The sequence below is a fragment of the Pyrus communis genome, chromosome 1, assembly GCF_041283825.1.
Source record: "Pyrus communis isolate YQ-2024b chromosome 1, ASM4128382v1, whole genome shotgun sequence".
NCBI classification, from domain to species: Eukaryota; Viridiplantae; Streptophyta; class Magnoliopsida; order Rosales; family Rosaceae; genus Pyrus; species Pyrus communis.
Window position 1 is genome coordinate 16142957 of NC_142565.1, and position 144179 is coordinate 16287135.

General features: G+C 38.8%; 7 protein-coding genes, 2 long non-coding RNA genes and 2 pseudogenes across 12 annotated transcripts; 6 read left to right on the top strand and 5 right to left on the bottom strand.

The window, feature by feature from the left end:
- Window positions 1-3778: 3778 nt before the first annotated feature.
- Window positions 3779-4193, bottom strand: LOC148699258 (uncharacterized). Its single transcript, XR_015955301.1, has 3 exons — window positions 4131-4193; window positions 3894-4037; window positions 3779-3796 (listed from the first exon to the last, which is right to left on the bottom strand). It is a non-coding gene; the product is annotated as an uncharacterized LOC148699258 (long non-coding RNA).
- Window positions 4194-12834: 8641 nt separating this feature from the next.
- Window positions 12835-14526, bottom strand: LOC137721260 (ethylene-responsive transcription factor ERF060 pseudogene; annotated as a pseudogene). The gene has a single exon (XR_015965648.1). The product of XR_015965648.1 is annotated as an ethylene-responsive transcription factor ERF060 pseudogene (transcript).
- Window positions 14527-22194: 7668 nt separating this feature from the next.
- On the bottom strand, window positions 22195-24872 carry LOC137721217 (uncharacterized). Its single transcript, XM_068460317.2, has 5 exons — window positions 24647-24872; window positions 23510-24450; window positions 23350-23403; window positions 22927-23111; window positions 22195-22600 (listed from the first exon to the last, which is right to left on the bottom strand). Exons 2-5 carry the CDS (start codon window positions 24315-24317, stop codon window positions 22511-22513), a joined length of 1137 nt encoding a protein of 378 aa, XP_068316418.2. The 5' UTR covers window positions 24318-24450; window positions 24647-24872; the 3' UTR covers window positions 22195-22510.
- A 10453-nt stretch (window positions 24873-35325) lies between these two features.
- LOC148699259 (uncharacterized) lies at window positions 35326-36919 on the top strand. The gene is made up of 2 exons (XM_088683526.1): window positions 35326-36429; window positions 36753-36919. The coding sequence occupies exons 1-2, from the start codon at window positions 35367-35369 to the stop codon at window positions 36794-36796; spliced, it is 1107 nt and encodes a 368-aa protein (XP_088539652.1). The 5' UTR covers window positions 35326-35366; the 3' UTR covers window positions 36797-36919.
- Window positions 36920-45160: 8241 nt separating this feature from the next.
- On the top strand, window positions 45161-47480 carry LOC148699260 (uncharacterized). The gene is made up of 4 exons (XM_088683592.1): window positions 45161-45380; window positions 46098-46391; window positions 46504-46611; window positions 46698-47480. Exons 1-4 carry the CDS (start codon window positions 45252-45254, stop codon window positions 46869-46871), a joined length of 705 nt encoding a protein of 234 aa, XP_088539718.1. The 5' UTR covers window positions 45161-45251; the 3' UTR covers window positions 46872-47480.
- A 5203-nt stretch (window positions 47481-52683) lies between these two features.
- LOC137720878 (acyl-coenzyme A oxidase 2, peroxisomal) lies at window positions 52684-63187 on the top strand. The gene is made up of 7 exons (XM_068459991.2): window positions 52684-53381; window positions 60116-60231; window positions 60843-61723; window positions 61891-62070; window positions 62159-62325; window positions 62404-62527; window positions 62746-63187. The coding sequence occupies exons 1-7, from the start codon at window positions 52936-52938 to the stop codon at window positions 62899-62901; spliced, it is 2070 nt and encodes a 689-aa protein (XP_068316092.2). The 5' UTR covers window positions 52684-52935; the 3' UTR covers window positions 62902-63187.
- Window positions 63188-63661: 474 nt separating this feature from the next.
- LOC137721348 (uncharacterized) lies at window positions 63662-67874 on the bottom strand. Its single transcript, XM_068460446.2, has 5 exons — window positions 66277-67874; window positions 66066-66143; window positions 65373-65587; window positions 64520-64743; window positions 63662-64398 (listed from the first exon to the last, which is right to left on the bottom strand). The coding sequence occupies exons 1-5, from the start codon at window positions 67295-67297 to the stop codon at window positions 63747-63749; spliced, it is 2190 nt and encodes a 729-aa protein (XP_068316547.2). The 5' UTR covers window positions 67298-67874; the 3' UTR covers window positions 63662-63746.
- Window positions 67875-108012: 40138 nt separating this feature from the next.
- Window positions 108013-108753, top strand: LOC137720039 (polyubiquitin-like). The gene has a single exon (XM_068459037.2). It carries the CDS (start codon window positions 108013-108015, stop codon window positions 108751-108753), a length of 741 nt encoding a protein of 246 aa, XP_068315138.2.
- A 54-nt stretch (window positions 108754-108807) lies between these two features.
- LOC137721362 (APO protein 4, mitochondrial pseudogene) lies at window positions 108808-111593 on the bottom strand (annotated as a pseudogene). Of its 2 annotated transcripts, XR_015965686.1 has the most exons (3): window positions 111413-111593; window positions 110338-110638; window positions 108808-109988 (listed from the first exon to the last, which is right to left on the bottom strand). The product of XR_015965686.1 is annotated as an APO protein 4, mitochondrial pseudogene, transcript variant X2 (transcript). The 2 variants fall into 2 exon arrangements; XR_015965682.1 differs by lacking the exon at window positions 111413-111593 and having other exon boundaries at window positions 110338-110572.
- A 9051-nt stretch (window positions 111594-120644) lies between these two features.
- On the top strand, window positions 120645-123004 carry LOC148699261 (uncharacterized). Its single transcript, XR_015955417.1, has 5 exons — window positions 120645-120788; window positions 120890-120992; window positions 121509-121590; window positions 122400-122470; window positions 122771-123004. It is a non-coding gene; the product is annotated as an uncharacterized LOC148699261 (long non-coding RNA).
- Window positions 123005-135145: 12141 nt separating this feature from the next.
- LOC137719621 (Ethylene insensitive 3 family protein) lies at window positions 135146-136615 on the top strand. The gene has a single exon (XM_068458653.2). It carries the CDS (start codon window positions 135230-135232, stop codon window positions 136532-136534), a length of 1305 nt encoding a protein of 434 aa, XP_068314754.2. The 5' UTR covers window positions 135146-135229; the 3' UTR covers window positions 136535-136615.
- The last annotated feature ends 7564 nt before the right edge of the window (window positions 136616-144179 follow it).

The window sequence follows — 144179 nt, forward strand, 5'->3', positions numbered from 1 at the left end:
AATCTTAAAACTGAAAGCCAAATTTTGAAAATTCAACACAACAACTTTAGGTTTTCGTTATGGGAGATGATTTTTTTTCATAGCGTTTTGAACTTCCCACACACCAGTCCTTATTTCTTGTCGTTAGATTGAATAAATCAAAACAAAAACTATGGATAAGATAAATATAGGTGTGTGTGAGGCTAAAAAGGGTTTGTCTTTTTCATTTCTTCATTTTTGTGGTTTTCAATTTCATTTTCTTCAGAACTGAAAGTAATTATCAGACAAATTTTTAGTATTCAAATGAAAACAAAAATTAAAAATCGAAACAAAATGATTATCAAGGCACCAACTAGTTGTTAGTTTAATGATACTTCTTTGCTTATTATCAAAAGACGTCTCTAGTTGAATTCTAGAAAGAAAAAAAACCCCGTAAAGATGATGTTGATGGAACGAAGCTCTTGAGGAGTTGGGGCAACCATCTCTGTATTTCATGAGAAATTATTAGGCGATATGGTATCACCACGTCACTCGTGCTGCTGTCATTGAAAAGCTGCCATCTGTTCTTTATTTTCACAACTGGATTTAGAACCTAGTTTAATCATTCTTAGTATATAAAACTAAAGATGTCACTCAATACTACAATCTAGTGGTATTCTTATTCGTTTAGAAGTAAAAGGTCTTAGGTTCGAATCTCTTAGATGACGAATTCGATACCAAAATAAGCTACACATTGTATAGCTTAGCAGAACTCTCCCTCCTCCTAATGTAAAAATATTGATGTATTAAAAAAAATAAAAACCTAAAAATAAAAATGACAGAAAAAGGAGGAAAAAAAAAAAAAAAAACGACCCACACCCGACAGCCCAACTCAGTAAAGCAAACCCTAACCAACGATGCCTTTTTCCGTCGCATCCAACGCACCGTCCCCCCAACCTCTCTTTTCCCTCCTCTCTAGTCTCCTCCTCTCTCCCATCTATCTTCTTTTTTTTCTTTTAATGTAAATATAACTTCAATTTGGACACACTTTGATGTCCTTAACTTGAAATTTTTTAAGATTGAAGAGTAGGAGGCAGATCAATCATTCGCAAATAAAATCTTATAAAGATTCAACTGAACATATGACCGCTAAATCATTACATTATTATCAAACAGATATGTGAGAAGGAAAAGAAACTAAAGGGAGGGACAAAAACAATAGATGGTTGTCAGGTTGGAGGCTGGGTTCGACTATGGTGGGAGATTGTCAGACTGTAAGGGTGGGGCTGTGGGGGTGGGCGGTGGTTCTTTTTCTATATTTTTCTCTTTTTTATTTTGTCTTTTGAGTGATAAATTGATTCAAGTCCAGCTATTTAAACAACAAACACGCAACAATGAAAGTATCATAAGCTGACGTAGTGACATCGTACTACATAATAATTTCTTGTATTTCATTTGGGCTTCTTATGGAAATATTATTGACTGACATAGGTTAGGTCAAATATGTCATACACATCTCCCTAGTGTCCTCAAAAGTCACAGTTGGGCAAATCTTTTATCTTTTGAGGGCTAAATAAGTTGATAATCTTGGTCCTAACAATCTCTTCTTAAGGAAAAGGAAGATTCTGTTTGCACCCAAATTTTATTTTTGGACACCCAATTTCATTGGACAATCATTTTCAATTTTCTCTAAACACCAACTTTTAATATACCAAAAATACCCTTGGACGGTAATAAAAACCAAAAAAATTGTTAACTAAAAAAAAAAAGTTGAGATAAAGTTGTGGCGCGCAAAACCAGTACCAGTAACCTGCCTCAAGATTCAAGGTGGGGGGCTAATTTTTTTTCACAGTTCTCTCTCTTCATCCTCGCCAGAACACAATGGGTTGGTCGCGAACGGGCGCAGTGAACCCCATCCTCCAGAGCGGACAAGAAAAGTAGAATCATCGGAGGAAATATTAGAGTCAAATACTAATTGTTCTTTGCCTCTCCAATAGAGATTGCCTCGGTGCAAATTTAGTTTTGAAGTGAGTGAAGTTATTGGGTGCAAGTAGCAACCAAAAGCACTAGATGATAAGCTATTTTCATTTCTGACCCTCTTAATAAGGAACCAACCTCTATCCACTTCACATGACCCAATCCAAAGAAAAATGTACTTGAGTGGACCATTTTGGACTTAAAGTTAGAAAAGATGCTGGGCTCAAAGTTGTGGTTTAATTTTCAATTTTGGGCTACAAGGGGAATGAAACTCTTTATCAAGCTTGAGTTTCATTTTCCTTTCTAATCGGAAACCAAGGCAATCACTAATTTAAGTTTCTTTTAAGGTTTTTTTTAGCTAAAATTGACACACCCCGTCCCGAAGGAGGGCATGCTGGCCGTCACGTGAGAGTGACGTAACCATTTGCACAGTTCGGAAGCTTTAAAATATACAACTTCTAAAATGAAACACCCGAAGGTGAGTCCTTATTTGGTCCATTCTGTCAGAACACCGTTGAACTTCCTCGTAGTCACCACACCTTTGCATTTCCTTAAACCTGGAGGGGCGCAAAACAAAATTGAGTGGGTCAGCAAAACGAACGTATTCAAAACCTTCTTTTATCTTTTGCATATACTAACCCCTCGCTGTAAAACAAGTATAGTTTCCCAGAAAATAACATATATACGTATGTATAGATATGCCAGTGATGCTCAAAGATATATCAATCATGCTCAAGAATGTGCCATGTCAAAGCCTCATAATGAAATGTAAGTGCTCAAGCATAATTCACGTCAATAACATATAATCTGGCAGCCGGGAGTCACCTAACGTGACCTGTACGGCTGCATATAGAGCTCAAATCTCAAACTCAATAACTGAATCTGCACACGAGTCGGAACCACCTAACGTGGTCTGTACGACAAGCTGGGTGTAATATATATATGTATGCTCTAGTGCTACGATCACGTGAAGCTGTGCGATAAATCGCGGGTCACCTACAAGTCGGAACCACCTAATGTGGTCTGTACGACAGGCTTGCACCTAACTTGGATCCAAGGCGAACATGCGGTGCTGGTGAACATACACGTGAAGGCTGTGCCCTGGCCTCGGGCGGGAGCACTAACACCGGGGGTGCAGATTATGAGCTCTCTAAGCATCTCAAGCTACTACTGAATACAAACATGAATACCACTTACCTGGCACTTACCTGTGCGTCCACAGCACCAAATACACATATATAAATGTATGCCACTACTAATGCATGTGATGATAGTATTTCAATCGTATTCCAAATGTATTTCATACGTATATCAAATGTATTTCGTACGTATATCAAATGTATTTGAAAGGTAGCTTACCTGGGCCTCCTCAGCACCATGCAACAGTATGCATAATTATGGTAATGCACATATTAAAATATGATGCATATATGACAGGATATTTAATTCGTATTTCTTTTAAAATACGTTTTCTGGAAAATACGTCAAGCATACGTATATATATATACTGAAAAATAACTGCCCACTCACTGATAAGTAGCCGGTTCGTAACCCTCACGCCTAGTTGGGTTACATTCGTCGTTCGTACAAGTTTCACCTATAACAGAATAATTATAAAATCATCATTTAAATGCACATACATTAAACATTCGTCCATAAGTTTCTCATACGTTACTCAAATTGGGTGTGTGAATATACCACGGTGATCTACACGACGTCACGAACGCATGACAATTTTCAAAACTCAATTTGGAGCTCTCACGCGCCCCCACGCGCCCTGTTCGCGCGCTGCCCACGCGCGCGTCTTCTTCCTCGCATCGCCGGACTGGTTTCGCCGGCGGTAGGTGTTTTGCCGGAATTTCTGGGTAAACTTCAAAGTGTCATAACTTCTTTTCTTAACCATTTTCGACGTACTATATATCAAAATGAAGGTATTGACGAGACGAACACATCCATACCTGTCTCGACCCCTAACTCGCCGTGGTTTCGCCGGAAAAAGCCCCGAAAGCTCCGGCCAACTTTGACCACGATGATCCCGACGTCCAAACTTCTCCAACGAAGTACTCCGAGGCTCCTTGGGACCTCACTAAGACATCTACAAGCTTCAAAATCCCAAAAACACGCTAGTTTAAGTTTGCATGAATAATACCTAAATCGGATTACCTCAATCGACATGAAAACGAAGGATTTCTCACCTGAAAATGGTATGGTTGCACTCGTACGAGCTTCACGAGTTCGATGGTGTCCTTAGTTTCCTCGATCCATCAAGGTTTCGGTGATGTGTGTGTTGTCCGTACGTTTTCAGAAGGAAGAAGAAGAAAGAATGAGAGAGGACTCAGGGAAGAGAGTGAGAGAAATGACAGAAAAGAGACAGAGGGAGAGGAAAACACGGGAGAGTGAGAGACAGTGTGTGTGAGTGTGTGTGTGTGGTCCAACACATGCCACACCACACAAAACAACACTAAACGTAAATGTAGCGAACTAGGGGTAAAAGGATAAATTCACACGTACGTTTTTATATAATCTCGGGACGGGATGTCACAAAAATGGTTCCTGAGGTTATTATAATTTCTCATTTTGGTTCCTGATATTTGAAATCGATAGAAGTGGTCCCTAAGTTTATTTACCATCAATCATTTTGGTCATTCTGTTAAAAATTCTATTAAATAAGGACCATAATAACAAATATACCCACAATTTAATAAACAATGGGCCCAAATGATTTGACAAAAATCACTGTTCTAAAAATCCCCGTATACCGCTGCCTACGAGCTAGGCGGCTAGCCACCGCCTCAATTAGTCCCTAGGCATTTGAAAATTAAGAAAATGCACATTGACCCACTAATTTATACAATATATACTAAATTTACTTAAATCCGTCTAACCGCCTAGGCGCTAAAACTCAGCCCATCGCTCGACTAACGCTTAGCGTCTTTTAGAACCTTGACAAAAAAATTGAGGGTATTTGTCATTTTTATTTTTATTTAATAGAGATTTTTCACGGAATGACCAAAATTACGGATGGTGGACAAAGTCAGGGATCACTTCAATTGGTTTCAAATCTCAGGAACCAAAGCGGGGAGTTATGCCAATCTCATACATCATTTTGGCTAAAAAAGCTTTTCTTAGAGCCACTTAGTATTATAGTCTAGTGGTATTCCTTTTCACTGGTAAGTGAGAGGTGTTAGGTTCAATATTCGCCTTACCAGTGAAAAGGTGTTAGGTTCAATATTCGCCAAAAGCGAATTTGAACCACGTTATTGCTAGTCCATTGTGAAGTCTAGCCAACTCCCCTACCCTCTTAGTGTAGATAACATCGTTTATTTCAAAAATAAATAAATAAATAAGAGTTTTAAGGAAAAATATACCCTTTAAGGAAAATTATCATTCCCTTCCCATTATATTTAGATTAAGTCACAAATTGTGGGCAATTAAATTTATAAGCGTAGCGTTTTATTTTTTCCTGCTGCCCATGACATACATGCCACTAGTGCAATGCCATAAATTGTCGCCGGCCACCACCATTGTGGCCAAAACTTTTTCATCTTCAATTATGTGTTTATTGTGTGAGGGTTTTTTCTTCTTTTTTTCTTGCACGTATACACAATTAAATTAGATAAATTATGAGAAATTTCATTACTTAATATAATTTTGAAGGTCACTGGTGGAGATGGACATTGAGTATTTGATCAACCGATTGCAAAAAAAAAGTTGGCCAATCGAAAATCATGGTAGGATTAAGTGGCAATCATGTAATTATTTTGACTTATAGTATTATTATAGAATTGCCTTGGTTGACTTGTCCATTGGTACCTAAAGTAAGAACATGGTATTGTAGCTAAACTTTTTCTTAGCATTGGGAGTGTATTGGTATTTAAATTAAAAGATCCCTTTTAAGGGCTAGTCAGCCTTAATTTATTAGTTTTCATTGTCACTCTTGCATACTTTGCATTGAGAAATTTATTTAAGATTATTTTAGCACTCCAAAAATCTCATTGTACACTCTTGCATACTTGCATTTAGAAATTCGTTTGAATATAAGGCCTCATTAATGGTAAGCAAAGTACTATTCGATAACAAAAATTGGGCTTTGCCATGGCCTTCTATCAATGGCGTTGGGCCACCGATTGTTGTCACCAAGGATTCAACAGCTGTGAAGTTGAGGAATTAAACGCAATTACTTAAAATAGTGTGTCTGGTAGCACTATCTATCAAACAATCAACTTCATGGAATGTGACTATGAAAATTTAAGTTAAATCACACAACAAGTTTTCCAAAGTAAACTTTATTGACTCAAATTATTCAAGAATAAAAATTCCAAAGAAACAAAATAATAACAATAAGGGGTTTAAGAAACCAATAATTTTCCTAAACTGGGCCAATAATCTGAAAATAAAATAGAAATTATTCGAAAAACATTAAAGAAAATTCTAAGTTAGAAACATGCCAATCAAATCCATTAGTAGCCATCTTGCTTTATGAAATTCGAAATGACTAAAGCTATGTCATTTTGGACAGCTTCGGTTTCCATGCTGTAATGTTTGATGAGGTTGGCTTCTCTCTAAGGACTGTTGTGATAGCAATCAAAAACTTCGACAGGTGCACAACAGGTGCAAGCCTCAGCTATCAGTTCCACCACATTGGAAGTAAAGATTCGGCTTGTTCTTTGGTTCAAGACGATTGGCCTTATCATTGTTGTTCCTAGACTTCTTGCAATGTTGGAACCCTTGGTTCGAACCTTTCTTGCCTTTCCCATGTTGTTCTTCAGACCTTGGGATGACTGGCCTTTGTCATTGACTTGGTCACTTTTCTTTCCCTTGGAAACATTTACTTTGACTTTTGTCAATGGAACAACATTAGAACCAATAGGTCGAGAATTATGGTTTTGCATTAGCAAGTTGTTATTCTTATCTCTATTAATTAATGAAACCCTCTTTGTCCATCAAAAGAGGGTGAAAAGACAACTTAGTCTTCTATCACACAAAAAAATGATGGGCAAATAATTTAATTTCACAAGTCCAAATTTTACTGTTTTTTATTGAAACCTCACCTACAAGTGATGTTAAAATATCTCTAATATTTAAAACAAAAAAAAAATAAAAATAAAAATAAAAATAAAAATAAAAATAAAAATAAAACCAAAAACAAAAACCTCCCACTCCTCCCACTCCCCCCACATTCTCTCTCTCCCCCCCTTTCTCCTTCTCATTTTCTAAAAAAATGTGTTCATGCACACAAAGTGTGTAGGCAAATGCTAGTTAGCTAGAAGGAGAACTGTTGCAAGGTCTGAGAACATTTGATAGTTTCACTCTCTGTATTACTGCTGGAGCACAAGGTTAGAGGTGTTAAAGGTGGAATAGGTCTTCTCCAACAAGTCGTAATCAGTGGGTTCCTCACCACAAAACTTCAAAATCGACCAAATTCGGCAAACTTCAGAGGCATACTCATAGTCTTAAAGTCCTGCAAGTTGAGATTTGTGCCAATCGTTTCTTGCTTAAGGAAAGAAAATTTCTGGTGATCAAAGTGGTCCACTAAGGCTTCCCATAAGGACTTTAGGTCCTCCTCAACCAGAAATTCATTTTGCACAGCTTCTGCCTTGTGCTTCCTAATAAAAATGAGGACCTTAGCTTTATGGGACTCATTGGCAGCACCATCTACGATGGCGTTAGACAACTTCCTCACCTTGAGTGCATCTTGACATCTTGGGTCCACTGAAGGTAGTTGGTACCAGAGATATTGAGAGCTGTAAAGCCTAACTTGTTCAAGTTTAGCATCTTTTCTACAAGAAAAGATGTGGATTAAAACTTCAGGTTTAACCGAAATGGATGTAAAAACGGGATTAAAAGTTTGTTTTGCAAGAAAACTTCAAGTGTTTATTTGGTGAATAAGAGCTTAAGGGTGTGAGATTGGACTAAAGATGTGAACTCATAGTGAGGCATAGGTTACTGGATCCAATAGGCTTAGGTTTTGTTGTTTCTTGGCTTAGAAAATTCTAAAGCCAAGTGAGCGTGAAACTCAAAACAAATTAATTCAATTCATGCCGCTTGAATGTATTATTGGGCTCTTATCTGCATATTCTATAGGAATATGAAAGTGAGTTTCGATCGGAAGCAAATTAGGCTTTCAACTGCAAAAATTGTGCATTCTAGTTGTACTTGACTGGAAAGCCAAATTGGGAATTCGACTTGAATGAATAGGGACACTTCTTGATGTCGGGTTGGGCTTAATTCTAAAAGCCCACTCACAACAAAGTTGCTAGGGTTCTGCGGCAATGAGAATTGATGCATCACTTTGAGCCTCCATATAATATACACATGTTTATCATAAAAATTAAAAATTAAAAAAAATTAAAAAAAAAACACACAAATAACCGTTTTCAATTTAGTGTGCATAAAATTGAATTAAAGGGGTTATACATCATGGTGATTTTTTGTATCGTGAGGGTTTCGCAAAATTGCAAAAAAATAAACAGTAAATGATAACAATAAAAAAAAAATCACATAAACAATAGGAAGATATTATAATCAGGTTCTTGCTTCATGGGATGTTTAAACATACAATTACGAGTTTGACATGAACTTGAAATCATGAAACGAAAAACTTCAAAACGTAAAGATGATCCTACTTTCTAAATTCAGAGGATTGTTGCTAAAAAGGTGAGAAAAACCAAACTACAGGTTTTGATTCCGTTAAGAGCAAAAGTGTTGATAACGTGTTGTAAAAAAATAAAGTGAGAGAGAATAAGAGAATTCTTGGTGTTGTGAGGCATAACCACCTTTATATAGTGATGTTGCTATCCTCACAAATAACACAAATACCTTTAATCAATAGGGAGAATCAATTGCCTAATCCATTGAGAAATGAATGGCCTAACGGTTATAACAGTTAATTGAGAAAAGAATGGCCTATTCATTTGAGGAATCAATGACCCATTTATCACCAATTAGTGGACGGACATGAATGTCTTGCAACAAAAGGCAAGTATTATTCATTCATGAGTTTGACTTTATATTATAGAGATAGTGTACTATGAATGAGTTCATAGGACTTAAGGTATATAAGATATGTCTTAAACAAGGTTAGGGCAGGGAGACTTGTATCTCACAATCACTTAGTCTTTGAACTAATTTTCTTGCCATTTGAAAAGTCAACTGGGCATTGATTATTTGAAAAGGCCGGTGTACATCGCATTAGAGTTAGCATGGTCTCATGCTATGCATGTTAGACCCGTTATGGATATACAAGTGTTTGTTTATTGGACAACTTCACTAAACACTGACCGTCCAAGAAGTTTAACGTATAGATGCTTACTAAATGTTAAACGTTCCAAAGCTTCTGGTTATAGTAAGCAAATAGTTCTTAGACTAGGCATCATAGGTATCTTATATTTGCAATATGAATTTTGATTTCACCTTAAAGCCCTCATTCAAATCCCAAGGCTTGATAGTGTGGTATTCAAATTCATATGTATGAGTATAAAGATACATGAATGTGCGATAAGTAATTTGTCACCTTCTGGTAATTATTCAATAGAATGAGATATCCCTCAAAGCCATTTAACGATTTATTCGAAAATCTCTAGCAAGAGTAATTGTTGATCAAGATATGCATGTAAGAACTGCTTTAACATGATATGTATCATTGCGGTCATAGATGACAATATGTGATTTGACATAAATCTATATCACTTAAATCTTGATCGAGACATGGATGATAGAAGGACAGAATTGCATCAAGGGTTTGAAAAAGTATCAAGATTAGGCTGCGTATACTTCTATTAATATGAGTGGCTATGGCATGCTGCTCAGTGTCATTCATGGTTTGTGTAATTATATTAATTCATTAATTATTTCCACTCCTAGCTTTAGTTAGAACCTAATAGGTCACACATATATGGTATGTTCTAGTAACGTTATATGGATGAAGATAAGATATAATTAAATGTTAATTATATTGGATTAACTATTTGAGTTTAATGGACATGGTTTTAGTTAAATAAGCATTGGGCTTTAATTAATTAGAAAATGGTCCAAGTCACAACCCAAAGTGCGTAAGTCATTGAGCTAGGCGCATGGAACAAGCCCATGCCGTGTAACCCTAGGGAGGTGCGGCTAAAGGGGGCATGGCAAAAGGGTCTATACATACTCTTTATGTTTCTCTCATAATCCTAATGCAAAAGTCATTTAGTTTTGTCCCTTAGAGAAAAGAGAGAAAAATTGTAAGCCAAAACATTGCCGCACATTCTATATGTTGATCTAAGTGAAAGGTATTGCTAGCACAATTTTTTTTATTTTTTATTTTTTTATGAATAAACGATATTATGTATACTAAGGGGGAATGGTGGGTTTAGCCTCATAATGGGCTAGCAATAATGTAGTTCGAATTCGTATTTGGTGAGAATCAAACCCAAAAATTCTCACTTACAAGTGAAGAGGGATACCACTAGGCTGTAATACTAAGTGGCAACATATTTAAATAAATCACTTCAACATTTGTTGCAAGCTTATGTATAATAAGCCCAAGACTGGTAACCGATAATCGGCAATCCTTTATTACCTCTCCCAATTAACAGAGCGTGAGGAAGATACTCCTTCCATTCTTCCTTTGTGTTGTTTACGAAATCTGGTTCTTTTAGGGTTATAGCTGATGGTTGTTTAGCAATTCCATCCATCTCTACTACAAAACCGGATAACGTACTCTTTCTTTATGCGAGTCAGACAAAAATAAAACCAACGGTGTTAGGTTAAGAGAGAGATCCGTTTGAGACAGGATACGTTTCGCACGTATAAGAAGGAAGTCCCAAGAGACCTGCTACTTAGGAAGGTGCAGCAGAGCATTCAACTTAACTTAAAGAAGGGGAGAAGAATAGAGACTGAGACTGAAAACTACACCTATAATATACAGATATAATATACAAAAAGAATGCTCCTAGTCCTAGTGGTGGTAGTATTCAGTATTCAATAGTACGAAGTAGTAAGGCAAATCACCTCTCTTCAAACATAGACCTTAGAAGCTTCAAAAGGTATCTCTACATAATACATATCTAGATTAAGGACAATTGGAATATAGCTTACATCACGGTTGAAGGAAGGCACCACATCATTAGAACCTGTAAAGTGGAATAACCAACATGGACCATCAACTTTTCCATCCTCAAGGAATCCCTTTAATATCCTTTTCTTTTTTTTTTTCTTTAAGAGCAAGTTTCATTCCCTACATACCTTTTTGGCTTAATTTTGGGTACATTTTTTTTTTTTTTTTGGAAGAAATTTTGGATACTTTGGACAATATTTAAGGTAAATATGTGGTCATATTCACAAGACAAATTGGTGAAGAAAGTAAAGATTCCTCATGGCCTAAAGGGAGAACGATGACTTACATGACACATATATTTGTTTTTTTTTTTTTTTTTTTTTGACGTTTTGTGCTAATTATAAGAATATCTGTATAACCTTTTGTTCATAGGAAACAAATTATTATATTATTAGCACAAGATTTTACAATAATTGTGTATCCGCATCAAAGAAGTTGATCTTATCAGAGACTAGGAACTTCTCAAAAGTCTCTTTCCTCCCTATTGGTGTGTTTACGGAGTGTGAACTCGTCTTTGCATTTGCATGCTGAGGGGGAGAGAGAGAGAGAGAGAGAGAGAGAGAGAGAGAGAGAGAGAGAGGAGAATATTAAACTAATGAAATGTGTACATATTTCTCTCTTCTTTTAAATCTTTAGTTCTTGCGAGGTGGTGCCCTGAAATTCTTAACTCAGGAGCGAAGGGATAAGATAATGTGAGGAGGAAAAGTTGGGAGAGCAGCAGCAGCAGCAACCCATGGTTTGGCCATTCCCACCTGTCGATCTCATTCAAGGCTAATACAAATACGAAGATTATAGATTCCCTTTTTAAAGAAGCTGGAGGAGGTGGGGGGGGTGGGGTGGTGTGGTGTGATCCAAGATGCTCCATTTATCCCTTCCATTTATATTCTAAATTCGCTCAAGAAAATGCTGCCACAACCATCTCAATTGAATTATCATCCAAATTCATCTTTATAATGGCTGTTATTATTAATACTCTAAAAAACTTACTATGAGTTGTTAATAAGTGTTTTTCCTTTTAAAGAATGCACAATGAATTTTTTAGAATGCTAATAACAACATTCTTTTCTAGTAATTGTTTTGCATGGCGTCATTTTTCCAAACAAAATTCACAATTACTTTTGAGTTACAAAAATATAAAATCAATGACTACAATGAGTGCCTTGTTTGGTATAAATGATTGAACATTTTCTTCTTGGGTAATTTATTTCCTACTTTTAAGTTGGCCATAATTTTTTTCATTCTTCATTCAACATACCTAAAAAATAGTGGCTTATAGTCTAAAAAAAAAAAAATCCTAGAGCCTAAACCCTTTTGTATAAAAACAAGAAATGATGCTCAAGCGCGTACACTAAAAAATCTCTCTAGCATGACCACTGTGAAATTTTCAACTTTTAATTTCGAAAATTTTAGCTCAGTATAATCGGGAATTTTTTTTCTCTTTTCTCCTTTTCTTTGTTCCATTCTTTTTCTTTATTTTTTACTTGAAAAAAAAAATATATTGTATATTTGATTGTCTTGTTAACAAGCAGAAAATGTAAATACCAACATGAAATAAATAGGTTAAATTTAAAGAAACATATTGCAACAGGTATCGAAACCGCACCCGTTAACAAGAGGAAGAAAACTATGTTTCGGCAGTGCAAAATTATAGATGGAATCAAGCAGCATCACGTGATCGGTTCCCGGTCGCTAGTGAATCGCGGGGGTCATAAAGGCTGAAATGCCTTTGTAAGTCTTCCTAACCCCCAAAAAAAAGAAAAAAAAAAAATCAACAGCATCATATGATCACCATGTTATACAAAATATAGAAAAAGTAGAAACTAAATATGTATTCAAAGAAACTTGTTTAATTACAAACTACCAGAAATCTCCACGATCTTGCATGGAAAAAAATATTACCAGCAGAACAATTGGAGAAATCATTACATATTACAGACTCATAATCCTATAAACTAAATTACTAGGAGGGAGCATATCCTCTGCAAATGTAAAAAATCATTACATATCCTCTGCAAATGTAAAAAATCATTGCAGAAGCTGCTGCAACCTTAAACCCTAAAACCCAAACTAGGCACAAACTAAACATAAAGATTACAACATCCCAACACCTTTAGATAGCAGACCAATCCATCTCCACCGAAGGGTACTTCTCCAATCCAAAATTCTCAGCCTCATCCCACTGAGAATCCGAGAAATCCAAGAAGGTAATGTCGGATTCCGGCGTAGATGACTCATCAGACCGATCAGACCAAAAAGGCGAAGATGACGACGACGAAAAGGCCTCCCATTCACTTTTTAATTCAGTTTTGAAAGAATCATCCATCCTAGTCTCTAAAGGAGCTGATACCACTGGCTTTGTCTCTGCGACAGAACAGGGCTCCCCTGTATTCCCCTGTTTCATCGAATTAGCAGCCAAGCTCTGGCAAATCGCCTGGAGCTTCACATCAACGGAGGAATGAAGGGGCTTGTAGTGGCCAAAGGCACCGGAGACATGAGCCCCTTGTTGCTTAAGATGGGGGAAATTGAGGCGAGCAAAGTCTCCCCTGAGCTTAAAAGCGGCTTTATCATAAGCCAAAGCAGCTTCTTCGGCGGTGTCAAATGTACCTAGCCAAAGACGTGTTCGGTTCCTGGGGACTCTAATCTCAGCAACCCATTTGCCCCAGTGCCTCTGCCTCACTCCCCTGTAGAGCTTTGTGAGTTTGGAGGGAGTGCCAGCTGTCTTCATTGGGATTGCTTTTGTACTAAGCAGCTTAAGGTAAGCAGCTGAAGAAGCAAAAGCAGAAATCTGTTGCTTTTGTTGGTGTTGTTGGCGGATCATTTGGGATTGGATTTGAAGAATTTGAGATGGGATAAGTTGGTTAAGCCCTATAGCACCTGCTTGTGAAATCATAGGTGATGAGCAGAAGTATAAGTTGAAGTTTTGGTTGTTCTGAGGAGGGTAACTGTAGGAAGTGGAAGGAGATGTTGAAGAAGCACTTTTCATAAAAGGCATAAGTGCCTTCATGAGTTGATCTTCCCCCAAGAGATCTGATAAATCTGGTGTCATTGTGCTGCTGCTGTAAAGATCTATAGCTTTTGCCATTTAAAAAAAATAGAAAATATTCTGAAAAACCCACCTGTTTCTTACCAAAATCTAAGAACAGGCAGATTAATTCTATAAATCAACAAGAAAAAAAAAAACCAGATAAAAAAAAAAAAAAAGGTAAGGTTCTTTTTTAAGGAAAAAACACAAGAAAAAAGCTTACAACTTTATGAGCGAAAAACAAAGAGAGAATCCTGGATCTCTGTTCTGAATTATCTGCTTTCAGAAATACCCTTCTGGGTTTGCGCTCTCTCTCTCTCTCTCTCTCTGTGTGTTTGGCTCACTTGTATTTCGTTGGGTGAGCTGCTCTGTGTTTATACAGCCCTCAAAGCCAACGGGTTTCTCTCCCTCAAGGCTCCACTAAGGATAGCCACACTTAGTTTTGAAATTGACAAAATCAGTCTCTAATAAAAAATCAGGCTAAAGTTTAGTCTCAGGATGGCAACATGTAGGGATGTATTTAATTGGAATTTTGATTTAATGGATTTTTATAAAATCATAAATTTTGATAGAGTTTAATTGATTTGTAAAAATTTATTTAAAATCCTAGAGGAAGATGTGAGATTTGTGAATTCTTAAAATGCACTACGACATATTTCCCCCTCAAATTCCTTATCTTTTTAAAATTCTTTAAAATAAATTTATTATTGAATACACCTGAATTGTTATTAACTTCTTAAAATCCTAACTGAATGCACTCGGATTTCTAAGGATTTTAATAAATTACTTTAAAATCTTGGTTGAAGTGCTGATTTAATCCCTAAACTATCACTTAAAATTAAGTCCCTGAGTTAATTTTTTGGGTAAAATAAGTCCCTAAATTCATTAAAAATTGCTAATTTCATTCCTACTAATATATTCAAAACTATTTTATCCATTTTTCGTCAACTTAAGCCACTTGACACACTTTAGGGTGTAATACGTCATTTTCTCTCCTATATATAACCCCTTAACATTTCATATATATTGCAAATCTAATGTCTAATTTACCCTCCAAAGTTAACTACATACACTATTTCTTTATGTAAAATTACCAATCTACCCTCCAATGTGTATCACATGCAAGTAACGTGACTTAAATTGATGGAAAATTGAATATAGTAGCTTCGGATCTAATATTAGATATGTAATTGCCAGATTTTTATAATTCAAAGACTGATTTTTTTTTGAGAAAAAAAATACTAATTTAAAGACCTAATTTTCACTCACATGATAATTCAGGGACTAAATTGGCAATTCACTTGAAAATCTTTATTGAATACATGTTGAATTTCGAAGAAACACTTAAAATTTGGATTGAATACCCCTATATTTATTAATTATAATCCTTCAAAATCCTAATTGAATACACAGTCCAAATGAAGTTTGGTCCCGAAAAATAATAAAGTATAGGCTGCATTGTTAAAGATGAAAATCTTAGCCTTAAAATATCCTTAAAATATTAGTTTTGAAAAACTAAAACATATCCAAGGGCAAGGGCTACGTTCACGATCAATAAAAATTTCTTAATGCGATTGAAATTTGAATCATTACATCAAGTGTCATAATATAATTAATTTGAATTATCCTCCATTAATTATGTAATTACGTAATATACTGTATTTTTAGTAAACTAAAAAAATCGACTAAAGCCTCTGGTTTTCTTTGGGCCAAAAAAATACCCCCTCTGATTTTCTCTCTCTAAGCAAGTTTTTCTTCCTTAATTAATCATTTCTGCCTTGTCAACTTAAAGAAACCTTATTCTATGGGGCCACGCAATCATCATATGACGCGTTTCCGTTCATTGTATTTAGTCACCCAACATATCCTTTCCGGTTTTTTTTTTTTGTAAGGATTTTGAATATTCGTGAATCATATTTATTTATTGTACATTATGCGATCAATTTTTATAAAATACTGTGTGTTTAATTTTAAATAAAATAATTTAAAATAATTTTTTATTGCACGATGTATGATAAACGGACACGATTTACAGATTTTCAAGATTTTCATAAAGAGAATTTGACAAGGATCCGGATTCGTTAGTGACGAGTAGCTGTTTGTTGAGAAGTGATGGCCTTACACTTGTTTGCCTCATATTTGTTACATTAGGTTGACTGTTATGTATGAGTGGATTTTACCGCGTTTTGTCGTTAAAGCTGTTATGACTCGTCGTTTCACTGCCACCTCCATGGCACCGAGTTGTTGTAGGGCTACGATCACATTTGGTGCTAGACCATTAGCATGAACGATTGATGAACATTCAATGTCAAGGAATTTGACATCCTTACCTTACGCCATTTTCCATATTTAATTTTGGTCTATTACGAATAAGACGTATTAATCCAAGCTCGCACAGCTTTCAAAACTTGATATGTTGATTTTTTGGTGTACAGCTCGTTTTATCTATAAAATTTTACCAACGCTCTAAGAGATTATCTTATTATACGCTCGATCTATCTGCTGGGTGCGAGCACCTTTTTGCACAATCAAAGTGAGCTGTGATGAAGCATGGCGAAAGGCGACTGGTAGAGGTGGTTTTGGATGGGTGGTTGGGAGTTTGCTGGCATCTTTAAAGGGGTGGTGGCTTTGGTCACTTCCTGTGAATCAAATATAATGGGGAAGGCTGAGTCAGTAAAGGTGGCTCTTTTGGTTTTTTACGTAGAGAGGATTTTTAGAAGTTCAGGTGAAATTAGATTCTAAATGTCTTGTGGGCATGATCAATGGTGCTATTCAACCCGACACTTTGCTTGAAGCTCTCTTATATGACATTCAGTGTTTGCAAAAGCAATTGAAGTTAATAAAAATTATTTTTGCTCCACGTGAATGTAATAAGGTAGCACATCTAGTAGCATTTTTTGACCTAATAAGAACGATATCCTTATTACCAAACAAGGAGCAGCTTTTGAGGGATGGTGGCCTTCTTAGATGGGATCGTGTTGACCTCAAGTGGTTGTTTAATACTTTGACCTCTGATATAAACATTTCCATTTGAATCTAATGAAACTTTTGTTGTTGGAAAAAAAAAGACAGAAAAAAAAAAAAGAAGAGATTACCCTTTAGAGCTTTGATTTTTCTTGGTATAAATAATTTTGAACATGATATATACTAATTTAATTGGGTAACGTACAAAAAAATACCTCAACTATTGGGATCACGACAATTTCATACATCATCTTTTAAAATTGACAATGTCATACCGCATCTTACGAATTTGTGACAATGTCATACTTCCGTCAATTTTTCTGTTAAGTGCTGACGTGGCAAGAGACAAGAACCACTCACTAATCCAGCTGGATTAAAAAATAATTAAATATATTTTTAATAATTAAATATTAAAAAAATTAAGAATAAAAAAACAAAACAAAAAAAATTCCTAGGAGTGCGGCATCCCCCTTCCCCTCTCCTTCTTCTTCTTCTCCTCCTTCTTCTGGGTTTTTTTTTTTTTTTTTTTTTCCTCCTCTTCTTCCTCCTCCTTCTTCTTCTTCGGTTCTTCCTCCTTCTTCTTCTTCTTCTTCGGTTCTTCCTCCTCCTCCTGGGGGGGCGGGTGGGGTTGGGTTTTCAAACTTTTTTTTTTTTTTGGTGTTAAAGATTAAGCAGAAGAAGATGAAGATGGGGAAGAGAGAGAGGGGGAAGGAAGGGAAGACTAAGGTTTTTTTTTTTTTTTTTTTTAACTTTTATTTATTATTTTAATATTTAAAAAATATTAAATATTTTTTTTAGTTTTTAATAATATTTTAATAGAAAGTGGTCCCAGTCTCTTGGCACGTCAGCACTTAACAGAAAAATTAATGAAGGTATGACATTGTCACAAATTCGTAAGATGCGGTATGACATTCTAAATAAGGGTAGTTTTTTGCACTTTACCCAATTTAATTTTATATTTTGGCAGCGAGACAAGGGTGGGTTTTGAGGATGTGATATGAAGAAAGTTGATGTTCCACCATAAAATCAATTGGCAATATGAGGAGTAGCCCCACTTACTTATAAGCACATACAAAGTCCCTCCTCTCATCAATGTGAGATTCATTCTCAACAATATTGGAGATGGATTCAAAGGTGTCATAACGTTGATCATTGGAGCAAAGTTTAGGTTTTGTGGGATGTTTGTTGGAGGGATGGACATTTGTCGAGTTGAGGGCGTGCTTCAGAACGTCTAGCTGTGTTTGGCAGGGCAAAGAGTGCAGCAAAACATGATTTGAACAAGGTCTAAGATTTTTTAATAAGAGAAATGCTAAGGAGACTCTTTCAAAAGTAGAACTCTCTCTATAAACTTTCTGTCTCCTCATGTTTTTCTGCATAATGTTTTATAATGTCGGCACAAAAATTAACATTAAACTGTGAGTGACAGAAGTCCATGAAGAGTCCCACTTCGAGGAAGTCTCTTTAACATACGCCCATCTCGAGCAATTATGTATTCAATTTCAATAATGACGAATGAACAAAATGGAGATTCATACTGATAAATAATATTAGAGTTGCTTATAGATGGCATATAGTTCAGTTGTTTGCATTTGGCTTCATGGTTGGTTGGGTGGGATTGGATTGGTTGGAGGGAGTAATCAATAATTATGTAAGGAGTGACGACAGTTTGAGAGGGACAAGATATCCCCAGTTGCGGCGCAGGGGTTCATACATATGATGAAAGGTTGGAAAGAAAGAAAGAAAGAAAGAAGGGGTAGAGATGGATGGATGGATATATGTGTGGAGTGGAAATTTGGATTCTTGGAGTTGGCCAAAGGCCAATTTGCCTTCATCTCGCTAAGCAATGAGCCAATCCAACCTGTCCCTCTACTTAGATTGGGCATTCATGATGCAAATTAAAGTGTATTGAATTTTAAGTCCTTTTTTATAAATTGTAATGGTTTTTTTTTTTTTTCAAGTATAGGATGCACTTCACCTTACATTGATGATAAACTAATTAATCATATGTTTTAGACAATTCAAGTACTACATAAGGCAACAACATTTTTTTGGCCTCTTAATCAAACGGTACGCCAAACCTGCAAAGTCAGTGACCCCAAAAAAGTATATTTGTGGAAGTTCAAACTCGAATTGGATGTTCCAAACGTGTGTAGCTTCATGCATTTATTGCTAGAAAAATGACCCTACATCTAATGAGTTTATTCATTATCTTGGTTCTCATAAAAAGTAATAATCACATAGTTACATGAGAATCGTAAGAGTGTATATTACAACCGGTACAGGTAAGTTTTTCTCAACGCCCGAGCAAAGTTGGCTTCTATATTTTTGGGATAATTGTGTAATATATTTGTGTACTAAACATTGTTGTAGGTAAGTTAAGCCTAATATGTCAACAGACTAAACATCCAAAAAAATGAGTAAGGTCACATGTCCTTTTTAGTTTCTTACGTATCATCAGTCGTCGAATTGAATAAATTAAATAAAAATGACGGACATAATAAAATAAAGATGTGTTAAGGACTAGTAAGGGAGTCTGAGAATTGAGATGCTAGTAAGGCCTGCAGAAAGGTTGCATGTTATAGAAGCGATGGCATGGCACCGAATGGGACCTACTCAAATGAATGTAAGGGCCTGCTTTGACGTGGTCAGACGTTGTTGCCTTCGTGGATTTCACTTTGGATTTACACAATATACAGAATTGGATTCACTCCAGACCTTAGTGTTTGGAGCTCAGGAATTCACAAATTTGGGCCACATAAATTAAATTCGACAGTTCCTATTAACTTATTTCGATGTTCCATCTCACACAAACCAATGACTTTGATTTCTTTTCCACACAAATCAAAGACCTAAATTTTGAGATCCCTAAACTCTAGACACTAAGATTCAAAGTGGATCCAATTCTCACCATACACATGCACTTCTAGTTGCATTGGAAGTTTTACTCTCTCCTAGTCTTGTCTCTAAAGTTGTACTTTTTTCTTCTATTAATTATAAAAGGGTGCAGACTTATTTGTGAAAAACAAAAAGGTATATATGCAATATTGGGTCATATGTAACAAACAAATTGGTCTCTGACTTAGAGTTACTATTTAGTGATATTCATCTTTACTTATAAGTAAGAGATTTTAAATCCGAATAAAGATGAAACTACATTTAGTAGAAGGCATTGTAGCACTTCTATTTGAGAAGTGGTCAGTCATACCTTTATTTGTTACAATGTAATTTATTAAAATATAATCTCGCTAACATCACTCATTAAACTTTAACTCTGATGATAGACGTGAAGATGAGTAAGAATTGAAAGGAGTATCGACGGAAGGCTCCATCTGCCATTGAATCTCCACGTATAATGTATGAGGACATATTCATTGCATCCGCACATCCCTCTCTGTTTACATTTTGTTCACTTTGTTGTTTGTATGCTAACCTTTCCAGACATTTGTACTAATTTTTTTTGTATAGTTTTTTGGTTTAGGGTTGAGGGTTTGGCAGCGCTCATGTCTCAATGTCTCTCATGCATGTGCGTGTTGGACTTGGTCGGGTCATGTTTTCCATTAATTTGGTCGTGTCTTAGCCAGACAAGATCTCATTCGTCTTTCTTGACGGACTTTTGCGTGGAAGATGTTTGTTTGGCAATTGACATAGGGTGCGGAAGGGGTCTGTGCCTGGCAGGGCGACAGAGCCAGAAATGTACCATGTTGATCTGAACGAGAGAGAAAATTTTCCGTCAAAGATGCACCAGTGTGGTAACGGTCAATCTTTCCTCCGATGTATAAGACAGACCAAAGCAAGCGAGAGTTTCAACGTAAAAGCGCACAAATGCATAGGAACATAAGGATGTATTGTAGTTTACTCTAAATCAGGGCTTTTTATAAGACGAGTTGTCTCCCTTTTGATACACTTCATGGGCTAGATAGTAAGGCTCAAATAGTTTTAAAGGAAGACCGGTCAAAGCGCACCATTCTCAATGTAGCATGATAGTTACCAACCATTTCAACCAACTTGTATAATTGACCACCAAATACAAAAGAAAAAACACAGTTGACTTTAGGAGTGTCAACTTTACCAAGTATATAGTGTTGGTTGTTCTATATGTAGACTATTTGTCACTTGATGAAATAGACTTTAAAATTTGTCAAACTAATTCCCTAATATGCATGTTCACATACTTGAAATCAGATTAAGAAAATCAGAATGAGCAAGGATCCGGTAGACTTGAACCTTGTTCCTACATGATCCGATCAATTCGATTAGGCACTCGCCATCTATTTTCACTATTCAACTCTTTGACAGCATGAAAAACCATTGTTCAACTCTTTAACAACATGACAAACCAAAAGCTCTGCCCTCCCCTCTATCTATCCAAGGGATGGAAAGCTATGAAGAATCATATTCCTTACAAATTAGGAATGTTATTCCCAATTTCGTGTAGGGCTCATGTAATTTGTGATTCATTGAGACAAGAAAGGGAAAACCCGGAATAAGAGTGACTCGTTCTCCTCATTCCCGATTTTGGTTAGCGATAGGGTTGTGGAGGAGTTGAAACTCCAACCCAAAGTCTCTCAGCTGAAACTGTAGTACGTAAATAACTGAACAAAAAGGCAATTCATCTACAATCTTGACATCCGATAATGTTAAATTGTAAATGCAGCAATGCAATTCTAAACATATTGCAGAACATCTTTTATCGGGCAAGAAAACATATAGTAAAAAGTTGTAGCCCTTCCAACGAAACTATGCCAACGCAAACCGTGGGGAGCAAGCATAGAAACTCTTGTGCTTCCTACTGAGTAAAGACGGAAACTAGTGCAATGTCAACATTGTCAATCATGGCAAACAAAAAGATATCACTGAAACATAATTCCTTGTATGATATTCTACTCTCAGTAACATTGATAAAACATCAGCAATTCAACTTGGAAACCAAAAGACGGCAGCATTCATGGAAACCAAAAGACGGCAGCATTCAATCTCACAATATCATAGCATCATTATTTATTTCATTGCAGCAGACAAGACAACGCTGTTAACCGATAGCAGCATCTCTTTCTTTTGACGTTGCCAACAGTAACAGATATTCGAATCTCTCAAATTCTTTCAGGTTTTTTTACTCACTCGTTCATTTATGAGCATAAGAAAAAGTTAACTTCAATCAACAAAAATGAAAACCAGTGAATATGAAAACTCACTACCAAGGCTTGTTCAAATGACAATTCTGAGCCAAATAAGGGTCGAAAATGGCAAAGTTATCATGCTTCATGACAGGTTCGTCCAAGCAAGGAGTAATCTAAATGATATTACACGAATTTGATGAACGTTTACAGTTTATTAAGAAAAATGGTAAGACAAAGAAAACAGGCTTCCTAGGTTTTGAAGTCGGGAAAGAAACATTCTTCCTAACAACATTACATGAATACATGGGTGCACATGCACAAGTAGACACAAACTAAAGTGACGAACAATCTTACAATAACACAAGCACCCGAAACAGACTATTGTTTCTCGGAAGGCTTTCCACTGGTAACTTCAAGCTCTGTCTTGCAGTTGTCCCTCAAATTTTTTAGCGTGACATAACTGTCTTGCTGCCAAACAGAAACCAGAGAATTAATCACATTAAGACCTCCAAAAGGAAAAGTCAGCAGTTAACAAAAAAATTAATCTCCAATATAATGATTTTACAAAATTAGGTTGACTATCGGAACCACTAACACAGGTATACACCAAACTAATTAGTCACGTAAATCTGGGTTTTCCTCCACTGCCTTATGGCCAACAATACGATGTGGTGAAAAGTCTATGGATCATTAGCATAAGAAAGATTCTCCAAATTAGGAAAAATAAAAACGATAAGAAAGTTTCTTCCCAAAGAAAGTGCAAGCCAGGCCATAGTAAACAAAGTTATACTCACAAGATGGTTGCTTTCATGAACAAGCACATCCTCCATGTTAAGAAAGAGTGATCTCCACTGACTTGAGAGATCATATTCAAGTTTTGACACTTTGTTTGGGTGTAGTCGTCCCTTGGTATCACTCTCTTTTCCCTTGACACTTTTCTCAACCAATACGTTCGCTTCTCTTTTACTCTTCTTCAGTGCTAAAGATAAAATGTAGAATTAATGAACAATAAATATTTCAAAGTAAAAGGGAAAAACAACAATATCTCTCTTCCCACCACAGTTACATTTCACACAGTCTACACAAACGTACCAACAATTGAAAGGCTAAAATTGAATTACTGAACAGTAAAATATTGAAGAATGGAAAGAATAGTCGAAGACATCTTAAGATGTTTCACCATAGCAACATTTCCTACACATTCTGCACAAACTCACCAGCAATTCGACCCTTGATATCCTGGTATTGGAGGTCTGACAAGATGTGAGCAGCTGATAATCAGATTCCAAAAGAACCAAACTTATGTTAGTCTACATTTTAACATCCATATCACACGCAATCAGTTATAAAAACTAACATAACCAAGAGTTGTAATACCTTTTAAGCAAAACGAACAAGAGCAATCTTTGAGCAAGTCATCACCTACACTCAAATCAGCAGTGCCACCACCCTTAAGAGCAGTGCATCTTTCCAACTTCTCAAATTCATGGACTTTCGAGCAACTTTGCGACCTAGGCAACATCGACCACTCATTAGAACCATATTTGGTTGCTGCCACTTGACCAACACCAAGACCCTTTTCGTCATTACCATGAACAACAGTGACTAATCCTTCATATAGAGGAACGCTTTGATTAATTTCTGAAATATGTCCCACTTTCTTGTATTGACATTTCTCCCCACCACCACAACAATCATTCTTGCACATTCCTGAGCATTTTGAAATTGAAGCAATGGACGAGGCATTATCCATCAATGCATCGCCGACTTCTAAACCACTGCTAGCATTAGCTCCACTGTCACTGGACTTTTCCCCAATATCATTAGACATCGTCAAGGTAACAGAATCACTGTTGTCATTCGAGGAATCATCAATGTCACTATAAGTAGGTGAAAACACAGATTCTTGAGTGCCCTTTGGCGAAGATAAAGCTTCAGGGTTACAATCTACTCCGGTTTTTTTCTCGCATTTCTCTCTTACTAAATCCTCAACCCCTAAAAACACTTGCTTTGCAACTTTTGAACCCCTATGTTCACAATCAACATTTTTACCAACTGCATTTAGAGATTTAGTACCCGAATCAGCTGAAATCATCGAAAACCCCCTTTTTATGGGCCGGTTGGTCAAATCACCGAGAACCCGTCGGGATTTGTAAAACCCATCGGTCGAATTATCACTACTCATAGTGCAATTCAATTGCAGAAGGATAAACAAAATCGAAATCTAACCAACCAAATTAAGCATTCAACTTCAAAATCTCGAAACCCTAAAAACCCCAGTTCTTCTGCTCGCCAAAAAAAAAAGGATTCTCCACCCTCTGATCCAAACGAAACAAAGAAAATTAGCCAATTACAAAGCGAAAACACTCTAAATTTGAAAAAAAAAAAAAAGCTGCATATTAGTGTTAAATTAGGAAATCTCAACTGGAGATTAAACCCTAGATGCGCGGATATGACAAAAACAAGAGTAATTGAAATTTAAAAACGTAATTAGGGGATAAACAGATTACTGACCTTTTTTGAATCTGGGAAATGTTAGGAGATTGAGATGGAAGAAATCTGAGTGAAGATCTGGAAATGGACAAGTGTGGGCGGGTTTTCGAATAAAATCCGAAAGAGTGAGGGGAATTTAAAAACTCAAACTCAAAATTTGTTGAGGCGGGAGTCGGCGGACACTGATCTGGACCCGCCCTTCTAAGGTTATCTTCAAGTGAAGGAGGGTCAAGGCTCATTTATCTCTATAGTACTTCAAAAAATTAATATTTTAATAAATAGTATCAGTTTATTTTTTTAGGCCATCTTTAACTGAAGGTTAGCCAGAAGGCTCATTTTAGTCTTCTGGTCCTCCAATAAATTAATATTTTAATGAACAATGCAGTGCCATATTTTTTACTATCTCCGACCGAGGGTCAAAAGGTCATAGGGCTCGTTTTAGCCTTTTCACAAAAAATTGTCTCCAACCGAGGGCCAAACATAATTTATTATTTAAAAACAACTTAAATTTAAATCCAACAACTAAGTGACGTCAGCTAGCTGTTAGATTTGAATTTTTTTTGGGCTATAAATAGGGTGGATATTGGACTATAATTCACACACCTTTGAATTCAATCTATTTCAATTCAAGTTTGCAATGAATTCCAACAAGGGGTCCTAATCCAATTCCAAATTGGAAGAAAAATAGGCGCATATAAGACGAAAAGATGATGAGTCTGATGAAGAAGATGAAGCATGGCACAACACACAAAATAAAGCAGCAGCCATGGTTGTGGCCATGGTGTGTCAGCCAACTAAGGAACAACCTCAATGGGGTGGCTCTGTTGCTGGTCGCTCTTACAAACCACAAAACAAAGTGATGACACATGCCAATTTGATGAACTATCCCATCATGCAGTCTAATGACCGCAAAGCTGAGGACTGTGGGTTTCCGTGGAAGACCTGTCTCACCGGATGGCAAGGAAGCTTATGCAGAAGGTCGAGAAAGCCAGCTGTTGTATTAGAGGTGGTTGGCTCGTATGACACATGGATCTGGCATGCTTTCTTTCGAGTCCCTAGATCCCAAAATGACATTATAGTTCTTGGGTGTTCACCCATTTTCAATAGGCTGACGGAAGGTAAAGCACCTCAACTTGACTACTACATCAACGACCGTTACTACAATGTGGGATATTACTTGGCAAATGGCATCTACCCAAAGTGGGCGACACTTGTCCAAGCAATTCCAAACCCTGTGAATGACGTCGAAAAATTGTTTACCTTACACCAAGAGGCATACCGGAAAGATGTTGAGAGAGCTTTCGGTATTCTACAAGCACGGTGGAATATCATCAGTGAACCGGCAAAAGGGTGGAGTTGAGAAAATTTGGACTCCATCATGATGTCTTGCATCATATTACATAACACGATTATGGAGGATGAGCGAGATGGGTATATTGATGGAGAGTCTGATGATGACCAAGACGATCTAAATAGATCAAGAATGGCTCGTGCAAAAATGTATGATGAGCCTAATATGCCTTTCAATTCAAGAATTGGTAGTATCTCTTTAAATGAGTACATGAGACGCTATAAAATGATACATTCCCGTGCCACGAACAAGTACCTACAACAGGATCTTGTTGCACATATTTGGGCCAAAAGAAGCATGGAGTAAGTGTTTAAGTTTTATGTTGTTAAATGTTTTTTAAAATGTTGTTTAAGTTTCATGTTGTTAAATGTTTTATTTTTATGTTGTATAATTTTTATGTTGTTTAATGTTATTTAATGTGTTTAATATTGTTTAATGTGTTTCATGTTACTTAATGTTATGTAATGTTTAATGGTTTAGGAAGTTAGAGGGGGAAAAAAAGAATTTTTACAATCTTTAAAACAAATTTTGAAAACAAAAAAAATAAAAAATAAAATAAAATAACTACTACCTGACAATTGCAAATTTGAATTTTAGCCCCGCCCGGGGCTGATTGGTTTAGGCTGGCTGGTTGTGTAATGCCCCGCCTCGAAAATTTACTTTTTTCGGAAAATAAATTCGTTGATAGGCCAAATTAAACTCTTATTGCTTTAACTACCATTAATCACGATTCTTTATCTAAATTCCTTAATTCCTCATATTTCTATAACCATATTTTAAAACTTCTAAAACATACTATTCACTTAACAATTTTATCCTCAATTTCTTCTATTAAAACCACTTCTCAACAAAAGATTAATTTTCGAGTAATTAAGGCTGCATCTAACTCTGTTAGACTGCCTACATACCCTTGAGTGGGATCAAGCCTTTCATAGTTCACAATTCAATAACCAAAACAATTTCGAAAAATATTCAATTAATCAAAATATCCAACATTTGTGTTAATAATCAAAACACGTCAAATAGATACCAAAAAAATAATTTGAATAACGAAATTCGCATAAAAACGCAATGTCTGCTCATTGATCATGAGCCGCCGTAGGTGGCGATCAAACGCCTCGACTTGTCGGAAAATTTCACAATTTCTAAAAATTTCCAAATTTTATAGAAATGTAGAGCAAGTTAAGAGGAACAACTTTTATACCTGGGCCGAAGTCTAACTCAGCCGGGAAAAGCCCCAATTTCACTCAAACCCGCCGAAAACCCTAGAATTTTGGTGGTTCAATCCGTCGCCACCGATGCTCCGCCACCCCAACCAAGGCTTGGGACATGTTCTTGGGTTCACTAGGAGTCCATTGGTAGTGGTGGTGGTCGGAGTTACCTTCAAATTTGGTGTAGTGCCACCACAAACCCACCGCACCCATCATGCGGGTTTTTGTAATTTCAAGGCCAATTTTCCATCGTTCCATGGGTGGACAATGAAGAAGAAGAGTCGTGATGATGGATGCAGGTGATGGGGTGTACTAATTCACCAGAGAAATGGCGCAACACCGTCAAAAAATCACACTGGGAGCCCGGGTCCTAACCGGGTCACGAAGAACAAACGGGTGGAAGGGAAGGGACCAGTTTCCCCTCCTTCTCACCTCCCTCATTTCCCCTCCTTGTTTCTCATCCCCATTGGTTCACTATTCTTCTCTCTTTGCCCCATTGGTCACACCCTTTCTTCCTTCCTCTCTCATTGTTCATCCCCTTCTCTCAGCCATTCCCGTGGCTTCCGCCCTTTTTTTTTTTTTTTTTTTTATTATTATTATTATTCAAGACAAGGCTCCTATAATTATGGAGACTTCCAGAAGTTATAAGGAAATGACTATTTTGCCCCTATCTTCGTTCGTTTCTATTTCATTTGTTATAACTCCGTTTGGCGAACAGTTTTCACCTACACTCTTGAGATCGAGCTTTTATCCAAAAATGCCAAGAAATAGTCCGGAATATATGAGGATAAAATACGTCCTTGTATAATTACATTAATCTTTTAAACTTAATGATAAATTTCACAACATAATTTATAATAATTTCCGGAAACAAAACTTTAAAAGTTCTCAATTCAATTTTTCATATCCATAAATCGATTTATTTTCGATTTTTCTCTACATTTTCATATATTTAAATTTTCAAGGTATTACATTCATCCCCCGTTAAAATAAATCTCATCCTTGAGATTTCAGCCATCGAGTTATGAAAAGAAATTAGAACTATTTCCACCATTTCTTTTATGGTGAATAAAATCATAATCTTAGTTTGTGATTTTATTCAAGCTCTGAAAATAAGTAAATCAACGAATAACAATTGTGATTATTACCCACGGTTTCAGATTCCCAGCCACATTCATTGGCAGAATAAATATCCTCATCAAGCCATACTTTTCATGACCTAAAATAAATACTAGCATAATAATCACAATCATTGGCAATACTATACGTCAGAAATTTTTTTTCTGATTCCATATGCATCACCCTCAAAACAATGATCATAAACTTCAGCCATAACCATCATCAGCCAAAGAGATACCAGAAATGCAAGCCATAATCATCAGTGGCTAAGTAAATATCAAAATTTCCAACCCAAGACATTATAATTGGCAAATTAAATACCAAAATTTCCAACCCAAAATCAGTGGAGTTTCTAATCACACTCACTAGGTAAAGGAAAGAAATTTAAAACCAAATTCGCAACACCACCAACATAAAGCCTCATTCTATGATTTCCTTCATTTTCACAATTAAACTAAATTACCCATAGTAAATTTAGAAACCTTCTTCTTCTTCTCTCTCTCTCTCTCTTTTTTTTTTTTTTTTTTTTTTTTTTGACTAAATCTTTCTTTCAATTGTTTCTCTTTTAAATTACTTAAAAATGCAATCACATATCGAGTAAATAAGTGACTCGGACATCCAGAGTAATATTCACATTCCATCAACCAAAGGAGAAAAATTTTAATATATTACAACTCCATTGGCCAACAACTAAACCTTATTAATCACACAACCATGAGAATATGTGCTTATCATCAATTTTGTTCGTAATATCAAATTCAACAATAACCACCCATAACTATGGTAACCAAACCAATCAAATTTGCAATTATAACTTTTCCCAACTATTCTTTTCATCAACGTAAAAACTCTACTGGGAAAATATTTATATTAAACGAACTCAAAATCTCATTCCATATTTTCATTCATGTTCACCAATAATAAATGAAGAAATCCATATGATATTTTCACCATTCCAAATATCATACTCAACCATAACCACAATTTATAATTTTATTCTCATTTGATAAATCATCATGACTTTAATAAGTACTAAAATTTCCAACCACAATTTTCATTGGCCAAAAGATTTGAAATTTTCTAGCCATACTTATCATCGTCAAAACAATGATTTCACCACTATTTTCTTTTTATCTCAATCAATGACTAGTAGGCTGGAAAAGATTGTAATATACCTGGCCAATACACATCACACATTTTTTTTTTATCACTTCAATAATTCATTCTCACAACCCACATGTGGAGCTTCTCCCCGAAAACATTGGGTCTTTGTGCCCACTCATCCATTCCTTCACATTTCAGGGGTTATTTCACCCAATTCATTGTTCACGGGCCACTTTGCCCAATCACACATCCTGAGGCCTTTTTTTTCCCAAATCAATATCCATGGGCTCTTTTTGCCCAACCAAACATTCCTCCCATTCCACGGGTTATCAAGCCCAAATCAACATCCACGGGCCATCTCGCCCAATTCAATATTTCTCAACTGCACAGGTATAATACAATTTTTCCATCTACTTATCACAATTTCACAAAAATCTTACCTTTTCAAATCTCTCATAACGCATAATATAATATCAATCCATTTCAAGATTAATCCGAGACTTTAATCAAACGCTCATATTCAAGCTATAACATGAATATAATATTTTAAAATTTTCCTACTCCCATTCAAATCAATTCAATTCATTACGATTCACAATATATTTATGCATTCCACATAACTTACTCATTAGTCATAGAACTCAGGGAATAATGCAATATCAATGCAATCATAATTCCCACTAACAAAATTTCATAATCACCATGGAAATTGCATCACAATCACAATGCAGATCATATATGTATCTCATATATATACCACATAAATGCCACATCATTCATAAAAATTATGACATAATGCAACCACAATGCATATCTTAATTCACAATAACAAGGACTCTAGAATATTGCATATTGTAAAGTTGGATTATTTGCCCTGATACCATTTGTAACACTTCGCCCTGAAAATTTACTTTTTTCGGAAATAAATTCGGTGATAGGCCAAATTAAACTCTTGTTGCTTTAACTACCATTAATTGCGATTCTTTATCTAAATTCCTTCATTCCTCACATTTCTATAACCATATTTTAAAACTTCTAAAACATATGATTCAACTATCAATTTTATCCTCAATTTCTTCTATTAAAACTACTTCTCAACAAAAGATTAATTTTCGAGTATTTAAGGCTGCATCTAACTCTGTTAAACTGCCTACGTACCCTTGAGCGGGATCAAGCCTTTCGTAATTCACAATTCAATAGTAAAATCAATTCCAAAAAATATTCAATTAATCAAAATATCCAAAATTTGTGTTAACAATCAAAACACGTTAAATTGATACAAAAAACATAATTGGAATAACGAAATTCGCATTAAAAACGCAGTGTCAGCTCACTGACCATGCGCCGTTGTGGGATGCGGTCGGCCGCCAAGACTCGTCGGAAAATTTCACAATTTCTAAAAATTTCCAAAATTTATAGAAATGTAGAGCAAGTTAAGGGGAACAACTTTTATACCCAGGTTGAAGTCCAACTCAGCCGTGAAAAGCTCTAATTTCACTCAAACTCGTTGGAAACTCTAAAATTTGGGTGGTTCAATCTGTCACCACCGGTGCTCTGCTGCCCCAACCAAGGCTTGGGACATGTTCTTGGGTTCACTAGGAGTCCATTGGTAGTGGTGGTGGTCGGAGTTACCTTCAAATTTGGTGTATTGCCACCATGAACCCGCCGCACCCACTATATGGGTTTCTGTAGTTTCAAGGTCAATTTCCATCGTTCCATGGGTGGACAATGAAGAAGAAGAGTCGTGATGATGGATGCAAGTGATGGGGTGTACTAATTCGCCAGAGAAATGGCGCAATGCTGTCGAAAAATCACACAGGGAGGCCGGGTCCTAACCGGGTCACGAAGGACAAACAGGTGGAAGGGAAGGGACCGGTTTCCCTTCCTTCTCACCTCCCTCCTTTCCCCTCCTTGTTTCTCATCCCCATTGGTTCACTATTCTTGTCTCTTTCCCCCATTGGTCACCCTTTTTCTTACTTCCTCTCTCATTGTTCCTCCCCTTCTCTCAGCCATTCATGTGGCTTCTGCCCTTTCTTTCTTCTTTTTTTTCATGACAAGGCTCCCATAATTATGGAGACTTCCATAAGTCATAACAAAATGACTATTTTGCCCCTATCTTCGTTCGTTTCTATTTCATTCATTATAACTCCATTTTGCAAACAGTTTTTGCCTACATGCTCTTGAGATCGAGCTTTATCCAAAAATGCCAAGAAATAGTCTGAAATATATAAGGATAAAATATGTCCTCATATAATTACGTTACTCTTTTAAACTTAACGATAAATTTCACAACATAATTTATAATAATTTCTGGAAACAAAACTTTAAAAGTTCTCAATTCAATTTTTCATACCCATAAATCGATTTATTTTTTATTTTTCTCTGCATTTTCATATGTTTAAATTTTTAGGGTATTACAGGTTGGCCTTTTGGCCCTTTTTTGTCCAGTGGGGCCCACGAGCCCTTTGCCTAGCCCTCAGTTAGAGACGGTTTTCGGGTTATTTTCGGCCCTTTGGCCTTCTAGACCCTTCGGTTGGAGATGGCCATACCATCTCCAATTGAGGGGCCAGAAGGCCATAGCCCAAACATAGTCGCTATGACAAAAAACCATCTTCAACCGAGAGAGCAAAAGGGCTATAGGGCCAAACATAATTTATTATTTTAATTGAATTAATATGGTTACTTAAATTAAACTACATCAATAATTTTTTGAGATGGAATGTCAATAATTTTTGAGTTGGAATCTCAATATTTTACGTCTTGAATTTCAAGTACCACATGTCGATATGTGAGTAACTTTGCAAAACTTTGGGCCAAAAGAAACGTGGACTAGGCGTTTAAGTTTTATGTTGTTAAATGTTTTTTTTTTAATGTTGTTTAAGTTTCATGTTGTTAAATATTATTTTTTAATGTTGTTTAAGTTTCATGTTGTTTAATATTGTTTAATGTTGTTTAAGTTTTATGTTATTTAATGATCTTCCATATTGTTTAATGTTGTTTAATGGCATAGGTAGTTACAGGAAAAAACTTAGAATTTTTTATTTTATTTTTTTTCATTTTGTCCCCCCCCCCAAAAAAAAAAAAAAAAAATTCAAATCTAGCGGCTAACTAGCGTCAGCATGACATCAGCTAGTCGTTGCATTCAAATCCTGGGCCTGCTTGGGGCTGGCTAGCTAGCTGGATTGGGCCAGCCGGTTGGCCTAATTTGCTATTTTTGGCCTAGTGGGGCCCACGAGCCATTTGCCCTAGCCCTTAGTTAGGGATGGTTTTTGTGTCATTTCGGGCAAGTTTCGGCCCTCTGGCTCTTTGGCCGGATCAGTTGAAGATGGCCTAAGGTAATCTCCTACTGATCCAGCCAAAGGGCTATGTGTCAAAATATAGTCCGTTTTGACATAAAATTCATCTCTAATGGAGGGTTGAGAAAAAAATTTGGAATCCACCGCTGCCAAAATATAGCCAAATGGCTAGAGGGCTGGGCAAACATACCCAACCCTGAGATTTTAGCCTAGTTGTGCTGCTAGCTGACGTCATGTAGTCTTTTTTTGTTTTAAGACGAAATTAAAAAAATAAATTAAAATTTCTAATTTTTTCTTGTAGATACCTATGTCATTTCTCACATTCTTTTTACTATTCTATACTATCTTACCTAATTTTAATATCTAAGTTGTTAACATGCAAGTAAAATTAAAATATTTAATAACATAAAACTTAAAAACAACATTCAGCGACAAGTGGCCCTCAAAATATGTTCGGAAACCTTATTTTAATAGCCCCCTACGATTGAAGATTGTATATAGATATAACATGACACTGTTCATTAAAAAATAATTTCTTGCAAATCTATAATTTGGACGGGAGCTAAACATATATGGGCCATCTCTCACTCTCTCTCTCATCCCTTCTAAATTTTGAAAATTGAAAAAAAATTCGGTATGAAATTATACATAATTCATATTGTCACCTTGAGATGTCATTCTCAAACGAACTTCAATGGTTGGATTAGAACTTAAATTTAGGTTTTAAATTAATTCAAACCATCTCCAATTATTGGCCTAAAATAATTTTTGGGATACACCTAAAACCTTTGACCTTTACAAATCTTAAAGCATCACGAAGAGCCAGAGCTTCAGCAACAGAAATTGTACTTTCTCCCAGATTGCAGGACCTAGCAACAATATGAGAACCGATGTAGTCTTTTATGAGGAACCCAGTAGCAGCCTTAGAACCATCCACAGAGCCATCAAAATTAATTTTGAGTTTAGAAGCATGCCTCCACTTGATAATTTGAGATGAAACATGAGATGCATTCTGGGTATGAATTGTTCTTAATTTTTTATTTGCAACGTAATATTGCCTGCCAATTGTAGCAACAACGATAAGAACCCCAGCAGGATGGGCCTTACGATCACGAAAAACAAGATTATTTCTATCATTCCTCACTTGCCAGCAAATTAGAAAAGCCTTACTTAAATCAGAGAGATCAGACTCATCATTCGCATTTAGCTGGGATAGCCAAGAAATCAAATCTGAACTAGCATTCACGAGCGTTGGGCCATTGGAGATCCTCCAAACGTCTTGAGAGAAGCTGCAATTAACAAATAGGTGTTGTTGATATTCTTCATCACTATTACAAAAGGGACAAACAGGGTTAGTATTAGGAAAGAATCCATGCAATCACTTTCTTGTTTGTAATCTACCTCGAATGAAAAGCCAACTAAACATTTTTATCTTTTGAGGGATAGAAAGTTTCCACATTCTATTTAGAAGCACTTTAGAAGGATGTGTTCTTCGTTCATTAGTTTGCAACCAGGCGGCCGATTTAGCATAGCCATTAGCAGTAGGTCCTATATAACTTCATCCTATCTTTCCTGTAATGGAAGGGGGTACTACAAATTTTTCTTACAATGTCAATATCCAAAAAACTCATTAATAAGGTTTTGTTCCAACTATTGTTTCAATAACATCACTAACCTTCATATTTCAATCAACACTTCATCTACAAGACTCGGGTGAGAGAAAAAATAGTGGGAAAAGAAAAACCCAATTATAGGTCCAATACTAAATGTCTTTGTCATTTCCCACCATCCATCTCATACCTTTCAGAAGAATATCTTTAGAACTCAAAACACCCTTCCAAGCCAGAGAGTGGTGTTGCTTTATAATATGATTAGGCATACCAGATAAGTTGGACTTAATTAGGGTAAGCCTACTGGCTTTCGAGAGTGTATTTGTCTTCCAACCTACAAGCTTCTTTAATTCTGAGAACAAGCTCTTTAGCATTAGCAGTGTCCTTCCAAAAAATTATATTATGAATTCTTAAAGCAGTCGCAGTCCCATGAACTGAACTTTGTTGCCTTCCTACTTGCGAAGCAAATGGGCGATGTGTTGTGGATCAGTTTCAGGGCAAAGGGGGCAAATAGAGATCATAAGAATGATTCATTTGCATTAATGAGCTTTTTCAACCCCAAAACTTAGAATCAATGGAATGTCCATCTATCCATATAGAATGGGCGTGGGGTAATAATTTCATATTGATCTCAACCAATCCATGCGCTCCCATTTTTAATAAGATTCTAGCTAAAATCATATAAGTACTGTAATGTGCCACCGAGAACATGTTCGGAGCCTAGCCCTTGTCTTCTTCGCCAGAGACTGCAAATGATGTGTTAAAGGAAAGAAAATCCCATGATCTGATTGTGAGCTATTCTAGCATTTGGTGATTGGTCAACTCTTGGGCTAGAGCAATTGTAGGATGTAAATACAATTAGCCTGATTGTAGACTCTGTTTACCTAATATAGCTTATAGCTTCTGTATAAATCGATCTCTATGTATCTCAATATTCATATCAATGAAATATACAATTCCACAATTTCTCTTGGCATCAGAGCACCGATCTTGGTGACTCTATTACGCTTCCGCCACAATAAGCTTTCCTCAAACACCATAGCCACCACAATGGCAGAACCAACCAAACCTGAAATCAAATCAGCCGAGAATTCCATGGAGTTCTCAGACCCGTATACCTTACACCACTCGGATCATCCGGGACTGATCCTAGTTTCCAAAACACTTGACGGAAACAATTACGGACAATGGAGCCGTGCTATGCGCATGGGTCTTAGTGCAAAGAACAAGATCGGATTTATCGATGGAACCATTAAGGCTCCAGCACCCTCAGACGTGAAACATGCAGCCTGGAAGAGATTTAACGACATGGTCACACTGTGGATTGTAAACTCAGTCCACTCAGACATAGCAGGCAGCATCATGTACACTGAAACCGCAGTTGCAGTTTGGAACGATCTGAGGGACAGATTCTCACAAAGAAGCGACTCAAGAATCTATCAAATTCGACAAGAAATTGTCGAGAACCGCCAAGGGCAGCTCACTGTTTCTGCCTATTACACCAAGATGAAAGCATTATGGGACGAGTTAGCGTCCTACCATGACCCATTCACCTGCACTTGTGAAGGTTTGAAAGGGCTTGCTGAGCGAGAAGAGAAGGAAAGAGTTATGCAATTCCTAATGGGATTGAACGACTCTTACTCAGTCGTACGAGGCTCGATTTTGATGATGAGTCCACTTCCGGATACACGCCGAGTTCATGGCCTAATTCTCCAACACGAACGACAAATGGATGTGGCAAGCCGTCGTGAATTGGGGACGAGTTCTCATGCAATGCAAGTTCAGCGGCCTCCAGCGCCGTCATCATCTAATGACAGGTTTCCTAGCCCTTCTGCAGGTTCATTCTCACGCAAATCACTTAATTGCACTTACTGTGATGGAGATGGGCACTTGGTGGACAGATGCTATTACATCATTGGGTTTCCAGTGGGCCACAAGTGGCATGGCGAAAATGTGAAGCCTAAGAACAGGAAAGCAGCAGCCCATAATGCCGAGATCACCAAGCCTGCTGCACCAACCACTTCCAACGGTCCAACTTTCACTACCGAGGAATATAATCAGATAATTTCCATGCTCCGCAACGGTAATGGTCAAACACTCGCAAATGCGAAAGGTATTTTCTCACCCACATGCAATATAGCACAAAAGGATGCACACTCAACTTTATATTGGATTGTTGATAGCAGAGCTACCGACCATATATCTCATTCACCACCAACTCACAACATCATTGCTACTCAGCATGACTTTGTTGGTTTACCAAATGGGGGGCAAGCGGAAATACAAAATATTGGCTCAATAAAATTGTCGCATGACTTATCCCTTGATAAAGTTCTTTATGTACCAAAGTTCCGCGTCAATTTGTTGTCTGTTAGTAAGTTGACAAGAGCTTTGCGGTGTATAGTGACATTTTATCCCGATTTTTGTGTTGTGCAGGACATGGATACGAAGAGGATGATTGGCCTGGGCAAGCATTTTGATGGGCTATACTACCTTACACCAAGTCAAAATCCTCACCTCGCCAACCATATTTCCCACACCACAAGTCTTTGGCATCGGCGCCTCGGGCATCCCTCATCCGCACCCTTACTCTCGCTAGCTAAGAATAATACTGAAATAATGTTTGATTCCAAACACCTTTGTGAAGTTTGTCCTTTAGCCAAACAAACTCGATTACCTTTTTCTACTAGTACTATTAAATCTACTGCACCGTTTGATTTAATTCATTGCGATATTTGGGGACCTCACAAAATTCAAACACATTCCGGGGCACACTATTTCCTTACTATTGTGGATGATTTCACTCGTTTCACGTGGGTACATCTTATGAATTTTAAGTCCGACACACAAATGTTATTGAAATCATTTTTTTCTTGGGTGAAGACTCAGTTTCACATCAACATTAAGGCTCTTCGTGCCGATAATGGTGCTGAATTCCTTTCCATGCGTTCTTACCTAGACTCTTGTGGCACTATTTTACAACATTCTTGTCCTTACACACCACAACAAAACGGGGTAGTCGAACGTAAACATAGGCATCTTTTAAATGTAGGTCGTGCTCTCCGTTTTCAGGCCAACTTACCTTTAAAATTTTGGGGGGAAAGTATTCAAACCACTTGTTATCTCATAAATCGCCTACCTACACCCTTGCTCTCTCACAAGTCTCCCCACGAGATTTTACATGGCAAACCACCCACTTATGAGCACTTGCGAGTTTTTGGATGCCTTTGTTACGCCACCAACCTCACACCCACCCACAAATTCGACATTCGTGCTAGACGTTGTGTTTTCATTGGATATCCTCTTCACCACGAGGGTTACACAGTATATGATCTAGCCACCCAGAAATTTTTCGTGTCCCGCGACGTTACATTCCATGAACACATTTTCCCTTATACCACTTCACCACCCACGGACCAAAATGACTTTCCCATCTTACCAATCCTTTCTTCACCACATTACCCAAATGAACCCATCCTTCCCAATGCACATGAATCCCACGGCCCACATGTAACCAATGGCCCATCTGACCCACATGCAAACCATGGCCCATCTGACACCACAAATCCCACCCCTTTACCTGCTACCCCCACTGCCCCGATTCCCATTACCCTTAGCCTTCCAGCAAATCCTGATCCCTTATCTGTTCCTGCTGCCGCCGACCTACCTCCTGACACTGTGCCCACACCGACCCATCCTCCACCACCTCTCCATCACTCTAATCGCTCTATGCACCCACCCGCTCATTTCAAAGACTATGTGGCTCATCATTCAGTCTTGCTCACGCCCCCGGCTTCCTCTCGCTCCATGTCCAGCACTCGGTATCCTTTACATCAGTACGTCTCTTATTCATGTTTATCTCCTGGATATCGACAATTTGTTTCTCACATTTCCCATCTAGTGGAGCCAAATACTTATGAGCAGGCATGTCAAGATCCTCAGTGGGTTGCGGCAATGCAAGCTGAAATTATTGCTCTCGAGAACAACAAAACTTGGAGTTTTGTCCTTCTTCCGCCTGGACAACATCCCATTGGCTGCAAATGGGTTTTCAAACTCAAGTACCACTCCGATGGCACCTTGGAGCGTTACAAGGCCCGGCTCGTCGCCAAGGGCTTCACCCAACGCGAAGGCATCGACTACAAAGAGACTTTCGCACCGGTCGCTAAACTTATCACTGTGCGCTGCTTATTAACTGTGGCTGTTGTTCGACACTGGCCTTTACATCAAATGGACGTCCAAAACGCCTTCTTACATGGCGAACTTCAGGAGGAGGTATATATGCTGCCACCTCCGGGTTTTAGTCGACAGGGGGAGAATGTCGTGTGTCGACTCCACAAATCCTTATATGGTCTCAAACAGGCATCGAGAAGTTGGTTTCGTGAATTCTCCACAGCTATATGTGACATTGGTTTTTGTCAATCTAAGGCAGATTACTCTTTGTTCACTCAAGTCAAGGGCAATTCTCTCACTATTGTGCTGTTATATGTTGATGATATGGTCAATACAGGAAACAATGAGGCTGAAATCAACAACCTGAAGGCATTTCTCAGCAGTCGATTTCGAATTAAGGATCTCGGATCCTTGAAATATTTTCTTGGAGTTGAGGTTGCGCGTTCGAAAGCCGGAGTCACGATTTGCCAAAGAAAATACACACTAGACATATTGGAGGAGGCTGGATTGCTTGGTGCTAAGCCTGCGAAGGTACCCATGGAACCTGAGTTGGTGTTAACACCCACAGGTAGTGCTTCACTTCATGAACCTGCTCGATATAGACGCTTGGTTGGAAAATTAATTTATCTAACAATCACGAGGCCAGAAATTGCATATACCGTCAACACCTTGAGCCAGTTTATGCAAGATCCTCAACGACACCACCTTGATGTAGCATATCGACTTCTTCGATATCTCAAAGATGCTCCTGGACAAGGTTTGATGTTTTCTTCACAAAGCAAGTTACAATTAACTGGTTATTGTGACGCAGATTGGGCTCGTTGTCCCACTACGCATCGATCAGTGACCGGTTTTTGTATCTTTCTTGGTAAATCACTAGTGTCCTGGAAGAGTAAGAAGCAAGTCACGGTGGCTCGTTCAACCGCAGAAGCAGAGTATCGATCGATGGCTACAACCACTTGTGAATTAAGCTGGTTGCGGTATTTGTTGGAGGATTTACATGTTAAGCATCCCCAACCAGCAAAGTTATTTTGTGACAATCAAGCAGCCTTATACATCGCTGCAAATCCTGTGTATCACGAGCGTACAATGCACATTGAGATCGATTGTCACACTGTCCGTGAACGAATTCAAAAAGGAGAAATCAAGACTGCCTATGTTCGAACAGGGGAACAAGTCGCTGACTTGTTTACTAAACCACTACGCGTGCCTGTTTTCCATTCGCATCTAGGCAAGTTGGGTGTCATCGACATCCACACTCCAACTTGAGGGGGAGTGTTAAAGGAAAGAAAATCCCATGATCTGATTGTGAGCTATTCTAGCATTTGGTGATTGGTCAACTCTTGGGCTAGAGCAATTGTAGGATGTAAATACAATTAGCCTGATTGTAGACTCTGTTTACCTAATATAGCTTATAGCTTCTGTATAAATCGATCTCTATGTATCTCAATATTCATATCAATGAAATATACAATTCCACAATTTCTCTTGATGGAAATCCTATCGATAAAGGCACAAGCATCGCTTCTCTATCCAATCCATCTTCCCTGGCCACCCCAACAAACTCTTAATACGAAATAAACCTCCCGCCATAGAGAAGAATAAGATACGTAAAGCGTGAACCAAAATTCACAGGCGGATCAAAGTCGAATATATATACGTGATAGATAAACAATTTACTAATTAATTAAATAAGTTTAATCAATTTCATTCAAATACTATATTAAGGTCTTCCCCTATAATATTTCAGGAGCATTTAGCAATTCCAGCAACTTGGTGAGGGCTGGCTGTCTCGGAACAGGTTAAGGATGGGCCCAGCATACTTACCAATAGTTGTTTTATGTTGAATTTGCATGATATAACAATATCACTTCTCAAATTGCTAGTAATATTACTAGAAAAATAGAGAGATGATATGTGGAAGTTAATCCTTTGTCCAGAGGCCGAGGAAAACTTATTGAGGATATCCATGATGCTTCTAGCTGCTTTACGAGAAGCTTTGCTAAAAAGTAAACAATCATTTGCAAAAACAAGATTAGAAATTCCAAACCCAAAGGTAGAAGTAAGAATGCCAACCAGATTTTTAACATTACTAGCTAAAAGATTGAGATGCCTAACTAGCGGCTCCATGCATAAAAATTGAAGATGTAGGGAATAAAGGATTGCCCTGTCTAATTCCACATTATGGATAAAAATAACCATGAGCTTCATCGTTAACGAGAACTAAAAAAGATGATGAAGTGATGCATTCCATGATCAAATTAATCCAGGTAGGTTGAAAACCAAATTTACTAAGCACCATTCTAATATGGTCCCAGTTTAGCATATCATATGCATTTTGAAGGTCCAATTTAATTGCCATAGAAGCTAACCGATCTTTTTATTCTTAAAACCAGAGAAAAGTTCATGAGCAATAAGGATATTATCATGAATTGATTTTCCAGGGGCAAAAGCCCCTTGTTTTTTTAGAAATGCACTGCTCAAGAAGAGGTTTCAGTCTCGAAGTCATAATTTTAGAGATAATTTTATAACTGACATTGCATAAACTAATAGGTCTATAATGGTTAACAGTCTTAGGGTTATTGACTTTAGGAACTAAAAAAATATTGATATGATTAATCATTTAAGACTATAATTAAAAAAAAAAAAAAAAACCTTTAACCTGTTAAAAATACAGAATGTTTAACCGTGTTCCAACAATTTTGATAAAAAAAAAATGGCATGCAAACAACCGGACCAAGTGGCTTAAGGCTACCAATGTTACTCACAGCCGTCCAAACCTCATGTTCAAAACTTCTTTTAACAAATCATTATTTTGTGAATCAGTACTGAGACAAAGATTAACTGTATCAAGAAAACTATTTACCTCACTTGGATTGAGAGTATGGGAAGAGGAAAATCTCAATTCAAAAATCTTGGACAAAATCCTCCACACCCTCACCCCTATTCCATCAAATACCATTTGCATCTCTTACTCTTTGTATTTCATTTTTTTTTTTCCTTCTAGCAGTAGCATGAGTTTAAATTTTGTTTTTTTTTGTATTTTTATCCCCTAATTGTAACCAATTGGCTCTACCTTTTTGAGCCCACATAATTTCTTCAGCCTTTAGGGCTCGTTTGGTGGGCTGGATGAGATTGAGCCTTAGAGATTGGATTGGGAAGGATGGGTTACATGTGTAGTTGGGTTACATAACCCATTATATATATTTTTCCTTATTTCGGATTTGTAGCCAATCCAGTCTGTGGTACAATTTTTCTCACCAAACATTAGCTAGGCTACATGTCTAATTTAATTGAAAATAACCCATCTCATCCTACTCAACAAGCGGGGCCTTGTTCTGATATATTATTTTCTACTTCAAGAAGTTGACGGTCAAGGTTATCAACCATAAACAATATAAAAAATTTCCTAATATTTTTTAAAAAAGTTTTGCCATTAGATTAATCATGGTTGTTGATTTTTAAACTGATATGGAATCGGACACACTAGAATGTGCCACGTATCACAAAGGGGAGTGAGAGCTCATTAACTTCGAGTTTCATGGGAACTTCGAAGTTAAGCGAGTAGTGCACGAGAGCACTCCCATGATGGGTGACCCACTGGGAAGTTCTCGTGTGAGTTTCCAGAAACAAAACCGTGAGGGCGTGGTCAGGGCCCAAAGCGGACAATATCATGCTAAGCTGGAGTCGAGCCCGGCATGTGGTGGGGGCCCGGGCTGGGATGTGACAATTTGGTATTAGAGCCAATCCTTGGTCGGAAGTGTGCCGACAAGGACGTCGGGCCCCTAAAGGGGGTAAATTGTAACATCCCACATCGGCCAGGAGAGTGGATCCTGTAAGTCTTATATGTATATTTCTATCTCTACCTAGCACGAGGCCTTTTGGGAGCTCACTGGCTTCGGGTTCTATCGGAACTTCGAAGTTAAGTGAGCAGCGCGCGAGAGTAATCCTAGGATGGGTAACCCATTGGGACGTTCTCGTGTGAGTTCCCAGAAACAAAACCGTAAGGGCGTGGTCGGGGCCTAAAGCGAACAATATTGTGCTACGGCAGAGTTGAGCTCGGGTTGTGGTGGGGGCTCGGGCCGGAATGTGATAAAGATGGTCTTCGTCACGCAAATGTCATTTGCGCGACGAAAAAAGAAACATTCGTCGTGCAAGTTTACCATTTTTTTTATTTTATGTCCTTTACTTTACAATTTATTCTTTTCAACACATTGTGCGACGAAAGAATGTATCGTCGCGCAATGCATATTTTTTTATATTTTTCTTTTTTATTTGTATGTATTGTAAATTTTTATTTTATTATAAATAAAAAACTCAAACATATCAATAACGCTCCCAGCATGGACTTAAATTAGTAATTTAAAAAATATTACGTTTTAACAAAAATAATTGTTCATTATTTACCACAAACTTATCGATAACTCTCCCAGCATGGACTTCTTCAACTCCTCAGGGACCTTTTTCCAAGACTCAAGCTCGGCAGAACAATCCCTCTGCAGCAAATTCCTAATGTCATACTTAAATTAGGCGTACACCTCAACCAAATTTTTGCCTTTAAAGTACGGCACTTGCTTCAGTCGATACCTCTCTAATCGCATTACAAGTTTCTTTTTGCCAGAACCTTCTCCAGAATTGGCCATTCTTTTTAAAACAAAAAAATTTTGAAAACTAGGGCTCTGAAACTGTGTTTATATAGCACTAGGACACCTTTGTGCGACAAACATATTCATCACGCAAATCTCCAAGTTCGTCATGCAAAATGCGTCATAATTGTGCAATGAATTGGAAGGTTTGAACGTAGTCTGATTGTGCTTTGCGTGACAAACACATGGATTTGTCGAGCAAACATGTCTTACGCGACGAAGGTAGCGTCGCGCAATATATTGCATGATGAATAAAATAATTGTAATTATAAAGTTTATGTAAATATAGATATCTATTTTTACGTAAAATTTATAATTACAAACAAATATTCAGAAAATATTTAATACCTTAAATATTTATTCTAAAAATAATTAATACTTTAAATATTTATTCTATACATAATTAATATCTGAAATATTATTCTATAAATAATTAATACCTTAAATATTTATTCTATATATAATTAACGCATTAATCCATACAATTATTTTCAGCATAAGTACGATATTCATTGAAGATTAAAAACACATATAAACCGAGGATAGGGTGCTTACATTAGGTTTCAATTAAAAAAAAGCCAACTGGAATTGAAACCTAATTAAGTCCAAATACATAACTTATAAAAAAAAAAAACCTTAAATTTAAATATTGTCATACAAAATATAAATTTAAAACTACTATTTGGATGGTCCTGGTCCATTCTGCAAGACTTCATAACGTCATCGATTGCAACCTCCCTCCAACGCATTATCCATCAATTTCATCAACTCTTCATTCATATCATCATCAAGAGTATACTTACACTATTACACATATATGCAAATAATTAATTCCAACATATAACTAAAAATTTCACAAACTTAATTATTAATCCATTAACAATATACTTACTAATAGTTCATCCATCATAGCCTTCTTCACATTCCCAAGCACATCTTCCCAAGAACGCCACTCAGCAGTGGGACAATTATTCCCCATGGCTACTGCGATCACATGCATAAACTCAAAATGTTCCGTCAAATCATGCAGGTTCGCGTTGCATACACTCTCATCCTTGTTTTTATCCACCATTCGAGCACGAATAAAATTTTGAAGAATAAGGATAATAGAATCGTGAAGAATCAGGACATCAGAAGCACATATTTATAGGAAGGTTAGGACCTTTGCTTGACGAAGCCTTTGCCGTGCAAACACCTATATTAAATGTTGTATTGATTCCTCGGATTCACCTGCAGTAAATGGTCAAAAGTGACAGGAACTTGCACGACGAATCATTGGTCGTGCAAATGCCCCATTTTCGTCGCGCAAGTTTTTCACGCTAAACAAAATTACCCTGCGTTTTCTTGCTAACTTTATGCGACGCCAACAATTATTCATCGCGCAAAGTGTTCTTGCGCTACGAATATCTTTGTCGCACAATTTTTTTTCTCCCTATCTTTTCTATTTTGCGTGACGAAGTATATTTTTTGTCGCTCAAGTATGTCTTGCGCGACGAAATACTCTTCGTCATGCAAGCTGTTTTTTCTACCAGTGTATTGTGGAAAACTCCAAGGCAGCCATACTCAGGATCACTGGAGTTTCTGCTACTTACACCCAACGTCAAGGAAGTTCAATCGCCCACCGCCTGGCTCGCCATGTGCTGCATATGAGTCTGACTACCTGTTCTTGGTTTGAATAGCCCCCATATTTCATTTCAAATTTACTCTTGTCTGATTGTAATTCTGTTGGTGAATGGTGAGTGTTTAGAACCACACATGTAATGATTGAACATTCACTAGTACATTACCACATCAATTCCATCACCGGCATCAATAGCTCGTGGTAGAAACTATTCAATTACCACGGTTAAATGTAGCTTGTGGTAGATTACATTAATTCACCACGGTTAGATTCTGGCCCATTGTTAAAAGTGAATAATCTACAACGATTATTAATCACGAGATGGAATATCAAAAGCACCACGCAATATTCTCATTGTGGTTACTTCAAACGACCACAACGCCTTTTGAAAATTCACCATGCCATCGGCCCGTGGTGGATGTTTTTTTCTTTTTTTTTTAATATTTTGGAGTATATTAAAATCTAAAATCCCAATTATATCCTCTCGCGTGAAACTGGATGAAAACCCTAAAAAGAAAACGTCAATCCTTTTGTTTCTCCATCTCTTCCGTCTCTGGCCGGTCTCGGTTTGGTCGTTTTTCCGGTCATCTCTCCCTCAATCAGTGGCAACCTCTCTACATCACTCAGGTTTCTTTTATCCTATGTCTTTTGATTTCGTTTTCTTGTTCTGAATAAGCATTTAAATTATCATTGATCATCGAACTTGGAGATGTTTATGCATTCTTGTGGCTTACAGCTCGCAAATTTCTCTTCCGGCGTTTCGCTCTCTCACACATCCATCCAAATGCACACACTTTTCACATCATCATCGTAAATATATAATTTTGAGTTGAGAAGTACGTTTTGATTTCGTAATATGTGCTGCTGTGCATTGCAGCGTAGCGGCTGCAGCCTTATTTTATAAAAATGATGTATAAGAGAGTCCCAACTGGTGCCAACCCCTAGTTTCACAGTCCCAATAAACTTCTAATTTTATGGCTATAACAGAGTCCCGATGATGATATAATTGTAAAACAATGAACATAATAAAAGTTAATATATTTTTTATTGGAAAGAAAACTTAATTAGAAACCCACGAAGCGAAGAAACTGCCATTCAAAGTTCCCACCAGTCGTGTGCAGTTATATTTGGTTATCCCCTTAATCCTTCTCTTCACATCGTTCTTTTTTACTAGGACGCAAAAGATTATTCACTGATATCTCTCTATAAATTTGGTATGAATTAAGTGGTCTTGTAGTTGCATTTGGTTACCTTGCGAAATCTTTCTCTCTAACTTCGTTTTTTCTTCTAGGACAGAAAACATTTCTTTGTTAATCTCTCTACGAATTTGGTTTCAATTTTTAGGTGTCTATGGATTTTGATGGTTTGCCAGATGGTGACGAGATGCACTCAAGTGATGATGTGAATGAAGCAAAAAACAGAAAGGGAAGAGGTCCAACAATGCTGGATTATAATGTTTTGTCAAAGGCCAAACAAATTGGTGTTCAATTCAATGACAAGGGACAACATTTTGGTGTTGGATCAGGGAGTTTGAGTTCGTCGGCAGGGATCCTTGCAAGACAACTAATACCAGTAACTTACACAAGTTGGGATGAGGTTCCTACAATTTTGAAAGATAAATTATGGGCTGCTGTGAAGGTAAAATTTATAACTGAAGCTGTGCTCTTATTTCCTAACATTTGTATATCTTTTAATTTCATTTCAGTGACAACACATTTATATGGAGTTTAAATTATGGATTAATTAATAGAGAAACAAAGGCACACCTGAGGAGGATTTAAATAGAGTCAATCTTTGGATAGCTGCTCGTGCAAGAAAAAATGGTCAACCCGTAAATGAGATAGTGTCAAAGAAAATGGTATGAAGCTTCAGTTTTGAAATTATCCTTGTGTTATTTTTTATTCATTATTCTTTTAATCTTGTAAATGATTTTTAAATGTACAGGATGACATTAAGTTGGCTAATGAAATGCCAACAACAGACAATGGTTCTATAAAAGATGATGCCTTATCACAAGCACTTGGACCTGAACATCGAGGTCGACTTCAAGGAGGTGGTTATGGGGTTACACCTTCTAGATATGATGCCCAAACATATGCCAGCATGAGTAATCGATAGCTTAGAGACCGACTACAAAATGTCGAAGGAAAATTGCGGGAAGTGTTTGATCTTGTGTTGGCTAAACAACAAAATGAGGTAATTATATATGCAACTTTGTATATACTTATAAAAATGATAAAATATTTACGGCATATAGCTACAGGGAAATATATGCTAGTTACAACTTGTTGGTATCTTACGAGGGTCTTCATGCAAGTTACTAAATTGGCTCGGAAATGGACAAGTTGTTGCAACTGGAGAAATAGGATCAACAAATCCTGAGGTGAAAGTTCATTACATGGTGCCTGGTCCTGATTGCTGGAAAGTTTGGGTAATTGTTGTCAAAGTGGAGAATATATCTTTGTACCGGCCCGCAAGTGAATTTCGTGTCCTGGAGGATGCTAAATCTAGTACAATTGCCTAGCCATCAAAGTACGTTCGAGTTGGAGAGTAATTAGTTGTGGTCAATTTTGGCACTACATGGATAGTACTTTATGACTTCCGCTGTTTATGTATTCATTAGGCACTACATGGGTACTACTTTATGACTTCCGTTGTTTATGTATTCATTTGGAAACTCAAGTATTTTTAAATTATGTTATAATATTATCAAGTATTTTTTATGTAGTTATTATATTGTAGTAAATATGCAATTTTGTTGGTTATTCTGTACTAAAAGATATAAATACAGATATATATATATATATTTGTTAAATAATTTTTTTTTAATTTTGGAAAATAATTTATAACGGGCATTAGTTGTGGTCAATTAGAGCACGTGGTGTTAGATCTCAATCTACCACGAGAACAATCCGTGATTATATTGCATTTAACAACGGGCATAGCCCGTGGTAAAAACTGAGACTTTTTATCACATCCAGAATACTAACGGGCACAGTGTCCATGATGGATTGCAATTTATAACGGACATTCACCCTGATAGATGAACTTTTTTCTTCTAGTGATTATCTATGAAATCTAATGCCGTTGCCTTCAAAAGGAAAAAAAAAAAAAAAAAAACCTATAAACTTTGTAAAATAGTATAACTCACAAGACAAGAAGTTAAGGTTTCAAGGAAAATTGTACCTGGCAACAGAATAGCCAAGGACTCCGATTGATACTGAACCAAGAAAAATCCCAAGGGAAGAATTTTCACTTCATCAAGCACACTGGCCTTCGAAACCAAAAGCAAATCAACACAAAAAATAAAAAAAATAAAAAAAAATTATAAATACTACAGAAGCTAAAAACACTACCATCTCCAGTTTTGGTCCAAAGGGCTCTTTTCGGCCTGAAAATGCCAAACCCTAGCCCGAGCTATATTCTTTTGTTCTAATTTTTTCTTCATATATTTAATATACTAAAAATTAGTAAAGTAGTAGTGTGTAGCCATCTATTACTGGTGAGATAACGTATATCCGGGCTACATTTAGAAAAAAAATAAAAATAAAAAAAAATAAGAAAACACAATGAGAGCCAAAAGTTTGCAAAACTTACTGGGTATTCATGGCCAAAAAGTTGTTGAAATGTCCCACTACCACGCGCGATGATGGTGGATCCCTTTGACCCCGCGCGATGATGGTGGGTCCTTTAGTCCCGCGTGTAGGGTGAGTTCCCTTAGCTCCATGTGGTTGCCGATGTGTGAATCTCCCACGTGTGACCCACTAATTGGATCCCATGTGCGGGGGCGTGTTGAATCCCACATTGGTCATACAAAAAGAAAAGTAATAGTTTAAATATCATAACCCCACTCTAACTAATACCGAGGCCTTTTGTGATAAAACCTCACACCTGACGGATTGTGCAGGTGGTAATTACCAAGTTGGGGACAATATCGGTGTTGTTGGAAGTGGGCCGTATGAGCCGTCTCTCTGATAATTCTACATGGTATCAGAACCAGGGAGCGGGCCCATACCGTACTGCCACGTGATGGGTGGGTCCCCTTGGCCCCGCGCAATGATGGTGGGTCCCTTGGCCCCGTGTGTAGGGTGAGTCCTCTTGGCTCCACATGGGAACAATATCGGTGTTGTTGGAAGTGGGCCGTATGACCCGTCTCTCTGATAATTCTACATGGTATTAGAGCCAGCGAGTGAGCTCGTACCATACTGCCACGTGATGGGTGGGTCCCCTTGGCCCCGCGCGATGATGGGGGGTCCGTTGGCCCTGTGTGTAGGGTGAGTCCTCTTGGCTCCACATGGGAACAATATCGGTGTTGTTGGAAGTGGGCCGTATGACCCGTCTCTCTGATAATTCTACATGGTATCAGAGCCAGGGAGTGAGCCCGTACCATACTGCCACGTGATGGGTGGGTCCCCTTGGCCCCGCGCGATGATGGTGGGTCCCTTGGCCCTGTGTGTAGTGTGAGTCCTCTTGGCTCCACGTGGTTGTCGTCGACAGGATGAACTTCTACATGGTATCAGAGCCAGGGAACGAGCCCGTACCATACTGATAATTCTACATGGTATCAGAGCCAGGAAGTGAGCCCGTACCATACTGCCACGTGATGGGTGGGTCTCCTTGGCCCCGCGCGATGATGGTGGGTCCCTTGGCCTTGTGTGTAGGGTGAGTCCTCTTGGCTCCACGTGGTTGTCGTCGACAGGATGAACTTCTACATGGTATCAGAGCCAGAGAACGAGCCCGTACCATACTGCCATGTGATGGGTGGGACCCCTTAGCCCCACGCGATGATGGTGGGTCCCTTGGCCCACGTGATTGTCGTCGACAGGATGAACATGTCGATAAACTGTAGTAAGAGGTAACGGGTGCCTTGATCCATCCACATTCACGCTAACAAAACCAGAACTTGACTTTCGGGCACCACCACCGTCAACAAGAATGAGAGGAAACTACATAAATAAATATAGATCAAAATTACCGTAAATATTTTTGCATGCACACGTTCAAACAAATTAAATAAGGGTATGAACCCTTTAAATAAGCAATCAAAATACAGAAAGAAGAATAAAACCAACCTTTTGTATGGATCTGGATCCTGGCTCTGTCAAAGCCCTCCACAATGCTTTCCAATATGCTCCAAAACCAGACCGCGGCAATCGCAAAAGTTCCTTCCTCCAGTCATCAGACCGCCATCCGATAGGGGCCATCCAATCGTTAAATGCACACTTGACCAAAAGTTTCAATTTCGCCAATTCAGTATCATCATCAAAACGCACCCTTTGGCTTCTCTGAAGAAGGACGGCTTTCGTTCCTTGAGGTGGGACTACGCCGGACTTGAAACATTCCATCTGCCGTCGAAGACAGACTTGGCTTCAACGGTGCCTCGGACGACGACGAGCTTTGCGTCGGACTGGCCAAGCTGATCGAACGCGAGGATTGAACGGAGATCGGAGACTTGGACAGAGGGAGCGTTACGGATCTTGCATAGGGCTGAGGAGTAGGAGCTGAATTTCTGGAGGGTGCGGACTGCGGCGTATGCCAGGGTTACACCCACAATGGGGCTATCGAAGGAGAGGGCGAGTTCGGAGACTAAGGAGATTAAAATTTGATCGGGCATTGCGCACCGTGGTTGTTGTCAGGGTTTGTTTACACAAGACGGGCCATGGATGAGATGAGAGAGAGAGCACGGAGAGAAATTGTGAAATCAGAAAGCGTATTTTAATTTTTTTTTTTTCTCGTAGGGGCTAGATACCGGACTATCTCGTAGACAGGCATTACTTGCTCCACAAGATACAGGATCCTAAATACAATCGAATTAGGAGAACGTTTCCTAATATCCTAGGGGTTTCTAGATTAGAAGAATGGACAAGTAATGGTAACAAAATAACTCATTATATATAGGGCCCTAGCTAAGACAAATAATATATAGAGCCCATATATTTGATCTTGTTAGAAAACCCTAGGATATTCTTCTAACTAAGAAAAGTAATGGACAAGTAATGGCCTATATTTAGGATTTTACCAGGAAACCGGTAACGTTTCCTGATATCATAGGGTTTTCATTAACTCATTATATATATAGGGCCCAACTTTTCTTATTGTTCTAATTGATGAAGGAGTCCTACTGTTACGTCGGGGGGGGGGGGGGGGGGGGGGGTTCGCAATGAGAAGCCTCGAACCCCGAGGGAAAAGTGGGATTTTCCAAAAATTTCATAGTTCTTGCAGTCCTAATTTAATTGTGTAAAATTTAAAAAATTCTTATAGTTGAGGCTTGAACTCTTCAATGATTTCGTCCCGAACAAGTTTAATTTGCTTGCGAATACTACCAAACAACAACAAAAATTACGATGCCAAACCTGTTATAATCCAATCTGTTAGCAACAATTATGTAAACAGTGTTGAAGAACAAGGACTACCAATTGTGTAAACAGGGTATCCAAGGAGAACCCCTAACCAATTGTCGTAGATGCACTCGCAATGTCTTGGCGTTATGTTTTTTTAACCAAATGTTTAAGTATTCCGCACCATAACATATTCTCTGAAAAATTCAAATCTTCTTTGAGATAGTGAAGTAGTATTTTTTTCTTCTTTGCTAAGAATTATTCAAGCGTGTTTGCTATTTATTTCTTAGGACGGGTGGAGATGCAATTTCATTCAAGCATCATATCAAAATCGGGAAGCTGGAAGGATACTGCTATAGCACAATCAACTAGCTCATTCATGGTTTCTTATTTAAGAAAAGCCAGAAAAGTAGCTGCTTCTGAGTTTAAAATCAAATTCACATTTGGAGTCTAATTCCCCTAAATGGACAAAAACCTTGAAATGCTAGAATCATGCGCACTGTGTTTGTGCTGAAGACAAAGACTTAAAAATTTTGATTTTGGACAAGATGAAGACTTGAGGTAGATTTCGGTGTGGGGTGTGTGTGGAATGTGTGAGGTGTGAGGATATTTTCGGTCAGTAAAGAGGATGTATTAAGATAATTTTTTTTGTTTAAAAGAGATAAGTGTGAAATGTTTTAAATATGTGATGTGTTTTTAGGTATGTGCGGTACTCATAACATCACACCCCAAACTCCAAACTCAAGTTCAAGCCCAAATTTATAAACAAGATTTACAAACAAAATAATATGTCACAAATAAGAACAAACTCATTTAGGGGGCGTTTGTTGCGCTGGACTATCTCGGACTGGATTAGCTTCAAGGACTAAGCTGGACTGGCTTAGACTAGACTAAACTGGACTAACTTAGTGAAGCGTTTGGTGCAGTATTGGACTAAGAAGCTGGATAATAACAAATTATAATATTATATTATTTAATATATAAATTATTAATATTTTATTATGATCTTATCTTTTTCTTCGTTTTTTCCTACCATTTCCTCGTTAAATTGGATGAAGTTAGCACCGCCAAAAAATTCATCACCATCCCTGGACCGAGATCTTAGCTTTGAATGCTCGAATCTGTCATGGATTTGAAGAAGCCCAAACAGGCCGAGACTTCCAGGCCATTTTCCAGCCACATTCGACCACATTTTGGCCTCGATTCAAGTAAAATCGTAATCTTGTCACTCCCAGCTTCAATTTGGTATATTTTGTATGAAAGTTGGTTGTGAAATGGATCTGAAAGAGAGTCGGAAAGTTAATGATTGATCTAGGTGACCGGAGATGATGAGTAGTCTGTCGAGAGTGGTCGTTGAGCATGACGAGGACGAGAAAGAGAAGATAGTCTTAGCTAGTCCCATGGTTATTGGGGGGTCTCGCTAAGACCTCTTAGTGAAGGGTTTTGTCCATGCTAGTCCCATTTAGTCTCATTAATGTTAGTCCCAGCATGGAACAAACACAGTATTGGACTAATAGCTAGTACAGTCCAGTCCAACTTAGTGAGGGCAAACAAACGCCTCCTTAAATAATAACCCATTTATTAACGCAACTATACATGACGACAACAAATATAATCCCAAAACCCATAATGTTAGATGACATCAACCGCCGTGACATTGAAATGCGCGCCAAGGCCAACTGCCAACTTCCCTCACCAATCATCTTTCTCCACGTCATCACCCACTGCCGTATAATTAACCGAACCTGAAGATCTTCCCAATTCTAATTGTTCAATTCTTTCTTCCCCACGAAACCACCCAACCTCCTCCTAATCTCTCCGTCTCCGAGATCAATCAAAAGAAGATGCAAAGCCCAGATCCAACGGCGGAGGACGAATCCCAGGCCGTCAGCCGCCGCATCCAACGGTTGTCCCTGCACCTGACCCCCAATTACCCATTTCCCCGAAACGACGCAGCTCAGCAGCTTGAGCTGGTGGAGTGCGCTTCCAAGGTGGCGAAGCTGACGGTGGACACGATCAGCCTCTCAAACTATATGAGAGGCAAGCACCGGGAAATCCAGGACAGAGTGTTGGATTACTTCAACAAGCGGCCGGAGCTTCAGACCCCGGTGGAGATTTTGAAGGACGACCACCGGGAGCTTTGCATGAAGCAGCTTGTGGGGTTGGTGAGAGAGGCTGGGATCAGGCCTTTCCGGTACGTCGTCGATGACCCGGCTAAGTACTTTGCTATTTTGGAGGCCGTTGGCAGCGTTGACATGTCTCTCGGGATTAAGATGGGGGTGCAGTACAGGTGATTATTACTACTAGTACTGCTCTAATCTTTTTTCATTGATTTTTGTGGCATTTTTCGGGTGCTGATCGCTTGGTGTTTTAAGTTTGGGTGGGAATTTTGAAGAAGCTGAGGTTCTACCGTAAAACCAATTGGGAGAATGAGGGTGTTTTTGATGTGGGTTTTGTGGTTTTTGATTATTGAAGTGGTAAGACTTATGCTGAGCATGATTCTTTGTGTTTTATTGTTCGATTTGGCGAAGTCATCTAACTCCTCGAATAGGTTTCCTTCTTGCTAGATTATTTATGGTATATCTGTTTATTGCACTCTCTGTATTGTAATTGTTTTCGGATTGATTGCTATTGCACTAAATGTTTTACTGCTCCATAAGATAGGGCTAAAATATGCGCATCAGACGCATTCGCACTGCAGTGGAAAGACATGTCCATAGAGATGTAATAGATACAGATGTAATAGATAATGTAAATGGATAAAGAATTATTGCTGTAGATGTTGATGTTTCGGTGTGCTGTTACAATTGTATACACACCACTGACGGATGCAGTTCATGAAAATTTTGAGTATAAAGGGCACCGAATTTGTTTGATCGGTAATCCCCTTCATTGGCCTTTGTTTGGTGTTGTGTTTGGTTAATAGCTTGTGCCCAAATCCCAAATGTGAAAATCCCCTTAAATTGTTGATTGCAACAAAAGGAGGGAAACAAGGATCTTGACCAATGAATTGGAGTTGGATGAGTTAGCGTGTTATTTTCAAGTGCTGTGCCATGTCTATGAACAAAACTGTTGGACAAAAACAGAGTGTTGGACCACACTCAAAATCTTATAATTTGGGAGCCGTGATTACCCAACAAAAATTTTCATGCTAGGGAGAGGAAATCTAGTGCTCAAATTTTCCTTCTGCTGTGTCTTTCCCTATTTAATTAGAAATAGTTCACATTTGGATGCCCTTTACGAGGGAGGGTGTTTAAAATATAAGTTAATAGTGGACTGCATCAAGATTGGGACTATAACAGAAAAATAAATTTTATGAACAGTTTGAGACCATCCAGATAGTTTTCATGTGATGAGAAACTTGTAATAGAATCCGTGTTTTGTTGTGCAATTTGAATGTTCTGAGATGGGAAGGTTATGGATAAATTGGAAGGTAGAAATTCTATTATATTTGCAATGCATTGTGGAAGGTAGACTTCCCACTGAACTTCACAACTGCAGCAATCCTTCTTCCGCCCTTTTCAAGCTAATTGTTTCTTTATAGGAATCTGGTAAGGTGTGTAGAGTTGTTTATAAAGTTGGATCCAATCTATAAATCTTTAATCTTAATCTGCTGCAATTGCAGCAGAGATATATATACAGCTTTACTACATACGCATGCTAATAAACAAAGCCACTGGAAGTGGCATCCTTGCTGTCTATGAAACAGCAATTGCAGCAGAGATATATATACAATACAGCTTTACTACATACGCATGCTAATAAACAAAGCCACTGGAAGTGGCAGCTTTACTACATACGCATGCTAATAAACAAAGCCACTGGAAGTGGCATCCTTGTTGTCCACTATGCATAGTCATACATTCTTAACGTGGGAATATGCTTCCAATCTGTAAAGTACAGTGGATGATGGCAGGTACATACACCCATGCTTGCTGACTAGGATTCTGCACTGCATGTGGAGCATCAAATCATGGAGTGGATGAAACGGCAGATTGACTTGGGTTAACAGCCCCCCGCAAGCGAACAGGTGGGGGAACAACTGGAAGCTTGGAGACAAGAAACTTAAATCGTGAAGAAGAGAGGCCTTTAGTAAAAATGTCAGCAAGCTGGTCTTGAGAACACACATAACTTACTACGAGCTGTTTGCGAACCACCTTTTCACGAACATAATGGTAGTCGACCTCCAGATGCTTAGTGCGCGAGTGGAAGACTGGATTGGACGCCAGGGCAATTGAGGAGATGTTGTCACACCAAATGGTTGGTGGAACCAAATTTAAATGAAGATCTTTGTAGAGAGACCTTAACCATGATAATTCTGCAGCAGTATAAGCTAACTGGCGATACTCCGCTTCTGCACTCGAACGTGAAACGGTCTTCTGCTTCTTTGAACTCCAAGAAACAAGATTAGAACCCAAATAAACACAGAAACCACCCGTAGAATGACGAGTATCAGGGTTGCCAGCATAATCTGCATCCGAATAAGCTGTCAACGTAGCAGTTCCTGGTTGATACAGTAAGCCATGATTATATGTAGCCTTTAGATACCGAAGAATTCTCTTGACTGCCATCCAGTGTGTGTGTTTCGGGGAATGCATAAACTGGCACACTTGATTCACAGCGTAGGACATATCAGGTCGTGTGATGGTGAGGTACTGGAGCGCCCCCACAACACTGCGATACATATCTGGTTTGACGTAAGGATCGCCAATATGAGCACTCAGTTTCTGACCAGACGACACAGGAGTAGAAATAGGTTTGGCATCTGTGAATTTTGTGCGAGTGAGGAGATCCAGTGCATATTTAGACTGACACAGATGCATGGCATCACCATTATACTTTACTTCAATGCCTAAGAAATAACTGAGCGGTCCCAAATCTTTCATTAGAAACAAACTACCAAGTTTCTGAATCAAATGAGCCACCTGGCGTGAATTGTTCCCTGTTATAAGAATGTCATCAACATAAATTAACAGAATAATATATACACCCTGCCTGTCAAACACAAAAAGGCTGTAATCACACGTAGATTCCTCAAACCCTAGTTGAAACAAGAAATCAGAGAACCGTTGAAACCAAGCCCTAGGCGCTTGTTTGAGACCATAAAGAGATCGATGTAGCTTACATACATGCTGAGGAAACTGGTTGTCAATGAAGCCTGATGGTTGTCTCATGTAAACATGTTCATTTAAATATCCATGCAAAAACGCATTCTGCACATCAAGTTGGCGTACAGGCCACTTCTTTGACACAGCAAGACTCAACACGAGTCGAATGGTGCTATGCTTGACTACAGGGCTGAAAGTTTCGGTGTAATCCACACCAGCTTTCTGATGAAAACCATTGGCAACTAATCGAGCTTTATGACGCTCAAGAGTGCCATCAGCATGACGTTTAATTTTAAACACCCATTTGTTGGGTAGCACATTCATTGTAGAATTGTACGGAACTAAGCTCCAAGTTCCATTTCTTTGTAGGGCATTAAACTCCTGCGCCATAGCTTCTCTCCACGCCTGATGTTTGACTGCCTGACTGAAACAGGTAGGCTCAACAAGAGTGTTATCAAGTGCAACATGCATAGCATATTTTGGATTTGGTTTGAGAACCCCTAATTTAGACCGTGTAGTCATAGAATGTCCAGTATCACTAGGGACAGTGGGTTGCACACGATGTTCAGTTACTAAAACTTGCTCATTTGATGATAGTGAGGGTCCTATAGAAAGGTTAGGGTCTAAAGGTGGGTTGAGCTGGGATACAGGTTCAACCATGGATGGTGGAGTAGTGGGTAATGGAAAGTTAGTTAAGATATGAGGGAAAAAATTGTTACCTTGTTCGTCGACACTGTCAGAAGGAGATGTGAGTCCCTTAAAAGGGAATGAGTCCTCGTCGAATAGAACATGGCGAGACAAATAAACTCGTCTTGTGGTCATGTCCAAGCATCTGTATCCTTGATGGTTCAAAGAATATCCAAGAAAAACACAGGACTTTGATTTTGATTGTAACTTGTTTTGCGTGTATGGTGTTAGCCATGGAAAGCAACGGCAACCAAACACCTTCAAAAACTCATAATTGGGTTTTCTTTGAAATAATTTCTCAAACGGAGATGTATCAAATAATACACGAGTAGGTAATCTATTTATTAGATATGTGGCAGTTGAGCATGCATCAAACCAAAACGAAGTTGACATGAAAGACTGAGCAAGCATAACCATGGCAGTTTCGACAATATGTCGATGTTTTCGTTCAGCTAAACCATTTTGTTCAGGATGTTTAGGGCAAGAAAAACGTTGAGAAATACCATGAATATCAAGAAACCTTTGAAAAGAATGATTCTTATATTCACCACCTTCATCACATTGAAGAGTTTTTATGGATTGGTTAAACATATTTTCAACTTTGGCTTTAAACTTCACAAATATGGCAAAAACTTCAGATTTTTGTTTCATGGGAAAAATCCATGAATATCGCGAATAATCATCTACAAACAACAAATAATAACGAAAACCTTCGTTAGAAGGAATTGGAGAACACCACACATCTGAATGAATAAGTTGCAAAGGAAATTGAGACCTAGACTCTGACGATTGGAAAGGTAATTTAGTACTTTTACCTAGAGGACATGACTCACAAAAGCGTACATCAGAGGTACCATGAATTGGTACCAATTTATTTGAAATTAAAAACTTGATTATTGGTTTTGCAGGATGGCCAAGACGTGCATGCCACTTTTGAACCGACACTCGAACTCCCACACATGCAGTAACAGAATGCTTACGACAGCCACTGCCATTTGGAAATGGGTACAACCCATTCTCACATCTCCCTCGGAAAAGCGTCTTCCGTGTCTTGAGGTCCTTTACAAGGAAAACATGGGGAAAAATAAGTAAGTAACAATCATTATCTAGGGTAAACTGATGAGCAGAAAGGATATTAGTGGAGGCAGTTGGGCAATGAAGAATGTCACGTAAAACAAATGAGCAAGATTTAGTTTGAAGTTTACTGGAACCATAATGTGCAATTGAGATGCCCGTGTGATTACCTACACCTCCTACTCCTTCATTCCCGTGATACTCTTTTGGATTGGCCAGATTCTGAATGTCAGGAGTAATGTGTGCATTGGCTCCTGTGTCTAGGAGCCAAGAACCATTCTGCTGTTTGTTAAGAGTAATTGGTGAAGAAGTCATGGCCGAGAGTCGTTTGGCCGGAATTCGTCCTTCAAAGGCAGTGTTCATGCGCTGGTAGCAATCCAACGCAGGATGACCTGGTTTACCACATATTTGACACACAATTCTATCACCACTAGAAACAAACCTTTCGCCAGTACCTTGATTATTCTGCGAAGCATTGTAATGGCGAGGATTGGGACCTCGTTGAGCACCACCACGATGTGAGTAGTTCCCGCGTCCACCACCACGAGAACGACCACCCCCACGTCCTCGAGAAGCCACGAAGGCATTAACAGTGGCTCCTTCAACCAACGGAACATTGTGTTCCACCATTCTCCTTTCTGTTGTCAGCAGCAAGGATTCAAGGGCAGGATAAGTGATAGGGTTGTCACGAGCTTGTGCTGCGCTCACAGTCATCTCATACGCTGGTCCAAGATTATTCAACACAATCTGGACCAGATCATCATCACTCACAGGTTGCCCAGCAAGAGCAAGATTGTCAGCAATCACATTCATGCGATCAAGGTAATCCGCCACAGAGAGATCACCTTTTTTGGTCTGCAACAATTCATTCCGTAGAAACAAAATACGATTCTGAGACGTGGATGCATACCTTTGCTCCAGAGCTTCCCAAGTAGCTCGAGCAGTTCTTTTGCTTGCCACCACAGACAAGACAGACGCAGTCAGAGATCCATTAATCCAGCTAAGGATCATTTGATCCTGTTGCACCCACGTTGTGTACGCAGGATTCACGGTTGTCAAACCAGCAACATGTTTTGGGGGACACACCAAGGTGCCATCAACATACCCCATCAAGTCCCGGCTTTTTAAAATAGGGAGAATTTGAGCCAACCACAGTGGGTAGTTGGTTCTATCAAGTTTGATATTGACGATAATGGAAAAAGGTTGAAAGGTGGTTGTTTGGGGATTAGGGTTGATAGCAGGGACATTGTTTCCAGCCATGGAAGCGATGAGGGACAGAATAACAGATTAGGATCTTTGTCGTTTAGACAAAAAAAGCTCTAGATACCATATAAAAAACTAGCACGCAGTGCTTTCTCCTTCGCACAAACAATATCTTCGGTAGGCTTCCCACTGAACTTCACAACTGCAGCAATCCTTCTTCCGCCCTTTTCAAGCTAATTGTTTCTTTATAGGAATCTGGTAAGGTGTGTAGAGTTGTTTATAAAGTTGGATCCAATCTATAAATCTTTAATCTTAATCTGCTGCAATTGCAGCAGAGATATATATACAGCTTTACTACATACGCATGCTAATAAACAAAGCCACTGGAAGTGGCATCCTTGCTGTCTATGAAACAGCAATTGCAGCAGAGATATATATACAATACAGCTTTACTACATACGCATGCTAATAAACAAAGCCACTGGAAGTGGCAGCTTTACTACATACGCATGCTAATAAACAAAGCCACTGGAAGTGGCATCCTTGTTGTCCACTATGCATAGTCATACATTCTTAACGTGGGAATATGCTTCCAATCTGTAAAGTACAGTGGATGATGGCAGGTACATACACCCATGCTTGCTGACTAGGATTCTGCACTGCATGTGGAGCATCAAATCATGGAGTGGATGAAACGGCAGATTGACTTGGGTTAACAGGTAGAAGTTTCTATTAAAGTGCAGGTTCTGCAGAGTTCATTGTTCAAAGATCACATGCTTTATTGCTGATATTTGGTGCTTGGATTCAAATGATGTAATTACATGTCTCGTAAACTTGTTAAGGGACCTCTGCTTTCCAATGTTCGTGTGCCAGAAACATAGTGTAATGCTTAATTGCACTAGCTGTACAATATATTTTTCGTTCTGCCCTGATTTTTTTATTACTTGTGCAGTCTTTGGGGAGGTTCTGTGCTTAACTTAGGAACCAAAAAGCACAAGGATAAATATTTTGATGGTATCGACAATATGGAGTATCCAGGTTGTTTTGCTATGACCGAACTACATCATGGTGAGCTGTTTTGCTACTACCATTCTTTTACTTGTTCCTTGTTCCTTGTTTAGCATAAGTTGATATTACGATGATATGTAATGCTGGGACATTTTAAGTTTATCCATACATTCATTGAGTGGTTCTGTGGAAAAATTGGTGTGCGCCACATACACATATGCATTTAAAAAGCATCTACCTTTTACAGTTTTTGTTTTCGTGAAAGCCCAGATTTTTATTCTTAATGAATAGTATTACGGTGAGAAGGTCAAATCACGTTCAATAAAGCATCCAATGAGAAAAAAGTTTAGTGTGCGTGATTATGAAGATAGTTCTCCAAGATTTATCTTGACAACTTGTTACTTTGTTTGGAGTGTTGGAGTTGATATAGACAGGGTGCTGAAACATTTATAATGACTAACATCCACTTTTGAATCTTTGATTTATCGGTGATGATTATCCATTTAAAGTTTTTTGAAGAGGCTGGTTCGTTGTGATTCTCTATCATCTTTTGATTCAGATTTCTTAGTTGTTTTTCATTTTATGCTCTTTATTTCTTAGGCACTGTTTTATTACTAAATCCAGAATTCATATCTAAACCTTATTCATTATTTCTTTTCCCTGCGCATAAGGCTCAAATGTTCAAGGTCTACAAACAGTGGCAGCTTTTGATCCACTCACAGATGAATTTATAATCGACACACCCAATGATGGGGCCATCAAATGGTGGATTGGCAATGCTGCTGTTCATGGAAAGTTTGCTACTGTTTTCGCTAAGCTGATGTTGCCGACTCATGACACTAAAGGTATTACTGATATGGGTGTCCATGCCTTCATTGTGCCAATAAGGGATTTCAAGACCCACCAAACTCTTCCTGGAATTGAGATACATGATTGTGGCCACAAGGTTGGTCTGAATGGGGTAGACAATGGAGCATTAAGATTCTGCTCAGTGAGAATCCCTCGTGATAATCTTCTTAATCGGTTTGGAGATGTCTCCCGGGACGGGAAATACACAAGTAGTTTACCATCTATAAATAAAAGATTTGCTGCCACTCTAGGTGAACTTGTAGGTGGAAGGGTCGGTCTTGCATATTCTTCGGTTAGCGTCCTGAAGATTGCTGCCACAATTGCAATCCGATATTCTCTACTGCGCCAGCAGTTTGGTCCTCCCAAGCAACCTGAAGTTAGTATTCTTGATTATCAGTCTCAACAACACAAGTTAATGCCCATGCTGGCTTCAACTTATGCATTCCATTTTGCCACGTTGCATTTGGTGGAGAAATATTCAGAGATGAAAAAGTTTCATGATGAACAATTGGTTGGTGACGTCCATTCGCTTTCAGCAGGGCTCAAGGCTTATGTGACAGCATATACTGCAAAGTCATTAAGTATCTGCAGGGAATCTTGTGGAGGCCATGGGTATGCTGCTGTCAACCGCTTCGGTAGCCTGAGGAATGACCATGACATTTTTCAGACGTTTGAGGGGGACAATACAGTGCTTCTACAACAGGTTTCGAACAAATCACATTCTCTACCTTGGAATATTTTATTTTCTTTCATCATCTAGAATTTTTCATAGGATAGAACAATTATGGGTACACAACAAGAAATGAAATAGATTTGCCAAAAAAATTATTACAGGCAATTTTCTACTCTGAGTTTTTACTGGTGACACAGGTTGCGGGTGATCTGTTGAAGCAATATAAGGAGAAATTTCAAGGCGGGACACTCACTGTCACATGGAACTACCTCAGAGAGTCCATGAACTCGTATCTATCTCAGCCAAATCCAGTGACTGCTCGATGGGAAACTGAAGACCATTTGCGAGATCCTAAGTTCCAGTTGGATGCTTTCAGAGTGAGTTTTTACTTGGTTTTATGATCAAAATCCTCTCTTAGTGTATATAACAAGCTGAAACTCTTGTCACATAATTTTCCTCCTGCAGTACCGAACTTCTCGATTACTTCAAAGTGTTGCAGTAAGACTGCGCAAGCATTCCAAAACTCTTGGCAGTTTTGGTGCATGGAATCGATGCTTAAATCACCTTTTGACTCTGGCGGAGTCCCATATTGAGTCTGTCATCCTTGCCAAGTTTGTTGAAGCTGTCCAGAAGTAATTCTTAGATCTCTGTTACTCACATTAGTTCCTTTCCGTTATGATTTTAAGTTTTTAAAATGGGTTTTGTGCCAGCTGTCCAGATCCAAGTTCTCGAGCTGCTCTGAAACTCGTCTGTGATCTTTATGCATTGGAGCGCATTTGGAAAGACATAGGAACCTATCGTAATGTTGATTATGTTGCACCAAACAAAGCTAAGGTATTCAAATCTTACCTCGACTAATATTCCTATGAATCATGAAAAGAAGAAATATTTCCTATAATTCTGCTTTTTATGCAATCACTACGACTCAGGATTATGGAAACTGTGTTTAAGCCTGAATACGATAGAAGTAAACATAAAATGTAGCCTGCATGGCTTTGAAGAAATGCCCTAAAAATTCAAATTAGACTGAATTCTCGTTTCTGTTTGCGTAGGCAATTCACAAACTGATGGAGTACCTGAGTTTCCAGGTGAGAAATATAGCAAGGGAACTTGTAGACACATTTGACATTCCAGATTATGTCACAAGAGCCCCAATTGCAATGCAGTCGGATGCCTACTCACACTACACACACTACGTCGGATTTTAATTCCCACTGAACTTCTTTCCTTTTTGAGCAAAAGAAAGCAGGAATTATATGTTTGCATAATTGTCTATGCCAAATTGGCTTAACATAGGAATGATGATTGGTGAAAGGGAGTTCTTGTTCTTCCTTACTGTAAGTTTCGAAAATATTTTTTGGTTCGTTACAATAATTGATCGGTGAGAGTTCGTAGGGAAAAGGTGGTTATTGGTCTCACAATGCAGGACTATATCATGTTCTGTTGTAAAACTATCAAACAGCAATTCTTATTAGAAAGGCAATTCGTGCTTGATATGCTTGTGTGTGCTAAAGGTACCCTCTAAATCGTAATTTGCATACGTCTTTATTAACTTTATCAAGAGGTGCATGATCACTCACTCATGGTCACTCAACAGTTTTTCCTTCTTCGGGCTTCTTCAGTTTTGGCTGTGGTTTTTGACACCCCATAAGGAGGTCAAAAACGACAGTATTGTTCTCTTGATCATCTGGTGACGAAGAAATTCATGTTCTCTTAGAGTTGATATCATGGGTAAAGAACAAGTCATTGTGCTTTTAGTGTTTAAATATCACCCTTCGATATGCAAGGGTGAGTGACGATGAATTCTTAGGTCACCTGGTGATTAGGAGAACGGGACTCCAAAATATCAAAGTATAATCAAGAGTCGAGATTAAGCGTATACTAATAAAACCAATCGCGAAGAAAAAAGTTCAAAATATTGGCGCAAAACTCATCCTAATTCAGTTGTAAAATTGAACGCACTGCCCAAAAACACCAAAAACTTGCTCTTTAGAAACCTATATCCAGTCCAGTCACAAATTTAAGAGATGAATATATGTTTAATTACATAAACTCAGTATCTAACAGGCCTGCAGTTGAGATATGCAATTCGAGCTGCTTCGCTTTTCTGTCTGATATCTTCATACATCTTTAATGATGCCTCCGAAAATTTAGTTAGTCTATCGAGAACCTTTGTCAAGCTTGTATGTACGCAGCTCAGGTTTGGAGATGATTCTTCGCTGTTCTCTTCTGCTTTGTTCTCTGCTTCTCCGTTGTTTGCATCAGCTGTCCCCTGGTTTTTCTGTGCAACTGCTTCTTGTTCCATCAAATGACGCAGATCTGATAAGAAGGTCCTGATTGCATCTGTAAGTTCAGTGGAAGGCAATGCTCTGATCCCAGCTGCCCAATCTCGAAAGAGAACAAATATAGGTGGGGCCACAACTCGCCGAGGGGAAAATGGCCTTCTGCTTTTGGTACGCTCCCGTGGTTGCATGATGCAGTTTTGCAGCCAACCATTGAGAGCTTCCACGTATGTTGAATGGCTGTTGATCCAATTTGCAAAGCTTAAGCCGAAACACTCAATCTCATCCAAAAGTTGAGCCATGATCTGCCTGCGGGAATCTCTTTGGGAAGTCACTGTTGAGCTCTTTGAATGATATGCGAGTGAGATGGTTATATATTGCGCATGATGGCATTCAAGCATGGCCTTCCACATTCTCGTCAATCTACATAAAATCACCGTTCATCTACCCAAGATTAGTGATGTTTTGATACAAATAATATGAATTTCAGGACGGAAAATAACCAACTGGATCCAACCAATGAGAACATGAGGATTCTACTTACCCCTGAGTAAGTTCTAAAAGTTGTGGATGCAATTCTTCGTCTCTCATTTTCTCAATCCGCTTTGATATTGAATCAACAGCATGAATTGCCACTCTTATTCGTGAATGTAGATCCTTCACAATCGCCCGGGTTTTATCAATAACTTGACTGCTACAATCGTTTGCAAATTGATTCCTAAGTTGATCACATTTCCGGTCATACACCTTCCTGATAGATTCACTTGCCTACAAGAACCAAAATAGAAATGAGGGGACGATTATACAAAAAAACTATAAAACGAAAAGCATGATATACAATCAATCTGGACAGAGAAAAAACTCTTTATATTTATCTTTTCTCCTGTATTTCATGTTAGAGAAAAACACAATTCACAAGATACCATTAAAAATTGATGTTTCCAGCAATACCTATTCCATATACCTATGACCAGAAGCTTGCAGATCAAATTTCATGGTTCTATGACTACAAGGTTATAGATCAAATTTCATGAGCATTTAAAGGTACATAAGCAGATTAACTGATGCTTAAACTATCTCAACAAATACCAGATTACAAGATTACAAGATTATCGGAAAATGGACTGATTACACAGGAAAGAGGAAAACACATGCAAATCACTCATTAATAGGGAAAAGTTTCTGACTTTTTAAAAAGATCAAAATGTGGAATTGAAGGCTAAAATGCAAGGTACGAGGGGGTAATGTAAATGAAGTTTTTTATATCCTCACATAATTGTGTTGAATCAGGGTAAGCAGATCACAAGGAAGTACGTCCAAAAGGATGCTACAATAGATACAATAAGAACATAAATCTTTACAATAAAAAAAAAAATGCAGAGGATTCAATAAAGTACCTTTACTTCGTCATAGAGTTTTCTTTCCCAGGCATATAGTCTCTCCAGAGTGGAGGAATGACTTCCGGCAATCATGCAAAACTCTTCAATAAAATCACTGCCACTGTCATCAGCATCCTCTTTTGTTACTGTGGGAAGAGGATTCCTTGACGAAGATGACCTCGAAGATGTTGACCGCTTCCAAGTAATAATTTTGGTTCCATGTTGAGTAGGATCTGCAAAACATTTTGATCACATATTATGGTAGGAAAACACAAAGGAGATTCTAATCATTGTGAAAAAAAGTGGTCCTAAGTTAAATAAAATAAGGGTAGGTTGAATAAGGCTTCATTTGTTTGGCTTCATCTTATGCAAACGACATGTAACTTAAAGTGAACCAGCTTATTCCACAGTTAATGCCATACAACAAATTCGCATGCTTTCCTGCAGAATACATATATCACACAATTAAACGGATGAAGTGTGTTTATCTGATCTTTATGCCAGAGATACAACTCGTAGCCGTAACATAAATGACGTTTGACTGATCAAAGGATTACTAGGATTAATCAAAACCAAAAAGTGATGAGCAAGTGGGCATAGGCATAAGGAAATTCTTGCAATTGTTAAAGATGTATTCATTTCCAACCACAAATTACTGAGTACTTACTGAACTTGTAATTAGCTTGAGATTTACCAATTGCAACAACTTACCATGATAAACAAGTGCAGTCTTTCCCGGGCAGAAAACGAGCTGGAAAGGCACGAGAAAAGCCAAAGCAGATGATGTACCTACAATTAAAAACTTGAAATGTCATAAACAGTTTATGAAACCAAGAAGGAAAAAAACATCAGACAACTAAAATTATCAATTGCACAAGTAGGTGCTTCAAATTTAATTCACCAACCAATATATAACGTTTACCTTTTGCCTCCGAATATCCAACCCTTATTTTGTTTGACTCAAGCATCCTGGAGACCCCTCTTCCCGATTCTGCGGCCCTAAAGAAGCGGTGCTCGATATCCTTTATGCTTGAAAGAAAATCTTTAGCTCTGTGAGTAATAAACTCTGAAGGGTCCTCTCTTTCTGCACATAAATCCTTCTCCCCCACATTCTTCTCCCTCTTTGAACCAGACTGCTCAACACCGACTTTGCCTGTCAAACTTGTAGCTCCACCATTGGCATTGCATCCCACAACTAACTGTCTCCCTTCACCATTGCCTGTTTGCAGAGACCCATCAACTCCTGAGTTTAGCGAATTCGCGTTACCATCTACACTACTATCGTTTTGGTTCATTGAATTACCAGAAACTTCAAAACGTTCCTTACTTCCATCTAATCCAACCTTTGCCCATCTTCCCATCTCCTCCACACTACGACTAGCTTCTTCACTCCTCCCCTGTCTCCACCCTTTGACATCATCAAAATTCACATCCACTCCACTACTTCCCACAAACCTAAAGCTCTCACTCTCATCCACAGGATCAAAGTAATCCCAGGAAGAATCTTCATCCGGCAGAGGAGGAGGCGGCGGCGGCAGTGGAATATCCTCATCCACGTAACTACTGCTAACCGGATTGAACCTTACCGTCACAGCAGCAGCACCTCCTGACCTCATATAACTCAACCTTGCCACAGGAGGCGAAGCGGGCCTCTCGTTGCACAAAGGCGAGTCCGAAGCGTCGGCCAAAGGTGACGGCGACGGCGAGGGGTAGGAGGAGTGCGATGGGGTCTTGTCGGAGGTGGAGAGAGACGACTCTAGCAACACCTCAGCCTCGGCGTAGCGGCGGAGGGCAATGCCAATGTTTCTTAGAGAGTTGGTGTAAGATACATGAGAAGCTGCTAAAGCATACCTTGAATCAATTGCTTGCTTGATCAATCTCTTACGCTCTCTGCACAGACGCAGAGCTTCGTCCTTCTCAGTTTTGGAGTTCGTCGCACCCATTTTTTGACGGAAAATTTGGGTACCAGTTCACAAAAGAACGCTCATTTTCTCAGTAACCAAACAAGACTTCCTAAAAGGAAAGAGAACCCATTTCACTGGAAGCATATACAGCCCAAATTTTCAATAAAATCTGTAAAAACACAAAGAAAAACCCTCACTTTAAACCCCAAACCCCAAAAGCAAATGTGGGTTTTGCAGTAAATGAAAACCCAGTCGGGGAAAACTAAAAACTTGCAAGATAGCTACTCAGGGGAGAAGAGTAGCCGTTTTCATGGAAGGAAGGGAAGGAAGAGAGCAGCAGCAGGAGTGTGCAGAGGCAACCTGTTGGAGTGGTTGGGGGCCATCAGTGAGAAGCCATTAACGGAAAACTTCAAACCCCGACGGATTGAAGGCAATGAATGCGATAGCTGACTCCCCCACACGCAAACAAAAATAAAAATCAGAAAGAAAAAAAGAAAGAAACTGAGCGTGTCAAGAAGACAAAGGTGAAGAAAATGTGAAAAGAAAAAGCAGAGAGCCTCGTACTCTGTGTCTGATTTCTTGGAAAATAATCTAGGGAAAAAAAACCTTTTTATCTCTTTCTTACTTTTCTCTGTTTTATTTTTCTTTGGGTGTAAACTTAGAATTAATTGAAAAAGAAAAACGTTTTAAGAAATATTATTGCTCGCTACCTTCTGGTGATATTGCTTTATTTATTTCTGTTATATAATTTTAAAATTTAAGATCGTAGGTCTTCACTAACGGGTAAAAATGAGTTGAATCCTTATATAAGGTCGTAGGTTAGAACTTCTTTAATGACTGACTTAACATTTAATCTAATAAAATCTATAACAAAAATTGTCACATCCCCGTCCGGGCTCGACTCTACCGTAGCACGATATTGTCCGTTTTGGGCCCCAACCACGCTCTCACGGTTTTATTTCTGGGAACTTATCCTTATATAAGGTCGTAGGTTAGAACTTCTTTAATGGCTGACTTAACATTTAATCTAATAAAATCTATAACAAAAATTGTCACACCCCTGCCAAAGCTCGACTCTACCGTAGCACGATATTATCCGCTTTGGGCCCCAACCACGTCCTCACGGTTTTGTTTATGAGAACTCACACGAGAACTTCCTAGTGGGTCATTCATCCTAGGAATGCTCTCACTCGAACTCGCTTAACTTCGAAGTTCTGATGGAACCTGAAGCCAGTGAACTTCCAAAAGGCCTTGTACTAAGTAGAGATGGAAATATACATATAAGACTTACATGATCCACTCTCCTAGACGATGTGAGATGTTACAAAAAATCTACATTTTTAATTGTGAGTAATTAAATATAAAAAAATAACTTATATAAAATAAATTTACTGTCAAATAATCTCTCGATCTAATACATTGTTAAATTTTCTTCAAATGAATTATTGATCAAGACTCCTCGATTGGAGTGAATTCGTTTTCTGTAAACTTTTAAGCTGTTCACATTGAAAGGAGGTTGAATATGCATTGCATCACAAAAAATATTGCTTTTAACAGGAAAAGACAAAGTTAATTGGTGGGTGTCAGAAAATAATAGAGTTAATTTCAATATTTTATTGGTAATGGTACAGATGACAGAATTGCCCTCAGGTTTCAAGTCTAACGGCTCCTTAAATTCCAATTATTGGAAATTACATGCTCTTTTTTTCTTTCTGCATAAAAAAACAATCACTATTTAAATTAAATGCACACAATGTTTGAAATATCTTGCATATGCTTAATATTTTCAGGGAAATATCAAAAAATTCAAGAAACAATATGGAAGGAGAGGGTGAAGTCTAAATTCCACCCCATATCTGCGATATTTTCGGATATTAGTCAATTTCCTCGATATTTTTCGATATTTTAAGGAAATATTTAGGATTTACAGACAATTTGCAAAAAGTTTGCAGGAAATATCCATTAGCCTATGCATTTTTTTATCTTTTAATTCCTTTCTTTATGGTATTAGTTTACTTCAATAAAACTTGTGCTGCTTTCGTGGTGAAAATTTAAATTAAGTTATGTATAATTTATTCTTTCTAGTGAAATGTTTTATTTTATTACTTGTCATTAAAATGAAGTTTTTCTTCTCACATATCACAAACTTATTGTTCACACAGTATCTAATCATTAATTATTGATTCATACGTGTGTTGTGGCTTCATATGACATTCCTTACAAAATAATTTTAAATTTTCATGTTTTTGAGCAAATTTCCAACATTTCTATCGAAGACAATTAGTATCAATATCCATATTCGACATATCCATTGATATTTCAACAAATTTGTCTATCGATATTTCCATCGATACCGATATTTTAAACATTGAATGCAAGTGACCCTTTATCACAATGGTAGAAACGAGTTGAGCTCTTACATAACGGTGTGAGTTTGAACCCCCATCAGTGGTTAATGTAATACCTAATCTAACAAAATCTATCGGTTGACACAAAAAAAAAAAAAAAGAAAAAAAAAGAAAACTATAGTGTGGTTGTAAATGATTGAATTATTACTTAACTGTTGATTAACGTGGTTATTTATTATTGATGACACATCACATGATTGCATATTTGGTTTTAAAAAGTTGATCTCCTAACATTACTCTATGAGTTAACTATATTTTACAACCTTCAAATTTGAGGTAATTTTCAAAATGGGTTATGAAGCTTTAATTTTATCATATTGCACTACAAGATAGGAAAATTGTAACAAATTTTTTCTTTAGCCTGATTAATGTGACGACCCGTCCCTAATTTTCTATGTAATTTTCTCCCCAAGTGTGTAAATTGACGTTTATGTCCTTTTTGGCAAAAGTGGAAATTGACATGGACGTACTTATTTGACTTTAATTTATTTTTCTCGTTATCGTAATTGAATAGTACTCATTGTTACGAATGTGTAAGCGCAAGTTAGACCTGAAACAGACTTGTAACGAAAAAGTTACGATTAATTAAAGTACGTTAACAACGGGTAGATTTGTACACGCGCGTATTAATTATTCAGTGTTGGAAAAACTGTTTTAGATAGAAAGTTAGATTATGTTTGATCTCGAATTGTACGAATTTTATCTCTTTTTCTCTTTAAAACTGGACCCGTGCCTTTTTCACTTTCACCCAACCAATCAGAGTTTGTCCCACACTTTTGCATCCAATCAAATTTTTCTTCTTCTCAGCCAATCATAACTCACATTCTCTCTCCATCCCGAAACCCTTTCCTCTCTGCAACAACCACACGCCACCATCAAATCTCACAGATCAAGCTTGCAACCACCATCATCACACTCCTCTCATCCTCACGAACCCAAATGTACAAAACTGATCGTAAAATGGTTGAGTTTTGAACACCCAACTCGGAAACTCTGACTTGGATGAGTATTGCCTGACGTGTTCCTGGCCGAGTTACAAGCTTTTGGGACATTTCTAAGCCTCCACACAACTCCCTCGAGTCAATAGCCTAGGTTGAAGTCGAGTTGTGGTGGAAACACATGGTTTCGAGGCGAAGAAAATAAGTCCGAACATTTCGAGGCTTTTGAAAGGTACAACCTTATTCTCCTCTTCCTGAGCTTCATTTCCATATAAAGTTTGTCAAAACTGGTTGAGAAATGAAGAAGTTATGAAGGTTTGAAATTTTTCCAGAATCTGGCCAAATTCTCCAGTTTCCGATGAACCAGACGGTGGCGACAACGGCGGAGGTCCACCAGAAAAGAAGACAGAATATTTCTCAGACTTAACAGAATATTCTGACGCCGTTAAAGGTAATTAACGCCGTTAGGGTTAACGAAATATTCAGTCAAATCTGACGGAATATTCCTCTGTCAGTCTGTCAAACGTGTCAGCGTATGGCCTGCGAGTATGGCCTTGACCTGGCGACGCGTGACAATGCGTCCAACCACCGGTCGGTGAATGGTTAACATGTACGGATCTGCGTTGTCGAGTAGAACATTTTCATATATTTAAACCCTCCATTTGAGCAAACTATAGGGGTTTTTCCTAGCCTTTTTGTTTATGTCCTTATTAATTAATTAGTTTAGTTATTTCCCATATAGGTGAGACTTATCTTGAGGACGTACAAGGACAAGTAAGGCTAGGAGGCTATGATCCATCGATGTATCAGTGAGTGCATTTGTTTATATATATATATATAGCATTGATGGAAACTATAAAACTTTATATACATATATATATATATATATATATGTATATAAAGTTTTATATATATATATGTATATAAAGTTTTATAGTTTCCATCAATGCTTTTGAATTGATTTGTGCATATCATGCCATGAATAAATAACGTTATAAGAAATGTTGTACTATTGTGAAATGATAAAATAATCCTACAGGACGCGCAGGTAAGTTTATTATGTTGACTAGAATTATTGAATCATTATGGCATACTTATATTTATGTAGTCTATTCATCATAGTTGTGCTTGGTGTTCGTGCTTATCCAAGGCTAGGGCCTGTCTTTCACGTGTATGTTCACATCCGCATCGCATACTTGCCTTGGATCCAAGTATGTGCCAGTCATGTTGTACAGGTTGCAATAGGAAACTCCAACATCTTGTCGTACAAGTTGCAATAGGCAACTCCAACTTGTATGTGACCACGAATAGCGTCAGTCTTCACGTGATTGTAGCACTAGAGCGTATATTATGATTACACCCAGTCCTGTCGTAAGGGTTGCATTAGGCAACTCTGACTTGTGTGCTAGCATAGATTGATGAGCATCAGTCCAGTCGTACAGGTTGCATTAGGCGACTCCGACTTGTGTACTAGCATAGATCGATGAACACCTAATTTTACTTATATTACTGTTGGGATATTATGATGTGGCATACTTTTGGATTTACTGTTGATTTGCATTTGATTTCATACCTATAAGTAGTTTGATTTTCTGGAAACTATACATGTTTTACGGTGAGGGCTTAGTATGTTTAGAAAATAAATGGATTTTATAAACTTTTGTTTTTGCCCACTCACCCTTTTGTTTTTCGCCCTTCCAGGTCCTAGTTAGCTGATTTACTCTGTGGTGTATGAGGAATATCCGGTGGTTCTAACATATCCATAAATAATGTAGGGACTTTTCCCAGTTGTGTATTAAGTACTTAACTAGTTTCGACTACACTACTTTGTCATTTATGCTCTGACCATTTGTATTCTATGTGTTCTACCCACTGCTGCGCACTTACTTTATTAGTCTAAATAAATTCTAGTTTCGGTTTTAATTTATTCACATTTTTACATCTTACACTTTTGGTTACGTCACCTTCGGGTGACAGCCAACATGCCTCGACTTCGGTCGAGGCGTGTCAGTTTGGTATCAGAGCCAAGGTTTTGGTAGTTTTGCATTCCTTGTATGTACTATAAGTCCTAATAATTTTTGATCTCTTATGTTAGAATCATGCCACCTCGTAGATCGCCACTGGTCCCTTATGACACTATTTTTCTCGATTTTGGGCAACTTGGTGAGGCGATCGCCAACGCCATTCAATCTGCACTTCGTCCTCCCCAGAGGACTACCCTAGAAACCATATGCTATCTTCAGATAAATAATTTCTTTGGCAATGAGGGACCTGAGAAATCCGAGGTTTGGATCGACTATGTTGAGAAGACTTTTCGAGTTATGCAGGGACAGGGGAATCTTCCAGATGAAAGATGGGTCAAGACAATGACTTAGTTCTTCTGTTTGGGAGTTGGATCATGGTGGGCTCAGGAGTCATGCCCATTGTCTGCTCAAGATGCCATGAATTGGGATGTTTTCAGGCATTTATTAGAGGCTAGATTCACACCTCCGGAGTACAAGGATCGAAAAAGAGAAGAATTCACAGAGCTGAAGCAAGGTAAAATGTCGGTCACAGAGTACCACCAAAAGTTCATCGACTTATCCCGTTATTGTCCTGAGATCGCTTAGAATCCTAGAGAGATGCTCCATTATTTTAAGAAGAGGACTCGTAAGCGATTGTGTTTTTTGGCGACTTCTACTCCCTGCTCCACCTACCAAGATTTTTTTGAGGTTTTGCTTCGTGTTAAAGATTCTGAGAATGCTCCTGATGATGACGATGATGAAGAGGATAATAATAATAATAATGCTTAGAGGAATAATAACAGGGGATAGTTATCTTTTGGCCCTCGAAAGACTCAGAATTTCAAGATAAGTGGTAATAGTTCTGGATCGTTGGGCGGTGGTTCGAGTTCCAATACATCGTGACAGGGCATCAAGTCCACAAGCAATTCCCGTTTTCAGAATCAAAGGAACCCTAGCAATTTTGGTGCTCCGCTCTGTTGCAGATGCAATAATCGTCATTATGGTGAGTGTAAGTCGTAGTTTGGTACTGAGGTGATTCTGAAAAAAAAAAAAAAAAAAAAAAAAAGTGGCTATAAAAAAAAAATGGGAGCTTTTTTATGTTTGGTAAACATTTAGCTTCAGCTTTTTTTCACAGTTTTGGGTGAAAAAAAGCCAAAAACACAAAGCTACAAAACCTAGCTTTGAAAAACCAGTTTTTTTTTTCACTTCTGTTTTATATAAAAGTTTAACAAACACTATAATACTGCTTTTTTTTTTTTTTTTTTTTTTTTTTTTTTTTTTTTCAAAATCACTTTTACAAAAAAGTTTACCAAACACTCTGTTGCTTTATTTCACAGCTGCTTATTCTCATAACACAGCAGAAATAGTTTTTTTTTTTTTCAAAGCACATCAATACCAAACCAGCCCTAAAAGGGGAAATAGTGGGTGCTATTGTTGCGGTCAAATGGGACACAGAGCTACTCAATGTCCTATGAATCAGAAACCTCAACCTTCTACTCTAGAACCTTTAGTTCTTCTCTTGCAGATTCAAGGACCTAGTACCTATTAGCAGATATGTTATAGAGGTGATTTTCATTATCAGGTTGACATACCTCCAGTACCAAGGAGGAGCATATCAGTATCCGCATGAGGTTCCCCATTACCAGGGCGGCTATCTACAATACCATGGGGGTTATACGCCATATTAGGGTGGCGGAGCACAATGGTACGCTGAAGGACAGTCCCAGAATCTTGATGTAGCCTCTAGTAGTGGCGGTTCGACTAGGCGGACTAATCAGACCAATCAGGGTTGAGGCAATCAGGGATGTGGTAACTAGGGAAGCAGGGGTAGTGGAAGCCGACAGCAAGCACATGATCGTGTCAATCACATCACCTTGCAGGATGCTCAGGGTAACCCCAACTTGATTATGGGTACGTTGAATGTTCTTGGCCATTTTGCTTGAATATTAATTGACTCGGGTGCTATTCATTCGGTTATTTCCCTTGGACATCGTTGATTTCGGTGTTATCTTGGGCATGGATTGGTTAGATTATAATCGTGCCATGTTAAATTGTCACCAGAAGATTGTTACCTTCTATCGACCGATTATGCCTATGGTAACTTTTCTCGGTGAACATAGTGGTCCGAAACATGGAGTTATCTTTGCCATGAGGGCGAAGTAGATGTTAAGGAAGGGTTGTCAAGGCTACTTAGCTCATGTAGTAATGATTGAGGAAACTTCTGCCCGTGTGGAAGACGTTCAAGTATTAAGACATTTTCCTGATGTTTTTCCCAACAATTTACCAGACCTATCACCTAGATCGTGAAGTGGAGTTCACTATCGACCTAATTCCAAGTACCGACCCTATTTCTCTAACTTATTATCATATGGCTCTGGCAGAGTTAAGGGAATTAAAAACCCAATTGCAAGAAATTGTTGAAAAAGGGTTTATTCAGCCGAGAATTTCCCTTTGGGAAGCTCCAGTCTTGTTTATGGGGAAGAAAGATGAAACGTTGAGGTTATGTATCGATTAAAGGCAGCTGAATCGGGTGTTGATTAAAAACCGTTACCCGTTGCCTCGTATCAATGATCTTTTTTATCAGCTTCGTAGTGCTTATGTTTTCTCAAAAATCAATCTAAGGTCTGACTATTACCAGCTGAAGATCAGAAGTGATGATGTTCCGAAAACAGCCTTTTGAACTCGATACGGTCATTATGAGTTTCTTGTGATGCCATTCGGGTTAACTAATGCTCTAGCAGCTTTTATGGACCTGATGAATTAGGTATTCCGTCCGTACCTTGATAGGTTTGTAATTGTTTTCATCAATGACATTCTGGTGTGTTCTAAGAGTGAGGCTGACCTTACTAGACATTTGCGTCTGGTTTTGAAGAAGCTAAGGGAGAATTAATTGTACGCTAAATTCAGTAAGTGCCAGTTTTGGCTGGATCAGGTGTGTTTCTTGGGACGTGTGATATCAGCTCAAGGTGTTCTCATGGATCATCAGAAAGTAGGAGTAGTGGAGAATTGGGAGCAACCTCAAATTGTCACTGAAGTACAAAGTTTTCTTGGTCTTGCTGGCTACTATTAATGCTTTATGAAAGACTTCTCAGCCATAGCCTTGCCTTTGACAAGGTTGACCAGGAAAGGAGTTAATTTTGAATAGAGTGATGATTGTGAACGGAGTTTTCAACAGTTGAAGTACTATTTCACTCATGCGCCTGTCTTGGCACTTCCCGATGACAGTGGGATTTTGAGATCAACAGTGACACCTCTCTGAATGGTCTGGGTTACGTGTTGATGCAACATGGAAAGGTGATCGCGTATGCTTCATGACAATTAAAGCCCTATGAGATGAATTATCCTACTCATGATCTTAAATTGGCAGCTATTGTTTTCGCTTTGAAAATTTGGTGGCACTATCTTTATAGGGAAACGTGTTGAATCTTCACTGACTATAAAAGCCTCAAGTATATCTTTACTTAGAAAGAACTTAATCTCCGGCAGTGTAGATGGATGGAGTTGATCAGTGATTATAACTGCACTATCGAGTATCACCCTGGTCGTGCGAATACTGTAGCAGATGCTCTCAGCAGGAAATCTCATGGTCGACTCAATTCTCTTTATGCATGTCGTGTTCCTCTTCTCACCGACCTAAGATCTACTGGAACCACTTTGGGAGTGGATCACCAGGGAGCTCTACTTGCCAACTTTCAAGTTAGACCAGTTTTATTGGATTGTGTTCTCGAGGCCTAGATGAACCACTCAAAATACCAAGAGTTAAAGCAAGCGGTGTTAAACGACAATATGGGAGATCTAAGGATTCAAAGGCCTGATGGTATGCTTATGCAAGGTGATTGAATGTATGTACCAAAAGTGGAAGAACTGAATAAAGAAATACTTGATGAGGCGTATATCTCAGCTTATGCGATGCATCCCGGGAGTACTAAAATGTATCATATTATTCGACCTTTTTACTACTAGCCGGGGATGAAAAGAGAAATTGCGGAGTACATGAGTCGTTGTCCGATCTGTCAGCAGGTCAAGGCAAAAAGAAAGAAACCATTCGGGTTGCTACAACCACTTCCTATACCTTAGTGGAAATGGGAAGATATCACAATGGATTTCGTGTACAAGCTACCTCGTACACGAAATGGCTATGATGGTATTTGGGTGATTGTAGATCGGCTTACCAAGTTAGCGCATTTTCTACTTGTTCGTGAAAACTACTCTTTTAGTCGGTTAGCCGAACTTTTTGTCTCTAAAATTATCAAGTATCATGGCGTTCCAGTTAGTATTATTTCTGATCGGACCCCAGATTTACTTCGAAATTCTGGGTAACTTTGCAAGAAGCTTTAGGTTTAAAGTTACTCTACAGCATCACCTATCATCCTAAAACCGATGGGCAATCAAAGAGAACTATTCAGACATTGGAAGACATGCTGAGTTCTTCAGTCCTGCAGTTCAGAGATGCATGGAACAAGTGCTTACCTTTGATAGAATTCGCTTATAATAACAACTTTCACTCCAGCATTGGTATGTCACCATTTGAGGCGCTTTATGAGAAACCTTGTCGTACACCGTTGTGTTGGTCCAATGTAGGCGAAAGAGTTTTGGTTGGTCTTGAAATCGTAGATGAGATGACACAGAGTTTTGGTTGGTCCTGAAATCATAGATGAGATGACACAGAATATCCAAGTGATAAAGGCTAACCTAAAAGTAGCACAGGATTGACAAAAGAGTTTAGATGACACACATTTGACATATAGAGTATATAAGGTTGGAGATTGGGTATTCTTAAAGTTGTCACCCTGGAAAGGCATTGTACATTTTGGGAAGAAAAGAAAGCTAAGTCTTCGTTACATTGGACTTTATCAGATTATCGAGCGAGTAGGTGAAGTTGCTTACCAACTTGATCTACCTCGAGAGTTATCAAGAGTGCATAATGTGTTCCACGTATCTATGCTATGGAGATACATCTCTGATCCGTCACATGTAATTCCTCTTCAGCCGTTAGAGATTAACCCAGATTTGACTTATGATGAGGTTCTAGTGACAATAAAACCATTCGGATGGTGAAAATCTTATGAAGGAACCACTATGTTAAAGAAGCTACTTGGGAGACAGAAGAGCGTATGAGGGATTTCTATCCACGTCTGTTCGTTAATTATGATCTCTAGAAGTGTTGAAATTTTGGGGACGAAATTTCTTAAAGGGGGTAAATTGTGACGACCCATCCCTAATTTTCTATGTAATTTTCTCCCCAAGTGTGTAAATTGACGCTTATGTCCTTTTTGGCAAAAGTGGAAATTGACGTGGACGTACTTATTCGGCTTTAATTTATTTTTCTTGTTATCCTAATTGAATAGTACTTGTTGTTACGAACGTGTGAGCGTGAGTTAGACCCGAAATGAACTTGTAACGAAAAAGTTACACTTAGTTAAAGTGCGTTAATAACAGGTAGATTTGTACACATGCGTATTAATTATTCAAAGTTGGAAACACCGTTTTAGATAGAAAGTTAGATTACATTTAATTTCGAATTGTACAAATTTTATCTCTTTTTCTCTTTAAAACTGGACCCGTGACTTATTCATTTTCACCAACCAATCAGAGTTTGTCCCACACTATTACACCCAATCAGGATTTTCTTCTTCTCAGCCAATCAGAACTCACATTCTTTCTCTCTCATATTCTTCTTCTTTCTCTATCCTGAGACCCTCTCCTCTCTACAACAACCACACATCACCATCAAATCTCACAGATCGAGCTTGCAACCACCACCATCGCACTTTTCTCATCTTCACGAACCCAACTGTACAAACTGATCGTAGGATGGTTGAGTTTTGAACACCTAACTTGGAAGCTCCGACTCAGATGAATTTTCCCAGACATGTTCTAGGTCGAGTTACAAGCTTTTGGGACATTTGGAAGCCTCCACACAACTCCCTCAAGTTAATAGCCTGTTTGAAGTCAAGTTGGTGTGGAAACACATGATTTCGAGGCGAAGAAAATAAGTCCGAACCTTTTGAGGCTTTTTCAACCCACTTCCATTCACTTTTTGGACTTTCTGAAAGGTATAACCTTGTTCTCCTCTTCTTGAGCTTCATTTCCATATAAAGTTTGTCAAAAATGGTTGAGAAATGAAGAAGTTATGAAGGTTTGAAATTTCCCAAAATCCGGCCAAATTCTCCAATTTCTGACAAACCAGACGGTGGTGACAACAGCGGAGGTCCATCGGAGAAGAAGATAGAATATTCCATCAGACTTAACGGAATATTCTGACGTCGTTAAAGGTAACTGACGTCATTAGGGTTAACGGAATATTCCTCTGTTAGTCTGTCAAACGTGTCAGGAGCGTGGCCTGCGCATATGGCCATGACTTGGCGGCGCATGACGACACATCCGGCCACCGACTGGCGAGTGGTTAACATGTACGGGTCTGCGTTGTCAAGTAGAACGTTTTCATATATTTAAACCCTCTATTTAAGCAAACTATGGGGTTTTTTTCCTAGCCTTTTTGTTTATGTCCTTATTAATTAATTAGTTTAGTTATTTCCCATATAGGTGAAACTTATCCCGAGGACGTACGAGGACAAGCATGGCTAGGAGGCTATGATCCATCGACGTATCAATGAGTGGGCATTTGTTTATATATATATATATATATATATATATATATATATAAAGTTTTATAGTTTCCATCAATGCTTTTGGATTGATTTGTGCATATTATGCCATGATTAAATAACATTATAAGAAATGTTGTACTGTTGTGAAATGCTAAAATGATCATACGGGACGCGTAACTAAGTTTATTATGTTGGCTAGAATTATTGAATCATTATGGCATACTTATATTTATGTAGTCTACTCATCATAGCTGCACCTGGTGTTAGTGCTCACCCAGGGTCAAGGCCAGCCTTTCACGTGTATGTTCACATCTGCACTGCACGCTTGCCTTGGATCTAAGTAGGTGTCAGTCATGTAATACAGGTTGCAATAGGCAACTCTGACTCTTATATGACTGCGAATAGCGCCAGTCTTCATGTGATTGTAGCACTAGAGCGTATATTATGATTACACCCACTCCATTTCTCTCTCTCTCTCTCTCTCTCTCTCTCTCCTTCCTACATCTCTCTCCATCAATTAAAGAGATGACATGAAGAAAAACTTGCGGATCCTTATAGATAGCTACCATTCCCATATTCTTCAAAGCAAATCTAAGCTTCAACTTTTCCTTTCCAGAAATTGGAGATGACGGAGATGGGAGAGGTGAAGGACTTGGATTTGTCCCTGTCAGATCCACCTTGCGGAGGAGCCTCCATTGGTGCGGCGCTGGATCTCTATCGCCTAAAATGTCACGACGTTTGTGAGCTCGCAATTCAATGAGGTGTAGAGGCGGATTGAGAGATCGAGAAATTGAAGAAAGACGGATCTAAGAGAAATAGAGTGGGTGGAGTCGAAGAGGGAAGGGGAAGGATGAGTGTAGAGGAGAGAAGGGAGGGGGTTGGAAGAGGTGAGGGAGAAGACGCCCAAAAGTTTTTTTTTTTTTTTTTAATTTTTTTAGTTTTTATTATTTCATTATTTTTTTTATTTTTCATATCCACATGGCACCCAATCATTGTCCACGTGGATGCCACATCATCAGTTAACGGTAAAATTAACAACAACCTTAACGGATCTATGAAAGTGTCCCAAAATTATAACTTTATGTACCATTCTGGGATGAAAAAAATTTCATGTATCAAATGTTGAAAGGTAATTAACTAAGATTAACTGGATGGAATATATATATATATATTTTTTTTTAATTTTTCAACTCAATATTTTATACAAATTATATATAAAAAAAAAGAGTTCTTTTATAATTACAATAAGGATATATACCACAACGTACCAATAATTTGGTAGATACCAAAATAAGGATAACATAAGTTACACAACACACTAATAACTTGGTACGTACCAAATAAAGAATTGTATAGCATACTAAAAGTAATATTTTATAACATACCAAAATACTAATGCGTACCAAAATTAAATTTATGTAATGTACCAATCATTTGGGTACATTATATTTAATATATGTTCATGTTATATCTCATAATTGTATTTTAATAGGATATTTGATGTATTTTTAGAATTTAAAAAATATATATATATATATATTTGAGTTTAAAAAAAATTCTTTTCAAACAAATTATGATAAGAGAAGATGGGATGTTTGTAGTGGTTTTAGGACATTTTTTAATAGTAATTTGTGAACTATTGGTAAATTAAATATAATAAAAATAATAATATTTTAATTAAAAATTAGTAGAAAAATGTGTGATCAAAAGTTTAAAAAATATAGATGTTTGATTCAAAAACTTTAAAAGTGAGGCACCTATATCAAAACGTCCCTTTGGATTATGCCAATTGACCAGGAAAATGTGTTTGCTGACTCAAATCTAATAGTTTAAATATCATAAACAACAATTTAGCCTTAAGTTTTGATGGCTATCTCGATATCCCTCTTGATCATAAGCAATATATAACAAGGGTGAGTGGGCCTAAAAATAAAGCTTTGTAAAAACCTTTTCGAAAACATAATAACCCTTAACCGTAAAACAAGTATAGTTCCAAAATATACATACTATGTATAGTAAGAAAATACTTACCATAGCCTGCAATATCACAAGAATTCAATACGGCACAATATTTCGTAAGTAAACACAAGACGTTTGTAATCACATAATCTCGCATAAGCAAACATATCATATCGAGTGCTCATCGACACATGCTTACACACAAGTTCATGCAAAGATATTCTGACATGAACATGACTGGGTGTAACAATGATATACACTCTAGTACTACAATCATGGCACTATGTGCAGCATATACGAGTCCTAATTGCCTATAGCAATCTAGGACAGGACTGGCACTTACAATGGATCCAAAGTGAGCGTACGATGTGAAGTGCACATACACGTGAAAGACTAGCCTTAGCCCGGGCGAGTACTAAAACCGGTGCAGCAAACAATGAACAAATAACATAAATATAGTCATGCCACAATAATTCGATAATTCTAGTCAACGTAACATTATTCATAGCTGTAAATTTAGCTAAGGCATCCCGTAAGATGTATAGTGATTTCCTAATTCTCATCGTTATGTCATTTCCTATAAATGTTAATTTAATTATGGAAATCATATAGAAAATTCATTATTATAAGTATATATGGAAACTAAACAAATATATGTATATATCAAAGAAAAGACCCACTTACAGATCATGTCGTTAAGTCGAACTTGTCTCATGGGCATCAAAGATCCTTGCAATGCGTTTCATCGAGAAATGAGACCATTTAAGTAACTATAGCATACTAACGTAATTACGCATTTTCATACAAAGTATGGCTAATAAAGGAACTATTTTTAAAACTATTGAATTTCGGAAAATGGATGGCGGATTTGGATTCGGCAAGTCAAGAAACCTAAGGAGGGACCTTGGGTTCTTCCATGCGCCACCACAAGGTGGTTGCACCGGCATCCACGAGCCGCACACACCACTCACGGTGGCTCCTTCATGCGCGCCCACAAGCCCACAAGTACGACAGTACTCGCCTTCTTCGCGAAGGCCTGTGTTTTGCAGGTTTTTGGTCTGACTTCCAGAGCTTCTGTCAAGCTCGATTCTCCACCAAAATCAACGATAGAAAAACCTAAGTGAAGTTAGAACTGTAGGGAATAAGAATATACCCATTGGAATCCTAATCGTGGTCGGGGTTGGCCGAGAATTTAGTCTGAAATTGGTCGAATGACCATGTTTCCTAGTTTTCCAGAAATCTAGAAAAACTTCCCCTTCATCCAATCTGCACTAACCTTCCCCTAAATCTCATTTTAAGGTTGGAAAACGATATAAAACTTCAAAATAAAAAGGATTTAAGGTTGGGGGGTCCCGAGACTCACCGTGGTTGAGCTTCGCGAGTTTGTTGGGAAACACGGTGCCAATGTTTATTCCAGGGTTCAAGTAAGGATATGCGAGGCATAGTGGTGATCTGAGATTGAGATTGACAGGGAAACAGCGGATCCGTTATGCCAGCGTCCTTAGTAATCACATAGATGAAGGAAAAACAAGAGGAAAGTGAGAGAACCCAACCCTCTCATTTCTAAGTTTTGGGAAAGATGATGGAGTTATGGTGTTTATGTGGTGGTTCAGTGAGGCTCGCCGGAGGGATGAAGTGATGACTGATGTTAGTGGTTGCACTTGCAGAGAGGGAGAGTCGACAGAGATGACGAGTGTATTGGGTGGTCTTCGACATAGGTTGTACAGAGAGGGTAGAGAGTTTGAAAAAAATGGAAGGTGATGGATGAAAGAGTTAGAAGAGAGAGAGAGAGTGTGTGTGTTTCCCGAAAATGGGGAAAATAAGGGGAAACATGGGGTAAGGGAGAGGAGTGGAGCGTGGGCCCCACGTGGGAAAAGTCAACATTCTTGCCTCTAGGGGTATTTTTGTCAGTTCACACTTTTGAAATTTATAAAATTGTAACATAAGGGACATATTGTCACAGTACTACAATTGTTAGTGGAGATCTTAGGTTTGATTCTTGCCAAAGCCGCCCAAAGGCGAATTTTGAATTTTTTGATATAGGTGCATTTTGATATAGGTGCCTTTGGATTATGCTAGTTTAGTCTACATTCATGTGCTCTTATCTCTATGTCCACGTGTCCATTGCCTTTTATTTTTTTCACTTTTACATATATAGTACTGTGGTTGTGTGATACCAGTAGAATTTTTCTTTTCGACATTTGAAGAGGCTTTAAGTTCAAATTTACTTATTTATTGATGTAAAAAGGAGAGGGTAGTTCACTTGGACTAAATGGCGTTACTACTCATACTCGAGTGTTTTCAATCTAGGGTTTATGGTTTTAATTTGAAGTTTTTGTCGAATAGGGTTAATGGTTCACAATGTGATTTTTAAATACCCAATTGATTATGAGGTAATGATGTTTCTCTAATTTTGAAATTATGAAAGTATCAGAGTTATTTTGAACAAAATAAATCACCCTCAGTTTTGAATTTTTTGAATCAAACATCTATAGCCATTAAACTTTTGGTCAAACATTTTTCTACTAATTTTTTATTAAAAGATTATTATTTTTATTATATTCAATTTACCAATTAGTTCACAAATTAATATCACAAATCTCCTAAAACCACTACAAACATTCCATCTTATCTTATCATAATTCGTTTGAAAAAAGAATTTTTTTAACTCAAATAATAATTTTTTTTTATATTCTAAAAATACATCAAATATCTTATTAAAAATACAATTATTGTTGCAGTCCTATTAAATTAGGAATGTGATTGTGTAAATCCTAACATATCTAGGATATTCGTACGGGCCTGAAGCCCTGAGTCCACCAACAAGCCTACCAGTCTTGTTGGGCTATGTCCTTGCTTTAGCCCACCTGCAGCAAGCTTTGCTTGCTGGGCTAGCTTTTTCTGCCTTGGCCCACAATCACCAAAGCCAACCCTTATGTTGGGCTTGCTTTGCCACGGCCCAAAACGAAACCAGCCTTTGGCTGGGCTTTATGCACACATATCCAGGCCAGCTCATATGCTGGACTTGTGTCATTCCCACTCCAATTTGGCCTAAAATCTAGCATATTGGCTACTGGGCCTCTTCCCAGAACTTGGCCGGTGGCCTGCATCTATAACTTGGGCTAATTTGTAGTCTACACCATGGCCCAATAGGCCTTTAGGGCCTTGTCTTGCACATGGCAGCCAGCCCACCGAGTTGCATTACAATTTTTTTTCAAATCTGTTGCCATGTATTGGCATCCCCGCTTCATAACCATACCCATATAATTTTTGGGATGTTTTTGGTTAACGCTAATTAAGCTATAATTCACTTATCACTTGGCCCGCCGCCAATTTAAGCTAATAAGACCCGAATGTCATTATTTTGCTTCCACGATCAACCCCGTATGGTCCTGATCTATTGAATTAATTAAAAGTGACCAGCAGTCCATTAATCTAACAAAAAATCCAAAATTATTGACCTGAAGATCACTTTTGGACATTAACGATTCAATAATTTAATTATCTTCTTTGAACTGTTGACATTCTTTCGTAGTCTCGAAGCATTTACACTTGAGTTCCTGAAGCAACTCAAATCCACTACACTTAAATCAGCATATTGTATTATGTGCTCTTGCAGGAACCTCTCTTTTATGAAATAAACGTTCATAAACTAAATCGAACATGTAGTTTTGCATTTAGTGCCTTTGAAACTTGAAGTTTTCATAAAACAAATACACCCATGAAAACCCAACATTTTTCATGAAAACCATGTCTTAGAATCCAAATGTTTCTAACTTTGATGCTTATGGATATTTTATTTCCTATAGCACTATTCACAATCTTGTTCCCTCCATTCAATGGATTGTCGAATCATCACAAGTTCGATTTTACTGATTTGGACATTTTTAATAGAAATCACTTTATTTGGGTACAAGACGTGAATATCCACTTGACTACTAAGAAGCTGAGAAACCATTGAAGTCAACAATGGCAAGGAAGAGCTGAATAAGCCTCCGTCATGATCTTCATTCGAAGACTTATGCCCAAAGCATTACAAACGGAAGTACCTCCCGAACGAGGATTCCATGGCTCTTTGGCTCGCTTCTACGGATTGTCTTATCATGAAAGATATTGCCTGAAGCACACCATGATTACATCCATGAATGAGTATGGTTTTAAAGTTTATAAATCTGATCCAATTTTGACTAAAGAATACTTTTCTCGTCCTTCCAAGTTTCTAATTTACTCCTAAAGCAACAGTGTAGAAACCAAAAGTTTACCAAATTCTCGGATCTGATTACTACCACAAACGTGAGATAAAGGTACAGACTAGTTTTGCTAGAGTCTACCGAACGGTATGACTCAGCTCGGCTGGAGTTTGCCAAATGGTTCAACCCAATTCAATCAAAGCCTACCGCATGGTGATGCCCTGCTTCGGCAAAGATGCACCGAAGGGCATGCTCTGCTTCGGTAAAGATGCACTGAATGATATTGCTCTGCTTCGACAGAGGCCTACCGAATAGACCCCTCGGTTGAAGCCTACCAAATCCAATTTTGGGTTTGTCTATCTCACAATCTAATTTAGAGTTTGTTTTTACAACATATGGTAGAATCAGGGTCTGCCAAGGTGTGGCATCATGCCCGAAGCGTGATCCTTGGTACCTAAGACCTAAAACTTCAGGAATAAGGGATAATATTCCCAAACCTCAACCCTACAAAATCTACTTCCGTCTCGATGGAATAGATCATCGGTTTTGCACCTGTTTGTGCCCTACCAATGTCATTGAGGAGTACCAATCTTGTAGTCAATATGTGACACTAATTTTGCTACATCGAACATCGTTAGAAAAGCAGAATTTTGACATGGATGGCCTTCTTGGCCCAATCCCCTCAGTAAGCCATTTATTTTGTCAACATTTTTTTCCATGTTCTTGTATACGTGTGACCGAATTCAATCAAACACGTGATTAGGTGTGAATATGGGAAAGTTAGTTGTTTAGATGAATGCAATACTACTGATAGGAGCATATTCATGCGACTTAAATGGCTTGTTCTCGTGCATTTACGTTATGTTTCTCTCGTTATTTTAGTCCTTTATGCTTCTTTTGTGTGTTTTCAGGTTCTAAGGGCCTAGGGAGCAAGAAAGTGCATTTTGAGGCCATTTGGAGCATTTTTGTGCATGATTTGGATAGCTTAATCATGGAGCAAAGAGGATGGACGAAATTGAAGCCTTGTATGTTCTTTGGGGACATCAAACAAAGGGCCTAGCCCAATCAAACAAATCCTTTGAGCCATGGAAAACCTCTAGCCCAATCAAACACATTATGCCATACAAACCAACCTATTTTAGGCCCATTCTATGTACTTAAACCCTAGCCCTTTAAACTAGTTCATTTATCACTTATCAAACCATTCACTTATCACTCACCACATATCATTCACACACACTTTACACATTCAAACCGTGAGCTCCCATTCCTATATGCCATTTTCAGATTTCCACCCACTAACCTAGTCATCAACACATGCACATCATTCACTCACATTTCCACCATTCATTCTTTATTCCTTTCCAAACATCTCACATGCATTTCCACCTTCCTACTTCATCATTTCCACCACTCATTCTTCATCATTTCAGCCACCTACATGCATTAATTATTAAACTCTTCATCATTGCATTCAGAAAATGAGCAAGAAAGCTTCACAATGCCGTGTATCCCCTTCACCATTTCATCACATTCCAACACCTTCACATGCAATTCCAGTTTTCACATGTTTTCCTAACTGATTTTCCATCATTAATTAGCCACTTGCATCTTAAACAAACAGCCATATGTTCCCTCCACTACTCCTATAAATACCCTTGCATTCATTCATTCAAGAGCATCTCATTTTTTCATACACAACACACCACAAACACTTCCATCTTCTCCCTAGCCGTGAGTCTCTCCATTTTCTGCACCATTCCCTTCCCTTTCTCCTCCATTTCTTCCATTTCCATAATTCCCCAATCCATTCAACACACCAACAACATCCCTTAGTCCTTGTGCTCAAACGAAGACGAAGAGAAGAGGGCCTAAACGTTCATACAATTCACGTTTGAGTTGTTGGAATGTTTATGCGTTTCTTTGATTTCAATGTTTAAATTCAATTCTCTTTGTTTTGTAATATGAGGAATGGAAGAGAAGAGTGCCTAAACGTTCATACAATTCAAGTTTGAGTTGTTGGAATGTTTAGGTGTTTCTTTGATTTCAAAGTTATGAGGAACTAAACCCTTTTTGGCTAGGGGTGATTTCAATACCATGTTTATTTATGTGATATGAATTGATGAATTCCGGTTATGAACTCTTGATTCGTGAATGCAATTTGCTTAACTATTTGATGATTAACTTATTTGTGTTTGTTGATTGAGGGTCGACACTTAATTAGCATGCATGAATATGTGGCTAAAGTTTAAGAAGGTTTCACATAATCGTTACTAACTTATACTTGAAAGTAGTGAAGGTCGCTTGTCACGATCGCGTTAAGTTTAATTCTTAGCATGAGTAACATGATGTCATAGTTACAAATGCTTTGTCAATGCTTATGGTTTTCATTATTCTTAATGATCTTCGATTGTATCTCTATTATGATGACATGTAGGGAACTTTTGAGAATGTTTTGGGTTGTCGAATGATGCCATCCAATCCAATAATATAAGGAAAATCTAAGGGTTAACTAGTGATGTCACGGTTAATTTGGGGCATTGTCGTTCATAATTAAATGAAGGAATAACTGGAAATTGATTCATATGCATAAATATCATGTGTAGAGAAAGAACCCTTAGCTAGCTTCCCATCCATTCATTTCCGTCAAATCCATATTTACAATTTGTTTTGTTTCCAAGTATTCATTTTAGTTTAAATTCGTCCAAATCCAATTCCCCCCTATTTCGTTGAAGTCTTAGTCTTAATCTTTTTTATTTTTTAGTTTTGCTTTCTTCGAGCATTAAATAGTGTTTTATATTGTGTTTTTATGTTTTTAAGTCAATTTAGAAGGTTTTAGCAAGCCCTCCTAATCCCCGGTCTAGAACGATCCCTCACTTATCCATTCTACTACAATTGTCAAACGAGGGTTTAATTTGAGTGTCAAGTAATTCTCACATCAAATTTTGGCGCCGTTGCCGGGGATTAGCAACTTTGCTAGTCCCTTGTCTTTATTTTTATATTTTTTTTTTTTTTTCGTGCATTCTTATTTCAGATTCTTAGTTTGTTTGTTTCCTTGTTTTTTTAGGTACTGTGTATGACTCGTCGCTCTCGGCCTATTATAGAGAACATCTCCGACTTTGACGGTGATTTTGAACGCACTTTGAGGAGAACGAGGAGTCAACAAGAGCCACCACAACCTCCACCACAACCTGGGCTTGAAGAAGACGAAGTACGTGTAGAGGAAAAGCCCACGGATCAGACTTTTGAAGAAGAACAAGCCATGGCAGCAGATAATAGAACCATCAAGGAGCTTTCGGCCTCGGGTTTGGATAATGCATTGCCTCTTTGTATCCAATACCCCACGGCTGCAGAGGGGAAGACTGAGGAATTTGAACTCAAATCCAGTTTGTTACACCATATTCCGAAGTTCCATGGCTTGTCTATGGAAGACCCCAACAAACACTTGAAGGAGTTCGAGGTGGTTTGTTCGAGCATGACCCCCGTCAATGTGGATGGGAGTATATTGAAGATGAAGGCCTTTCCATTTTCACTTATGGACAAGGCCAAAGATTGGCTCTATGAACTAGCCCCGGGAACTGTGACTTCGTGGGAGAGTATGAAGCGTGCTTTCTTGGAGAAATTCTTCCCTACTTCGAGAGTGATTCTCCTACGGAAGAAAATTAGTGGTATTCAACAGAATCATGGTGAGACATTCCCGGCTTATTATGAGCGCTTCAAGGGCCTTGTAGCTTCATGTCCTCAACATCAAATGAAGGAGGAACTTCTCCTTCAATATTTCTATGAGGGCCTCCTTCCTATCGAACGTCAAATGCTTGATGCATCAGCGGGAGGAGCATTGGTGGACAAAACACCAAGGGATGCCAAGATTCTCATAGCCAACCGAGCGCTCAACGCTCAACAATATGAAGGAGTGGGTCAAAGGGAAGCCCCACGACAACAAAGTGTAAATGAGGTGAGTGCTATTTCTGAAATTCAATCACAACTTGCTAATCTTACTTCTCTTGTTTCTCAGGTTGTGATTGGTCCAAAAGCACAAGAACACCAAGTTTGTGGCGTGTGCTCAATTCAAGGGCATCCATCCGACAAGTGCCCTCAACTAATCGAGAATGGTGGGTGGGAATCTGCCAAAGCAATTGGTTTCCAAGGACAAAATCAAAACAACCCATACTCGAACACTTACAATGCCGGATGGAGGGACCATCCAAACTTCAAATGGAGGGAGCCACAACAAGCTGCCCAACAAGGAGGATTTAGGCCAAACCCCCCTGGTTTTTATTCCAAGCCGTATGCACCCCAACAACCCCAACAACCCCAACAACCTTCGGCATCATCTCATTCAGGTACGTCCTTGGAAAGTGATCAAGCTATGCAATTACTAACCTCTATTTCGCAGGGGTTGCAAAATCAAAACAACCGGATAGCAAATAACGAGAAGGAGATGACGGATATGAAGAAACAAATAGGGTAGATTTCTGAGTTCCTTGGACAGATTAGAGAGCAAGGAAAGCTTCCTAGCTCAACCACAGTCAATCCAAAGGGAGGATTCGAATCCGCCAAGGCCATCACCCTAAGGGGTGGAAAAGAAGTTGGGACCGAGCCAAACAATCCCAAATCTGCCCAGAAAGTAGATGAAGAGACGACACAACCTGAGGCAGATCACCCTAACTCGGCCAAATCAGGTAATTTAAGTTCAAATTCATGTACTTCACGTCCTAATCTGCCCAATGTACCTTTTCCTCGCAGGTTCATGCAAGAAAAAAAGGAAGAAAGCGAGAAGGACATTCTTGAAACGTTCCGGAAGGTGCAAGTGAACATACCGCTTCTCGATGCAATCAAACAGGTTCCAAAGTATGCTAAATTCCTCAAGGACCTATGCAATACAAAGAGAAGAAGGGCAAACAAAGAGGTAGTGAAGGTAAGCGAGAATGTGTCCGCTGTCTTGCAACGTAAACTGCCTACCAAGTGCAAAGACCCCGGTAGTTTCACGATTCCTTGTGTGATTGGACATAATCGTTTTGAACATGCCATGCTTGATTTAGGTGCATCCATAAATGTCATGCCTTATTCTATTTATGCATCTATGAATTTGGGTGAATTAAAACAAGATGGTGTAATTATACAATTGGCCGATCGTTCTAACGCGTATCCAAAAGGAGTTTTGGAAGATGTGCTTGTGCAGGTGAACCATTTAATTTTTCCGGCTGATTTCTACGTCCTAGACATGGAGGATTCAGCCCATTCTACATCTTTGCCGATTCTCCTTGGTAGGCCATTCATGAAGACGGCCCGAACAAAGATTGATGTATACAAAGGCACCTTGACAATGGAATTCGATGGGGAAGTGATTGATTTTAATATTTTTGAAACTATGAGATATCCCGTTGATGACCATTCTTGTTTTTCCATTGATGTTATCGATTCTTTGGCGCAGGTATACCTTGAAGAATTGAACGAGGACGCCCTGGAAACAACCATCACTAAGGCCATAGAGCGCAAAAATGAAGGATTTGGGCCAATGCAAGGCCACGGCAAGGAGGAGGAATTCTTTGCAATGGGTTCTAGTGAAGAAATAATTGAGGTTGTGGCAGCCCTTGAGTCATTGCCACAACAATATGGTAAGGTTCCACTCTCACTTTCAAATTCAGTTTCCACTAAGATGCTACCTTCTGTTGTTCAGGCACCATCGCTTGAACTTAAGCCGTTGCCGGACCATTTGAAGTATGTGTTTTTGGGAAAAGGCGAAACATTGCCCGTCATCATTTCATCAAGTCTCACGGCAATGGAGGAGGAGAAGCTTGTGAGGGTGCTGCGAGAGCACAAAACAGCCATAGGGTGGACTTTGGCCGACATTAAAGGAATAAGCCCTACCACATGCATGCACCGTATACTTCTTGAGGAGGGGGCTAAACCAACTCGAGAGGCTCAACGCCGTCTCAACCCTCCGATGATGGAAGTGGTGAAGAAAGAAATAATCAAGCTTTTGGATTGCGGAGTGATCTACCCTATCTCCGATAGCCGTTGGGTCTCTCCAGTTCAAGTCGTTCCCAAGAAGTCCGGAGTAACTGTTATCAAGAATGATGAGAATGAGCTCGTGCCTACATGCATTCAGACTGGATGGCGAGTATGTATCGATTACCGGAAGCTAAATGCCATGACTAGGAAAGATCACTTTCCTTTGCCATTCATCGACCAGATGCTCGAAAGGTTAGCCGGTCATGCTTTTTACTGTTTTCTTGATGGATACTCTGGATATAACCAAATTGTGATAGCCCCGGATGATCAAGAGAAGACCACATTCACATGTCCCTTTGGAACATTTGCTTATCGTCGCATGCCATTTGGCTTATGCAACGCACCGGCCACTTTCCAAAGGTGTATGGTAAGTATATTTTCCGATTTTGTTGAAAAGATCATTGAGGTTTTCATGGATGATTTCAGTGTATTTGGGAGTTCATTTGATAATTGCTTGGATAATCTGACCTTAATTTTGAAACGATGTGTTGAAACTAACCTTGTCTTGAATTGGGAGAAATGTCATTTTATGGTGAAACAAGGTATAGTTTTAGGACATATTGTTTCAGAAAAAAGAATTGAAGTAGATAAATCGAAAATAGACCTTGTACGTCACTTACCCTCTCCTACTTCGGTTAGAGAGGTACGTTCGTTTCTTGGCCATGCAGGGTTCTATAGGCGTTTTATCAAGGACTTCTCCAAGATGTCCAACCCTCTTTGCCGATTGCTTCAAAAAGATGTGCCATTCAAGTTTGATGAAGAGTGTAATTCGGCATTTAACCAACTCAAGGAGAAGCTAGTCTCGGCCCCCATTATTGTACCTCCAGATTGGAGCCTTCCGTTCGAGCTCATGTGCGATGCATCCGACTATGCATTAGGAGCTGTTCTAGGACAAAGAAGAGACAAGCGGCCGCATGTCATATACTATGCCTCTCGGACTCTCAATGATGCCCAATTGAACTACTCCACGACGGAAAAAAAACTTCTAGCTGTGGTTTTTGCTTTAGATAAATTCCGTTCATATTTAATTGGTACTAAAGTAATCGTTTATTCTGATCATGCAGCTTTGAGGTACTTGCTCACGAAAAAGGAAGCAAAGCCGAGGCTTATCCGTTGGATTCTTCTTCTTCAAGAATTTGATATTGAAATCCGGGATAAGAAAGGAAGCGAGAATGTAGTGGCTGACCATTTAAGCCGAATGATCCACGAGGAGCATGAACATGCCGTACCTATCCCTGAAACTTTTCCCGATGAGCAGCTGCTATCCATTGAGGTAAGTGAACCATGGTATGCAGATTTAGTGAATTACTTGGTGGCTAAACAATTTCCAAATGAACTAAACAAACACCAACGTGATAAGCTTAAAAATGATGCACGTTTCTATGTTTGGGATGACCCTTATTTGTGGAAGTATTGCTCAGATCAAATTGTACGTAGATGTGTGCATGATTCTGAATTTCACTCAATTCTAAGCTTTTGTCACACATATGCATGTGGTGGTCATTTTGGCACACAACGCACTGCCCTCAAGGTTCTAGAGTGTGGTTTTTATTGGCCGACTATATTTAGGGATGCTAGAACCTTTTGTATGTCTTGTGATCGTTGCCAACGAATGGGTAACATAGGTACCAAGGACCAAATGCCGCAAACCCCTGTCTTTAATGTTGAAATTTTTTATGTTTGGGGCATTGATTTCATGGGCCCTTTCCCTCCATCTTATGGTTTCACTTATATCTTGCTAGCTGTTGATTATGTTTCTAAATGGGTGGAAGCAAAAGCCACCCGTACTAACGATTCTAAGGTGGTTGCAGATTTCGTGAAAACTAACATTTTTGCTAGGTTTGGAATGCCGAGAGTAATCATAAGTGATGGAGGGTCTCACTTTTGCAATCGGACCATTGAGGCGTTGCTAAGAAAGTACCATGTCAACCATAAGGTCTCCACACCTTACCATCCTCAAACAAATGGCCAAGCCGAGGTGTCTAACCGAGAAATCAAACAAATTTTGGAGAAGACCGTTGGACCAACAAGGAGGGATTGGAGCTTACGTTTAGATGATGCACTGTGGGCATATCGTACGGCGTACAAAACACCCATTGGGATGTCACCTTTTCGGCTCGTCTATGGTAAGCCATGTCATTTGCCCGTAGAGTTAGAGCACAAGGCACATTGGGCCGTGAAGACTTTCAACATGGACATAGATGCAGCGGGAGTTCATAGGAAGCTCCAATTGAATGAACTTGAGGAGATTCGGAATGAAGCCTATGAGAATGCCCGGATGTACAAAGCCAAGACCAAAGCATTCCATGATAAAATGATTCGAACCAAGACCTTCACAGTTGGGCAGAAAGTGTTACTTTTCAACTCTCGCCTACGTTTGTTTCCTGGTAAGTTGCGTTCTAAATGGATTGGCCCGTTTGTTGTTACTAACGTTTTACCTTATGGTGCAGTCCACATAAAAAGCTTAAGGAATGGCGTAGAATTCAAGGTGAACGGGCATCGGTTGAAGCCATATTACGAGCATGGTGTGGGGCAAGTGGTGGAAGACATTCCTTTCCATTCCGTGGGCTCAAATGAAGATTAAAATAGGGTACTCGTCCGGCTGAAAGACGTAAAAGAAAGCGCTTCGTGGGAGGCAACCCATGCATCCGAATAGAGAAGAACTTGGAAACCCCTTTAAGAGACTTATTTTTATTCCTTTCTTTTTCTTTACTGCCTTTACTTTGCTTTCTTTCTCATATTTGTTTATTTGCTTGCTCTGTTGTAACTTTCTGCTTAAAACATTGAGGACAATGTTTGATTTAAGTGTGGGGGGGTAAACAATTTGTATTTGCATGAATTTCGTGGGATTTATTCACCTATCACTTAGAATGTTGTTTCTTGCTGTTTTAAGCGTTTTTAGAGTGTTTTATAGTGTCTTGGTATAAAACTCCGAAAATTTGATAAAAATTAAAAAAAAAAAAAAAAAACTCTTCTCTTTGTTGCTATTTCGTTTCTGCCTTGTTAGGTTGTTTAGTTGTTATTGTTTGTTTGTTTATTAATTGTGTGAGTCTATGATTGTAACATTGAGAAAATGTTTGATTTATTGATAGGCACTGCTAAACAAAGAAAGATGGTGCTTCACAAAGGTTGTTTGCTTGAGGCCCCACTACGTGGCTTTACTCTTGAAGCGGAAGGCGTAGGAACAGAAGGCATCGGAGCGGAAGGCGTAGGAACAGAAGGCATCGGAGCGGAAGGCGTAGGAACAGAAGGCATCGGAGCGGAAGGCATAGGAACAGAAGGCATCGGAGCGGGAGGCATCAAAGATAGAGCATTCCAGGCCTCAATACTTGGCCAAGCGCTGGATGAGCCAGGAAAAAGGTGCCTCTGGAGGAAAGACGAAAACCTTTGACGGTCACTGTGAATCCGACCTTCAGACTCTTGCAGCTCATCAAGCTTCCTCTTCATGCCCGACGAATAGTTATTTGCAAGCACATGCAAACTTCTATTCTCATACTTAAGCTGCTGGATCTCCTGCTTGAGACTTTCCACCTCTGCCATCAATGATTCCACCTGACGGGAGCGGGCAAACAGGCGTTGGCCCATGTTGGACACAGAACTCGCACACTGAACACTAAGTGCGAGGGACTCTTGAACGGCCAGCTCATCGGACCGTCCTGACAGCAACCTACTATCTTTTGGTGTGAGGAGGTTCCTAGCTACTATTGTAGCTGTTGTGGCGTCCTGCATCACAGAGTCTTCACCTGAAAGAGGACCGTTAGAAGAAAAAAAAGAAGGGCGCCATACATTACCTTGACGGGGCGCAACTGGATCGCTGCTGAGACTCAAATCTAAGCTAAGGTTCGATGAGTTTGCCATTTTTTTCAAAAGTGTTCAAAGAGAATGGGTGGATGGAGTTAAATTTCGAAGGGCCGGAGACAATTTTCAAGAATGGGAAATCTTCAGAGTGTGTTTTTGGCGGTGATCGATACCTCAATAAGAAGCCAAGGCGACGCGTCCACCGATTCAAAAAGCCGGAATTTCCGGCGTAATTTAGGCGACGCTTTCTCAGCTTTTCAGAAGACGTGTTCAACTTTGTCAAAAGAGTTCTTCTTTTCAGACAACACGTGGAGGCCATCATCGCAGCTACACATCTTTAGCCGACAAGCGCAAAGTTCGGCGACGCTTTCTCAGCTTTTCAGAAGACGCGTGCAGCTTTGTCAAAATGAGCCGCATCTGCACTACCACGTGTCGTTCAGCAAGCGAAGGGCCGTCGTTCAGAAATCGAAGGGGCGCCTGCTCAGAAATCGAAGAGGCGTGCTCAGAGATCGAAGAGGCGCCATTATTTCAAAAAGCCGGATTTGCGGGATCAAAACGTTTGTCGACAAAGGTAAAAAGTACCACCACTTGATATTATCTCTATATATGTCGACCTTCGTCTTTTATGGCAGGGCAAACCTGAAGAAAATGCCCAACTCTCTCTCACCTCTGAGGGCGCACTCCCAGCAAAGCCTTTCGAAATACTCAATTCTTTCTTCTTCCCCAAAGATGATACCAGATGCCTGGAGTACAGATGACCCAGGAGGAAACAGCACAACAAATACATGTGCTGATTCATTCACCGCTTCTTCAAAAGCAAAGGTATCTCATATCATCAAGGTCAAAAGCAAAAGTATCTCATATCATGCTCTTTCCCTGTCTTTTTCTTTGTCCTTGTTCTTACTCGCATGGCAAAGTAAAAGAAGCAATCAGCCGGCACTTGGAGTCAGTCTTCCGATCTGGAGCCAACTGCCTGGAATCTATTCCTGATTGCTTACCTAGCGTTGCTCTCGAGTAGTCATCTTCAACGGTTGATACACTTCCGGAGAAGGGACCACTTCTGCAAAGGGGAGCGAGTAAGGCAAGTGAAAATGATACATTGAAGCATGTGGAGACAAACATAGGCTGAGTTATCCTCCAACCCTTTTCAATACGAATTGGAAAGATTGAACAAAGAAACAGACCATAGGGGTAAGCTCAGACCTTCGGGGAAGACCAAAAGAATCCTCCAGCCCAGTAGCACAAAGGAAAATCAATGATGGGCGGAAACCAGTTCAAGAGTAAGCCTGTGGAATCACAAAGATCAAAGCCTTAATGCAATTACCAAGGAGAAGATGGAATTTACACTCTATAACCAGATTTGCGTCTCTAAACTCTTCTCTTTGTTAATTACATTATGCCATGTTTAGTATGTTTAAGTGCTTTTTGTGTATTTACTTATGCTTTGTGTGAATCTATGCTTAAAACATTGAGGACAATGTTTGATTTAAGTGTGGGGGGGTAACTAGGTATATTTGATGCAAATTCGTGGGATTTATTCACCTATCACTTCACATGTTGTTTCTCACTGTTTTAAAACTGTTTTAGTGTGTTTTGTCTTAAAAATTCGAAAATCCCATAAAAATTTGAAAAATTGTTTTGAAAAACCCAAAAAAAGAGTTGTTTTAAAGTTGTTTTTGTGTGTGTGTTTGTGTCTTAGGATACCTTCCAACACAATGATAAGGATTTGGTTTGTAATTGCATGACTGTTAAAAAGAGTTATAAACATAGAGAAAAGTTTGATTTACTCTTGGTATATGCTTGGTTATGGTTATAATGTATGACTTCACATGCAATCATAAAAGAAAATTTAGTTTTTGTAACATGCCTGAAGGAAGGAACTCAAACAAATGCTACAACCCTGAGAGACTTGAGCCTATAACGTTCTTTGGAGAGTATAATCTGTGATTTCTTGTTTTCTAAAATCGTTGCATGATCTCATTATTCTTTGCTTGGTTACTACTTAGAAGGCGTTTCATCATATAGTTCCAAATGCTAGAACTCATGCCCATTTCATTCAAAGCATGTTATTGATTTGCATAACATAGATCAAGATGAAGTTGTGTAGTTGCCACCATAGCCAAATAGCCTCACTTCCCATATTTCGTATATGTTGTAAGTTGTACCCCCGTTGAGCCGTGTTAGCCCATGTTCTTTGTTAACCCACTTTTTCCTCACCTAGCCTAGTTTAGGACAATCCCCACCCTTGTTCTTAAAAGATAGTGAGCATGACTTAATTGAATTCCTTTTGAGTTACATTATGAAAGAAAATAAGTGTGGGGGAGAGAATGTTTAAGTGTTTATGTTTTGAGATTCAAAAGAAAAAAAAAAAAAAAAAAAAAAGAAAAAAAAAAGAAAAAAAAAAGAGAAAAGAATAAGTGATTGAAGAAAGGTTCCAAAACACCAATTCTGGGCGTAAATTGTCTAAATTCTCCCTTTTTGTTCAAAAGTTGAGTTTTCATTCAAAAGTGAATTCTAAGTTGATTCAAATGCTTTGCTCACTATTTCTTTAAGAACCTTTGTTTTCCATATCCCTTCTTTGTTATCCACATACCCCAAACCCCGTTACAACCCTTGACTTCTATCTTGAGTGTTGTGTATTTCAATTTGTGGAGTTTGAACTTGGTATGAGCTTATGGTGTCACTGGTTCTCGCGTCTAAGTAGTAGCATTCCATTCATGAGATCATATCTAAACATGCTTATTAACTCCAGAAATTGCGTTCTTTGTGATATTTATATGTGAGTGTTCGTTTTCATGTTACATCAATCTTCTCACATATGACTAGATTAGGGTGTGTAGTTAGAAATTCTGAGTGAAAATCGAGTGCATATCTTGTAAGGAATTGAGCAAATTCTCTAAGGCATGTTACTACATTCAAAACATGGTTTTAAATGCTTAATTGTGAACTAGTATATGGTGACTATGATTAAGAATGTACTTAAGTGTGAAGATGACTAAAATCTGTGAGAATGATGATTTTTAACATGTCATTGGAAATCCCTAAGACGGTTGTTGGAAGGTTTAGGTTGTGTTTTACGTGTTTAGTGTCGTTTTGTTTATTTGTTTTTATTCTGTTTTGCTCGAGGACTAGCAAAAGCTAAGTGTGGGGGTATTTGATAGGAGCATATTCATGCGACTTAAATGGCTTGTTCTCGTGCATTTACGTTATGTTTCTCTCGTTATTTTAGTCCTTTATGCTTCTTTTGTGTGTTTTGAGGTTCTAAGGGCCTAGGGAGCAAGAAAGTGCATTTTGAGGCCATTTGGAGCATTTTTGTGCATGATTTGGATAGCTTAATCATGGAGCAAAGAGGATGGACGAAATTGAAGCCTTGTATGTTCTTTGGGGACATCAAACAAAGGGCCTAGCCCAATCAAACAAATCCTTTGAGCCATGGAAAACCTCTAGCCCAATCAAACACATTATGCCATACAAACCAACCTATTTTAGGCCCATTCTATGTACTTAAACCCTAGCCCTTTAAACTAGTTCATTTATCACTTATCAAACCATTCACTTATCACTCACCACATATCATTCACACACACTTTACACATTCAAACCGTGAGCTCCCATTCCTATATGCCATTTTCAGATTTCCACCCACTAACCTAGTCATCAACACATGCACATCATTCACTCACATTTCCACCATTCATTCTTTATTCCTTTCCAAACATCTCACATGCATTTCCACCTTCCTACTTCATCATTTCCACCACTCATTCTTCATCATTTCAGCCACCTACATGCATTAATTATTAAACTCTTCATCATTGCATTCAGAAAATGAGCAAGAAAGCTTCACAATGCCGTGTATCCCCTTCACCATTTCATCACATTCCAACACCTTCACATGCAATTCCAGTTTTCACATGTTTTCCTAACTGATTTTCCATCATTAATTAGCCACTTGCATCTTAAACAAACAGCCATATGTTCCCTCCACTACTCCTATAAATACCCTTGCATTCATTCATTCAAGAGCATCTCATTTTTTCATACACAACACACCACAAACACTTCCATCTTCTCCCTAGCCGTGAGTCTCTCCATTTTCTGCACCATTCCCTTCCCTTTCTCCTCCATTTCTTCCATTTCCATAATTCCCCAATCCATTCAACACACCAACAACATCCCTTAGTCCTTGTGCTCAAACGAAGACGAAGAGAAGAGGGCCTAAACGTTCATACAATTCACGTTTGAGTTGTTGGAATGTTTATGCGTTTCTTTGATTTCAATGTTTAAATTCAATTCTCTTTGTTTTGTAATATGAGGAATGGAAGAGAAGAGTGCCTAAACGTTCATACAATTCAAGTTTGAGTTGTTGGAATGTTTAGGTGTTTCTTTGATTTCAAAGTTATGAGGAACTAAACCCTTTTTGGCTAGGGGTGATTTCAATACCATGTTTATTTATGTGATATGAATTGATGAATTCCGGTTATGAACTCTTGATTCGTGAATGCAATTGGCTTAACTATTTGATGATTAACTTATTTGTGTTTGTTGATTGAGGGTCGACACTTAATTGGCATGCATGAATATGTGGCTAAAGTTTAAGAAGGTTTCACATAATCGTTACTAACTTATACTTGAAAGTAGTGAAGGTCGCTTGTCACGATCGCGTTAAGTTTAATTCTTAGCATGAGTAACATGAGGTCATAGTTACAAATGCTTTGTCAATGCTTATGGTTTTCATTATTCTTAATGATCTTCGATTGTATCTCTATTATGATGACATGTAGGGAACTTTTGAGAATGTTTTGGGTTGTCGAATGATGCCATCCAATCCAATAATATAAGGAAAATCTAAGGGTTAACTAGTGATGTCACGGTTAATTTGGGGCATTGTCGTTCATAATTAAATGAAGGAATAACTGGAAATTGATTCATATGCATAAATATCATGTGTAGAGAAAGAACCCTTAGCTAGCTTCCCATCCATTCATTTCCGTCAAATCCATATTTACAATTTGTTTTGTTTCCAAGTATTCATTTTAGTTTAAATTCGTCCAAATCCAATTCCCCCCTATTTCGTTGAAGTCTTAGTCTTAATCTTTCTTATTTTTTAGTTTTGCTTTCTTCGAGCATTAAATAGTGTTTTATATTGTGTTTTTATGTTTTTAAGTCAATTTAGAAGGTTTTAGCAAGCCCTCCTAATCCCCGGTCTAGAACGATCCCTCACTTATCCATTCTACTACAATTGTCAAACGAGGGTTTAATTTGAGTGTCAAGTAATTCTCACATCAACTACGCACACTAACTTTATGCCTAAATCACATCTCTAGCAACAACTTCAGGTCCATCCAACCAAATTAAGAGCATTGGCACGCTCCTCGTTGTATGAATGGTACTGAATTACCATGTTAGGGACCTTATATTCTCCTCGTTCCGAAAGAACGTCGTTGAGTTTTGAAGGATATTCAAGATGACAATGATCATGAATAAAACAACTAAAGAAAATAGAGTGAAATATCTTTGCACCACCTCCAAAAAAAAAAAAAAAAGGAGCCTGAAGTTTTGTTTTGGGGCCAATGGCCCAACTAGGAACACACCACATGTGGCCAGCCTAGAACTTGGTGATTAAGCAGTTTACTTGCTTTAGCACGACCATTTGGGACACTTAGGTCGAACAATGACGCTACGACGCATCTCCTTACCCGAAGTAAGGATATGTGCTCACAAGCACACTTTGCTAAGCCTGCTCGTTTGGAAAATTTGATTTTTATATCATCCCTCGCAAAGATACGAAATAACCCTTTTTTCACATTGGATTCAAGGGAATATATGTGGACTAATCCAACCAAAATGTGGACCATATAAATACCTATGGTTTTGGTTGATGAATTGACAAACTAGTCACATGTTTGTCCATTTACATTGCTGCTAAACCTTATGGCCGATTTTAAGGGTTCAACACCCTACTTATCCCTTAAAGTCCGGGAGATTGGATAATGCTGGAGAGTTTATATTGACGGTTTTCGATAAAGTATTGCATGTCTTTTGGGTTTATAATTGAACATTGAATTCCCATGTTCACCCCAAATAGCCTCACATAGTGATCATAAAGCGCAATTTAAATGATCGCCTGGACCTTGGTGAATGTACCAAGTTTTTAGTTTCTCCCTAAGGTTATGCAGTCTTGTACATAGTTATGTTGGTCCGCTTTAAGGTCCATTGCCACCCAACCTATTCGACGTTACAGTTGGTTACTAGGTACGAACCTGACGCTTCGTATTTACACATTTGGGTGTGTATTCCATGTGCCAAGTTGCGTCGCCAAAACATACCAATATGGGTCCTCAAAGAAGGATAAAAATATTTGTCGATTACGATTCTCCTTCACATTAGCTCTCTTAGAGCCCTTGCAAGCGATCTCTTTCCTGCTCATTTGCAGATTGTCATTTCAATGAGATAGTCTTCCCGCCGTTAGGGGGAGATAAGAACGTCAACATTCTTGTAGAACGACGCGAATTTGCGTGGATGTTGCCCACTATGTCTCATCTCGATCCCTGTACCACACAAGTGTGATAAGCAATTCAATGAATTCTAGCTTTCAAAATGTTGCTCCATACTCATTCCTCTGATCTAGCTAAAGTGACAAGATCATATACTAGCTGCAAACATGCCTACAAAGATAGACATAGGTCCGGTACACCGGCGGATCGCCAATCAATCTGTCTTAGCCTGGAGCACGATAGATCATTCGGTTCATAGGATTCACTTCCCTAGAAAAGGAAGGTCACGACACAATAATGAATCCATACTAATCGCTGTCTCAAATCATTTCCATTTCATAAGATTAATCTGGATTACTCCTGAGACTTGAAGTTCTTAGTCTAGTATACTAGTTTGGATGAGTTAATGAAATTGAAATGAGATTACCATAAATGATATTTTCACTTGTATGGTAACTATCGACATAAATGAAAAGTGACAATATCGAACCGTGTTCCGTTGCTTAAGTGACATTGTAGAATTGATTGGACAACCAAAATTATAATCCAGGTTAAAATTTCTTACCAAAATGTGTTTGGGACCTATCGTTCCTACACTGCCCAAGGTAACCCTATTGTGTTACAAGTGGGAAAGGAAGCGTAATGAGATGAATGAAATAATGCGATATGATGTACACCTTACAGCGCAAGGTTTGTCTCAAACGTCCTGTGATTGATAGCATCATTATAAAATGTGGTTAGTGTTTTCTCTATGGGGATATAGATATGGAGATTTACATGTAAGTTCCTGAAGAATCACATGGACTGGTTCAAATAGTTCTAAACGACGGAACACCCTCTTCACTTGTTTGAGGCGTTTACTTATGAACTGAAATAATCCGATGGATTTGGTATACCCATCTAAGTGGTTATTTGATCAGTTAGGGATATGAATTATGCCCTTACATGTTAAATTATGAAGTCTTATTCCAAATTGCTAGACTTACAGTTTATGTCGTTGCCATAAATCTCACTAAGACTCTAGAAGAGCTTGAGAAAACTACCTCGCACCTAAAGATGGAATTTAAGATGAAGGATATTGGGAAAACTCGATTATGCCTTGACCTGAAGTTAAAGCATTATTCTAATGGTACTTTGGTCTACCAATCGAACTACACCTCGAAGGTGTTACCTTTGAGTATACATGTGATCATCCATACGTTATATGCAAATGAGACCCTTGAAAAGGTTATGGAATCTGAAATTCCATATCTGAGTTCAACTTTGCGCTTCATTGTACTTAGCTCATTGTGTTAGACATGGCATCTCGTTCGCTATTGATCTATTGGTAAAAATGCAAAATCGGTCCTACACGCAACCACTAAATTGGTATTAAAGACGTACCTTAAAGGTACAATGAATTTGGGCAAATCCCAACGCATCTCGAGCGAATCCAACCCCCCTGATCCTTGAAATTATTCTTGCCTTGTATGTTATGCTAACGCTGGTTACTTATCAAACCCACATAAAGCAAAATCCACGAATGGCTATGTCTTTTCTGTTGGGGATATCCTAATATCTTGGAGGTCTACTATATGACCTTAGTTGCAAAATCTTCGAATTATTCCAAGACTCACCTCACTTCACTATACCACAAGTGAGACATGGTTAGGAGTTCTTGTTGAGCATATTTGAAGTAGTTGCTGTGTTTTCATCCATCGTTGAGTCCCAACAACGATCCATGAAAACTATGCCACATGTATCCACCTGACCAAAACATGATACATCAACAAAGTCTACGCCAAGATATATTGCGTTTACATTTACATTAGCAAAGCATCAGGAGATTGACGTCACACAAGCTGATCCCAGACAATTTTGCCGACCTCTACATGACGTCACTGCCGAAGCCAACCTTCTAAAAGCTTGTCCAAGGAATTGGTATGCCTAACTATTTATATGCAATGCTTGTAGTTCTCAATTGGAAGTTACGTCAAACTCATGGGGAGTATCCAGAAGTATACACACTTGATCTTAATGTACTCTTTCTCCCTACGATTAGGACCATTTTTCCCATTGGGTTTTTGCTACCTAACTAGATTTTAACGAAGCACCCATCCTGGGCTGGTCATACCCTTGTGAGCTCTTCTACTTGCTTCCAAAAGACGGATAGTTTTGACTTAATGCAACTTCTCACTTTTCTCCTTAGTCTATGGGTTTTTCTCCCACTTTGGGTTTTACCATAGTGAGGTTTTGTGAGTTTTACCTTTGTATGCATTCTTCCATTGTTTTGAGACTCGCATTCGCTTATTGTGTTGACGACTTCATCAACTGTACTTACTTCATCGCTGAAGACCTGATGCGCCATTTGTTTGAATATGTACACACTCAAGGGGGAGTGTTGCAGTCCTTTTAGATTAGGAATGTGATTGTGTAAATCCTAACATATCTAGGATATCCTTATGGGATTCTACCATATCTCTTAGACTAGATATTATCCTATTAGGGTAAAGAATTAACCTTCCCTACTACTATAAGAGCATCCCCAGTGAGGGGCTCTATATGGGGCTAGAAAAGTGGTGGATATAGCCCATTTTAGAGCTCCGAGGAATCTTTGGGGCTTTATAAAAGAATCTCTCTTAATGAGGGACTATATCTTTCGGGCTCTATATGAGGCTATATATATATATATATATATATATATATTTATGTTGTAATTTGATTAAGCGATGAATTTTTTTTTCTTTTTTGTGTGAACTTTTCTTAAGTTGATTTTTGGACATGCTATCTTAAATTTTTTTTGTGAACCCTCCAAGCTAAAAAGTTCAAATTGTGACAAAGTTAGATTTCATCACTTATGAATCGTTCGTTGGATTAGATTCCCTTATCTCAATCTCATCCGTTGAAAGAAACAAACCCCCACTTCGCCCTTTGAAATAATTTGATTTTCACGTATAACACAACAATTTACCTAGCACCAATTGGCAAATTAGTATCATACAATTTTGAAAAAAAAAATTATTCAAAAATTTCACCCATCAATGCCTATGAACGTTAAATCAATTTGAAATTTTAATTCTTATGGAATTTAAAACAATCATTAATTAGCCAAATTGCAAGAAAAATAAGTAAGAAAAAAGAATTTAAAAAATAATAAAAGGAGAGTATAAGTGTATTTGCAAATGGAGGGAGAGTGATAGAATTTTGCTCACATGAGTTGCTACTTTTTTGTGGGACCCACTATTTTTTGGGGCTAGATGTAGCCCGATTTTATGTTACCCAAGAAAGGAAGTTGCTAGCCCCAGTGGTGGATCTAGCCCCATTTTCTGGCTCATTGGGGAAGAAATTTCTCGCTAAGGCTAGAAATGTGGTAGCCTCATGGAGGATAAAGCCTCCATTGGGGATGCTCTAAATAAGGCAAAATCGGGTGGAATATAACACACTTCACAATTACACATCTCTCTCTTCTCTCTCGATGCCGCACTCTCTCTCTTTCTTTTTCTCTTTCTCTCTCTCTCTCTCTCTCTCTCTCTCTCTCTCTCTCTCTCTCTCTCTCTCTCTCTTTTTGTAGCCTCCATAATTGTTCAATGAATTATGCCTACAACAATTATGAGATATAACATGCACATATATGAAATATAACGTATGTTATATAAATTTAATTCAGTTACGTATTAGTATTTTTGTACATTATAAAATATTACTTATGCCACGTTATGCAATTCTTTATTTGGTACTCACTACCAAGTAATTAATGTGTTGTGTTATCCTTATGTTGGTACGTACCAAATTATTGGTACGTGTTGTTATCCTTATTTTAATTATAAAAGAACGCTTATTTTTATTTTTAAACCTGTATAAAATGATGACTTGAAAATTAAAAAAAAAAAAAAAATTTATTCCATCCAATTAATCTTCATCTCATTAGATATAATTAAATGCTTAAATTGAGGAAGGATGAGATCCATAAATATAGCAATAAATTAATTAATATTACTGAATGCATTTTTGATATGGAGATGAATTTAAAATTAAAAAAACACTCAAGTTAAGAATGTACCTGGAATATAGAGTTTAATCAAGGAAGTTTTAATGAAAAGGGCCTGGACCAACAAATATTTAAGCAAAAACCATCCAAAACTATTGTCCACAGTCCAAACTTACAAGCCCAACCAACTACAAATCTACAGTTCCGTAAATACCCCTAAATGATTCGATATTGTCCTAACTCTTCACCAACCTCAAACCAGCGCGAAACTACCATAATAATTCTTTGTCTTCCTATCAAATCGAATTCCCCCATTTCAAAAACCACCAAATCAAAGTTGAAAAAGGAAGCATTTATCAGAACAAAGCTGCAGAAACAAGTTCAATGGCAAAAATTCTGTTGAAACAAACTGGCAAAAAAGCGGTGCAAAACGTACCAAAACCTCCATCGGAACAAACCGGCGAAAAATATGTGGAAAACATACTAGAACCTCCATGTGAACAAACTGGAGAAAAAGAAGTGCAAAACGCACCAAAACCATCGTCGAAACAAATCAAAGAAAAACTAACACTGTTTCTGGAAAAAAAAAACTAACTTTGTCTCTGAAAGAAAAAGAAAAAAAAAACCAAAATATAAAACTGTTTCTGGAAAAACAAAACACTATTTCTGGAAAAATCAAAACATAACATTGTTTCTGGAAACAAAAAAAATAACACTGTTTCTAGAAAAAAATCAGATACAATGTTTGTGTAAAAACTAACGCTGTTTCTGGAAAATTAAAACTATTTACGGAAAAATATTAGAACCACCATTGAAACAAACTGGTGAAAAAACTAACACTATTTCTAGAAAAAAAAAACTAACACTGTCTCTGGAAAAAAAAAACCAAAATATAAAACTATTTATGGAAAAACAAAAAAATAACACTATTTCTGGAAAAAAACTAACATTGTCTCTGGAAAAAAAAGAACAAACATAAAACTGTTTCTTGAAAAACCAAAATATAACACTGTTTCAGGAAAAATAATCAGATACAATGTTTGTTTTGTTTATGTGCAAACAAACACTGTATCTGAAGAAAAAAAAACCAAAATATAACATTGTTTCTAGAAAAAAAAAAATAACACTGTTTTTGGAAAAAAAATGTTGGCAAAACTGTATCTGGAAAAAAAATACATTGTATCTGAAAAAAAAAACTGAACAAAAAGCTAACAAATCTCAAATTTATTTTCTGGAGAAACAAACGATGAACTCCACTAAAGAAGAAAAATTGAAAAACAGTACCTCGAATTCTTCTTTTCTTCTTCATCAAATTGAAAGGTTAATAATCAGATGAATGAGGAGGGAAGGGCAGAAATTCACCTTTGACTTTTTTGCCGATGTCGGTGAAAGTGCAAATCCCTTGCTCATCTTTATAGAGAAGAGACAAGAGACAAGAGAGAGAGAGAGAGTGAGAAATTTTGGGAGGGAGGGAGAGAGAGAAAGTGACAAAATCATACTGTTTTGCTTGTAAGAGATCGTTTCCGATTTTCACAGAGATGGAGACGGCTCAAAAATAGGTTTGGGGTCAAAGCTGTGGTTTTTACGTAGTGATAAAAATGGAGTTGCTATGTGAGATTAGAAAGAAAAATGGAAGGTTTTGAATGTCAGGAAGAAAATGGGGGAGAGAATATGAGAGAGATCCATAATGAAGAGAGATTAACGGACAAAAGCTTGCCGTTAGGGATAAAATCGTAAGCTCAATATTTGGGCTATTTTAATTAGATTGATAGTATTGGGCTTTGTCCTAACCATTAAATAAAGTTATTACATGGTTTTTGGTTAAAACTCAAAGTTTTCAAACCCTTTTCATTAGTTTTCCTTTTAATCAAAGCTGAAAGCGCTTTAATCAAAAGTTGGACAGATGAGTTTAGTAAATAAATGTATAAAAAATGAGGCATCTAATTCTAATTTTCTCTAGACCAAATCCCCATATTTTGTAAATAATCTGGACATAGAAAATGAGTTAAGATTAGGTTAGATCAAATGTTCGATTACTCCATTATAACGGAAAAAATTAAGCTCAGAGGACTTGAAACGGAGCTTTACTACTACCATATATGTGTGTGGGGGGATAGGAGCAGCATATCCTTCATGAATTATTCATGCTCCTGTTCAAAATTGTTGATGCTTTTATAATGAATTCAGCATACATGTAGAATGATGGGATACTCATGAGTTTGACATGACTCTGGGTACATGACTCTAGTACCTACTTTTTGAACTCATAAACCATTCTTTACCATTCTTGAAAGATAATTTGGCATAAAAATAAAAACTAAGCTTCAAACTACTGCGTTCTGGATTCAAACCTACATGTGGTGAAACAATGAGGGTAATAATTGATGTATGGGGACATGAATTTACCCTGGAAGTAGGTCTCAAAGAATCAGTTGTTGAAATCAAAAGGAAGATGGAACAGCTCTTGGGCATCCCAATGGCTTCACAAACCCTAGCAGTGTGTGGATGGGAGTTGGTAGATGGACTAGACATGGAAGATTATCCAATTGTCACACCAGGTACAAAAATCGACCTCACCGTCAAATCCATGGAACCGACTACCATTCCGGTTATCATAAAAATTTCAGAGAAGCAGCACCAGATACAAGTGAGTAGAACAGAAACTGTGTACAGCCTTAAAGAGAAAATCCACATTATTGATGGCACACCCATCAAAAGAATTTCTCTCTTTTTCTGTGGAATTGAGTTGGAAAACGATTTTTGCAACTTGAGTGAGTACGGTGTTAATGAATTTTCCGAGATACTTTTGTTGCTCAAGACCATGAATCGAATAAAGAGTGACCCTCCGTCGAGGAGGTTGAGTCTTGTGGTTCAAACATCCTCGAGTTTGCTCAATGCGACCAGCATTCCAGTGAGAATCAAGGACTCGAACACAGTTAATGAGCTGAGGCAACTGCTTCTGAGCAGAAAACTTCTTCCGATTGACGATTATTTGTTCATTCATAGGCAGACGACTATGCGAGAAAACTGCAGCCTCAGGTCGCATGGTGTGGAAGATGGAGATTCCATATACGTATTCAAGGGGACAGTCCATCGCAGCGGATATTAATATGCAAGACAATAGTAGTTCCATAACTGAAAATCAATCTTATACTAGTCATTAGCACTGAAAATTTATATTCAATTTCGTTACGCAATTCAATTATTTTGTATTAACCATCTATAACACCATCAAATACAAGAAAAGCCTAATTAAATTTCGAATGCGCTTAACTCCTTTCATGCTTTCACTCTTTCTACTATGCATTCTTGTTTCTGCGTCAATAGCTTAAGCAAAACTACAATTTGCTCTGCCGTTTCATGCTCCAACTGAAAGGGGGCAATACGCGTTCAGTTGATGTTGCGATCCATCTTGAACTCCGTTGTCAGTCATCTGATGTTACAATCACTCTCAAGAATGAAGATAAGGCGATCTACTAAGGGAGCTTCTGTGGAGCTTTACTTTCCCATTTTACATCACAAAGCATCACAGCTTCCAATTCTGCACACATCTGCGATCTGGCAGCCCTGGGGAGCTTCTGCTGGGTTCAGTTACCTTGGAATCAACCGACATATACATTTGAGCATTTGGGTGGAGCAATCTTTGATCTCCAAGTGAGGTACTTACACCCTGCAGTTTCATCATACAGTGATACTTTGGCGGTGCAATGGCACCTGCCTCTGTGCATAGTTCTACCACTGCCGCAGTATGCCCATATAATCCCCTCCCTTCATTCAAAAGTACTTGAGGATCTTGAGTCTGCCGCCGCCATACAGTCTTTGGAGGCACAAGATCATCCATATTTGCCTTTCTCCAAAAATGGGTTCCCTGCCAACTTTCATACTTAAACACTCCACAAAGTCGAGCCTTATGGCCAGATGGCCCAATATGAACTTCTGAACAATGTTTACAGACTTTTGCTGGATAAACCATCAGTAACTTTTCCACACCATCTCTAAATATTTCCCATGCCCTCAAAGTTCCACTGGCAACCAGAATCAGCTCATCGGGTGACAAAGACTCAGCTCCATCAACACCAAGGCAATCACTTCCTGAGTTCCAATTTAAATGATTTCCATCATTCGCACCTGATTGCCAGCATAGCTCCACAACTGCGGGAACACGTTCAAAGTCAAACCTCTGATGGTGTTTTATAATATCCTGGAACATGTGCTTAAGGTGAAATGCCTCTACTGGAACAAGCACATCTTTCAAACCACCAACTATCCATTCATGAACCCGATTCTTGCCACAATGTTTGAAACCACAAGTCTGAATTAAGTGGCCTTTACTTTGGACAGAACCTGCAAAAAGTAGGCTTTTCTTTTGAGTAACAGAAATTGTTCAAATAGAGCAGTAGGGACCAGAGGGTCAATTAGATAACTCTAGTTTTGAAAACACAGCTCTCAAAATAACATTTAGGAAGCTCAGGAGTCAGGAACATGGCAGATAAAGTGGTCAAATTGTTTCTAAACAAGAAATCAGAACATAAACTCTGGAGCTTCAAAGTCGATATTCTTCCACGATACATCAGTAACTATGTGATAGAACAATAAAGTGCCCGGTAATTCAAAGCTTAAAAGTTCATATGCATCCCTTAAAAAAGTATTTAAAAAGTAAAAGCAATAAATACTTGGCAGACGAGGGATTTACTTGCACGCCAAAACTGGTATCATTTTGAGGAGAGTAGAGACACCTTGCATAACAAGCCTCCGGGAATCAAGGACCTCCTCGGCCAACTGGTACCATGGCAGGCACTGGGTAACCTTTAGCCCGGTTTTGGATTCTCTTCTGAATCATAGGCTTTAGCTTCCTTAAGTCCATCTTTGAGCTGTAATACCTTGCAAAGCTGTACATAATTTTGCCATTGAAATTGGAACTCTCGCACAATTTCTTCCTCAGCGCCATAATGTCTTTGCAGTGCCAAAATTTTTACACAGATGTAAAATCACATCTGCTCCACAAAAGGGTAGACAAAAGCTAATGAGTAAATACAGAAAACATAACAAGTACAACATATACAGAGAGTCATTTAGAACAAAACCAAAAATTGATAATTTTATGGTGTAACAAGCAACAAGCTTAGCACATAACAACCAAAAATAGAACTCTTTAATCGACCCAAAACCACTGCTTTTAAAAAAAATACCACTTTCCAACAGTTATGTCCCCTGCACCGAAGTTTGAATCACTATGGACTTCACTTTTCCACTCATTATCATAAAAATGAAATCCACAGATGACCCAAATCCTTAGACAAACCAGATTGCTCAAAAGAACAGAACCAACCACATTAACCACCAAAGTACAACTCTAATCAATCTAAACCTGCTGAAAGCATACTAGTTTAGAATTTTGCGTGTGTCAAGAAAAGTTCAATAGATAATATGCAACATGACCCAATTCCATAGACAACCCAACTTGCAAAACATGACCAGAACCTTCAAATTACAAGATTAAAAAAGAAAACAATATCCCTCAAATTTGATAGTAATTCATATAAATTACTATAGTTTTGTACATACATTCAGACTACATATATACAATATTGATTCAAAATCTCAACTCAAAAGCAATGTAATAGGGGCGTAGTGAACGCAAATGAAACCCAAAATTACCAAAATTAAGCCCTAAATTCAATGACCCATAAAATTAACATCAACTAATGAGAAAATGAATCAAAACCAATCAGTCAATTAATCATAGAAAGAAGACAAATCAGAATCACCACTCAACCAAGTGCCTTTGCAGCTCCACTCCAATCTGCCGAGCCTCCTCTTTCTTTTCTTCTTTCGGTCGCCTCCTCTATCTCCCTCTGCCTCCGTCTGACACTCTAACCCTCTGATAAATGAGGATCCTCATTCCTCTGCATCAGTCTTCACACTTCTTTCTTTTTTAATAAGGTTTGAAAATTTTGACTTTACGTAAAAGATAAAATAAAAGGTGAGTAAATAGTATTATAATTGATTTTTTAGTATAAAAAATATAATTTTTTGTTAAAATAAATAGTAACGAGAGATTTTCGTTAAACTTCTCATTCTTTCTTTCTTTTTTTCTTATTTTATTTTATTTTATTGGGCCTAAATTTAGGCATGATGATGCAAATTTCTCTTCTTTTTTTTTTTTTTTTTTTTTTTTTGAAAACAATGATGCAACTTTCTTGCGTCCTCACTAATCAAAATCATCCTAGGCCTTAAATTATTTTCATCAAAACTTGCCCTACATGCATCCACACAATAAAAAATATAAAGGATAAAATTACATTTTACATCCTTAAGTTTGGATATAATTACAATCTCATACAATATTTTTAAAACATTTCAATCGCATATATTTGCTTGCATTTTATTACAATTTCATACATCTGTTAAAAATTAAGAGAATTGTTATTAGCACTCCAAAAATCTCATTCTACACTCAACTTTCTATATTAGGAAAGAAAAATACACTTGTGAGGAGTGTAAAATGAGATTTTTGGAGTGCCAATAACACTTCCCAAAATTAAGTTAAGTTTACATTTAACTAATGACATGGCAAAATCTAAAGTCCACACTTATGCTCACATGGCTGCCAACTTGTCCAACATGGCCAAACAAATAATAAAAAATACTTAAGAATTAAAAAAAAAAAATCAATTCATTTAGTATTTTATTTTAAAAAAATTATATTAAAAAAAAAAAACACCAAGGGGCAGGGCTCGTATGCCTGTGATGCATTGCTTTCTCTACGTAACACTCAATTATTGGAGCAAGCAGCAAGCAGCTATTGCACTTCGTTATTGGAGTAGCAATAAGAACACATTGCACTTCACGGTCCACGGCTATGACAACGACACTATCTAGACGTTCCAAGACCCTGATCTTCCTCGCTTAAAACAGCTTTGCCCCATTCACTCTTAACCTCGAAGGCCGCGGTGGCCTCCACGCCTTCATCGTCGACGTTGGCCTAGGCTCAACGATTGCCTCTCGTTTTTTAATTTGGTCAAACAACAGACCCCCAATTTCAGGGATCCCCTACTAAGGCTTCCAATCCCACTCAACAATCTGAACTTCCGAAATTCCAATTTCAGGGATCCCCTACAATAATGATTCAATATTTTCTCAATTTCTAAAATGGAATAAAGAAATTATATTTCCCACATTCCTTGCAATTTCTAGGGTTTACATTCATATGCTTCCATGGCCGCATCGTCCTACCCGTGCTACACGTGTCATTACATAGCTAGACCCTCCACGCCTCTCACTTCTAAACCATCCCCGACGGACAAAAGCAAGTTGGTGTTTTTGGACCGGAGGTAGCAGTTTGAGTTGGAGGATTTGATGTGGGCGTCGGCAGAGATGTTGGGGTAAAAGAGACTGGGGACAACGTACAAGGTGGTGTTAGAAGATGAAAGCATAATGGCGGTGAAGGGGCTCAAGGACGTGGCAGTGGTGACAATGTCTGTGAATGGGCGAGGATGGCGACAAAGATGCCGCCTAGGTAATGATCTTCTTGAAGAGAGATGCAAAGGGATATTAGGCCTTCACCAACTGAATGCTGGTTTTAGCCCTCTGGTCCTCCAAAAAATTAATATTTTAATGAACAGTACAAGATCATATTTCTTACCATCTCCAATTGAGGGCCAAAGGGCAATAAGACTCGTTTTAACCCTGTCACAAAAAACCACCTCCAATCGAGGGCCAAAGGGCCAAACATAATTTATTATTTAAATTTAAAAACTACAACAACTTAAATTTAAGAACTACAAGTAAAATTTAAAAAATACAACTTATATATTTCAAGTCAAATGTGAGGTTTTATTTAGAGTATAAAAAAAATAAAAAATAAAATAAAATAAGGGAAGTGGGTGGGAAAGTCCCACATCGGCTGTCGGAGAGGAAGTAGAAAAAAAAAAATTAAATGGAAGTGGGTGGGTGAGTCCCACATCGGCTATGGGAGAGATTTAAGTAACCAAACATGCTTATAAAAACCACATTCCAACGCCCAACTTTGAACAAATCACATTTGGGCCTATAATTAAATATTTTTAAAAATTTTGGGCACAAAAAAAAAAAATTCAAATACAACGGCTAGTTAACGTCAACTAGCCGTTACATTCAAATTTCTAGCCCGGCCCGAGGCTAGTTAGCTGGCTAGGTTGGGCTAGCCGGTTGGCCCTTTGACCCTTTTTTGTCCAGTGGGGCCCATGAGCCCTTTGTCTTAGCCCTCGGTTAGAGACGGTTTTCGGGCTATTTTTGGTCTTCTAGCCCTCTTGACCCGTCGGTTGGAGATGGCCTGAGATGCATATTGAAAGGTGGGCCCACTTGACATGAGAAAAATTATATATATTTTTATACTATTTATATATATTTTTTTATCTATGTGGAAAATTTTGATTGCCACGTCATCAGTTAACTATAAACTTAACATAATTTCTAACGAAGGTATGAAATTGTAATGAAATGTAAGTAAGTGTATGAGATTGAAATATTTTAAAGATATTTTATGAGATTACAATTGTACGGGTGTAAAATGTAATTTACCAAAAATAAAATAAAACTAATGAAAAAAGTTTCAAAACTTTGAATTTTAACTAGAAGTAATTTAATAACTTTAATTAATGATAATGACAAAATAAAGCAGAAAAAAAAGAAAGCCAAAAGCATGTGCACGCCAACCCTTGTTCAGTTTCATAAATAGTACCCATGTTCAATTTAAGAAATAGTTAGGCTCAATTTAAGAAATAGTGACGAAGATGAGAGAGTCTCGCACGTCAGTTTTTTTATTACTTTATTTTATTTTATTATGTTAAACTTTTGTCATTTTTATTAAATATAGTTATATGATGATATTTGGTTCAAATAAACTTAATCTTGTTGTATGCCTAATTTACTGAACTGTATAAAGGACAGAGATAGAGGGTGCGGCATAGTAGAAAGAAAGAGAGATGTGTAATTGTGAGGTGTAAGTTATTCCACCCCATTGTGCCTTTATTTATACTAGTAGGGAATGTAAATTCTAGACCCCAATAGGATCACAACTCTAATAGGATAATATCTAGTCTAAGAGATATTCTAGATATGATAGGATCTACACAATCACATTCCTAATCTTATAGGACTACAACACTCCCCCTCGAGTGTGTAAATATTCAAACAAAACATCGCATCAGGTCTTCAGTAGTTGAGGTAGAACAGTTAATGAAGTCGTCGACAGAATGAGCGAATGCGAGTCTCAAATTTAAAGAAAGTATGCATTGGTAGTAAAATTCACAAAACCTTGTTATGCTAAAACATAAGATTGGTACAAAACCCATAGACTAAGGAGAAAAGTGAGAAGTTGCAGTAAGTCAAAACTATACGTTTTCTAGACACAAGTAGAAAAGCTCACAAGGGTATGCTTAGCCCAGGATGGATGCCTCATCAAAACCTAGTTAGGTAGAAAAAAACCTAGTGAGAAAAAAATGCTCATAATCGTAGGGACAAAGAGTACATTAACATCAAGTGAGTATACTTCTAGATATCCCCCTGAGTTTGACAGAACTTCCAAATGAGAACTACAAGCATTGGATATGAATAGTTAGGCATACCAATTCCTCGGACAAGCTTCTGGAAGGTTAACTTTCGTAGTGACGTCATGTAGAAGTCGGTAAGGTTGTTTAGGATCGACTTGCATGACTTCAATCTCTTGATGCTTTGTTGATGTAGATGTAGACACAATATATCTCAGCGTTAACTTCGTTGATGTATCATGTCTTGGTTGGGTGGATACATGCGACATAGTCTTCATGGATCGTCGTTGGGACTCAACGATGGATGAAAACAACAAGTACTTCGAATATACTCAACAAGATCTCTCAACCATGTCTCATGTGTGGCAAAGTGAAGTGAGGTGAGTCTTGGAACGATTTGAAGGTTTCACAACTAAGGTCATATTGTGGACCTCCAAGATATTGCGATATCCCTAACGGTAAAGACGTAACCATTTGGGGATGTGCCTTGTGCGGGTTTGATAAGTAACTAGCGTCACCATAATAAATAAGGCAAGCATCATTCCAATGACTAGGGGTTCGGATCCACTCGGGATGTGTTGGGATTAGCCCAAATCCGTAGTACCTTCATGGTAGTGGAAATAACGTCTTTAATACTAATTCAGTGGCTACATGTAGGGGCGCAGTGCTGAATCTTTACCAATAGATCAACAACGAAGGAAATGACCTATCTAACACAATGAGCTAAGTATAACAAAGCGAAAATAGTTGAACTCAGATATGGAACTTCAGACTCCATAACCTCTTCAAGGGTCTCATTTGCATATAACGTATGGAAGATCATAAGTATACTTAAAGGTAACACCTTCAGGGTATAGTTTGACTGGTAGACCAAGGTATTGTCAGAACAACGCTTGAGCTTCAAGCCAAAGCGTAAACAAGTTTTCCCAAGATCCTTCATCTCGAAGTCCATCTCAGGTGCTAGGCAGTTTTCTTAAGCTCTTGCAGAGTCTTAGTGAGATTCATGTCATCAACTTAAACTACAACTCTAGAAATTTGGAATATGACTTCATAGCTTCACACGCAAGGGTATATTTTAAAACCCTAAATGATCAAATAATCACTTAGACGGGTATACAACATCTGCTAGATTGCTTTAATCTGTAAGTGAACGCCTCAAACGAGTTAAGAGGGTGTTCCGTGATTTGGAATTATTTGAACCAGTCCATGTAATTTTTCAAGAATTTACATGTAAATCTTCGTATCAATATCCCCATGGAGAAACACTAACCACATTTCATAATGCTACAATCAATCACAGGGCATTTGAGAGAAACTTTGCGCCATAAGACGTGCATCATATCACACTTATTTCATTCATCTTATTACACTTCCTTTCCCACTTGTAGCATAACAGGGTTACCTTGGGTAGTGTAGGAACTACAAGTCCAAACACATTGTGGTAAGGAACACGATTCAATATTGTTGCTTTTCATTTATGTCAGTAGCTACCATATAAGTGAAAACATTATCGATGATAATCTCATTGCAATTCCATTATCTAATCCAAACTAGTATACCATACCAAGAATTTCAAGTCTCGGGAGTAATCCGGATTAATCTCATGAGATAGAAATCATTTAAGACAGCGATCGAGCATGGATTCATTTTGTATTGTGACCTTCCTCTTCTACTGAAGTGAATCCTATGAACCGAGTAATCTGTCGTGCTTCAGGTCCAGATAGATTGATTAGCTATCTGTCGGTGTACCAGACCATTTAACAGAGGCGTCTAAACTGTCCAATAGAGGTGGCACACCCTTCGAGGATGTTGACTCGACGTCCATTAAGTACGTCTATCCTTGCAGACATGTTTATAGCCCAGAGGAATACATCTGAAGCAACATTCTGGAAGCTAGAATACATCGCACTTGCTTATCACACTTGTGCGATACACGGATAGAGATGAGACATAATGGGCTATGTCCACGCAAATTCACTCCGTTCTACAAGAATGTTGACGTTCTTATCTCCCCCTAACAGTTGGAAGACTGTCTCATTGAAGTGATAATCCACAAATGAGTGGTAAAAAGATTGCATGTAAGGGCTTTAATAGAGCTAGTGTGAAGGAGAATTGTAATCGACAAAGATTCACAACCTTATGTGAGGACCCATATTGGTTCGTTATGGCAGCACAACTTGGCACATAGAATGCATACCCAAATCATAGGTACGAAACATCAGTTTGTACCTAGTAACCAATTGTAACGTCGAAAAAGATTGGGTGACAATAGGCTTCAAGGCAGATCAATATATCTGCATATAAGATTGCATAGCCCTAGGTAGAAACTAAAACCTTGGTGCATTCACCAAGGTTCGGGCGATCATTTAAATTGCACTTTATGATCCCTCTGCCAGGCTGTTGTGGGGTGAACATGGGAATTCGATGTTTAATTATAAACCCAAAAGACGTGCAATACTTATTGAAAACCTTCAATATAAATTCTTCGGCATTATCCAGTCTTCCAGATTTTATGGATAAGTAGGGTGGTGAACCCTTAATAATAGCTAGGAGGTTTAACAGTAATGTGTGTGGACAAACATGTGACCAGTTTGTCGATTCATCAACCAAAACCATAAGTATTTATATGGTTGTATTTAAGTTGGATTAGTCCACCTATATTCCCTTGAATCCACTATGAAAAAAGGGTCAGTTTGTATCTTTGTGAGGGATGATATAGAAATCAAAGTTCCCAAATAACAAGCTTGGCAAAGTGTTCTTGTAAGCACAACATCATTACTTTCAGTAAGGAGATGCGCAGTGGCATCATTGTTAGACCTAAGTGTTCCAAACAGTCGTGCCAATGCAAGTAAACTGCTCAATCATCAGGCTCCAGGCCGGCCACATGTGGCCTATTGCCAATTAGGAGGCAGCCCATTAGCCCCTAAATAAAGCTTCAAGCTCATGTTTGGAGGTGGTGCAAAAATATTCTTCTCTATTTTTCATTAGTGGTTTCATTCATGATTATTGCCATGTCAAATATCTTTAAGACTCAACGATGTTCTTCCAAAACAGGGAGAATACAAGGTCTCTTAAATGGTAATTTAGTACCATTCATACAACGAGGAGCATGCCAAAGCTCTTAATCAGGTTGGATAGACCTGAAGTCGTTGCTAGAAATGTAATTTACGTATAAAATTAGTGTGCGTAGTATCGCATTCATCAAGACAACTAACTTTCCCACATTTGTACCTAATCACATGTTTAATTGAATTTGGTCACATGTGTTAAGAAACATGATTCAATTAACTCATACTCGAGGACAATATCGATAAAATTATCCATAACTAAAACAAACACCAAAGGAGAATCCAAGAACATAAAAAAATGTTCACATTGTAAACCAAAATGTACTAAAGTGGATTCGGTTAACATGGCCATTCATGTCAAAATTCTGCTCTTCCAAAGGTGTTTGGTGGAGCAAAATTAGTCTCACATATTAACTACTAAAAGGGTGTGTTTATTTCACCTCACTAAGTTTCACTTGACTAGACTAGAATAAGAGTCAATGAAATCTTGTGTTTGTTACACACAGAGACTAACTTTAATGAGATTAAGTGGGACTCGCCTAGACTAAGTCCCTTACTAAAGGTTATTAATGAGTCCCCTTAGAAACCAATGGATTGCTAAGATCATTTACTTCCCTTTGTTTTGTCTTGCTGCACTTCGAGCTCGCAGTCAAACCAGTGCTTGTATAGGAGAAGAAGTTGCGAACAAGCCTTGAGAGGAAAAATGGAGGATTGAAACGGGCAGAATGCTTCACCAAAATCACAGAGAAAATCATGGAAAAAAAAGGAGAGATTTAAAAGAGATTTTTTTTTGTTTGGGAAAATCAGTACGATTTTAAGGGAGAGAGTGGAGAGATGCAGTTCATTTGAAACTTCCCAGGATTAATTCATGTAGAGTGAAAATATCTGGAACGAATTTTAATGGAAATGGGATTTTAATGGGGTTGGTGGAGCCTGGAAGGGGTCTTCTGGAACTCTATTGAAATGGGATTTCAATAGGTTGGTGGAAGATGTATTGAATGAAGTGAAAGTATCTTGGCTAAAAATAATCAAATATTAATAAAATGATCAAAAAGTAACACAAAATTATGTAAGGTTTAAAAATAAGTTAGTCCATGACTTAGTCCGGCACCACACCAAACGCTTTATTATTCTTATACTACTTAGTCCATGCCAAGCCGATCTAGCTTAGTCCCTGAAGTTAGTGTAGTCTGAGATAGTCTAGTGAAACAAACACACCCTAATGGTACTCCTCTATGAAATTGTTAAGGGCCTAAACAGGTGCCTAATCAATGATCTATTCCATAAAAAAGTAAGTAGATTCTGCAGGGTTGAGTTTCGGATACGAGAATTTGTGGTAGTAATGAGGAGTTAAAGTATTTTCTAGCGAAATTCTATCGGATTTACAAACTTCATAATCGTATTCATTCATGGATGTAATCATGGTGTGCTTCAAGCAATATTGTTCATGATTAGACGGTTTGTATGAGTTAGCCAAAGGGCCATGGAATCCTATTTTAAGAGGTATTTTCGTTTGTTATGCTTCAGGCATAAGTCTTTGTATGAAGATCATGACGGAGGCTTAGTCAGCTCTTTCATGTCATTGTTGGCTTCAATAGTTACTCAACTTCTTGATAGTCAAGTGGAGATTCACGTCTTGTACCCACATAAAGTGGTTTTAGTCAAGAAACGTCCAAATCAGTGAAATCAAACTTGTTACCGTTCGACAATCCACTGAATGGATGAAACAAGATTGTGATTGGTGCTATGGAAATAAGGTATCCATAAGCATCAAAGTTAGAACATCCGAGTTCTCAAACACAGTTTACATGAAAAAAGTTGGGTTTTCATGGGTGTATTGTTTTATGAAAACTTCAGGTTTCAAAAGCACTAAATTCGAAACTACATGTTCGAGTTTAGTTATGAACTTCCAGTTCGTAAAATGAGGTACATGTCAGAACAAATAATACAATATACAATTAAGTGTAGTGGATTTGGGTTGCTTCAGGAACTCAAGTGCGAGTGCTTCAAGATTACGAAAGAGAGTCAACGATTAAAAAAAAAAAAGAAATAAAATATTGAATCGTTAATGGCTAAAAGTGGTCTTCAAGCCAATAATTTTGGATGTTTTGTCAGATTAGTAGACTGCTGGTCAGTTTAATTAATTCAATAAATCGAGACCATTCGGGGTCGATCATAGAAGCAAAATAATGCAAAGTTTTAGGCCAAATTTTGGGCTAGACGGCTGCAAGTGTGACATCCCGTCCCGGAAATACCGAAATGTACGTATGAAATTACAATTTTACCCCTAGTGTGCTTTCGTCACGTTTTGGTTGTTTGTTGTGTTGTGGCATGTGTTTGGAACCTCACACACTCCCACACACACACAGACACTATCCTTCTCTCTCTCCCTCTGTCTTCTCTCTCTCCCGAGTCCTCTATCCTTCTTCTTCTTCCTAAAAACGTACGGACCAACACACATACCCCTCAAACCGTGACAGATCGAGGAAACTAAGGACACCATTCAACTCGTGAGGTCGAGGCGAGCACAACCATACCATTTTCAGGTAGGAACCTCAACGTTTTCACGTCGAATTCACAAGCCCCGATTTATGTACTGTTCATGCAAAATTTATACGTTGAGTTTTTGGGATTTCTAAGCTTATAGGTAGCTTGGTGGTGTCCCAAGGAGCCTCGGAGTGCTTCGTTGGACGAAATTGGACGTCGGGATCGTCCTACTCGAAGTTGGCCGGTTTTGGTTGTTTGCACAGGTAAGATTTCGTAATTTTTAGCCTTTAAAAGTGGTCCAACGTGATTCTTCTAGTCTAGGGCTTTCTTTTGGTCCAAGAATTATAGAAAATGGTTGAGAAACGAAGGAGATTAGTAAGTTTAAAGTTTTTCCCAGTTTCCGGCGACCGGAGTCCGGCGAGGGTAGGCCGGAGAAGAAAGGGGAATATTCCGTCAAGTTTGACGGAATATTCCTAACGGCAGTGACGGTATCCGGTTAGATTTGACGGAATATTCCGTCAGTTTAACGGAATATTCCTGACGGCGTCTGTTGACACCGTCAGTGTGCCTGGCACGTGGCCGCGCGTGGGGGGCGCGTAGGTCCGTGCCTGTGCTGGTGCGTGGGGGCGCGTGCGGGGTCCAAAAATTATTTTAAAAATATGGTTGTGATCCTGAGGTTGTGTAGAGCACGTTGGTATATTCATTTGTCCATTTTGAGCAATGTATGAGAAGTTATTACGAGAAACGGGTTATGTGCTTTAAAGTTAACGTTTTTATAGTTGTTTCGCATTTAGGTGACACGTACCCAGAGGACGAGCGTGCACACGCGAGGCAGGGGGGCTACGACCCTTCTACATACCAGTGAGTGGGCTTTTGTTTTCCGTATATACCTATATACATTTATATTCCCAGAAATTGATTTAAAAAGGGTTATTTGCCTTATGCCATGCATGTTATTATTATCGTTTATGCATCATCACATTTATTAGTAGTGGCATGCATATACATATTTATATGTGGGTGCTGTGGAGGCATAGGTAAGTGCCATGTAAGCGTTAATTAACGATTGCATTAATTAGTGGTTAGAGATGTTTAGAGAGCTCATAACCTGCACCCCCGGTGTTAGTGCTCCCGCCCAGAGTAGGGCACAGTCCTTCACGTGATGTTCACCTCCCGCACCTTATGCTCACCTTGGATTCAAGGTAGGTGCACAGGCCTGTCGTACATACCACTTTAGGTGGTTCCGACTCGTAGGTGACCCGCGATTATTCGCCCAGTCTTCACGTGATCGTAGCACTTATTTATACCCAGGCCTGTCGTACAGACCACTTAGGTGGTTCCGACTCGTGGGCAGGTTTAGATATTGAGATTGAGATTTGAGCTCTAGATGCAGCCGTACAGGTCACGTTAGGTGACTCCGGCTGCCAGATTACATGATATTGATATGGTTATACCTGGGCACTTGCATATCACTTTGAGATTGTGGAATGGCATATCTTGAGCATGATTGGTATACCCTTGAGCATGTTTTGCATGTCTATACATACGTACATATGTTATCTTTCTGGGAAGTATACAGGTTTTACGGCGAGGGGTTAGAAAGTATTTTGTAAATGGTTTTAGAAAGAATTGTTTTTGCCCACTCACGCTTTTGTTTTGCGCCCCTCCAGGTTCTAGTTGCTTAGCCGTTGCGGTGGTTTCCCTTGTGAGCTTTTCGGCGTTCTGACAGACACTCCACATTGTAGGGTCGCCTTCGGGCGTACTACTGTTGTCGTTTTATTTGGACTGCTATAGACCTGCTCTGAATTTGTATCGCACTAACTAGCACTCATTCTAGTACTTGTATGCTTATATTTTTTTATTATTCGTACTTTTATATTACTACTTATTAGCTTCCGCACGTGCACATGGCTACGTCACCTTTGTGTGACGGCCAGCACGCTCCGATCTCGGTCGGGGTGTGTCAGTTTGGTATCAGAGCCTAGGTTTGGCAGTCCTGTGTCCTTGTGAGTATTCTAATAATTTTGGTGTCTTCTGTCAGAACTATGCCGCCTCGTCGGGAACCCCGTCGCTCTTCTGAGCCTATGTTCCCCGATATTACTCAGTTGGGGGAAGCTTTTGCTACAGCCCTTCAGGCAGTGATGCGCCCTCCCCAGAGGACTCCTCTGGAGACCATGTACAATCTGAAGTTGGATAAGTTTAAGGGCAGTGAGGGACCCGAGAGCGCAGAGCGCTGGCTAGAACACATAGAGAAGACTTTCCGGGTGCTGCATAATCAGGGGAACTTGCCTATGGAGAGGTGGGTCGAGACGACCGCTTGGTTTCTAGATACGGAGTCGGCAGCTTGGTGGGAGCAGGAGCTTCGTAGGTTGACTCCGGATCAGAGGATTGATTGGAACGTGTTTACGGGGTTGTTTAGGAGAAGATATGTACCCCCTGAGTACATTGACCGCAAGAAGCAGGAGTTTTCCGAACTGAAACAGCGGAAGATGTCAGCGAATGAGTACTACCGTAAGTTTACGGACTTGTCCCGTTATCACCCTGATGTCGCTGGTAATCCGGCGGAGATGCTCCGTCTTTTCCGTCTGGGCACCAGGAAGAAGTGGCGTTCTATGGCGTCTACGGTCCACAACGAGACTTATCGGGACTTCTATGAGATACTACTGAGGATCGAGGACTCCGAGAATATGTCGAGCGATACTGATGAAGAGAAGGACGACAACCAGAAGAAAGATGACAAAGGCAAAGGTCAGGCATCGCTCGGGGCCCGTCAGACTCAGAGCTTCAAGAGAGGTGGAGCTAGTTCTAGTTCTTCGAGTGGTGGCTTCAGTGCCACTGGGCAGGGTCGTGGAGGTAGATTTTCTGGTGGCGCTAGAGGCCAGAGGCAGGGCGATGGTGGGCGAGGCAGAGCCCCTATTTGCCGCAGGTGTAACAACCGACATTTCGGTGAGTGTAGACGTGGTAGCAACGGTTGTTTCACATGTGGACAGGTGGGACATAGAGCGGCAAATTGTCCACAGGGTCAGCAGCAGCAGAAACCACAACAGACCTTTATGCCACCGCCTGCACCACTCCAGCAGATCCAGGGTCCTAGTAGTTACGGCCAGACGGGTCTAGGTGGTGCTTACCACTATCAGGGTGATGCTGTCCCTTATGCTCCGGGGCAGTATCAGTACCCTCAGGATCCCTATTCCCAGGGTGGCTATCCCCAGTATTCGGGCGGCTATATGCCGTATCCTCCAGCCCTAGCGGGTGGTTCACAGTGGTATCAGGGAGGACAGTATCAGCAGGGGGAGATTGCCACTAGCAGTGCAGGATCTTCGAGACAGTCAGGCCAGCCCAGTCAGGGGCGTGGTGCTCAGGGACGCGGTGTTCAGGCGAGCCGAGGCCGCGGTGGGCGTCAGCAGGGACAGGGACGTCTTCACAATATTTCTCTGCAGGACGCTCAGAACAACCCAGACTTGATTATGGGTACGTTGAACATTCTTGGTTGTTTTGCTAGAGTCTTAATTGATTGTGGAGCTACACATTCCGTAATTTCTCATACATTTGCTCAAGCGACGCAACCTCGCCCCACACCCTTAGGGTATGATTTAGAGTTTGTTATGCCTAGGGGAGAGAGTTGCGTTATAGATTGTGTGTACCCGGGGTGTCCAGTGATCGTAGAGGGTGTTGCTTTGTCAGCCGATCTTATCCCGTTAGATATTGTGGATTTTGATGTGATTCTGGGCACGGATTGGTTGCACTTCTATCGTGCCAACATTGACTGTTATGGGAAAGTGGTTACGTTTCACCGACCTGGACTACCTGTGGTTACCTTCGTGGGTGAGCAGAGTGGGGTGAGATATGGCGTTATTTCGGCGCTACGAGCGAAAAAGTTGTTAACTAAGGGTTGTCAGGGGTATCTGGCTCATGTGGTGCTGGATGAGGTTGTTACTAGCAGAATAGAGGATGTGAGAGTGGTCAGACACTTCCCTGATGTATTTCCTGAGGATTTACCTGGGTTACCCCCAGATCGAGACGTAGAGTTCACCATTGAGTTGATTCCAGGTACCAATCTTATTTCTTTAACTCCTTATCGTATGGCTCCTGCGGAGTTAAGGGAATTGAAAGTTCAGCTGCAAGAGTTAGTAGATAAGGGATTTATCCAGCCTAGTACTTCGCCTTGGGGTGCTCCAGTGTTGTTTGTGAGGAAGAAGGATGGAACTTTGAGACTGTGCATCGACTACAGGCAACTCAATCGGGTGACGATTAAAAACCGTTATCCATTGCCTCGTATCGATGATTTGTTCGATCAGCTGAGAGGTGCTTGCGTGTTCTCTAAGATAGACTTGAGGTCTGGTTACTATCAGCTGAAGATCAGTAGGGATGATGTCCCTAAGACGGCGTTCAGGACTCGTTACGGTCATTACGAGTTTCTGGTTATGCCATTTGGGTTGACGAATGCACCAGCCGCCTTTATGGATTTGATGAACCGAGTATTCCAGCCTTACTTGGATAGATTCGTCATTGTCTTCATTGACGATATTCTGGTGTATTCTAAGTCGAAAGCGGAGCATGTTCGACATCTTACTTTGGTGTTGAAAAGGTTGAGGGAACACCAGTTATATGCTAAGTTTAGCAAGTGCCAGTTCTGGTTAGACCAAGTTGCGTTCTTGGGACACGTCATTTCTGCTCAGGGTATTTTGGTTGACCCTCAGAAGGTTGCAGCGGTAGAGAGTTGGGAGCAACCGAGAACCGTCACCGAGGTGAGAAGTTTCCTTGGGTTGGCAGGGTATTATCGGAGATTCGTTAAGGATTTTTCGGTGATTGCCTTACCACTGACGAGGTTAACGAGGAAGGATGTCAAATTTGAGTGGGATGATAGGTGCGAGCGGAGTTTCCAACAGTTGAAGCATTGTCTCACTCATGCACCTGTTTTGGCACTCCCAGACGATAGTGGTGATTTCGAGGTTTACAGCGATGCTTCCTTGAATGGTTTGGGATGTGTATTGATGCAGCATGGTAGGGTGATTGCTTATGCTTCGCGGCAGTTGAAACCTCATGAGAGGAATTACCCTACACATGATTTGGAGTTGGCTGCTATCATTTTTGCGTTAAAGTTGTGGAGGCACTATCTTTACGGAGAAAAGTGCAGGATCTTTACGGATCACAAGAGTCTCCAGTATCTCTTTACTCAGAAGGAACTCAATCTTCGTCAGCGGAGGTGGTTGGAGTTGCTCAGCGATTACGATTGCACGATTGATTATCATCCTGGTCGTGCGAACGTAGTGGCTGATGCACTTAGCAGGAAGTCACAGGGCCGTATTAATGCGTTGTACGCTAGTCGTGCTCCTCTTTTGGTGGACTTGCGTACGACGGGGGTAAGGCTAGAAGCCGAAGATCGTGATGTGGCATTACTTGCTAATTTCCAAGTTAGGCCGATACTTGTTGATCGGGTGCTTGAAGCCCAAGTAGCTGATCAGGAGACTCAAGAACTTATTCAAGCTCGAGAGCAAGGAAGGAGGCGAGACCTCAGAGTTCGGGATTCGGATGGCATGTTGATGCTAGAAGGTAGAATGTTCGTGCCTAAGAGTGTGGAGTTGAAGAAAGAAATTCTCGATGAAGCACATATCTCGGCTTATGCCATGCACCCAGGAGCTACTAAAATGTATCATACCATTCGACCGTTTTATTATTGGCCGGGTATGAAGAGGGAGATAGCCGAGTATGTGAGCAGGTGTGCTGTTTGTCAGCAAGTTAAAGCAGAAAGGAAGAAGCCGTTTGGGTTGTTGCAGCCGCTTCCCGTTCCAGAGTGGAAATGGGAAAATATCACCATGGATTTTGTGTACAAGCTCCCGCGTACACATAATGGCTTTGACGGCATTTGGGTGATCGTCGATCGACTCACTAAGTCGGCTCATTTTATTCCTGTGAGAGAGAAGTATTCTCTGAGCCGTTTAGCGGAGTTGTTCATTTCGAAGGTTGTGAAGTACCACGGTGTCCCAGTGAGTATTGTTTCGGATCGAGATCCACGATTTACGTCGAAGTTTTGGGTAGCTTTCCAGGAAGCTTTGGGCCCGAGATTACTTTACAGCACGGCGTATCATCCACAGACAGACGGACAGTCAGAGAGAACTATTCAGACCTTGGAGGATATGCTGCGAGCTTCGGTGTTGCAGTTTGGTGACGCTTGGCACCAAAGATTGGATTTGATGGAATTTGCTTACAACAACAGTTTTCATTCGAGCATTGGCATGGCGCCATTTGAGGCCTTGTATGGCAGAGCTTGTCGCACACCGTTATGTTGGTCAGAGGTTGGAGAAAGAGTTTTAGTGGGTCCAGAGATTGTCGAGGAGACTACTCAGAATGTTCAGGTGATTAAGTCTAACCTGAAAGCAGCTCAGGACAGGCAGAAGAGTCTAGCGGATCGGCGTGCTACGGACAGAACATATGAGGTCGGAGATTGGGTATTTCTGAAGCTTTCACCGTGGAGAGGTGTTGTGCGGTTCGGAAAGAAGGGGAAACTGAGTCCTAGGTATATCGGACCATACATGGTCACCGAACGAGTTGGTGAGGTAGCTTACAGGTTGGAGTTGCCTCCGGAGTTGGCTAGAGTGCATAATGTTTTTCACGTGTCTATGCTCCGACACTATGTTGCTGATCCATCTCACGTGATACCTCCTCAACCGCTTGAGATTAACCCAGATCTGACGTATGATGAGGAACCGGTGACGATCATTGATTGGAAAGAGAAGGTTTTGAGGAACAAGACAGTGAATTTAGTGAAGGTTTTGTGGAGGAACCATTCAGTTGAGGAAGCTACGTGGGAGACAGAAGATCGGATGAGGGATTTGTATCCCCGGTTGTTCTTTGACCACTAGGGGTTGTTATTTGGTTGTTTTGAATTTCGGGACGAAATTCTTTTAAGGTGGGAAGGTTGTGACATCCCGTCCCGGAAATACCGAAATGTACGTATGAAATTACAATTTTACCCCTAGTGTGCTTTCGTCACGTTTTGGTTGTTTGTTGTGTTGTGGCATGTGTTTGGAACCTCACACACTCCCACACACACACAGACACTATCCTTCTCTCTCCCCCTCTGTCTTCTCTCTCTCCCGAGTCCTCTATCCTTCTTCTTCTTCCTAAAAACGTACGGACCAACACACATACCCCTCAAACCGTGACAGATCGAGGAAACTAAGGACACCATTCAACTCGTGAGGTCGAGGCGAGCACAACCATACCATTTTCAGGTAGGAACCTCAACGTTTTCACGTCGAATTCACAAGCCCCGATTTATGTACTGTTCATGCAAAATTTATACGTTGAGTTTTTGGGATTTCTAAGCTTATAGGTAGCTTGGTGGTGTCCCAAGGAGCCTCGGAGTGCTTCGTTGGACGAAATTGGACGTCGGGATCGTCCTACTCGAAGTTGGCCGGTTTTGGTTGTTTGCACAGGTAAGATTTCGTAATTTTTAGCCTTTAAAAGTGGTCCAACGTGATTCTTCTAGTCTAGGGCTTTCTTTTGGTCCAAGAATTATAGAAAATGGTTGAGAAACGAAGGAGATTAGTAAGTTTAAAGTTTTTCCCAGTTTCCGGCGACCGGAGTCCGGCGAGGGTAGGCCGGAGAAGAAAGGGGAATATTCCGTCAAGTTTGACGGAATATTCCTAACGGCAGTGACGGTATCCGGTTAGATTTGACGGAATATTCCGTCAGTTTAACGGAATATTCCTGACGGCGTCTGTTGACACCGTCAGTGTGCCTGGCACGTGGCCGCGCGTGGGGGGCGCGTAGGTCCGTGCCTGTGCTGGCGCGTGGGGGCGCGTGCGGGGTCCAAAAATTATTTTAAAAATATGGTTGTGATCCTGAGGTTGTGTAGAGCACGTTGGTATATTCATTTGTCCATTTTGAGCAATGTATGAGAAGTTATTACGAGAAACGGGTTATGTGCTTTAAAGTTAACGTTTTTATAGTTGTTTCGCATTTAGGTGACACGTACCCAGAGGACGAGCGTGCACACGCGAGGCAGGGGGGCTACGACCCTTCTACATACCAGTGAGTGGGCTTTTGTTTTCCGTATATACCTATATACATTTATATTCCCAGAAATTGATTTAAAAAGGGTTATTTGCCTTATGCCATGCATGTTATTATTATCGTTTATGCATCATCACATTTATTAGTAGTGGCATGCATATACATATTTATATGTGGGTGCTGTGGAGGCATAGGTAAGTGCCAGGTAAGCGTTAATTAACGATTGCATTAATTAGTGGTTAGAGATGTTTAGAGAGCTCATAACCTGCACCCCCGGTGTTAGTGCTCCCGCCCAGAGTAGGGCACAGTCCTTCACGTGATGTTCACCTCCCGCACCTTATGCTCACCTTGGATTCAAGGTAGGTGCACAGGCCTGTCGTACATACCACTTTAGGTGGTTCCGACTCGTAGGTGACCCGCGATTATTCGCCCAGTCTTCACGTGATCGTAGCACTTATTTATACCCAGGCCTGTCGTACAGACCACTTAGGTGGTTCCGACTCGTGGGCAGGTTTAGATATTGAGATTGAGATTTGAGCTCTAGATGCAGCCGTACAGGTCACGTTAGGTGACTCCGGCTGCCAGATTACATGATATTGATATGGTTATACCTGGGCACTTGCATATCACTTTGAGATTGTGGCATGGCATATCTTGAGCATGATTGGTATACCCTTGAGCATGTTTTGCATGTCTATACATACGTACATATGTTATCTTTCTGGGAAGTATACAGGTTTTACGGCGAGGGGTTAGAAAGTATTTTGTAAATGGTTTTAGAAAGAATTGTTTTTGCCCACTCACGCTTTTGTTTTGCGCCCCTCCAGGTTCTAGTTGCTTAGCCGTTGCGGTGGTTTCCCTTGTGAGCTTTTCGGCGTTCTGACAGACACTCCACATTGTAGGGTCGCCTTCGGGCGTACTACTGTTGTCGTTTTATTTGGACTGCTATAGACCTGCTCTGAATTTGTATCGCACTAACTAGCACTCATTCTAGTACTTGTATGCTTATATTTTTTTATTATTCGTACTTTTATATTACTACTTATTAGCTTCCGCACGTGCACATGGCTACGTCACCTTTGTGTGACGGCCAGCACGCTCCGATCTCGGTCGGGGTGTGTCAGCAAGCCATTCAAAAGAAAAGCCCAAAAAATTGGTTAAGACAATGAAATTGGGCACCAAAAATATGAGTGCGGGTTGAAAAATATAAGAAAAAGCCAAAATGGCTTTGGGCCGAGAAACTGGGGTAGCCTAACATTGAAATTGTTGGCTGCTGCTTTAGGCAAGGCCCTGCAACATTAGGCTGCAGACTGGGCTTGTGTAGCAGGCAGCCCAACAACTTGCAAAAGCAAGTTTGCAGGCTTGCTACAGTCACGGGCTGAGAAAGAAAGAAAAAAATATGGCCCATAGGATAGGGTGGTTCAAGGAGCATGGGCTCATCAAAATGGCTTTGGGCCGAGAAACAGGGGTAGCCCAACATTGAAATTGTTGGTTGCTGCTTTAGGCAAGGCCCTGCAGCATTAGGTTGCAGGCTGGGCTCGTGTAGTAGGCAGCCCAACAACCAGCAAAAGCAAGCTTGCAGGCTTGCTATAGTCACAGGCTGAGAAAGAAAGAAAAAATATGGCCCATAGGATATGGTGGTTCAAGAAGCAGAGGCTCATCAATGTAGCTGCAGGCAGATAGGATAGGCCCATTATTTTAGGCAAGGGCTCAGTGTGCGACAATAAGTAAAGTAACAGGCTTGCTGCTGCAACACGGGCCGAGGGAAAATAAGGGGGACATGCCCAATCAGTTGCTTGAGGCTGATGGAAGGCGGGCCTGTCAAATGAGAAAAGCCCATCGTGTAGGCTTTGGGTTCTGTGCACAGCAAAGCCCCAAAAGGCTGCTTTCTGTGGCAGCGAGGCTTAGCTTGGCTTTAGGCTAGCTAGGCGCGGCTTGGCTGAACGCTTTTCCTTCTTTTTTTTTTTTTGTTTCTTTTTCTTTTTTCATCAAATTTTTAGGGTTTTTAAAAAAAAAAAATCATGCTTCTATTTTATTTCGATTCTTTGACTCACAAATTCCACATAATGATTTTACAATTGTGTAATGCATTAACGTGTGTGTGTGTGTGTATATATTGATAAATATATGAACATATACAATATATATCAGAAGGAAAATATAAATGTAGGGGGTTTATGCATCATGCAAATGTTTTCATGCTTCAAGGTCGTTGCAAATATCTTAATTTATTATAAAAAACCTGATCGGCAGAAAACAACTGAGCCTTTGAATTTGTAGAAGATCATTCTCGAAAAGCCGGAATTGCATCTCCAATGCGCTATATCACATTCAACAAAGAAAAATTAAATTGAATTAATAACATGTAGATCAATTCAATAAAATAATAAAAAGAATGATTAAAACGTAACAAACTCTCTTTACCGCAGCGCCGGGCCGGTTTAGAGATTTTTGAGGCCCAGGGCGATGTCAAAAAATGTGCCTTCACTTTATATAAGAAAATTATTTGTTTTCACGTGTAAGACATTAATAAAATTATACTTTGAAGAGCACTTCAAACTTAATAATTTAGAAGTACGGAAAAAGTAATTTATTTGTATTGTGAGAAGGAAACAAAAAAACTCCGGGTTTACAAGTAGATGGATTTGAGTTTTGTTTTCCATCTGAACTTTTAAAATATTTTTGTATAAATCGTGAGGTGTTTTTTCTTAGTTACTAACCTTGTCAATACGGGACTAAAAAAATAATGATGTTTTTGAGTCTTTAATTGATATGTATAAGTAATAAATGGGTACTAAATTAAACTTTTGATGACACATCATATGATTTGCAAATTTGGTCACGCATTACTCTTTTTTGAATATTAGACTTGAATTGGAAAAATGTTTAAAAATAACAATCCACATAGCTACTAGTTACTAATTAAAAATAAATTAACCAAAAAAAAAATTCGTAAAAATTGAAAAGCATAAACATGCACTTAGCATTTCGAACCTAGGACCTCTCGTTAATTTCAAACAACAAAAACCATTGGTTCTAATTAAATTTTTTAATCATTTAGCCAAATTTTATATATTTATACTCTTATAAAAAGAAATTTGTAAAAATTGAAAAGTAAATAAACACACATGGTGTTTTGAACCCAAGACTTCCTCATTAATTTCAAACAACAAAACCACCAATTTTAGCTAAATTTTTTTGTCGTTGAATAAAATTTTATAAATTTATACTTTTATGAAAACATATATAAATATACCATCCTAATAATTTTGGTGCCCCAATTATTTTGGGCCCCGGACAATCGCGCTACCAGCACTGGGCCTGGGCCGGCCCTGGGTGAGGCCCAGTAGAGAGAAAGACAGATGTGTATTATTCCACCAATTGTGTCTTTATTTATAGTAGTATGGAAGGTAAATTCCTTACCCAATAGGATTACAATTCTAATAGGATAATATCTAATCTAAGGAATATTCCAAATATAATAGGATAATATCAATACCACCCTCCATTAATTTCTTACTTCAGAATCTCAGGTGTTTCTTTGAAATTTTCAGAATCCTCCAAACTTATCCCTCAACCTCGTTAATACCAATCTTGTCCTCAAGCCAATCTAGCTTAGTCCCTGAAGTTATTGCAGTCTGAGATAGTCCAGTGCAACAAACACACCTTAATGGTACTCCTCTATGACATTCGTAAGGGCCCAAACAGGTGCATAACCAATGATCTATTCCATAAAAATGGAAGTAGATTCTGAAGGGTTGAGTTTCGAATACGAGAATTTGTGGTAGTAATGAGGAGTTAAAGTATTCTTTAGCGAAATTCTATCGGATTTACAAACTTCATAATCGTATTCATTCATGGATGTAATCATGGTGTGCTTCAAGCAATATCGTTCATGATTAGACGGTTTGTATGAGTTAGCCAAAGAGCCTTGGAATCCTCTTTCAGGAGGTATTTCCGTTTATTATGCTTCAGGCATAAGTCTTCGTATGAAGATCATGGCGGAGGCTTAGTCAGCTCTTTCATGGCATTGTTGGCTTCAATAGTTACTCAGCTTCTTGATAGTCAAGTGGAGATTCACGTCTTATACCAACATAAAGTGGTTTCAATCAAGAAACGTCCAAATCAGTGAAATCAAACTTGTTACCGTTCGACAATCCACTGAATAGATGAAACAAGGTTGTGATTGGTGTTACGGAAATATGATATCCATAAGCATCAAAGTTAGAACATCCGAGTTCTCAAACATGGTTTACATGAAAAAAGTCGGGTTTTTATGGGTGTCTTGTTTTATGAAAACTTCAGGTTTCAAAAGCACTAAATTCGAAACTACAGGTTCGAGTTTGGTTATGAACTTCTAGTTCGTAAAAGGAGGTACCTGTAAGAACACATAATACAATATACAATTAAGTGTAGTGGATTTGGGTTGCTTCAAGAACTCAAGTGCGAGTGCTTCGGGAATACGAAAGAGAGTCAGCAGTTAAAAAAAAAAAGAAATAAAATATTGAATCTTTAATGTCTAAAAGTGGGCTTCAGGCCAATAATTTTGGATGTCTTGTTAGATTAGTGGACTGCTGGTCACTTTAATTAATTCAATAGATCGAGACCATTCGGGGTCGATCATAGAAGCAAAATAATGCAAAGTTTTAGGCCAAATTTTGGGCTAGACAGTTGCAAGCCATTCAAAAGAAAAGCCCAAAAAATTGGTTAAAACCATGAAATTGGGCACCAAAAATATGGGTGCGGTTGAAAAAAATAAGAAAAAGCCAAAATGGCTTTGGGTTGAGAAATAAGGGTAGCCCAACATTGAAATTGTTGGTTGCTGCTTTTGGCAAGGCCCTACAGCATTAGGCTGCAGGCTGGGCTCGTGTAGCAGGCAGCCTAGCAACCTGCAAAAGCAAGCTTGCATGCTTGCTACAGTAACGGGCTGAGAAAGAAAGAAAAAATATGGCCCATAGGATAGGGTGGTTCAAGGAGCAGGGGCTCATCAATGCAGCTTCAGGCTGATAGGATAGGCCCATTATTTTAGGCAAGGGCTCGGTGTGCAACAATAAGTAAAGTAGCAGGCTTGATGCTGCAACACGGGCTGCGAGAAAATAAGGGGGATAAGCCCAATGAGCTGCTTGAGGCTGATGGAAGGCGGACCGGATGAGTGAAGCCCATCGTGTAGGCTTTGGGTTCCGTGCGCAGCAAAGGCCTAAAAGGTTGCTGTCTGTGGCAGCGAGGCTTATCTTGGCTTTTGGCCAGCTAGGTACGGCTTGGCTGAACAATTTGCCCTCTGTTTTTTTGTTTCTTTTTCTTTTTTCATCAAATTTTTAGGGTTTTTTTTTTATTTTTTATTTTTAAAATAAAAATCATGGTTCTATTTTATTTCGATTCTTTGACTCACAAATTCCACATAGCGATTTTACAATTGTGTAATGCATGAACGTGTGTGTGTATATATATATCCATATATATATATATTGATAAATATATGAACATATACAATATATACTGGAAGGAAAATATAAATGTAGGGGGTTCATGCATCACGTGAATGCTTTCATGTTTCAAGGTCGTTTCAAATATCTTAATTTATTATAAAAGAACCTGATTGGCAGAAAACAACTAACCCTTTGAATTTGTAGAAGATTCCTTCTCGGAAAGCCAGAATTGCATCTCCAATTTGCTATATCACATTCAACAAAGAAAAATTAAATTAAATTAATAACATGTAGATCAATTCAATAAAATAATAAATTAATCATAAAAAGAATGATTAAAACGTAACAAACTCTCTTTAGCGCAGCGTCAAGAGCGTGTTGATAACGTGATGTAGGCCTAATTTATTGAACTGTATAAAGGACAGAGAGAGGGGGTGCAGCCCAGTAGAGAGAAAGAGATATGTGTAATTGTGAGATGTGTATTATTCCACCAATTGTGTCTTTATTTATAGTAGTATGGAAGGTAAATTCTGTATCCAATAGGATTACAACTCTAATAGGATAATATGTAATCTAAGCAATATTCTAAATATGATAGGATTTACACGATTACATTTCTAATTTAATAGGACTGCAACAAACCTAGCCCTTTTCATTAAAGCTTCTAAAAACAGAAACCCGTAAAAAACAAATCTAGAGCTCGAATGAAAAGATGTAGAAAATTATTAAATTCATTCAGGCTGGAGTGACAACTTATATACCACGTACAGCACCACCCTCCATTAATTTCTTACTTCAGAATCTCTCGTGTTTCTTTGAAATTTTCAGAATCCTCCAAACTTCTCCCTCAACCTCGTTAATGCCAATCTTGGCCTCAAGCCTTCCCATCTGTTTTCACTTTTCATATCTAAAAAGGAAAGAAGCCTTTCACATTGTTGTTTCTATATTTGGTAATTTGGTTCACACCGCCAATGGACTAGGTAGTTTATATATACCTAACTTAGTAACACCGTCTTTATATCAATAGAGACACAAATACTTCAACTGGTACTACTATGGTAAAGTTCCATGTACAAGTTGATCCTCTAAGCCTTGGAGTAGTTGCAGAAGATGAAGAAGCAGCCGAAGATCACATCAGCTACGACGAGCTTAAGAAGCGAATGTGGAAGGATAGTATTCGCTTACAAAAGCTGAAAGAGAATCGTAAAATCATTGAGGCAGAAGAAAACGAAGAAGAAGAACCTGCAGAGTCGTCGGCAAAGCAAGAAGGGTCTCATAGAAAGAAAATGGCAAGAGCCCAGGATTCGATACTTAAATACATGGTGAAAATCATGGAGGTATGCAAAGCAAAGGGCTTTGTGTATGGGATTGTGCCTGAGAAGGGAAAGCCAGTGACGGGCTCCTCTGATAGCTTAAGAGAGTGGTGGAAAGACAAAGCGAGATTTGACCACAACGCCCCCATTGCAATCGCCGAGTATCTGCCAGCTCTGATATTTGAAGGTGAGTCGGATCATGGCTCCTATGCTCATTTGCTTAATGAACTGCAAGACACTACTTTAGGGTCTCTTCTTTCTGCTCTGATTCAGCACTGCGTGCCGCCGCAGCGGAGGTTCCCTCTGGAGAAGGGTTTAGCTCCTCCGTGGTGGCCCACAGGGAAGGAGATGTGGTGGGGGGACCAAGGGCTTTCTGTAGAGCACGGCGCTCCTCCTTATCGGAAGCCCCACGATCTTAAAAAGGCATGGAAAGTGAGTGCCTTGGCTGCTGTGGTCAAACACATGGCTCCTCAGTCGGATAGAGTGAGAAGACTTGTGACGCAAAGCAAGTGTTTGCAAGATAAGATGACTGCTAAGGAGACTGCTATTTGGTCCAAAGTGGTTAACCAAGAAGAATCTCTCATACAACTTACAGGGAAATGCCTCAAAATCCCAGATCACTCAAACAAAAAGGGTAAGAATTTGAAGTGGCCTGCTACTACTAGCAATGAAAAGAGGAAGATGATGAGTATTGATTTGGGATTAGGGTTTGTGGAAAAGAAATCAAGGGCAGACTATGATCAAGGTCAAGATCAAGATCAAACACTTTGTGCTTCTGATCAAAATAGTGGTGCTGTTAGTGTGGTGGATTGGATTAATATGGAGATAGAAAAGGCCAATCGGATTGATGACAACAGTGGTACTAAAGTGGCAGACGGCTATGGATCAGCAAGCTATTGGGGAGGTGGTATTGATGATGATGATCTAGCTATGGATGGAGCACTTGAGATCCAAAGGGGAAACATGGATTTAAATCGTTCTTCCGAAGATATGTCACATAATTATGACCAAGATTCAACTTCTATTTGGGATTTGGGATATGATTAATTAGTGAATGCACTACTCTTGTATCTTTTAATTAGTTTTCATTTTCACGTAGTTGTTGTTTAAAATGTATCAATAAAATAATTTGTATTGTAAAATAGACGATGTGTGTACAGTGGAATAAATAAAACAAGACACAAAATTTACGAGGTTCCTCTACAGTCAGTGTGACTGGAGTACGTCCTCGGGCAGTAGTGGTGCTTTCATTATAATTGGAATAATAGGAGTACAAAGATAACTCTATGTATTCTCTCCTCTCCTCTTCCTCTCTTTCTCTTTTTCTCTGTCTGCTCTCTCTTCAAAGCATACGGAGTGCTCTATTTATAGAGCAACTCCAATCACACATCTTTGACAATATAATCTCCACATATCAATATTCTGCCAAGGTTTTCAACCCTTTGGCAATGTTTTCAATGTTGTGGCAGGTATTCAATACTGTGGGCATTCATTACCCACTAGTATTTTCAACACTCCCCCTTGGATGCCCACATATCAACATTAGTTGCCTCGTTAAAATCTTGATCTATTTTTGGATGCTCTCCCTTGATGAGTTTCTCCCCCTGATTTCAAATTCTTTAGGCTGATCATTGATCCTGCTACTTTAGCCTCTTAGGGTTGATAGTTGCCGAATGAGGTGTTTCACTTGTTGTTAACTTTCCACAGACTTGTTCTTGAACTGGGTTGGAGGGCTTTCTGCTAGACTTCCTCCAAAGGTCTGAATTTACCTATTTTATCTGGAGCTGAATTTGATTTAAGGGTGGTGGACACTTGATCTTGAATCGGACTTGTGATTTCTTCAAATGCCGTCTAGACTTGATCTTGAATGAAATTGGACCATGAGGAGCATCATGTGACAAGTGATCTTAGACTTTGTTGGGGATGAACTGACATGTGTTTGTTGTGGTTGCCTCCACAGGCTTCAATGTATCATTTTCACTTACCTTACTTGCTCCTTTGCAGAAGTGGTATTTTCCTTATGCAGGTTTGGCATCTTCTCGTGTAGTATTTGTCCTTTGATACAGGAGTGGGATGCAAACCTTGTATTTGAATGGACCATCACTTCTTGGTGGCAACGCAAGTTTGAGTGGAGGTTCCGACATATTGCTTTCTCTGTCCTTGTCTTGGCAGGTAAGAACAAGGATAAAGGAAAGGACAGGGAGATTGCATGATATGAGATACTCTTGCTCTCGTCCCTGATGATATGAGATACTCTTACTCTGGTGTGACTTGTTTGTAGAGGTATTCTCAGAGAGGAAGAAAACTGAGTATTTCGAGATATTTTGTGAAAGATGCATTCTCGGAGATGAGGAAGAGTTAGATATTTTTCAGTTCTGCCTTGCCATGGAGGACAGAGGTTGACATATATATGGATTTCCCAATAGCAGGTAGTAGTGCTGTGCCTTTACTCTTGTCAGCAACTGTGGTGTAATTAGAACAGTAAGATTCACGCGTTTTCAACTTTATCAGAGATCTTTGACAAAGTTGCACGTGATATCCAAGAGCTGAGATTGTGTCTGAGAAATGTTGACAGACGTCATGCAGGGAAATCCGGCTTTTGAAATTCGAAAATCGGTGTCTCTTCGATTTTTGAATAAGTGGTCATGTTTCCTCTCCTTTTATAGAGATATCAATTTTGTTCAGAAACACTCAGAAAATTGTTGCCTGCAGAAAATTTCCCTTTCTTGCACTTCTGAGATTTTATCTGACTTCCTTCATCATTTCTGAAAATGGCTTGCCCATCTAACATTTGCTTAGATTTGAGTCTCAGAATTGATACAGACGAGCAGCGTCAGGATAACATATGGCGCCCGTCCTTCTCATCTTCTAATGGTCCTCTTACGGTTGGGGACTCTGTGATGAAGGATAACATAACTGCTACAGTGGTAGCCAGGAATCTTCTCACTCCAAAGGACAACAGAATCCTTTCAAACCGGTCTGATGAGGCGGCCGTTCAAGACTCATTGGCTCTCAGTGTTCAATGTGCGGGCTCTGTATCCAATATGGGCCAACGCTTACTTGCTCGAACTCACCAAGTTGAATCATTAATGGCTGAGGTGGCAAGTCTTAAACAAGAGATTAGAGGGCTCAAGCATGAGAATAAAGTGTTACACATGCTTGCAAATAATTACTCTACGAGCATGAAAAGAAAGCTCGACCAGCTACTGGAATCCGAAGGTCGGACTCAAAATGACAATCGAGGGTTCGAGTCTTTATTCCAAAGACATCCATTGTCTTAGCTGTCTGGAGTTTCACCAAGTATTGAGACTCCAAATAATCAACTTCTGGTGTTTTCCCCTTCTGGGGTACTTCCGAGTACTGAGGCTTCACATGAGCAACCTTTGTAAAGGTTCCCTCCTGTTTGTTTGTTTTAACTCATGTGTATGTAATTTCTCGGAGATATTAATATATAAGCTTTATTTCATTCAGTGTATTGTGTTAAATACAATAAAGCATATATTTCACTAAGATGTGGTACTTCTGAACCAAATATCAATTTATCTTTACCCCTCGCGAAGATAAATGATTATTCTCAGTGTCTAAATCATTTGAGTATTCAACTCATAATCTTCAATCCATATGATTCTTTAATGTCATAAACATCATGGATAAGATTCGTGTTGGCATATTGTTCGATTCTGCAGTTCGAGACAATATTTCTCTCAACACTTTATAATCTTTCTTGACTCTTCAGGAGTCCCAATTTAATATCATCAACTCTTGAAAGAGATTTTAGTATGTTGCAACAATACCATAATGGAAGTACTCACTAAGACAATTTATACCATTCATTGGTATTGAGTACATATTTCATGCTTTACCCTTCCGGGGCTTTCTTCAAGCAATTTGAATCCTTCAGGGATTTTCTACATTTCATGACACATTTTCCTTTAGAATTTATACAGAGCAATTTGCTTCCATGTATATTTGAGGGATTTATTTATGGAGATATTATGTGGGCGACTCATAACCCTTCATATATAATTCTCCATTCATATGAACTCGTTTCCAACCCTGTGTCTTATCACATGAGTGTATTTCACGGTATTACAAATGCCCATATGTAACCTTCTAGGTTCAACATCTTTTGACTATTTGTATTGTATCCAAGTATATAGGTCTATTTTTCTACGTTCTTACAAAATTATAATGGAATTTGCCTTTCTCCATTTTTGGCCCATAATTTTGTTGATGGAAAAAGAACGGGACTCAATATCACCACAGCTCATTGATGAATTTAGTAGCTACTTGTAAAAACCAAAATTACCATTGGTTATCATCAATCTGTGATCCCATATTCTCATGTACATGCGCATGCATAAAAGGTTTTCATTTCTTTTAGATATCCATTGCCTCTTCAAGGGCATTACACTATCTCTTCCAGGATAGTTATAATTTAGAGAATGCGGATCATAACCTCTTTTTGAGCGTTATAGAGCTTGGATTTTAATCTCCACTTCGGGAGTTGAGTCATTGGAACCTATACGTCTATCATGCTTCATGCATGAGACATCAATATTCCCATGTCCGCAGATTGACCTTTTCGGGACAAGTATCATTGCGGCAACTGTCATGTGTCTGGCATGCGACAGTTATGCAATAGTTCAGTAGTGCCATATTCTTCTTCTTTCGAAGGACTGAACCTTTTGAGTCTGAGGGTCTGCCACGCTTCAGGCGTGCAACAGATAAATCATTTGCTGCCATATTATTTTGTCCAATAGGGACATTAATTCTTGTAGGCACATTTGCAGCAAGTATATGTGATTTCATCACTTTCGTTGCATCATTAAATGCATCATTCAATTATTCTCACTTTGTTTGTATATTGATTGCTTCATGAATCAAAATACGACAAATTCTCTTCGTTCTTTTGGAACGGTTTTTTCTCATCATTCTTCTGGAATGATATTTGCTCATCGTTCTTATGAAACAAAGTTATTTTCTCCCCCTAACGGCGGGAAAATTGTCTTATCAAAATGACAGTTCGCAAACCAGGCGGTAAATATATCCCCAGTCAAGGGTTTTAAATATTGAATGATAAATGATGTTCAACATCAATGCCTAATCTGTAATGATGCTTCATTTCAGTATGTTGTGACAGTGCAATAGGCACATAGATAACACAACCAAAAACTCGTAAATGTATAATGTTTGGCTGGTTCCCAAACACGAGTTGTACTGAGAAGTATTGATGGTTGTCAACATGACTCAACCAAATCAATAATGCATCATGCAAAATAGCATGTACCCATGTAAAAACTGGCAATTTTTGTTTTCATGAGCAGATCGCGGGTAATCAATTTCATCCGCTTAATAAATGTTTCTGCTAAACCATTTTTGAGTATGGACATAAGGAACTTCTGGTCCTTATTTAATAGTCTGTAGACTAAGATTCTTATGGCTTTTATTGTAATTAAGTTGAGGCACTTTGGCTCTTCAAACTTAAGGTACTTATCAAGGAACTTCATGTCCTGATCTTGAGGATCAAGGGACTTCATGCCCGATCTTTTTGTTTGATGGAACTTCAGGTCCAATCATTTTTATTTGATGAGGATCAAGAAACTGCAGGTTCTGATCTGATCAATGAACTTCGGGTCTAGTATGTACTCATCGTAACAAAAAGAAGTACAATAAATAAATTAAAGCAATATGCGGTAATTCCAGCCATAATGAATAAATTGCATTTAAGTAAATAAAGCTTGTGACAAAGGCTTTAATTCAGCACCATTCACATAAATCAAAACTTAAAGCAGTAGGCGGTAAAACCGTCCATGATAAATAAATTGCTTTAAAGTAAATAGAACTTGTGAAAGGGTTTTAAACCAACACCAATTCACATAAATAACAAGAAGTATCATACCTCCTTTTATTTATTATTTTTCTTTCTTTTTGTCAGCACTTATTCAAACCTTACTTTTCTTATTTCTGTAGCATGGTGCCATGCACCAACAGAAACCATTTATATCATTTTGACTAAATGGTGTCATGCACCATTCTGATCCTTTATATATATATATATATATATATATATATATATATATATTTTTTTTTTTTTTTTCTTATGTTGCAGTCAACATCCCTTTTTTTTCTTCTTCACAAGTGCCTTGCCATTCCATCAATCCCCCTTTTCTATTATTTTTCTTCTTCTCTGTCTCTGCCAGTCTCGAAACACAAGGCTAGCTGGGTAGTTATGGAGGTTGCCCAAATTCAATTCAAAGACTGGCGTTGTTCTTGCATGACCCAGGGAACATGACATCGTTAAGCAAGAACCTCCTTACAGAGACATAGATGACAGTGGGGTTGACAGAGGCACAAGAGAGGGAGGCCTGTGTGGATTCATTATTGCCATCACCATCTCAAACAACCAAGTATTCATGGGAGTTCTCAAGATCCGTAAACAACGTGATCTGGGTTTCCAAGTCTGATGAGATTCTTCTGGATCTCTGGAAACCAGTTGTCAAGTACGAGTTTTCTCATCTCGTGACGACTTCAGGTCGTAAAATTTCAATTCTCATCGGAATTCGGTGGGGCGCTTCTGGCGCAGTGGGAGAGACGAAAAATGGACATACCTTTTATTCTGTGAGATTTTAGATGACAGAGGTGAGAGGTGGATAGTGCTTCACCGGATTTATGGCGTTATGCTTTCCACTGACATGAGAGCTTCTCGTGCTGATAACGTGTTGTAAAATAGACGATGTGTGTACAGTGGAATAAATAAAACAAGACACAAAATTTACGAGGTTCCTCTACAGTCAGTGTGACTGGAGTACGTCCTCGGGCAGTAGTGGTGCTTTCATTATAATTGGAATAATAGGAGTACAAAGATAACTCTATGTATTCTCTCCTCTCCTCTTCCTCTCTTTCTCTTTTTCTCTGTCTGCTCTCTCTTCAAAGCATACGGAGTGCTCTATTTATAGAGCAACTCCAATCACACATCTTTGACAATATAATCTCCACATATCAATATTCTGCCAAGGTTTTCAACCCTTTGGCAATGTTTTCAATGTTGTGGCAGGTATTCAATACTGTGGGCATTCATTACCCACTAGTATTTTCAACAATTTGTACTAGCGAGACCAATAATTAATTTGTATTACTTGTCATTATGTTCGTCGCATCTCTCAAATGCAACAACCACATTGTTGGACATTTTTTTATTTATAATAGCATGACAACTACATGTTAATTAATTAGTTGATTCATAGGGATAAAGATACCATTGTTGAAAATACAAGTGGGTAATGAATGCCCACAGTATTGAAAACATTGCCACAGTATTGAAAACCTTGGCAGAATATTGATATGTGGAGATCATTTGTCAAAGGTGTGGTGTAAATATTCAAAATATAATAATACGGAGTTGCTCTATAAATAAAGCACTCCAACTGCTATCAATGGAGATAGAGCAGAGAAAGAAAGAGAAAGAAAGAGAGGAAGAAAAGAGGAGAGGAGAGAATATCTTTGCACTGCTGTTATTCAAATTATAATGAAAGCACCACTGCTGCCCGAGGACGTACTCCAGTCACACTGACTGTAGAGGAACCTCGTAAATTTTGTGTCTTATTTTATTTATTTCACTACACACACCGTCGATTATACAACAATCATGCATTTTATTTGAACAAAAAATTCTCTCACCCACACTTAAATGTACGCATCGTATTAATTATTGTATCTTCCTATCTGGAAACTATGTAAGAATGCCTCAGTAGTCAATAGTACATGGATTTTGTTACTTGCCTTGCTAGTTGTTCATTTGGCTTAGAACAAAACTTTTTTTGTGCTAGATTCACTGGCAAACATCTTACAAAGCGAGATCCACTTACATAGAGAGATGTCATGGACAATGCTTACTTTGTTTTCTCTTTCCTTTGTTTTTCATTAACCTTTTTCACTAACCAGAAAAAATATGAACAAAAAGAAAGTTTCGTTGGGAAGGCAAATAATTACTTTCTAGCTTCCTAGTGCAGTACATAATATTCTGTTTTTCACTTGTTGGAACTTGTGTTATGTGGGACTGCCAGTCCCACATCGCCCATACACCCTTTACACTAACTCTTTATAAGTGAGTGAACTCACTTGTAGTTTGAATTGAATTGGGCCAAAGCCATGGACCTTGGGCCTTAGACTTGGAGGGTTTGGGTGTATATATTAAATGTCAAAGATGGGCCTTGGGCCTCTAGGCTCGGATGGACGAAAAACACAAGTTATGTTTTTGATTTTTTGGATTCAGTTTTTTCCGAAAGGATAAAACTGATTGAACAGTTACGTTCAGTTTTTAAATTGATTGAACAGTTGCATTCGGTTTTCTTTTTAAAAAAAACTGATAAGCATGAACGGTTGGATAAGTTCAAATTATGCCATTATATATATGGCAATAAAATCAAAAACTATAATCAATTTTCATATTCATTCCTCCATATTTCGTTGAGAACCACACAACCAATTCGCCAAGAATCCGAGTTCGAGTGCAAGAACTTGGATTAGATAGTTGTATCCTGCAAGATAGACGTCCATTGAACTGCTGCACTAAAGTAGGGACGAATTTCTGTCTTAGGAGATTGCTTCTGCAAGCCTCTATCTTCAAGAAACAAGTCAGTGATTTGTGATTTTATATATAATCTCATTACGTGTTTATATTTTAATATAT

What these genes read in the sequence shown, in the direction of transcription:
- LOC137720878 (XM_068459991.2), top strand. Translation starts at nt 52,936, where the DNA reads ATGCAAAGCCCAGATCCAACGGCGGAGGACGAATCCCAGGCCGTCAGC. An exon ending in TATGACCGAACTACATCATG is followed by an intron (nt 60,232 to 60,842) that starts GTGAGCTGTTTT and finishes CCTGCGCATAAG; the next exon opens with GCTCAAATGTTCAAGGTCTA. An exon ending in ATACAGTGCTTCTACAACAG is followed by an intron (nt 61,724 to 61,890) that starts GTTTCGAACAAA and finishes CTGGTGACACAG; the next exon opens with GTTGCGGGTGATCTGTTGAA.
- LOC148699260 (XM_088683592.1), top strand. Translation starts at nt 45,252, where the DNA reads ATGAAAACCCTAAAAAGAAAACGTCAATCCTTTTGTTTCTCCATCTCT. An exon ending in AACCTCTCTACATCACTCAG is followed by an intron (nt 45,381 to 46,097) that starts GTTTCTTTTATC and finishes TTCAATTTTTAG; the next exon opens with GTGTCTATGGATTTTGATGG. An exon ending in AGATAGTGTCAAAGAAAATG is followed by an intron (nt 46,612 to 46,697) that starts GTATGAAGCTTC and finishes TTAAATGTACAG; the next exon opens with GATGACATTAAGTTGGCTAA.
- LOC148699259 (XM_088683526.1), top strand. Translation starts at nt 35,367, where the DNA reads ATGGCAGAACCAACCAAACCTGAAATCAAATCAGCCGAGAATTCCATG. An exon ending in AACACTCGCAAATGCGAAAG is followed by an intron (nt 36,430 to 36,752) that starts GTATTTTCTCAC and finishes TGTGTTGTGCAG; the next exon opens with GACATGGATACGAAGAGGAT.
- LOC137721348 (XM_068460446.2), bottom strand. Translation starts at nt 67,297, where the DNA reads ATGGGTGCGACGAACTCCAAAACTGAGAAGGACGAAGCTCTGCGTCTG. An exon ending in TGGATATTCGGAGGCAAAAG is followed by an intron (nt 66,144 to 66,276) that starts GTAAACGTTATA and finishes TTTTAATTGTAG; the next exon opens with GTACATCATCTGCTTTGGCT. An exon ending in CTTTTAGAACTTACTCAGGG is followed by an intron (nt 64,399 to 64,519) that starts GTAAGTAGAATC and finishes GATTTTATGTAG; the next exon opens with ATTGACGAGAATGTGGAAGG.
- LOC137720039 (XM_068459037.2), top strand. Translation starts at nt 108,013, where the DNA reads ATGAGGGTAATAATTGATGTATGGGGACATGAATTTACCCTGGAAGTA.
- LOC137719621 (XM_068458653.2), top strand. Translation starts at nt 135,230, where the DNA reads ATGGTAAAGTTCCATGTACAAGTTGATCCTCTAAGCCTTGGAGTAGTT.
- LOC137721217 (XM_068460317.2), bottom strand. Translation starts at nt 24,317, where the DNA reads ATGAGTAGTGATAATTCGACCGATGGGTTTTACAAATCCCGACGGGTT. An exon ending in TTGTTCGTTTTGCTTAAAAG is followed by an intron (nt 23,404 to 23,509) that starts GTATTACAACTC and finishes TCTGATTATCAG; the next exon opens with CTGCTCACATCTTGTCAGAC. An exon ending in TATCAAGGGTCGAATTGCTG is followed by an intron (nt 23,112 to 23,349) that starts GTGAGTTTGTGC and finishes TTTTATCTTTAG; the next exon opens with CACTGAAGAAGAGTAAAAGA.